Genomic DNA, 136,624 nt, shown 5'->3' on the forward strand with positions numbered 1-136,624 from the left:
AGTTCAGTGGTGTACTGTACACATCAGCTGCTGCTCAGGGAAACAGAATTGGGTGTACTTTAAATGCAGAGATTGTATCAGGACTATAAGCAGACACACTTCACTGATTTCTCACCCATCCTGGCACCGGGCTGGGAAGTGTTCATGAAAGTACAAAGGCAGATGGTTGCCTTGAAAGTTTATTTTAAATGTAGTTCCTTTGTAGTTAGAGTCAATGGTTTGTACTTTCATAGGAACTTTTGTCAATGTTCTTAACATTTTCTTAAGAAATGCTACCTGCTCAGTTTCTATTCTGAATTAATATGAAAAATAAAATCAACAGAAATTTTTGAATTTAACACGAGTTTTGTTTCCAAATGTAATGGTTTTCAAGCAAGGAAAAAACAAAAATCTATTTGGACTGGTTTTGGTAGCTGTCTTCTGAAATAGCCTGAAACTATTGACGATAAATGTAATCAACAAAAAACGATTAGTGTGTGCTGTGCCAGATTGCATAAAATACCAATTAAGAGTTGGATTCTGCAGAGCTCAGTTACTCGGAGATAATTGGTTTAGGCTTTCTCTGTGTCAGTGAGAGGCTAGAGGTTCTCAGCAGTCTCTAGACTAGATCAAGTAATTGCACCCTAATGTATCCATTTCTCCATGCTGACCAGAGTGAGGACCTTGGGTGAGTAGTTTAGCTAGATATGTTTACATTTTAGATATCTACATTATGTGAGATGAATTCCATCCCCTTCAGGTGTCTTAGATAGCTGAGCCTATGTATGAAAGAAATTATGTTGTCATTGCAAATGATTGTGATGAAAAATAAGGAAAATATTATGTCAAAATGCATCAGGAAACTAGCCTGAAACCATTTCCACAAAACTTGTTTGTCTTCTTCTTAAGACACAGTAGGGTTTTTTTGTAGAAATGTGAAGATTACACATTTAATGTAATAAACAATTTAACACCTGGATTCAGTCTTTATAATTTCACAGAATCACAGAATCATCTAGGTTGGAAAAGAGCTTGAAGATCACCTAGTCCAACCATTAACCTCACACTGACAGTTCCCAACTACACCATATCCCTCAGCGCTATGTCAACCCGACTCTTAAACACGTCCAGGGATGGGGACTCCACCACCTCCCTGGGCAGCCCATTCCAACGCCTAACAACCCGTCTGTGAAGAAATGCTTCCTAATATCTAGTCTAAACCTTCCCTGGCGCAACTTGAGGCCATTCCCTCTTGTCCTATCGCTTGTTACTTGGTTAAAGAGACTCATCCCCAGTTCTCTGCAACCTCCTTTCAGGTAGTTGTAGAGGGCGATGAGGTCTCCCCTCAGCCTCCTCTTCTCCAGACTAAACAACCCCAGTTCCCTCAGCCGCTCCTCGTACGACATGTGCTCCAGACCCTTCACCAGCTTCGTTGCCCTTCTCTGGACACGCTCGAGTAATTCAATGTCCTTTTTGTAGTGAGGGGCCCAAAACTGAACACAATAATCGAGGTGTGGCCTCACCAGTGCCGAGTACAGGGGTGAGATCACTTCCCTGTCCCTGAAAGTGTGAAGTGTCCAAATATGAAAATTTAAAATATGTAGGCAATGGAAAAACCCTTAAAGTATAACAGGGTACACTTCTGTTTTCCTGAATATTTAAAGTTCTTCAAATACTCAAAAGGCTGAACATTTTTATAATTGTAATGAATAAATTTGCGTGTTACAAATTTCACATAATTCGTACAGGGAATGTGTAAACTACATGGCCCAGATCTGGTCCAGCCTGTTACATACAGCAGTTTATGACGGTCAGCAAAGAGAAAGTAGGCCCACTGATACCTTCTAAAGGTTATAATAAACAGGTAGCAGAATATAAATGAATTAATCAAAATTAGTGCATACATAATTGATGGACAGTAGCAACAATTTTAGGATCCATTGTTTGACAGATACCAGAAGGGTTGAGAGAGAGGACTAAGTCTTATCATCCTGGGTACTGTATTTACTGTCTTCAAGGGCTTATGATTCACTGCGGTGCTACTTCAGGTCTTTCTCTTGCAATGTAAATGCAGCCAGGGAAGTTTACAGGTAAAACCAACCATGGTCAGCACTGCCAGTCCTGTTGTCTATACTAAAATGTTCCATTCTGTCAACAAGTTTAGTCCATTGTGCAGCAGTAGTATCAGATACAAAGTATTCTAACAGATGCAAAAGCAAACTAGCACAGAAAAGTGAAAAGATTAATTCTTAGAGAGCTGACTTTGTAATTTTGAGGCAACAAATTACTTATAATTTCATACATCCCAGTGTTTTAACTCTGGTATTTCTAACACAGTATCATACCAACTCTTCTGTGGCCCCAGCTGAAAAACAAAACTTATCCCTTAGCCCAAGACTAAGGATTCTATATTTCCATTACTGAATTATGTTGTTCTGTCACAAAATTATCACAGTTTAGTTACAGAGGAGGTGGTGTATCCTTCAGAAGCTGGTGAGGAAAATCAAGCAACATTTATTTATGAAAATGAGAGAAAAAATGCTATGCAAATACACATGCACGCATCAGTATAAACACCTATATTTGACCACAATGCTGGGGTGTCTTCTCTTCTCCACTCTGAAGCTAATTTAAACAGAGGCATTCATAATAAGCAGTGTTTTTGTTATCCCAAGCACTGACCTGCCAGTGCTTGGGATACAGGACTTTTTGAAAAGAGAAACATGCGAACAACTGACTTGTGCAGAAACAATGGGATTTGGGATTAAGCAATGAAAGGGGTAAGGGTCTCCTCTGCCCTGTGCAGTTTAACCCAGCCCTTTTCCATGTCACAGAAATGCATGACGTGTGTGGCCAATGTTTTAGTCGTATCCAATATCAAGTCCAAAAGACAAATACAGAGGAGTCAGGGTGTTCAGACACACTGGTCTCTGCCCCAGTGGCTGTTCAGTTGTTTGAGACTCAGTAGCTTGAATGACCTGTCCTTGCTACGGCAGTGCCGCCCCATGCTGCAGGCGGCGGGTGACGAAGGCAGTGCCTGCCTGACGCGAACAGGTCTGGTCAGGGCTGTGGCCTTTCTCAGGCCTTTCCCTAGGTATGAGCACTGCTGTGCTGGCTCACTCTGCCCTCACCTGTTTTCACTGCTGTTCTCACCACAGTGCTCTTTGTCTTTCCTGTTTCTGTAAGGGGCACTTCGGATCAGCCCTTGCAGTGTCTCAGTATCTTGCAGGAGGATCAGCAGCATACCTTATGTCTAGCCTGTGATCCTGTCCATTTCTTGTTCAGACGTGGCGTTCAGACTAACTACAAAATAGCTGTGCATAAAAATGTATGCGTATTGAAAGATTTTCCGATGATAACACAGATAGCTGGCATGCAGAGCAGCCTGGCTATTGAGATCTCTGTGTTTCCCATATGGTGGTGATACCAGCCAGGCTCCTCTTCTGGAGGTCCTAGGCTGTGCTGAATTTGGTCAGCAGAATACCTCCGTTCTGAGCTCCTACTTTGTACTTACAAATAACTTTAAAAAATTTAGTCTCTTCTATTGTATGTTTCCTTTTTTCTTTTGGGAAAGGTAGCTTTAATTTATCTAAGCTGAGCATATATACAGTAGGATCCAGCAGCCTATACTGTTTGTAAGTATAGAACAGGAAAAGCCCTTTCGCTATTTACTCATCAAAAAGGCAAGCGTAACTATATATTCCCAGATTTCTGTAGCACATACCGGGAAACAATTTTATCTCTAGTAATCTCCATGGGAAGCAGGTGGTGTTTTTCTCATTTGCACAGTTTTCTGTAAAGTTCTCTCAGCTATTTCCTATTTCCTCCTGAAAACAGCAGTAACAGTTTCTTTATTGCAGGAGTTGATATTACAGGACTTATTATAGTAATTTAAGGAATTTCTTTTTATCTAAGGGCTTTTATCTCTGGGCTTTGCAAAGTTTTCAAAGGACATTAATTGTAAAATTTATTTTTGTTTTACTTAATTTTTAACAGTATTTTAAATAACCTGTAGGGGTTTTTTTGTTGGTTTGTTTTTGTTGTTTTTTTAACCAGGTTTCTTGGTTAAGTAATGTCATACAGATATACCAGAAAGGGAAAAGCCATACAATCTTTACACATCTTTCTATATCTGTGATTGGTGAAACTTCTTTACAAACTTAGCCAAAGGTGCAGAATAATGTGTGTTCTCCCAGCATAAGAGTGCAGGGGAAAAAATTGAAAGCTCAGGAGGAAACATGTTAGCAGGGGTGCCCCGTGTTTTAAGATAACCCCTGATAAAACAACTGAAGTATTCCTAAAGGAAGGGAGGACTTCAATTCCAAGTAGCTATCAATATCATTTATTTTGGAGCTGTTATTATTTACTGGATATCTAGAAAAAGGTAAATAGTAGAGGTAATACAAGTATGTTCTCAAGCTGCTTAGGCATAGGCACAGATGTCCTGGTGCAGAAATCTATTCCACTTATTCCAGATATTCTCTTCTCTTTAAAAAGATCTTTAGCATGGCATCATCCTTCTGTCAGTCAGAGACCTTAAGCACAGGAAGAAGGTAAGGAATTCTGACTACAGTTCTTACAGAAGGGCCAAAGAGAGAATCTCTTTCCTGTTACAGGTATTTGGTAGAAGCTCTTCTGTTCTAGCCCTGCTCCTTCATATGCTTCTTCACTGAGGTCTGTTAGTGCCAGGTGCCCTCCCGTGGCTTGGAGAAAGGTGTTTTCATAACTCAGGAGGGATGATGCATGTCTTAAAATATGCAGAATGATAAACTGCATGCTGAGGCAAACACTGCTATTGTGTACAGTTGAAGAAAAGCTGAAAGGGGATCTAGGCAGTACATTATTAAATGAAATTACAACAAAAATCAAATAATTTATTTTCAGAAGGTACATTGGTGATTTTATTTCTCCAGACTGGAGAATTATATAATGCAGTATAGGATAGTCATTTATTATACATGCTTGGATTTAAAAAGGGGCATCTCTGTATACTGAAAGCATCATTACTGAAATAAAACCCTATGGAAGGATCACCTAATTTGAATCTGACCGAAAAATCTTTATATTTACAGAATAGAAAAGTGCAAGGTTGCAGGAAATGGCATAATTATTCCCAAAATCCAGACTAGAACTAGGAATAAGGGAGTCTCTTGGATTTTTTTCCATCTTTCTGTCTATTTTTTGGTAAGGAAGTAATATTTAATTCACAGATGCAGTTATTACAACAGGTTTTGCATGAATGAAAAGATAGTATCATAAACTGTGAAGGTGAAAATCTAAAATGAGCAGTGTTTCCCATCATTGTCTAGATAACACTGAAGTAATACAGCAGGAAAAAAACAATTTAAAGATATGAGTAATGATTTCCCCTGTGTGCAAAAAAGAGAATTTCTACATTGAGTTAAATAAAATAATTTCACATAGTAAATATCTGTCAGAGTTTTCGCATAACACTTCTGGAGCCAGCTTTTCAGCCACGCTCATTTATCTGAAAAATATGTGTGTATTCCCCAAACAAAAGAATGCTTTTGTGTAGCACTTTGTAGGGAACTTTGGAGGGAGTGTATATGTATGTGTATTTATATACATCCATGAACTTTATATTTGTGAAGAGAGGAGACTACTATGTGGATAGGAAAATGCAAAGCTGGAAAAAGATTTCACTGATTCGTAGGCTGTTTTTTGTTAGTTGGAACATACGGGCATTTTGTCAGACTACATGTCAGTATGTGCATCTTTTTCTTGGATATCCACAGTTGCTTCTGGTCCACTCATTCTGGTTGAAATATGTAGCAGGTTTTGTCTTTTCCTCCTCAAGTAGAAATAAATTATACATCCTGCTCCAACTATAGAAAGGGCTAGAAGAATGAACAGCCAAATGATGCCAGCAGAAAGTACTTTCTCCATTTTCTCTTCTGTAAGTGGACGAAATGGAATCAACACCTTTGATTTTAAGAGATTTCAGAATCTAGTAATAAATGGGATTTCTTTAACCAGAAATTAGACAAATGCAATGTGCATGTAGATTTTCAGTTCAACAAGGGGTTTTGTTTTATTTTACTAACAAAACCAAACAAAATATAACTAAATCTGATCAAAACCCAATTTACTTTGGAATAACCTCTATTTTTTATATCTAGATATATCTAGATGAAGTTTATGGACTTTATTTTTAAATGCTGTTAAAATTAATACCTAGAAACTATGTAATTATATTCTTGTTGTATTTGAATATGTCCTTATAATTCTACTTAAAATGAAGTATGCTTACCTGTATTTTTTGTTGACATCTCAGTGTTTTCAGGAGCTTTTGGAAGAAAAAGAAAATGTTTATTCTGAATGCTTTAAAAAAAAAGAGGCATTTTAAACTTCCTAAGTCCAGATGCTTCTGACAGTTCCCCTTAAATCCACTTGCTGGTGACAATTGCTGTCCCAGAGAGATGGAGCTAAGCATGTGTAATCCTCTAGTAGGATGATTGGCTCTTTCATTATGAGAGCATCTGACCTCCTCAGTCGAGATACCCAAGGAGTTAGATTTCTGTTGTTTCTAAAAGTGTTTTCAAATATGTTCATTTTTGAGAAACTGCTCACAGGATCCTTAATCATTTTAAGATCTTTTCTGAAACAGGAAGAATTTCCTGAATGGAGGTCTCAGGATGTATCATGAGCATTTTACTTGAGCTGAAAAGGATCTTCTGTGAGTTTAGCCCCTTCTGTCAGACACAACCATTCCATGTGGATGTTGTTCCTATGGTAATTGAACTTCCTAAACTTAGCAGGTAAGGGAGAGGTGAACAGAAATATGAAGTTTATCCAGACAAAATGTTCATGTTCTGGACCGTTTTCATTTAATCTCAGTTGGTAATCAAACTCATGCATTTTCTTGCAGATGATAATTTTGCTATCAAGATAGTACCAGCATTTTATTAAACACTATTCTATCGTATCGTAGATAAAGAGTGCCACAAGAATGTATGTTATCGTATTTCTCTAATCCATCAGCTCAGAGGACAGTAATGAAAGGAATCACCATTTCCAGCATTTCTACAAGACAGTTTTCCTTGCACTCATCAGAACAAGATTTTTTTTTTTAAGAATATATTCAGCTGAAATTAAATAAAATGTTGCTTTTGAGCTTAGATTGTGTGATATTTGAGGGAAAATTGTACTGAAAACTGCTTTTAAAAATGAGGGGGGTTTGACCATTCTTTTGCCAAAACTTAGGGGTCTGAAGTATTCATGATGGCTGCATGGGGCTGATAGTGATTTTGCAGGACTTATGTGACATGCAGCCTTTTGAGGAGGCAGTCGGAAGCCATGTGGGGCTCCTCCATATTTAGGCAGCCAAATCCTGCTATTGGGGATTATTGGTTTTGCTCACAAACCTATAATGTTTTACATTTTTATGTTATACAATGAAAATACATTATCAGGCATTATTTACATTGATGTATTAGGACTATTACTTACTTTTTGTTTTTTTACAGATATATCCTTTTTTGAAAGAACAGACATTGGTGTTCCAGTAACCAGACAACGCACATACTTCTCCACAGTCTTTATGCCTTTTGTTTGAAGGTTCTCCCATTTGCCAGTTGACAAAATCCATTGCAGATTTGTCTGTCCATACCCACTGTCCTAATATTTAAAATGAGCATATATTTATAAAATACAGGGACTTAGATAGAATAAATTGTGATAGGGAAAACAAAAGTTTATAACATGAATAGCTAGTTAAGTGTTTCAGTTACATTTCTAAACATATGTAAGCATGCTTTGAAATAAACTTTGTATATTTATTATACATACTTTCAGGTATACAAAGCTACTTTCTTTTTAATATATTACCATTTTGTATGATATGATAATGCATGATTAAATATTGAAGATATTACCTCTATCATTTTTTTTTAGCCCTATCCAAAAGTTCGGTGATTTTCCATGGAGTATCTTAATAGTGTCTGACAGAAAGTTTGCTTCAGTATAGTCTTCTACTGATACCAGATTAGCAGCTGAAAAAATATTAATGAACATATAACAATGTCTCATTTTCTTACAACCTAAATCAATAAGCACATAAAAGATTATGCAAAAAGATATAAAAGACAGATTCTTGCATATAATATTCACTAATCTCATTATGGTTGTTTTATCGCTGTATTGTATCGAGCATAACTGTGAGCTGTCTGGATGCAAATCAGCACAAAGACATGGAGTTTTGTTTAGCCTTTGGTATTTTAGAGAAGAAGAATTGCTCTCCTGCAATACTTTTTGGACAGGTCCAATCACATCCCAGAATGTAATGGAAGCAGGCCAAAAGTGGTACACTGATGCACTCGGCACCATGCATGTTGCCACTACAGCTCTGTCACCACCACTGGCTGAGCAGCATTTTTGGCAGTACCTGATGCTATGTTCTGCAAGGGTAGATAGGATGTGTAAGCAGCTAGAAGTTGCGGTCCAGAAGATGTCCAGAAGCTGATTTATAATTGCCATATGCCCTGGCATTACAAATACACAAAGCTGTGTTGGAGTCATCAGGAAATGACCACCTTCCTGGCCTGCCCAGTGGGTAACATGTAGGCAAAAGTGTAGGACTTCAGAACATTGACCAGTGTCCAAATGTGACCTTTCATTCTGGTTATTAGTGTAATTTTTACTTTTTCTTGTAATTATGTGATTTATCTTTTTACAGAACCATTTCAGCAATTCTGTTGTCACACAGCTGTAAAGTAAAATGCCATTGCAAAGCTTCGTTTTCTGTTTACTCAGTCATAAGTCAGTGTTTTCATACATACGAGGAAGTGCTGCTAGAAATCTTTGTATTGTCTCTTATGATTAAATGACTGACTATCACTCAGACATATAGGCTTATGTATAGGATGTTTTCTATTTTTACTCACACTGAAGTGTATGCTGCATCACAGCAATTCTCAGAACAGTCAGTAAAAATCAGAAATGCGGAATAAGTGTTTTTTCCTGTCCCCTGATCCACACACAGCTCTTCTCTCCAGATCATAGAGGGGCCTGTTCCAGAGCAGGAACTGCATGGCTGGGTATGTTCTACTGGTTCATGAAAGCTAAACAACTTCTTCATCTCATTTGTTGTCCAGCCAGTGAGATCCAGTTAATAAACTGTGTCCTGGAACTAGTAAAGACAACTGTCCTATGAGTTTGTGTCTCCTAGTTTACATTGTGTATGGATTCCCTCTTGTTTGGGGAAGGGAAAGCTAACCCTGCAGTCTGTGCCTTAGTGAGACTCTAAAAGTGTTTATCTCCCTACCCAGTTACTGATTTCCATAGAACTAGTAAGAATTTCATATTTTTGAGATGTTTATATTTCACCTGGTATTTGAGATATCAGATGCCTCTGTCTCTGACAAAGTTTAGCTTTATTGTGAAAAAGCATGCTCAGAAAAGCAAGCTAAAAAGCATTAAGTTTGAAGTTTTAAAGTAATTTAAGATTTACTTAGCAATATCATCCATTATTTTGTGTTTAATTACATCTTCAATGTTTCTAAAACAAAACACTCACCTAGTCGGGTACACTCCTGATGAGCTTGAGACCAGCTTCTTTTCCTGGAGGCCTCAAAGTAATAGCAATGACCATGGAAAGGTATCCAAGATTTGTGTCCTCTTGATTCAGGGCATTTTCCAGGAAGTTGCAGGGGCTCAGTAGGGGCCATTACTGATAAAAGAGAAGGTAGTTAGAATCCAGTTATTTTATAACATTTGTTTTTCCCATTATACTAGTAAGACAAAACTAAACAGACTATAATAGCTTTGTCATGATAGAAGAAATGAAGAATGTTCTAAAGAGAGCTTGAATATGGCTTTCATCTTGTGTTTGAGAGCATATTTTGCTTCATATTTACTTACCAAGATGATTAGGAAGATACAGTAGTCTATAAGAAGTATAGATTCTGTCTAATGATGATTTTTGTAATTACTCTAGTCAATAAAATATCCAGCCAGTTTTCTGGCATAAATATCTGCCTAACTAATTAGTTAAAACTTCTATTTTTAAAATGTCTTCTGACACTTCAGTCTCCTTTTTTGACAGAATCAAAACCTTATAGCAGAAACTGTGATTGTGAATGAAAGTGTTGGTATCACTAAACATGGCTTGCAGGAATTTTTATTAGACTGCATCCTGAATAAATTCCATAGTGATTGATATGATAGGAAGATTTTGGATGAGAAGATAAATGCAGATGGAATGAAAATTAAATGTTCTGCCAAATTACATTTTCTTCCTGTGAGTCTTCTACAGTCTATTTCTTTCCCTATTAAGGAACATTCAGCTCTCAAATTAGATTTCCAGAATATTAAAGTGAAAAGAGACATTATATATAAAATCTGAGGGTTTTTGTCAAATTACATCTTAGGATGTAATTTGGCATGCAGTTTATAATTTTCTAATGATTCAAGATCTTCCATAATGTCGATAAGAACAAGAATATAGCTAGATTGTGAAATATTTATACCTATTTCCATAGAAATTATAGAAGTTCGTGCTTGTAAGGCTCCTCAAGGGGTTATTTACTTCATCCTTGTGCTCACAGGTGACATGAAGTTGTTATATAACTATATAATTTCTAACAGATGCTTGTCCTGTCTGTTCTTAGCAGCCTGTAGTGATGGAGATTCCCTGACTTTTCAAACTTTGGTGCCTCAACCGGATACAGAGTTCATCTGATGCCTAATCAAAACATTCTCATAGCAAGTGAATGACTTTTCCTATTAGAATGAATAGTTAAGAATTTAATGAGTATTCAATCCTTTGTTTCTTAGGCTTTTGGTAATTATTATTATGAATTGATTTACTTCTGGGAAGAATTCTTGTCAGTCTTTGGAGCTAGTTAGTTAGCTTCTTATGTCTTTCTATATACCTGTATAAAACAAGTATTTTTCCAGTGGCTCATTAAATTTATCACAGTTGATAAATCTACACACTCTTTAGTTAAAACACATATTCAATTGCTTACCATCCGATTTTTTACAGACAGAAAAGAGTTTGTCTTTGCAAGAAGCTGTCTTCCAGGTGCCATCAGTGTCTAGGTAGACACATGCTAATGTCTGTTTTGGTTCCCCGCTGGACCACTTGCTGTAAACTAATCTCCATCTGTCAATCCATTGATACTTGCCATTGGTCTGGAAGCAAAATCTATACAGTAATTTCAAGGTTGCAGAGAGTGACATAGCTACTACACAGAATCCTCAAGAGGACTTTCATGAAACCCGCATGGAATTATATGCTTACTAATGCCCCCTTTTTGTGCTTGTAAATGCTAACTGCAACAAAACGTACAGTGTCTGTTATTCACAAATGTGAATGCAGAATGATTTTTTTTCTGCCCTCCAAAAAATATCTAACATTAGTTCAGAGCATTATTCAAGCACTGGGAAATGGGAGAAAAGAAGGGGACATGAGAGAAGGCATAAAACTGGGAGTCAGATAAGACATCGTGTTGGTACGACCACCCAAATGTCTACATGGAAAATGGTAGTGTGGGTGGGAGTGTTCTTAATAAGCGGTACTGATCACCATCACTTTTGTTGTAGTTACCGTGGCTGTGATTCATGGGGGAGAGTTTAGCATGTCAAAACACCTACCATCCAAATGTTCACCCTCCCCTGTCATACAACTGATGCAGCCATCTCACAAACAGAAAGGATTTTTTTTCCATAATATTCTAACTTCTTAATGGGAACAATTACACCAACTGCATTTTCAAATGAAAAAATATATCCATTGGTCAATATGTATGATATCATATAGCCTCCAGATTCCTTTAATTAATGTTTGCCCCTGTTGCTGTCCACAGCTGCATTTTGCTACTGCTACCATAAATAAGACTACTCTAGTAGAATGTGTGAGCATAAATACACATGTAAAAAACATTTCTTCACACGTCTCAGATTTGCAACCTGAGATACCGTGTCACTGATAACTGACATACATAAACACATGGCAGGAGGGCAGGTTGCATGTTGTTCCTGGAATATCTTTTAGATTAAAATAAATTCACAATGTGGGAGATTTTGCCATTTATATTTGAGACCCTTTAAATGGCTCCAAACACCACATAGCATTGTTATATGCTGGTTTGCAGGAGCATTTCCTTGTGCTAAAGCATGTAAGAGTATGAGTCTTATTTAAAGAACTCCAGCGTAAATGGGTGCTGTACTGATGTAACATGCTGTTTGCACTACACTGGCAGAAATTCCTATAGGTTACAAGATAAGAGCGTAAAGATCAGGTCCAGTGTCAGCTTGACTACTTGTATGTAATGTATGTGTTCTTACCGCATTGCTGTTAAGACCAATCCACAGAGGTTCTCCATATTCCTGTGCAAGTAAGAACAGCAGTGCCTGGCTATATGGGTCTAAGATGCTGGCAAGTTCTGAGGCATTGTTATTGCAGTTTTTCTGTGCTTCCTCCCAGTTCATTTTGTAATGGGTGACAGAATAGCTAATGCCACCAGAATGGTCAAAGGTGAATTCCAGCGCTGTTGCTGATGGCTTAAAGAGTTCAGGATCTGTAGGAATAATGAAAAAAACCCACCTCAAGAACAGTTAAGTCTGGAGGCCACATATTTGACTTGAGTGACTGAATAACACCTTCATTATTTACAAACCTAGTAGAAAATTGCTGATGAAGTTGAACACCTTCTCATTAGTTGTTTATAAGTACAGATAACTTCAAAACCACAGTGAACTTTGTGGATTAAAGAAATACATTTTCAGCCTCTGAGAATTCAGAGTCAGTAAATTCACAGTATCTTATATTGCGGAGTTAAGTTCACCCCATCAGTCAAACGTAACACACCTACCCAGCATGTTTTCAAAATACTCTTTGCGGTTTAGCAGCTTTGTGACTATCAAGTTTATATAGGTAAATGTAAAACTTAACAGTTACAAAAATTTATAGATCATTATAAATTTATGTAAATAAAATGTTTGTGGGTTTTAGCTATTTAATTACACTTTAAAAAAATAAAATCATTTTGCTTTCCTAAATTCTGATATTTTATTTATCGTTCCCTTCTTCAAAACATTGCTAAGTAATACTTGGATGTAAGATGGACCCTTAAGTTTTACTGACCGTTTACCTAAAAAAAATATGAAAGTTAACTTATCTAAAGCATGTTAAACAAGAAAAGTGATTTGAATCCTTGTGTTATGAATGTCAAGATTAGCGATACAGAACTCACCACTATTCTTCTGGCATATATACCCTGTGGACTTAAAACACTCCTGATTGTTCCATTTTCCTGTGTCATCAGCATGACCTCTCTTCAGAGAAACACAATCAAACTGTTGGAGTAAGGGAAAGAATATGAGTACATTGATATTAGAAGTTATAAAACAAAGTAGTATAAGCCCCTGGGTAGTTTCACTCCTTTTTTCTTCGAATTGTTGTAGGGTTTGTATTACAACTCTAGAATCATCTTCCTTTTATACTTTTCTGTCCTTTCTGGCCTCCTCTGTGGTGGCCAGCTCCACCTTGGTACTGTCTTGTAAATCTTTGTAATCTTCATCTCAGCCTGCTTGTTCATTTGTGTAGTTTTGAGGAGACTGAGATTTTGAAAAGCACTATTATTTTCAAGAACTTTCTGTCACACCTTTTGACTCAACTAACGAGTGACTATCAGTAATTTTTTTGAATAAGAATGAAATAAAAATAAATGGAGGTCATGCTTTGTATCTGGCTTGCAAAGCCAACTTTAAATAGTGGTTATTCTTGACAGAATCATCTAAATGTTGGTCCTTGACAGAGTTATCATCAGCTCTAGTTCTTAGAATTTCTCTTTCAGCTACACCAGATCAGATGCTGAGTGCTTAGGAAGCTGGAACTTCAAGTTTATTACAACCTGCAACAGCCTACTAACCTGCCGTGCAGAAATTTTAGGAGCACCTGTTTTAGTGCCTTTTGACTCTAATTTCTTAAGCTTGAGTAACTTTTTGATGTTATTTCACTCCTTTGAAAAGGATCCTCTGAAGGACATAGCTGTTAGTATCTTGAAGGTGAAGGAGAAAAGTAGAATGTACCTTTGCACATTTTTTTTTCCCCTGCTTGATATTTCCCAGGAGCGTTATTAGAACTGCAGTAAAGTAGAGCTATCTATTGTGCTGTATCCTATATGTCTTCCTTCATGCCTTGGCCAATGGCTAGATGGGTAAGAGCAGAATGAATTGGCTCAGGTGCAGATTAAGGGGGTTATCTAGAGGTATGATTTCTGGGTTCTCTAGAGGTGTTGATACCAAAATGAAGGGAGGATGAACTGAGTGGAATGACAGGGTGTGAAAGGCAAATTCTGAAAGCAAGGTATGGAAATAAATCGAAGAAAGGCAATGTGGATGTGCAAATCAGTCTATATTGGTCTGAATATGTAGGATGCTATTTTATTTACAGCATTCTGAGGTCTAATTTCAGTGCTATCAGTGGAGAGGGTTTGATTTGTTTAGAAAGTAGTTGACATCTATTGGCTCTTAGCTATTCAATTACAATTTTAAATAGGGAAGAAGTGAAAAAACCTAAACTTTTTCGTGCATCCTCTCCTCCTTCCTTTTCAAACATGAATTAACTTGTCAAATATGTGAAAATATTTCCAACGTGTGTTATCTTATGAAATTCTAACGTTGCATTTATATTCTCTGCAAAATGAACAGCAAATTACTATCCAAAAGAAAACTTTATTCAATCTATCCAATCTTTATTCAATCTGTCCATTGCTGAAATTTTGCCAAATTCTTTGGCAAAATTGCAGCAATGCCATTTTGTGCTCTGAGATATCTAGAATACTCAAACATTGAAACTTTTTATCACTAATCCCAGTGCAAAGAATGATGAACAACTTGGGGAGAAGGCTGAGGCAATGTCTGTAGCAAAGTGAGCGGTTCACTCAAAGTGATATTGCTCCTCAGATTTAATTTGTTGATAAACGCTAAGTGGTATTTACCTGTTGCAGATTGTGGCCATCTTCTGGATGTAGACTGGGATACAAAACAGGTTCTACAAGTTTTGGGGAATCTGGAGCCCAGTTAGTATAGGAGACAGCACTTCCATCAGTCCAAACAAAGTTGAGTTCACTGAGTATATCATTCAAGCCAATCCAGGGATCATTTGAAACATCCTTTAAATGGTAAGTGAGGAAGGCTGGGAAAAAAGCCAGTAGAAAAGAAGATGAACATGTCATGTCATCAGTCAAGACATCAGCTCATAACCAAATCCTTCACGATTTTGTTTGTTAAAATCTTGTAAATAAATTTTAATTAACAATTGATCATAAATTTGCCAAAGTTTATTTCAAGCTTAAAGCCAAGACTTGCCTGTGAAGTCTCAAAGAGTGAAAGCATTTGGAGCTATGAAGCAATATCGGAAAGAGGAAAGATACAAAAAAAATGGCCTGACCACCATGTTATCTAATGAATTCACTTATTTCAACACTCAGGATGAGCTGACCAACTGATAGAAATGTGTAGCTGTATACAGCTGCAAATGGAAGCCTGGGAACATGGGCCCGGTGAAAACGTGCCTTCCTCTGACATTCTACTGCTGAATTAAGTTGCAGAATTTAGGCAGTCATTTCAGAGAGGTATAATAATATAACCCTTTCTATTTCTGGTAGAAACAGACCATGGATTCCTTTTCTTTCTCTGTGTCTAAAACTACCAATGCCAGGTCTGGATTTGCTATTTTATGCTAATTCATACCCTATAAATAATGTAAAGCAGTTCACATGGAACAGGAGGAAGCAACCCTTAGCATCACTAGCATGCCCTAGACAGATGGTTCCAATTCTTCCAAAAATGTTTCATGCCACGGTCATATATCCCATGCTGAATATACATATTACAAAATACAGACATTTACATACTGTCTCTTTTTGCCGTGTTCTTCTTTGCAGGAAATGACCACTATATACAGAGTAAATGCTATCTATTACCTGAAGGGCTGTTTCATTATACCTTGTACTTGTTCATTATGTATGCTCGCCAGGTTTCCTCCAAGGCTCATACAATTTCTTCTTGCAGTATGCCAGTATTCATAAGAAGAGCCAAAAAATTTGTAACACTAGGGAAAAATGAGTATAGACTGTTAGTGAGTGACAGCAAAAGGACTTCAGGTTTGAATTACACTAGTTAAGTAGAAATTAGCCTAACTCAGACCCAAAAAATAATTTTCCAGTGAACGGGGACTCAGCTCTGGAACCAAGTCAAAACCATTCAGAAAATTTAAATTTACTCTGTGTCTTTCTGTGAGGGACTGAGAAAGTCACAGCAAAACTCAAAACATTTATAAACCACGGTAGGAGTCTGATGAGACTCTGATGTGTTAACTCACTCAGAGATTTTGAGAACCCATACTCCATCATTAGTAAAAGACAATGAAGTGCTGGCTCTGTAAGAAAAGCCCAGCCCCGGGATTCATGTGGAGTCATCTGAACTTTGCAAAAAATGTTTTTGACCTAGAGCCTATGGTCAGTGTGTGCTCTTATGTGTGCATTCAGCCTTTTTCATTTTACAGCTCTTTTATTAATGTAAATGTTATTAATGTAAAATGTAAATTTTATTAATGTAATGCTATTAATGTAAAATTTTCATTTACAGCTCTATAATTAAAAGTGTGTAATCATCACATTACCAATACACATACATGCTGAAATGGTTTTGGTAATTATGAGTGTGCCTAGTGTGCCCTCTCCATGTTACAGCTCACCCTCTGCTCTGTGGCACGCCAGTAGCACTGTCAGAGAACTATCTTGCATAGTTTGTAAAAAGTAACAGCTCTGATGACTGTAATAAAATGCAAAAAAAGTGTACTGGCATAAACTCCACTGTTGGGAGTATCCATGGGTGCTTTCATAACGATATTGTATATGTCAGAAAAGTAGAATCCTTGCTTAATAAGCACATCAAGTTTGTCCCTTTTGGGAAGAGGCAAGCAATGTGTTGAAGCCTGTTTGGAAAAATTTGGCCTTATTTCTGATTCATTCCAACTCAAATGAGTGATTTTATGCTGTAGTTGGTGCTTTCAGTTGAATTCAGTTCAATTTTTTTGAAATTATATAAAATGTAGCAGTTTTTCCAAAGTATCTCAGATGACCACTCCTCAGGAAAACAATTAAAAATGTGTAAAAACACCATTTTGTAAGAATTAGGCAACTGGTTCAATTTTTAATGCAACCTTGCATAGTCACTGTCAAAAGATATCTGAGAGACAAAAGGCCTCTTGTGTATCTTTAAGTACCTTCCCAAGGACTATCATTGTGCTCAGATGCATGTTATCATACCTGATTTTTAAATAAAAGCCAATCTTCAGGACATCCTCCAGGAGGTAAAGGTACTGCTGAAGGAAGTGTTGCATTTATAAAACTTCTGTGCCTCTCACAGATATAGCCATTTGAAAAACCACAGCTGACATCATTCCACAAACCTGAAATCAATTTAAATATAGATCATAAGACACTGAATAAGATTGAAATTCGTGGGAATGTGAACTGGCTTCTGTGCTTATAGGTTCGAAAGCAATCTGCCTGGGAATGGGAAATAACACACTTCAGCTCAACTCTACCTCCCATCATCACTGCTTATAGGAGGACTTTGGTCCTGCTGTGACTGTGGGAGTAGTGGCCATACGAGATGACTGATATGGCAACTTCATGACCTCTGAGCAGAACACACCCAAACAGTTTTGTTGCCCTGAAACATGCAAATGTAAAGTAATGCTTTATCAGTGAAAGCACTATAAAATGCAAAAGTCCATATGTGTTCTATTCCTTTTCTAACTATTCTCTAATTATTTTTTAAAAGACCCATTTGCTGTTGATTTGAATAGAGCATATTGTTTGTGCAGCTGAAAAGTCAGTGATCAACTTGTCCCTGCATTCCCCATTAAATGGGGAATAATGCATTCCCCGTTAAATGGGAAGTAAATATTTTCCACTTTTATGACTGATACTGCCCCTGAAGAAACCTCAGATGTAATGACTGTACTTTATTATGCATATTTTCCCAAATTGCTGGGAAGGAATGAATTAAAGCTGTCAAGATATTTTTAACAAACAGGGGAAAAGCAGTACCCATAAAAATGCATTTTAAAAAAGCTGTGTAACTCACCATCCTCCTTATTTAAGACCACACAATTTTCTTGAGCATCTGCAAAGTTGGGCTCACCCGGTGCCCAAGCTGCATAGTGCACTGGGCTTCCATCCATCCAACTGAAAAAAAAAAAACCAAAGAACAGTAGCGGTTGCTGAGACAATGTTCATGGGACAGTTCAGAAAAATCTACCTTAACATGCTAAAAATATTTTTTAAAAAAATACAACTGAGTCTGTCCGTAAATTGTGTTTCCATTATGATTAAAAGATCTTAGATAATGAAATTGCTGCATGCCAAGTTAAAAAACAAAAACACCTTTTTTTTCAACAGACATTATCTATGTATTCATAGCATGTATATTCCCTATAAAACTGCCATTTAAAACTTTTTACAATGAAGTTAAACCAAGGGAGAGCACACATTTCAACATGCACTATAACTCTCTGTGTTTAACTCTCTTGCAGTCATCCCTCCAGAAGGAACTCTGGCAGTACAAAACTTCTACAACTGCTTTTTATGAATCTTTATGTAGCTTGTTTACCTACCTAAACTGTTGATCAGCATTCTGAATTAATCCTATGAGATATGACTTCAATTTGCCATTTTTTAAGATCTAAACACAAAAATGTATTTTTAGTTAGTGTTTTCTAATATTTAGTGTTATCTAATATGAAAAAAGTGTAATTTTTGCACTATGGAAGCCAATAGATGAATACACACTATATAAATGATCACATGTAGTCACCAAAGAAGGACCCCTCTTGAAGTAAATACCATGCAACACATAATTTTGCTTTATTATCTTTATTGCTGCTTTCCCAGTTTTGGCTGCATTACTGGAATGATCAAAGCTTTCAAAGTTGTGTTCTCAATTTAAAAAGAAACAAGGAAAACTTGAGAAAAAATTTACTATAAAATTTTTTGGTACTTTCTTGTTCTTAAGCAGCCATGTAATTCCTGTGTCTCAAGCTGTCTGTTCTCTTCTCCCTTTATATCCTTTCCTACATAATAAAAGCAAACATGTAATAGTGTGAAACAGAAAGGAGGTTGTGTGGCTACTTTGGTATTAGTAAACTAAACAGGATTATGGCAGAGGTTTGAGGCAACATCTGTGCTATTAAATTGTTAGCATGCCCCTGCCATGGTTTTGGCTTGTGCCCATCAAAACCATCTCAGGCAGCGTATAGGCAGTGCCCTTGAAATACATAAACATATGTGTTGCAGGAAAACTAGTTCATGAAGGTCCTAGTTCATCAGTCCCTGACCTGGACCAGGCTAAACCTTTCTTTGAAAAGTTGTTTTGTTCAGCAACAGTAGTTTTACATCTACATGTAACACTGTATTCTAGAAAATGATATTCAGATGAGGGGTAACCACCCTGTCAAAAGGACAGTTTTCTCAGTATACACCTAATCTACCTGTTCATTGCTGCTTATATATATTTGATCATGGACAGAACTCTATTTAGATTAGAATATACAAGAATATACCCACCCTAGTAAATGGTAAATTCTTTTGTGTTCATTTTCCTAAAGAGAAGCTCTGTTCTATAGAATTAATATTTTTTTTGTTGAACATTTAAATCCACTGCTAATAAAATGTAGTAGGATTATGCAACAAGCACATTCTCCTCTGCTTCACAAGCATATGCAGCAGGGTAGATAGGCCATATATTGTATAACATAGCCAAATTTCCTCTTACACATTTCCACAAAAATTTTCTTTCATTATTATTTCCAATGGTAGCAAGATCTCCATGACTGTTTTTGCAGAATGTTCTGGCTTTCTCCATAGAGGTCTTTTCTGTGCTGAAAAAATATTGTTTGTCTCCTTTTATAATCCAGCCATCTTCTGTGACTTCATATGCTGCAACACAGAGAGGAATATCTGTATTCTTCACAGTTTTTACACAAAACTGGTGTTGTTACATGATACCACCCATTCAATAAGAGAAAATAAACAGCAGCTTACCAACAGAAGGGCTCAGAGGTTCTGGTTTCAAGGGTGTTCCTGTAATGAAATGGGAAAAAAATGAAGATGTAAAATGTTACCCAAATATTGAGTCAGTGTAAGTGTTCAATTAGTGGAAATTATCTCAATGTCTATCAGTTTTTTATATTTTACATATTCAATGCAGAATATATTTATATAGTATCTTTGGTGCAGAGAAAAAATTGATGTTCAGGGAGTAATAGATGCATTACAGGCCTACATCTCTGTCTTGGTAGATTTTTGGTAAGTGCATCTTTTACATCCTGAATGTTGCCTGATTTAGATGGCTGAAGTTACTATGTATGAGTAACTTGTTTCTGAAAGAAAACTAAAGAGTGAAAATACTTTACTTCAATGTTGGTATACTTTGCACAATAAGAAGAGATTCTTTATGTACCTTGTCTTGTATCTGAACAAGAAATCCAAATACTGAACAAATTGTTGCTTCAAAGTATTTTAAATTTTATTAGTATTCGTTTGTGAAACTTTTTTTTTTTTGTGAAACTACTTTGTGAAGAATTAATTACATTTGACTGAAAATCCACCAGCTTTTGAGTAATAATTTAAATAAAAAATTTCCACATCGCATGGAGTGGGATTCTGGAGCAATGTATCTCTAAACATGCAAGGCCAAGAGCTATAAAAATGTAAAAAAACATCAACTTTAAAGTTTTTTCCCACAGGAATTCATTGTAATGTTTGTGTTACTGTATGTGTAAATGAAGCATGTGACACACATGTTTGGGTAAAAAAAAAGTTATGTCACCTTTTAAACATAATCTCTTGTATGATTGGTTAAAAGATTTAAAAAATTATGTCTGTTCTGGAAGTGCAAAGTATTAAGATTATTTCAGCATCCTTCAGTATGACATTATCACTGCTAACTAATGCTGGTAATTTCTTCAGGCTATAATTTCTGCCATTCATACATCAATAATAATTAACTCTATACAACTATTGAGACTTTTGCTAATGATTTTTAGTTGTGCTGATCATGCAGGTGAGGACTTACAAAGGAAGCAACCAGGAAAGATATATCACAACATCTCTTTGAAATAGATGTCTATGACTATTACTTTTTAAGTATGAGAAGCTGAGACAATGCGCCTTGATTAAAATCAGATTGAGTAATTCACCACCACAGAAATGATCTTATTTACAAAAGTACCACTTTAAACATTAGCCCTTACTGCTTGTGTGAAGAAGCCCAGAGAGTCACTAAAGCAACACTGCCGTTAGTCTTGGAAGTAAAATGTGTAACTCAATACAAAGCTTTAATTGATTTCTCTCTTATTTCACAAAATATCTTTCTCAACAGTAGTTACATTTGGAAAATAAAAAACCAAACAAGTGTAAACATAGAAGATTTTGCTACTAGTATGAGGGGAAGATGTGAGCCTGCCTAGTGTCTTAAAGTATATAAATTTTGAAGCTTGGATTACCGTCTTTTCATTACAGCAAGCCTGTTGTTAGAGGAGTTTTTTTACATGTTATCTTGGAAAGAGGATGATTCTAGTATGCTGGTAGTCTTGTTTAAATTAGAATAGGTGACCAATGTGTCCTTGTGTAGCATTCTAGCTACACCTGAACAGAGGAGTGAAGTTTCACTTCACAAAGGAAACAGAAATTTAAAGTAATTTTTTTTATATATTTTCAGTAAAGCTTATCATATATTTTTTTTAAATTTAAAAAAAAATAAGTTTACAAGTAATAGTTGAAACATATTCTGAAAGTATTTATATGTCTTGACCTATTTTTCCTTATGTAAAATTCTGGTGAAATCAATCAGATTTTCTACCAGCATGCAACTTGCAGAACTTCCCGTTTTGATAGAATGGGATTCAGCTTAAATTTCTTCCTAATGTGAGTTTAGAGTAAAAAGTAACCTACCTTTCTTTATTTCACAAATCCAGTTATGACTGTATTCACAGTGCACCTTAATCCATGACGTGGAAGTCTCTTCACCGATTGCTCCACAATATTCAAATGCAGTATTGTAAAAATAATTATTTTTCTTATAATTCACCTACAGAAGAAACACAGCTTTGGTTTTTATTCTTATCATACAGGGAAGAAAGTTGTACTCTGGAAGGAAAGAGAAGCAGCACCAAAGTTTCAAACCACTCCTTACTGTCTTTCCATTGCTGTGATGCCTATGTTGGCCATTAAAGCAATAGTGACTCTGCAAGAAAAAAGAAAGGCTCTGGATTTACGCAGCATTTAACAGACTCTATCAGTCCCATGAAAACTGGAATAAAATGACGTTATAAATCAATTGCAGGTGAAAGGAATGTGGCAATATATCACCAGAGACTAATAAAAATCAAGAGAGACCTTCCTCATATATTTGCCACTTAGATAATCATCTCTATAGCTGTAGCTATTACTCCGTGTTACCACTGTTGTGATGGTACAACCTCAGGGTTTATTGGCCTTTTTCTTTTACAAACCTGTATGAAGAATAATGATTTAGAGTTACCCAATGGCAAGGTAGACGTTTTTGGGAATTCTTATACAGCTTTCATCCACACCAGTCATGGTACAACTTCAACAGTGAAAAAGACAGAACAGAAAGAAACTGGCAAGGTCAAACACTCACCGGCGATCCATCACTCCAGGAAAGCCCACCATCAGGATCCAAACACTGCAACCCTATCCAGAAAGGCTGAGATGATGGGTATTTCTTTCTAGAGTGTGAAAAAATGTATCATGGAAGAAGAGGATGTATATGGTTAGCTATTTTGCAAGTTAGGTGGGGCAGTAACTCTCACACTTATTGAAGGCTTCAAATAGAGTAGAAATTTTAAACATAACAAAATGCTGTTGGTCAGCAAACTTCCATTAGCAAGTAAATGAAGTTCACGCCTTAAAATTTTCTACTTTACAAATGATTGTGTTGAAACCACAGCACATTGTTTTTCTTCATTGATGTGATCGTAGAGTTCTTTCAGAAATAAAATGTTCAGGTTTGCTGGAAGTCACAATTAAGTTTCAAAATGGTTCAGTGAAAAAACTTAGAAATGGGTCTGAAGGAGAGGCATTCAACCAATTTGGTTGTTGGGTTGTTTTTTTTAATTTAAAAGATTTGCAGATGATGACAAATTTTAGGAACTCCAAAAATGTCTTTGAAAATGGTACCCATATGAAACTTTTTCTCAGTTCTTTTTCTTATGACTATGATGATAAACAGATGTAGATTTTCAACTAATTATATCAGGAGCAACTCAAGAATATTATCATTTATTCCTATATAATGAATTGTTACACCATAATATCCATTATTAGATATTTTGTTTACTTACATTATTAAGTTTTCTATCACTGTTTGCTCTTCTTCACTTCTAATGGCAGCCAGGTCTCCTCCTATTTCTCTGCAGAAATCTCGCGCTTCAAACCATGTTTTCCTTTGGTTTTCTTCTCTCACAAAAACCTATGGATACAGGTAGAACACTATGTCTGCAACATGTTAAAAATAAATCTGCTGACTGCCTTGTATAAACAAAATAGGAAAACATTCCATTACAATTATCATATATAATAGGGATTAAAGACTATGCTAATTGGATAACTTTATGTATCACTGATAGAGTGATAACTGTAGTGATTTCCATGAATAGTTGTATAAAAGCTTACTACATTTGTGCAATAATGTGCCATTCTCTGAAGTTTAGACACCCTATTTCGTGCTCTTCTGTCTCATGAGTAAGATTATTTGAAAAAATAATACTTACTCTAAAGCATGAATTAGTGCTATTGTTTGTATCCCAACCCAAGGGACATTTGGAATCAGAAATGGTTCCAGGAGCAAGAGGAAGAGTGATTTTTTCAGCTAGTTTTTTGCAGAGAAATTTTGCCTTTACTTCACAGTTCTGAACATCCCATAATCCAGCTGCATTTCCAGTCCTTAGGGCAACACAACCGGCTTCATTCCCTTTGTGAGATATAAAATAAAATTGAAATGTGTTTTAAAGTGGTTCCCTTGACATTTTTACAGCTCATGTGATTCATTTACAAAAGACTGTTTGAAATATTAACTGTGGTGTCCGCTCAAAGGAGAAGCTTTGTAAAAAGAGGAAACCAGCAAGCAGAGTCCTTCATCATCTTCCCTCCCCTTTGAAAAGCTTTGTAAGTGTATGAACAACCCCTTGCCTGACTCTTTCCTCTGCCACTCACTGCAAGAATGTGGCAGCCTGTTGCCCAGGCTGGAACGGATTTCACCCTTTCCGCTCAGTTTGATTTTTGTCATGTAAGCAATGAGAAGCCAGAAAAGAAATGTTTTCATGTCATCATAGAAAATCATAGAATTAGTTAGGTTGGAAAAGACCTTTAAGATCATTGAGTCCAACCATAAAACTAACACTGCCAAATCCACCACTAAACCATGTCCCTAAGTGCCACATCTACACGTCTTTTAAATACCTCCAGGGATGGTGACTCAGCCACTTCCCCGGGCAGCCTGTTCCAATGCTTGATAACCCTTTCAGTGAAGAAATTTTTCTTAATATCCAATCTAAACCTTTCTGACACAACTTGAGGCTGTTCCCCCTTGTCCTATCACTTGTTACTTGGAGAAGAGACTGATACCCACCTCACTACAACCTGTTTTCAGGTAGTTGTAGAGAGTGATAAAATCTCTTCTGAGCCTCCTTTTCTCCAGGCTAAACAACCCCAGTTCCCTCAGCCACTCCTCACAGGACTTGTGCTCACGCTCCAGCACCTCAGTGTCTTGCAGTGAGGGGCCCAAAACTGAACACAGGATTCGAGGTGCAGCCTCACCAGTGCTGAGTGCATGTATCAAAGATACTAGTATTTGAAAGGCAGAATGTTTGTATGTGTCATCATGGATGTGTTTTAGCATAGTTGGGAAACAGTTTAGAATTAGTTCCTTAATAGCATAAATTTACTCCAATAGCAGTGTACCAGGCATTGCTGCATTCCAGTTTGTGTACAGAACACCTTCACCAGTCACCCACTTGAACATCCCTTGCTCTTCTGTGTCTGTGAGACCAATCCAAAAATACTTCTCGGAGCTCAGACCAATGAGGCTGATCAGGTAAGCTTGCTCATATCTGAAATGACAGGAGTCAGATGGGGTTTAAGCCTAGCTTTCCGTTAGCCTGCCATTTCTCAGCATCCTAAATTACACAAGACTGGAATGAATGGAGTCCTCACTAAGTTTCCTTTTACATGGAAATATGTTGCTTAGCTGGGTACCAGGTGGCTTTAATAGCAGGTGAAGCTGTGCTATACTGAAAAACTGCTCCTTACAGAACAGAAACAGCTGTGGTCTGTTCTTTCAGAGTAAAGTACTGGACAACACGAATGTGTAAAATATATTTAGTTAGAAAAGACATACTGTATTGATTATTTTTTTCTCAAGAAAAGGGATATTCTGTTTTTCTGGTTTCACATTTTTTTCCAAAAAGTTCTCAACAATTTTATAAAATACCAATATTACTGCATCAGATATACAGTTTTTAGACTCTTTTCATACCTGTCTCCTATACTTGCTAAATAAGCACTGCTCCTTTCACAGGTTTTCTTTGCTTCTGAAAATGTTACAGAGGTATGTCCAACCAGGTAGCAGTAAAAACCATGTCTTTCCCAGCCCTGTGATGAACACGTGAAATATACTTACAGTAAAAAAAGCATATGTTATAGAGCTTGAACTTTAGTGCATACTCTTAAATTAACATATTTTTAATATATCCTAATGAGATAATGAATTCCGTTTGAATTCCAGTGGACTAATGGAAATGAAGCTTAGTAAACATCCAGAGAGAAGAGATTTCGTGCTTATGAGTCCACCTTTTTTGACAATTTTTAACTCATAAAGAAGTCAGAGGTGCACAGAATGAAGAGTGCATTCAGAAGTGGGTGAATAAAATACTTCCTTGCTCAGAACTGAAGAGAGTAGTCTGTATTACAGTGAGATGCTGACTCAAGTTTCCTGGTGTTTCTAGGCTAAAAGAACAGTAACTAGTTAATTGATTTAACTCATCAGTTTACCTAAAAAATCTGACTGAAAAGGTAGCATAAAAACTATTGAAAAGCAAAATCCTCAAAATTACAGCTGAATTCCAAGTCACTTTTCCCTTCTATACCAGCTCAAGATTTGCTTCCTGCACCCAAGAAAGGTAAATAAAACCTGTGTTCAGTATTTAGCTTCTGCCTAGTTCTATCTAGCACAGTATCAGCTCTGTTCCCCATATGGGGTTGTGGGAAATGTTACTAAATATAGAACAGTGGTAAATAGGGAAGTAAAAAGAGGGGAAAAGAGAAGAAAAAAAAGCAGTAGGACACAATAACTTGTTCAAAACAAATTCACTCGTAAAAGCAATTTGATTGTGTCGATTTGGCTTCAGTAATGATATTTGTCATCATCTTGCATTATGTCACATAGTCCAGAAACGGTACCCAGTCTCTACTACATTTTAGATAACCACAGATGGTTGTAGAAAAATAAAACAAATACGCAGAAAACTGCAGTAGTGGCTTTAGCCTCCTTCACAGACAGTTCTGAGAGATAATGGGCCTGACTCATATTGAGTAAAAAATTTCAAAATAACTTTATTTTAAATAAGAGAATGTAGTGGAAATTATCACCCTGAATTTGATGTAAAATCACACTTCTTAGAGGAAAAAAAAAAAAAGATAATTTCAAGAACAAGTGGAGTTTGTGAAAACAATGGATTTTTGCTAACCAGATTCTTGGTTATGCTTTCTTCTTACCTTCCGGCAGGCAGGATCAGCCTTAGCTGTCCCAGAAACTCCTTGTAGTGGGTCTCTTCTGCAGATGTAACCTAATTTTCTATCACAGGCACTGTCTGCCCAGTATCCATCCTAGATGCAGGTTGGGAAGAGGTGAAAAATAGTGAGGAAGAACCTGTTTCCTTTAGAAACGTTACTGATTTTTTTTTAAAAAAATATTGTTTCAATGGGAGAATAAAGTTCTATACTTTTTAATTAATTTCTGGTATTTGTGCTTAATTGTGAGGTTATGTTAAGGTAACTGGGTGTCACGGGCAGACTGGTAAGGTTTGCTTGGCGTATAATGTACACTCACAGTCAGATGGGAACATGTATCTAGTTATCTCTAATGTTGAATTTAATTTAGAACAACCATCCTTCTGGGTGAATAAAGATATCATTCCCTGATTTGTTACAAAGTTGCATTAAAAAAAAAACAACCTAGGAATAGAAACAAAAATTAAATAGTATAATGCTACACAAATTTGGAATGATTCTACCTCTCCTGCCATAATGACACAATCTTCTTGTCCACTGATTGCATGGGTTGGTTCTCCAGGCAACCATTTGGTATATGTCACAGGAGTCCCATCACTCCACTCAAAGTACATTTGAGTGTTGAGATCATTCAGACCAATCCACAGCTCATCCACAGCTTCTAAGAACAGAAATTCACCTCCATTAGTACCCAAGTCCATAGGAGCAAGAATTTATGGAGATCAGCTGAAATTGCCATGTTATAATACAAATTCATCTAGATTAAATGACAGTGGAGTTTATTTTAAGATCTAATTCACATTCTTCTTTCAAGAAGTTAGAAAATTAGATACCAGCAGGAAATGAGATTCCTCAGCTTTATCAGTGGAAGTCCATTAATGTATCTACAGCTACAAGGCGTCTGAGTCAGATAATCAGCCCAAATACTGCAGTAACTAGAGCTGTTATTTCCTTCAAGTGATTTCATGCAGTGAAAAACAAATGAAAATCAAAATAAAAAGAAAATGAAGAGAGCACTAATTATTCCTCTTGTGGTTTTTTGGTGTTTCTTTTTAACCTATATATCTGTGGGCTTCCCTATGAATATTCATATCAAATATGTAAGGTGGTTTTTTTTAAATCCTGTAAGATTTCTAATAATATAATTCTCCATTTGTACCAAACACTGCCCTGTAGAATTACTCACTGTAGCCAAGTTGAGACAGTATGAAGCCATGCTCCTCGGGGTTGTGGATACTGGCCAGATTGCCATTGCTCTCATTGCAAGAAATTAGGGCTTCTCTCCATACTCTGGGGTCTCTATGAACCATGAAACAGTGATTTCCATAGGGCAACCATCCTTCGGGGCATTTAACAGGCTCTGCATCCCCTCGAAATTAATAGATATTTCAAGTTTTTAAACCGTGAAAACTGAAGTCTACAATAACTGCAGTTACGTTTGAAATCAGTTAATTAACTAATTAGAATGAAAATGGAGTGATTATAAATAAGCACTACTTCTATTAATTCCTCATACACATAAAATATTTTAGTCTGTTTGCTGTTGTACACTACTTCTACAGAAAAAATATTGCATTTAAACAAAAAATAATGGAGCCATGGTTACTGGGCTTCACTAGTGTGAAATATTCACTTTTGGTCAGTGGAATATTTTGGAATTCCATGTATAGTGTTTTCACACAATATAGCCCAAGCAGTTATGTTTTTCATATTTCATAAAGGCATTATTACTGCAGCACAAGTAATTCTCTGCACATATAGCTTTCTGTACTAAGTCTCATTAAATAAATCAGAGAAAAGCCTAGTAGAAAAGTGGTCTGAAGGAACATGAGTTTTTTGGCCATATTTCTAGGTTACAGGCAGACCCACTGAGAAGGTGGTTTGAGCCTGTTGGTGCCATGTTTCCAAGCCTCCAGTGATAAGCCTAGGTGTTTTCATTCAAATGCCTTCATGAAGGGTGAGGCATCTCTAACTTTATTTTCACATCCATGCAGTCCATGATACTTCTGTGATAGTGTATGGCATAGACCAGCATTTCTGGAATTGTGAATAATAATATGAAATAAAAATTGCTTGTGTAGTTACTGGGTTCCAGGTACATTTCCAGTATTTAGTTATATTTGGTTAAAGAAATAGCAGTATGCTTTGATCTGTGCCACTCATCAAAGAAGGAGAACAAAGGACAATGCTTTTTTTTAATTTTATTTTAAATACCCATGAAATTTTATTTTAGGAACACAAATTCTGTCTTTATCAAAGGGTTTTTATTTGCTTGACATACCTGATGGAAGAATGAAAGGATCCAGTGTGGAGTTTTCCTTTTTACAGATATAGCCAACTTTCAGCTCACATGGCTGGTTTTCCCATTTAGCATCTCTTCTGGGATTTATTACTGCACAGAGTTTCCCAGGCTCAGGCTCAGGGCTTCCTTCATAGAATAAAAAACCAAATTATTTTTCTGTAGCACAGGTTTTATGTCAGCAGCTAAAAGAACAATTTTCTACCAGCCTTTTAATGTGTCAATTATGGACACATGACTTCATCGCTACAGTTATTTTTCTACCGGAGATAAGGAAATGTAATTTAAAAGTACCCATCAAAACATTTCTTTAGATGCTTGTTGTATAATTCACACTCTCTGCCATATCTGATTGAAGAACAGCAGTCTCAAAAATAAGACATTTCTATACGTTTTGTGCAAATTGGTGGCTTGCACGGAAGAGAGACTAAATCTCAAGACTGAACTGATAGAAAGGTTGCAGCAAGTCCTTTCCTTGCCCCCCCCCCCCCCCCCCCCCCCATTTTATCACCCTGTGCATAGGATTCAGCTATACATTGATTAAGGAATATGTAGCTCACAACCAGTTATCTTGTTGCCCAGTCAGTAGATGCTACACTGAAGAGTCCAGGCATTGAAGGGGTACCTGGTGCTGCTACACAGACTGTAGGAAGACAGAGCTCATAGTTGCACAGTTCATGAAACTTCTAGTTTTATACCAAATTTGTTGTCAGGACACTGTTACCCTAATAGGACTAAGTAATGCGCTTAAAACACTAAGTTACATTCATGGAATCAGAGGACACATTTCAAGCTAATATTTTGGGACAGGAATACAGTAAGGTAGCATCTTAACATCATCTTCAGGCAAGGAATTTTACAGATGTGAAGAGGGGAGTGTTCTTCAGAGTAAGAACTATCAGCTCCTAACAATAAAAAGAAATTTCAAAACCTGAAAATTAGAGTTCTAGCTCGGAAGATAAACCAAGCTCAGTGAATGAATATTATTTGTTAAAAATATGAGACAAAAGCAAAATGCCACCAATCTGTGGGATATGTTGTCTGGCAGTTGAGTAGGGAGTGGTGGGAACCCAGACTGGACAAAGTCAGACAGGGTTGGCTTTCTCTTTATTGGAGCATGTTAAATGGCTTCTAGTTTTTAGAGCTGTGTTTGACAGAACAGAAAAATTATAATATGGACTTCGTAAAATAAAATACAAGGCACATCTTTTGGATGAGGCATACCAAGTCACATGTGAAAATAAATTTCCTCATTTCCGCAATGCCCTTGCAGAGGAGTCTTTCCTTTCTATGTCAGGGTCTGTTCCAGCATCTTTCAGTGATATGCTGGAAGAAAAAACTTCCACTCATGCCCTTTGAAGAGGTCCTTTCTGAATGTCCCTTTGGCAACTTGGCTGCAGATCTGCTCCTTGCTTCAAGCAGAGCCTCCTCACATGCCTTCACACTTGCTGTGTGTCTCTCCTCTGCCTGCCTCTGCAACCAGCCCTCCAGGAGGTTGTCCAGGACCACTGTCCTTGGGAAATGCGCAGTGTTTTCCTCTTCTCATGTCCACAGTGTGATGACTTATGTTTTTTTTCCCCTCCCCGCAAAAGATAAAACTTCTAATAATTTTGCAGTAAACTGGAAATGTGTACGTTAACTCATGATAATAGCCATCACATGGAGATACAGGAACTCCAAGGGTGTGGGCTGCTTGACCTGAGACCCAACTGCTCCTCTTCTCTGCAACGCTTAAGGAATTTGATGAGCTCAGCTGAAGGTAGAAAACCCTCTATCAGACTCAGCAACTCTGGGCTTTCCCTTCATCCTCTGTGCCAGATAAAAATGGGTGGCACCTTTGAGACTTGGGGAACGCCAAAAGATGGAATATGCATGCATTTATTCAGCAAGCAAACATTCAGCATTTTCTGCAAACAGCTGTTGCCATGACAATCATTAAGCAGTTTTCAAAGATAAACTGCCAGTGCTGTGAACTCTGTTTACAGTGTCTCTTGAATGTTAAAGAGGAGAGAATAAAAGAAAAGCATAAAAAGTGAAGGGGAAAGCTTTGCAAGACTGACAGCTGAGTCCTTGCAGGATGTGAGGTCTGATAACCCTTGTGAAAGTTGAAGAGACAGAGGTTTTAACTGACTTGAAGGTATTCCTAGTATGCTACAGCTCAACTAGTGCTTTTCACCTTACCTACTTCTGATAGGAGATGAGTTTATTTAGCTCTTCTGCTTGAAACTCATTGTGGTATATCCCGTGAAGAAAAGCATCTTTCTCAGATTTTTTAATATCACGTCTCATAAGCCTTTCAACTCTATTTTCTCGTGTTCATGGGGAATAATACAGGACTGTAATTAATATGAATTCATCATACTGCTGGGAAATATTAATTCCAGAAACTGTTAAAAAAAAGGATTGCTACCTGGTGCCCAGTTAAAGTATCTGAAGGGAATGCCACCACTCCACTGCCAGCCACTGTTGAGATTCAGACTGTTAAGCCCAATCCAGAGAGAGGATCTCTTGCTGTCAATCAAATCTAGGCAACCAAAGAGTTGAAGTCTAATGAGATTTGTTAGGAAATGCTCTGCATTTGCAAAGTTTGGAGGAAGATAATAAATGCATACTTTGTGATTTCTAAGTTCAGCACAGAATCCATGTTTACTGGTAAATAAACTCAGAGAGTTTATTCTGTAGATAAAAGGTAGAGAATTGCAAAAGACTATTTTGAATATTAGTTAATCTGAATTTGATGCTATTCTACAGTTATATGTAAGCAATAAGCTTTGAAAACTGAAATACTGAATTGCTGTTGTTAATATTTATGTTAACAACGTATGTAATCAAGTTTGCTTGATTGCGATGCAATTGATACAGAGCCTTCGTTCTACAGAGTCTATGCATACATCCAGAAAGTCTTTAGATTTTTAATAGTGTTTTTTATAAAATTTGTATGGTATTTCCAGAAATCTGTTTCATTAAATATATGTGAGGAATACTGATTTCTTAACACAGAAGTCATATAATGACTGCCTCCTATAACGACGTTCCTTCTTGTAAGGTCCCTTTCTGGGACCTTTCTGGTGTTTTCTGAGCTTGAGCCAACTTTTGCTTAATTAGCTGGAAATTCTTAACTTTCTTTGAAAAAATGATAATAATAGAAATAGTTTCAAATGGCAATTCCACAACTTAATTCCACCTATAAAAAGCTTAATTTACAGTAATTGTGCTGTTTCTCTAGCAGTACATATACCATTTTTACATCATCTATTCATTGTAATGTGATTAAAGCACTGAAACATGTAATCAGTCAAAAAACCTCTTTGACACTCTTTTTACTGAGTCTTGCTTATTAGTTCACCTCTTAGATAGATTTGTTCATGTATCTCTGTGACACTTAATAATTCTGCGTTCTGCTGCTGGCAGCTCTTCCTTGCTTGGTGCCACGTGAGAGCTGACTGGTAGTTTATCTGGTAGTAGGTGCCCGTCAAAGGATCCATACTCCAAAATCTGTCATTGTCTGTGTGAGAGAAAGGAGATTTAGTATTACAGTTTGTTCTAAACAACTTACACAAAATGTTATGAGAAAATTTACCTGCAAGCTTACTTATGACGTGAGATTCTGAAGCAAATAATGCTCAGACCCCTGAAACCCATACTCTTCCATCGGCTTGCTCTTTGTTAAGTAAAAGGGAGTTTGCCATTGACATTAGCAGAGATGGGCCTTTCATCCTTTATTTTCAGTTTCCCTTGTCAAATCTGATAATCTCCAGGTGAAAAAAAAAGTAGTGTAAGAGATCAATAAAGCAAAACTGCACCTTGGTCACTACTCTGAAAACCTGTTGAGCAGCTCATAGGTTACGCCTAAATTAACTCTTGGCTGAAATACAACTGAAATGCAAACATTTCCAATGATGCGAAGTTTGCTTTTCAAACTCTGCCATCATTAATTACATTTGCAATGCTACAGGCCTGGGGAGGAGTGGCTGGAAAGCTGCCCAGCAGAAAAGGACCTGGGAGTGTTGGTCAACAGCTGGCTGACTATGAGCCAGCAGTGTGCCCAGGTGGCCAGGAAGGCCAATGGCATCCTGGCTTGTATCAGAGATAGCATGGCCAGCAGGACTAGGGAAGTGATCATCCCACTGTACTCAGCCCTGGTGAGGCTGCACCTCAAATACTGTGTTGAGTTTTGGGCACCTCACTACAAGAAGGACATTGAGGTGCTGGAGCATGTCCAGAGAAGAGCAACGAGGCTGGTGAAGGGTCTGGAGCACAAGTCTTATGAGGTGAGGCTGAGGGAACTGGGGTTGTTTAACCTGGAGAAAAGGAGGCTCAGAAGAGATTTTATCACTCTACAACTACCTGAAAAGAGGTCATAGTGAGGTGGGTGTCAGTCTCTTTTCCCAAGTAACAAGTGATAGTACAAGGAGGAAGAGCCTCAAGTTGTGTCAGGAAGGTTTAGATTGGATATTATTTTTAGTTGTAGACTCAGGTGTTAGTGTCCCAACAATTTTATAATGCCAGAAACTTCATGTTTGCCAGTTTATACAGTGAGGATATTCTGGCATTTTTCAAGCTAGTGCATGCAATATTGCACCAGGAAATAATTTTCAGTAATATCAATGAAAATGGTTGTGGTAGTTAGTGTTTGCTAATGAGTTGAACCTGGTTTCCCAGTGCAATACTCTGCTCAAAATGACAAATAGTGAGTCTGTGGTGTAGCACTGAAAAATTAGGTCTGAAGCAGCGTTTTTAATATCTTCATTAACACCGTATTTTGGTGTCCTTCATCCTGCACTCAGATTCACATACATTTATCTGTTCAGATAACATTATCGTGTAATGTAATCTGAAATATTACAAGGGAAAGGTTGACGATGCTGCTATTTCAGTAAGACCTTTGAGGCAATCTTCTTATTTTATGTCTTTCAGAAAAGAAACTACATCCTCCCGTAGACTGTAAACCAATCTTGTTATACAGAACAGGGATTTCCATGCATAGAAAAGGTTATACTACTGTTACCCCAAATAGCAATGAGCAAGGAGAATTAGGCTGTGAGTAGCATCTCAATTTTCAGATGATTTTATGCTGAATGCAGTCATATTTAAAGCATACTGGTCTTTTCCTGGGTGTTAGCTACTGATGGACACACCCAGACAACTTTCAGTCTGACTGTAGACTCATAGGAAACATTATTGTTTCTTCTGTAAGGAATGTTATGGCATGACAGAGACATTTTTGAGTAAAATGAAGTCATTACAAGGTTTTTCCCTTCCATATTATTAACAGTGTCTCAGGTAAATTGGTATATTTACCTAACAGTGTTGTGTTATAGCATCTATGTCAGCATATGGGACTTACCACCAGTTGGACAGAACCCGTACAAATGGTCCTCATCAAAGTCAGGGGTTGTTGCACACCAGAGCAAGCCATCTGACCTGCCAGCAGCTGTGCACCCAGCGTACCATTTACCACTCAGCTGGAAGGGGAAAGCACATGGAGCTCCATTGGCATTTCCTAACACTGTGAACAGATCTGAGGGGGCAAAAAATAATTATATAGGTATGGGAATCTGGGGAACCCAGTTCTCTACGTATCTATACTCTACATAAGGCTATGTGGTGAAAGTGTTACAAGTGTTACACCAGTGTCACTGGGGACCTACTGTCACCAGCAGTGCCTTCCAAGGAAGTTCTGGGTAAGGCTTGCAATTTACCGTTTGCTTATGATATCACCAGCTGTAACAGCTGGAAATAGAGGATTTTCATTCTGTAGCCAACTATGAAAGAACTGTAGTGATTTTTGTCTCATATGTTTAAATATTTTTCTAAAAATAGCATTATTTATCATGTAGCTTAGCTTCCCATCATTCATTAAAAATAAATATTTGATTTAATTGTTAAATGTTGTGGGATTTTTGGCATCAGAAATCTCACAGAACAACTGAAGGGTAGCATGCATGGAGTTATTTCCTTACACTTAATATTGGTGTACTAAACATAAAGATTTTTGGCTTTCATCTAACAATACTAATACAATTTCACTAGTACTAGTATACAGTTAAATAAAGCGCTTTGATTAAAGCTAACAACTGAAAATAGCCAAGATTCACCTTTGCTTTAAAAGCAAAGAAAAAATATACACATTTTTTGCACATTGAACCTAATCAGCTGTGCATCTCCTGGATCGAGGAATACAGGCCTGAATATGTGAACTAATCATCCTCCAGTCCACCATTGCCTCAGGGGGAACAGCTGATGTTAGACTAAGGGGAGCAGAAATCAAAGGATCCTATCTGTGATGCCAAACAAGTGAGTTCAATACACCATCAAGATTAACCTTTAAACTTTACCTTCATGGCCTTCAGAACACAAATCATTCATGGTTCCATAGATCTTCCATTTATCTATCATTGCTGATCCTGTCTTCAGCATGATACTGTCTTCTTTTCTTTTGCCAGCACTGAGAAATAAATCTTCCCCTTGGATTGCCAAGGTCGCGTTTCTGCACTCCCATTTCTGGAATTCACTTTTCTTGTTGCATGGGTACAAAGAAATCTTAGCTTGGTTTTGCTTGTAGGGCACTCCCAAACATTGTGCAAATGCCACGCTCATCACCTGGTGATCAGACACCCATCTGAATTTTTGTAACTCAGTGTTTTTCTTGCAAGCAGCTGTTGTAACTGCATGAGAACTCTGTGCAATTAAGCAGAGCTTAGTATCCTCATTGTATATTAAAAATATTTCATTGTCTGTAAAATAAAATAATCAAAATTAATGTACTTATGGTGAGCACATGGTGAGGGGAGCTTGTGAGGGAAGATGTGCTGTTGATTCTATGCTGATCTGACTCATGTCAGGAGACTGTAAATCTGAGTCACTTTTGCAAAGATCAAACAGCATTTTCAAGACTTTTATTTCCTTCTGTGAAGGAAAAATAAGTGCAGCTCATAAATACAATACAGAGGAATAAGAGCACATAAAATACATTATGACAGCTTCAAGAATGTCATCACTATAATGGAATTTTCATGAGTACAGTGGATTTTATTTTTCTAAATCCCTCCTGAAATATACATTTCTTTCAAGATTTCCAAAAGAGACCTTACTGAAGATTTGGAAGTTTGCCATCACTGCATGCACTGTAGATTTAACTCATGTTACATACATCTCCGCGTGGTTGCATTTGTGCTTAACACAGTTAGTGAGTGAGCCTTCTGTGACTCTTGCTCCTTCCGTAATTGGCATGTTCTGTTATGGTTTGGGGTTATTTTTAGAATGAAAAACCGTGGAACAGTGGCTTGTTATCTTGCCTTGCTCCAGTATCCTCTCATTAGTACATCTATAATAAAAATTCAACATAATTTACACAATCAAATCACAAACATTCTCAGAAGAACAAACACCAGGCAGTATATAGACATAGAGATATATATATATATAAAAAGATACTATAGGTCTGTGCCTGTGTGCTTGTGCATTGTTATGGAAAGACATTATGTGAATGCTGAACAAACTAGCTAACACTCCCGAAGGATTATAGGCAGCCTAATTTAGTAATCCATCAAGACAAGTAGGCCCTGCTGGGAAGAGCTGCCTAGTACTGCAGTTGTATTGCCCACAGGTAAAGCAGGTTGTTCAGTGCTGGACATCGGCCTGACATCAAGTAGCATACAACTCCCACTGGCTTTGGGTCATGAGGGAGTGAAATTTGGACTACAGGGAATAATCTAGGACCTATGGGATAGGAGGGCAAGGCTTTGCCCTTCAGTTCTCTGTGCCTCAAATCGCCACCTGCAAACAGAGATGTAGCATCATGCCTGTATCCATCTGAGAAAATAACTACAAAAGGGACCCTTCCAAACACTAAAGTAAATTTGCAGGACAAGGGTAGGATGTTAGGGAACAGCCAATGTTGAATAGTGAACAGAGCAGAAAGTGTCTGGGAAATTCAGGGAAACTATGACAGGAAGAATAGTTCTTGTTACGACATCTGTATTTAATGTTTGAGCTCTCCCAAGAAGGCCCTGTCACTTTGACCAGTTTAGTAATCTATGGAAGTTTCACTTCTTCAAATCTAAATTTGGAGCTAAGACCTAGTTTCTTCTTTCCTTGTCCATTTAGAGAGAAAGTATTAAATCTTAGGAAATCTTTTATTTCTTACTGCTAACTAAATAAGTGGTTAGCATAGTGCCCAAAGTTTCAGCTATTGTCCCTTGTAGTATTTTTGAGTCTAACAATAGGAGTTCTCACTGGAAATTCTGAGGTTCATGCTTGGGCATGTGGGTTTGGGTCCCAGCTTGCAGAGCGGAGGAGAGACCCCAATTTTCCACAGGCTAGTGCTGGCATAGCTCACATGGCACAGTGTCTGCTTTCAGAAGCTGTGATTTGTATCCTACTCCTCCACAAATCTAATAAATTGAAGGATAAAGGAAAAATGTCCTTGAACCTTATCACCATCCTTATATAAAAAGTGAACTGTGACCTGTCCTTGGTCAATTTCAGAGGCTTAACACATCCTTACTCTGAAAGCCATAGTGGTTAAGAGCTACACATACCGTACCCTATGTAATTCCTTTCTCTATTTCATTTTTTGTAACTCAGTCACATATACAGACAGGGACTATGGAGCACACTAAGAAGTCCGTCTGCTTCACAGAGTAGACATAAGCAATAATTAAACTGTATCCAAAAGGAAATCTTTATCTGCATATATGAATCTGTCCTGACCTCTGATTCCCAACTTTACCCCATCTTGACTCTTCACTTCTTTTTGAAAGTGAACCAACATCTCTGTATCTGCATCTTTTTTAAACTTCTGTGGACCATTCCAGTTAAGATGAATATGAAATGCAGGGTAGTCAAGCTGCATGAAAATCTTAAAGAGCCTACAAAACAAGCAAGACAACAAAAATGCCCACTTTCACATCCACTTTTGCAGGGGATAAAAAACAAAGACTCACCGAGTGTCTGAAAAGCAGTATGAATGAAAGAGAGGAAAACTAAGACTGTAGAAAAATTCAAGTGTTTCATTTCTTTCTTCATTTTCACAAAGAGATGAGCTGAAATTAATTGCTGCAGTAGAAGTCCTTAAGGAACCAGTTGGCACTGGCTCCTCAGTTTTTGAGAGTTTTAGTTGAAAGAGAAAACTCTGGGCTCTAAATAAGGAAATATCCTGTCACATGTGCTATTTTGAAATCTATAAATAATTACAAAATTCAAACTTTGCATCTTAAAGTGAAGTTTCCATCCATGTGCATACAAGTGGCAAAGTTTGAACAGTTCAGCATCATTCCACTGAATTATTTTTAATTTTCTTGAGTCTGCTCTGGGATTGTAAAGCCCTGACCATCAAAGACAAAGAAGCAGGGAGTGTACTTTAAATGAATGTACTTTAAATCTCATACATACATACCTGGAAACTCACAAAAAAAATATGGAAATTTCTTGGCCAGATAGGTCTTCACTGATACAAAAAAATATATTCACTTAATTTGATGAACTGAGCAATGTCGACTATTTCAGTGTGAAAAATTAAGCCAGACAGGATAATTTCATTTCACTCAGTAACTTGACAGACTGGTCACTATGTATACACCTGGCTTCTATCTTCTCTGATTTATCAACTGATAAAACTACTGTGCTGTTACTTCATGTGAGAAGTCTCATCTCTCTCAGGAGAACCAATACAAATTAGACAAATCTTTACAAATTTTTCTGTTAAGCAGTGATTTTGACAAGAAAACTGCCTTTCAAAACTATTTAATCCATAAAGTGCAAATGAATTTTAATATTTAATAATTCTTTCTTCGTACCAAGTGTAAATTAGACAAAGAGGAATATTCTCAAACATTACAAACGAGCTGCAGCCCTTTATTAAGTGGAAATCAACTTCAGCTATGATGCAAAATCCCTTATTTGTTTTGAAGGTAAAGGAAGAAAGATATTGAGCAGAAATTTCCCTTAGAATTTTCTGTCATTTTTCATAGCTTTATTATGAAGACAAATCTCATAATATATTCTGCAAGGGCAAAACATCACTTAATGTGAGAGAAGAAACCCATTTACAGAGTATAGGATCTTCAGAGCTCTGTTACCAATATCAACTATCAAAATATCAAAATTATAGACAGTTACATTATTTCAGGTTTGGGGTTTTTTTCATGTTTACTCTTTTCATTTGCCGCCTTTTCATAGCCATCAAACATCACTGAATCCAATTCAGTGTCACTATTTCCAAAAAATATAAATATGGGTATGTGTTGTAACTTACAGGAAGGAAAAAAAAAAAAAAGGTATAAGATCAAGGGGACTGTCAGTAAAAGCAGTTTGAGTACAGAATGCACTTCATTCTACCCTCTGCACTATGTTTTGTTTGACTGCAACATCTACAAACCAGCAATCCAATGTCATGTGAATCTCTCCTTCCAAATGATCTCTTCTGTACAGTTCTTATGCACTTTATAAGGGTCTGTTTTTCCCAGAGATCCTTGAGATCTTTTTTTTCTTCAGTCTGTCACAGACAACATAGAATTCATAGAAAACTTAAACAGCGGAGTAAACCTCTAAAGCATTTCGCTACCAAGACACTGCAGTGCGCCCCACTGCCTTACTGGCCCCTAGCATGGATACAATGCCCAGTCATCAGTCCATTTATCAGAGAGTTGGAGGATAGTAAGAAAAGACATCCTAAAATGAACAATCAAGTGAAATAAAAACAGGAATGAATTCTTCCAGTTTTATTTGACATCCACTTTATTTTATAGTTTATTTATGTTTCTTTTTAGTTGTATGCCTTGTTCATGTTTCTGTGTTTCCTCCTGTTAGCCTCTCTCTTAAGGTCATGAGATTAAGGACTCATGGGAGCACCAAACCGTATAACATCTCGCATACTAATTAAACAACACTGAATTATTATTATGAAATATATATAGATCATTTATTGATATAATCTCATATTCATAATTGATACAAAACATTCAAAATCATAGAATAAGATTGAGTGTTTGCAAAGATTTACTTGTTTTGCAAAATCCAAGTTGAAGCCATGAATGAAGGACATGTACTTGCATTTTACTTATTATGGCAAGGAAGTTACTTGTGTAAAGAGTGTAAGACAGAGGCAATAATGGGGGAAAAGAATTCGTGTAAATCTCTGTTTATTCCAAACACCATTTTATTTGAGCAACAGTATGCTTGCTTCAGTACGTTATGGTGAGATATATTCTCAAAGTGCGGGCTTTGGGGCCAAGTTCTCTGCAAAGACAGTGATCACTGTAAGTCTGCACTTGACTCTGTATGTGATGCTGCCACAACTCTAAAAAGAGAACACTAGAGTATTAATCCATAACTTTTAAGTCTAAATTCCCACTAGTTCTATTATTTTTTATGCTTGTTTAATTACCCATTGTATACAGTATGGAGTCTTAGTCCTGAGAGTATTTCCTGAAGAGCACAGAGCAAGAGCTCTTCACCCTTACCAAAGGAATAATTCTTAATTTTAGTTCATAGTGTCTATTAGGTGCAGGTAGCTTTTACTAAGATTTCCTTTGTTCCAGCTAGAATTTTTTTTAAGCTTAACCATATAGTTTGGCTGTGTTATCCCATTAGACGGCACTGTATTCATTTTTTTCTTTGTCGTTGGTAGAATCATTTTCATTGCCCCTTCCAGTTAGGACATGGCTGTACTCTAGCAGTGTGCTGCACTGCCTCGCCTCTCTTTCAGTCTCACTTTGAGTTTTGATCTTGAATAAGAAATAAATCATGAAGCCCATCCCTAATAAAATTATGAGGACGAGAGTAAGTAGTATCCACATATTCACGTGACCATGTGCTTTGTCCTTTTTGGCATCTGTAAATAAATACAAAGCAAATAGAAGTGGGTGTACTGTAGCCATAAATAAATATGAAGAATACTGAAAACTATTGGTCTAATTTCCCCCTTAATTACCAGGGGGAATATCTATCATAATGACTCTGTGTCAGTCCCTGTCATAGATCTTAACATGCAAAAGAAGGAGCAAAGATGGGGCAATCAGTTTACCAAAGCATTTAGTTATCCTGGGCTGCCCTAAGTGTCTCTTAGGTGTTGCTAAATCATGCTGGAAATGAATTCAATGGCAACTAAATAAATTAAGCTCATATAAATAAATATATAAAAGATGAATAAATAATAAGTACCAATTCATAAAAATACCCGAGTATTTCTTTTCATGTGTCTTTGAAACTATTGGGAAGGAAAAATAAATCCTACCTTCCACATTTGCAGCTGCTTTAAGAATAGCTGTCAAAAATAAAGACAAATGTTTAGTCAAAATCTAAAAAGGTCACATTTTCATCCTGACAGTTTCACGTTAGTAAAAAGGTCTGGTAACCTGCACATCAAGGTTACCTCATCACTTCTGGAAACGCATTTGCTGAATTAACAGAGATGAAAAGGTGTGATTGATTTTTAACATGATATTCACTGTAATAAAACTGCAGTGCTTTTGCATATTAAAGGCCCCTTCTTGCTTATTTTTTAATAACCAAAGGATCTCCAAGTACAGGTAGTTTCTGACTGTTTTAGATGGACTCTCTACTGTTTAATAAATCTTGCCCTCTTCACTGGGTCTGCATGCCTGCAGAGACTGGGAACAACTTGATCAAATGCTGAGGATATTTGAATTTTCCTGTACTGCACACAATTCCTTTGAGACCCAAGAGATTTTCATTTACCGTAATTCATTTGCATCTATAATTACATTTATAAAGTCAAGCTTTCTTATGCAGTTTTTCCTGGCTGTGCAAAGAGGGCGCCATCTGCAAGATTATTTTCAGCACGCTGGGTGCGAGCTGGGTGCTGGCCAGGGCCAAAGCAGATCTTCCCTTCCCCGTGGGCCCCGGGAGGCGCGGGCACAGTCGGGTGCGTGTTCCAGCGTGGGAAGCACCGGGAGCAGGGCTGCTGCAGCAGCAGCACAGCAGCACATTAAGCTTCGGCGTGTCTGTGAGCACGAAGGATATGCAGCTGTTAAATTGTCCCTTGGAAAGATGCTAGCTCACTGTAATGGAGTATTTGCTTGTGCTGAAACCCCATCCTGCTGGAGAACCTGGTGCCAGGGAATATTCTCTGTACTTTGGCATTGCATGTAGGGGCCACTCACAGTCAAACCCAACAAATAAAGCATGTGTTGGCACTGAGTTTCTACTTTCCGAGACATCTGGTAACAAAGAATTAACCTTTTGTAGTGTCTATTGCTCTGACTACGCAAAGAAAGTTAGGAGTTGCCCTAAAAGGAGAATTTTTCTTTTCAGAAGATGCTTTGACGCCACTACAAATGTGTACAGCTGCTTCCCCTACCAGCTGCAGCTTTGTTGTTCTGGGAGGGGAAAGGACAGAACCCCAGAAACATCCCAAACCTCAGGGTTGCGAAACAGGGCAGGAAATCATACTTTTTTGCAGAATTAACAGTTAAACTCCAAAATACCACATGGCTGCTTGGCTCACAATATTCTGATATTTCTACTTCCTGACCAAAGCAGATGGTGCTCAGTTACACAGAAACATAATATTAAAAAAAAAAAAAAAAATTGCTAACCAAAACACTTCTACTATTTTCAAGGTTACTATACGTGCTCTGAATCATGCTTCCGTTCTGTTATTATTTAAATGGAATTGCTTCATCCATTTCTTACTGGAACAGAGTGTATCATAGTACAGCAAGAGGAAGAAAAGCAAATTATTGATGCAACCCTTGTTCCATAGAAAGGGAATATGAATGTTAGCAGGAAAACGTGTATATGTTGGAGGGAGAAAAACATAGAGTAGTTTAGAAATTTTCCAGAAAATACTGACTGTCTTTAGCTATTAACTGAATATTCATCACAGAATGCAAGAAAATCTGAAGTTACGAAGCAGCAAAATATAAAGAGGGCAGACAAAAAAAGGGGATATCTATATATTCATATTATTTTTGTCTGAATGCTGAAACAGATGATAACGAAAAGTCTGTAAATACAGCGTTTTATGTTGGTCTTTTGTAATGACTATATTGTGTTATTACTACTGAAATAAAACTGTAAACATCAAGAGCAAATATTAAAGAACTGACTTACTTTTTGGTTTCTTACAAATAAAACCCTTTTGGGAAGAGCAAGGAAGGATACTCCAGTAGCCAGAGAATGCAGACAACTCCACACAGTGATCAAGCTGCTCCTCCGAGGGCTGACCTTCTGCCCAGTTGACAAAGTCTAAGGTGCTGTTGTCTTGCCAAAGCAGCTGCCCTAATATTGCAAATGTTAGTAGCAAAATTAATAGTTCCACATCAAAGATTTTCACTAATATTAGCTTTTCTCTTATTTTATTACTTTAGCCTAGTAAAGCAATACTAGCTTCTTCAAAAATTCCCTCTGTGGTTATTTTCTAATGCATTTTATTTCTTTTGAGTCTCTTCTTAAAAACAATATAATTGCTTTTCAAAATTATGATTTGCAGATTTGCTAATCATAGCTTAGTTTTAATTGGCATATCTCCATATTTTTATCTAGGGGACTAAAGTTTCAAATAGAAAAATAAATAAAACTAAGCTTTTATTTAAAAATCTCAAAGTTATTAGTTCTCATTGAAATTTCACTCACTGAAAATCAAGCAACTTTTACTGTAAAGCTTAAACATACACTTAGTTAAAACATTTCTTTTTTGCATAACCTCTGAAATAAAAATTTTGAAGTATCAATGAGTTAATCTAAAAAAAAATCTTTTCTGATTGATTGTGGATTGACACTAGTGTTGTTTTCTTCGAGATGCATGTTTTCCACTGGAGTCTTTTTCTAGCAACCAGCAGCCTGTTTTTCCCCATACAGAGATAGAGGAGCTCAATGCTGTGAACTCTGGCTGGACAACCACAACTCCCAGGCGGTGCTCCTCAGCCATGAGAAGATGTGAGCCAGCTGGGACATGTTCCCTATTGGGACACAGAGCAAACAGGGTGGGAAATGCTTTCTCACAGACCAGGAATAGGAGATGTCCTTAGAGAGGGCTGAGGTCAGAGGGACAGATACATGTCATTGGCTGTGGTCCTCTGTGAAGTCTTGGTTATGCTGCCACTGTAACCATCTGTGCAAAATTATTGGTTATGCTACCACTGTAACCAGCTGGGCAAAATTATCAATTATAGCAACTCCTGGATCATTTTAATTTAGAAAAAGGGCCCATGATTGCCCCAGGTATGGATAGCTGAAATTACACATTGCATCCTGCTTTCTTAAAGAACAGTATCTTCCATGTTGTGCCTCTCAAGAGATATTCCTGTCACCTCTCTGCATTTTTGCTACTGAATCATATATAAACTACAAGATATTTGAAGAAGCCAAGCAAATTTCTTTTCTATGGCCTTTCACACCTATTGGATAAAACCATCAATTTCCAAGAATTTTTATATAAATCTATCTTTTTGTTTTTAACTAGCTTCTACTGTAATTCAATTAGTTCCTTAAAAACAATGTATCTTAATCATATTTCTGTCCATTTAATGAAGTCTATTTATGATTCTATATAGAAATTAAAACAGTTACCATTTACATTTCTGTATATTCCTATCCAAAAGCCACTTGTCTTGCTTGTGTGTAAGTATGCATGCTCTACTAAAAAGTGTGATTCAGCCAGATCTTCTACAGAAGCCAATGTACCACCTATAAGAAAACCAACAGAAAATGTTGGAGGTATCCCCTGCCTTAGAAGTCAGAGGTAGTTAGAGCCTTTGATATAGGATAAGGTTAATAATAAAACCTCTCCTGCTGGTAGGGAGTAAGCAAGGATATAAATGGAGGCTAGAAAGTAGTGTTTAGCTGTAGGGGAACAGCACAGACTGCGAGTGATACTGTCTGAAATGAAAGACAGGAAAGCACAGTGAGGATGATGATTTTGAAACAGTGGGCAAAGAGCACATTATTTTCAAGTGATTGGATAATATTTTTTATAGGTATTACAGATGACTATTTGTTGTTCATGGATTTGATAGGATATTATGTAGCATGTAATATTGCACAGCAAACAAATTTGCAGTTCAAAAAGTATTGATTTTTCTGTCAACAGTCATGAAGCAAAAGGGCTAAATGAATCTAAAAAAATATGAAAGAAAAGGACCCATTTCTTTTGGGCAGTATAGTGCTTCCCTTTCACAGCCTACTGAAGCATGGATGAGGTAGCTGATGATTCAGCAGCATAGGTGGAAGAGGGCCAAGGAGCAGCTCATAGTCTTGGCCAGGACCATCTGCCTCCAAGATGAGGGAGGGAAGTATAAACCCTCCCCTGGCTCTGCAGGCTGCCAGGGAGCCTGGCTGGTAGATTGAGGATTTGCAGGCAGAACACGCAGCCCCTTTGGATCACACACCCCATGTTAGGGACATATATGGAAAAGAAGAGGTAAGGCCAGAAAGAAGTTAACCCATTTTAAAATCTTACTAAAAAGATAAATTTTGTGAATGAAGAAATATAACAAGAAAAAAGCACAGCTGGAAAAAAAACAGGGAAAATTGATCACCCTAATTTCAACATAACTGAAAAGCAAACAGCATCAACAGTGAAAAATAAATGACACATTGATTTTCTAATATGTGTAGATTTTGCAGCATTAGTGTTCAAGATTTTTTTAAAGATTTTTTAATGTCAAGATTGAAATCCTATCTTTGAGTAAAAATAAAAATTACCTGATTGAACGCACTGAGTCACAGACTGAACCCAGCTCATTTCATTGGCATTGAAGTTATAGCAGTGGCTTTGGAAAGGAATCCAAGATATGTGATCAGATTCAGGACATTTTCCAATATCCTGTGGGGGATCAGAAGGAAGTACATCTAAAAGAAATGAGATATTATGAATGCTTTCATTCAGCAGGGATTGCAGTTCTTCAGATACGAAATCAAGTTTAAAAAAAAACCTTCCTTAAAAGTGCTTAAAATATTCTTCAGCACGCAGTGCCAGAATTATCAGTGACTATGTAAAGAGTGACAATGAGGAGCAGAACTGCTCAGTCACAGATGAATGATTCAATGTGAGCTCATGCTCTTCTGTGTTACCAACTAAATCAAACTTGGACTGTCTCAAGGATATCTGAGTGTTCAGGGATTTTTAGTTCTAGTTTATTTTGTTACAACCAACAAATTTGTATAAAGAAAAGGTACAGTAAAAAGCAGAAAAAGAAAAGCCAGAAAACTCCCAAACCCTCAAAAGGTTCAAATAACAGTTTGATTTTAAAGGAAATATCATCTAAATCATAGTTTACTGTGGAAATTTTCCTTTCGATATTTTCCCCAAGATAATAATCCTTGCAAAGAATTTCTGAACATCTTGAACTCTGGCAATGCATGGAATAATCTGAAGCTCATTGAATATTTGTGTAGTAGTCTCTTGTTTTCCTGCAATTACATTATTGAAAGAAACAGTAGCATTGTCAGTCAGTACATGGGTTTTTAAAACAAAAGTTGTAAATGAACAGAGTTGAAGTTCAGAGCATGGCCTGGAAGAGAAATTAAAGAAAAACTATACAAAAACAGATCAAAAGAAATTCAGAATTTCCATTAACTCAGTGTCACTAGAGCTAACAGCAACTGCTCTAATACAAGTGAGAAAGCAAAAAATTCAGTCCCATCCTAAGGTTTGCCTGTAGCTTTTAATTTGTAGTATTCTTCAGTGACACCTATAGAATCAGTGTGAAGTATGAACTTTTGTTTGGGCCAATAATGGACTTTTCTTCCCAATGCCATAATACATTAGCAGCAGCCACCAGACTGCTGCATGAATAACCAGATACAACCCTTCCTCCTTTCCCCAGTTTTTAGAATCTACTAACAGTGAAGCTGTAACCACTGTATGATCACTGTATGATGTTGAAAGAACAAAATTTTATACTCAGTGGACTTCGTTGATTACAGTCCTTCCCATAAAATCCCTGTCAGCAAAAACATTCACATTCCAGACTCGAAGTGAAATGTTTAGTACTCCCACAATGTCTACGTTCTGTCTGCCTGTGATGTAGGATAACTGCTGTGGCAGTTATCACCCCAGTCCAGTGAAACGGCAGTATCCTGGCTGGTGAATGACAAGTCCATCAAAATAAAACCATTGTTCATACAAAATAAAGGTATTGACATTATATACTCATGCTTATTATTCCTTAATATGTACTTAGAAATTTGTATTTCAGTCAAAGCAGATCGAGCAAGGCTTCTTCCATAAAACCAAAAGTTATCATCATAGCTTACCCTCAGATTTTTTGCAGACAGGAAAATGTTTTTCATTACAAGGTGCTGTTTTCCAGGTCCCATGGAGCTCTAGATACACACAGGCTATTTTCTGTTTTGGTTCTCCATAGTACCACTTAGTAAAACTTATTTTCCTTTTATCGGTCCATCTGTAATAGCCATAAGTCTAAAATTGAAACAGACATTTTAACATATTTTTTCTACATTCTCATCTGCTGTTTCAGGTAAGTGGATTTATACAAATTCACATTTTCACAGTGATATATAGACCTCAGTTTGTATATCTGTGCTAGTTCTGTTGAAATATTAATTGAATCAGGATTCAGCAATGTAAAAGACACAGCAGTATGCCTCCTATGCTGTAACAGCCCATGAAAGTGTTTTGAAGGGTAACTGGTGCTTCCTGGGTACTGCTGGTGCTCAATCCCTTGTTGGGCAACACTGTGGGGTAGAATCACTCTCCCAGAGCCAGGTCATCATGAAGAGGAACATGAAACCTGTGGAAAGCTCAGGTGGAAGTGGGTCTCAGACCGGTGGTGGTCAAACAAGGACCATAAGCTCAAGGACAGTTTTGAGGAGAAACATTCAGGAGTAAACTGCAGCTATCACTATGAAAAATCTGAGAAAATTACTAGTTTGTTAGGGGCAAAAGAGAAATATGCAAGAGCAGGAAGTCTTGAGTCTTTGTTTAGTCTGTAGTCTGCCCTCCTCCCACTCTTTTTTTTTTTTTTTTTTCCCTAGGAAAAATTGGAAGAATTACAAGGAAAAGGGAACAGACCCAGTTCTGTGTCTAGATGTGTCAAGAGGCCAGGTACACAAGCCCTCCTGAGCTCGGCACCATCAGGGCAAGATTGCTGCCAGGGGAGCAGGAAGAACCACAAAGCTTCACTCTGCAACAGCAGGACCAGAAGAACATGTCTGGTGATCCAAACTTGATCATAATGGACTTTTAACTGCTTTCTAAACCATGTCCCTATGACTATAAAAGCAACCAACTTTGATATCAAGTGGACTTAAACAATACTGCTTTGTTTTGGATAGAGACGTCCTGTGGGCTTGTGCAAGTGGAAAGATTTGTGTCAAGGTTGGTGACTATCAATCACTTACATATTATAAGACCAAGCATTTTGTCTGGTAGGGAGAGACACTGTTAGAACCATGGAAATATGTATTGTTCAGCAACAAGTTCACTGTCTCAGAAAATGTAGTCTTCTAAGAGGCTTTATCAGAGTGCTTCTGTATCATACAATGAGAAATGCTATTTTTACACAGAATTTATTGTAAGTTCTCCATAGGGATACTGAATTTCAGACATGTTATGCTGTGTTACATATCAGTGCGGAATCACAATTAGTAAAAACAATCACTAGTTAACAAGATTATTACTGATGAAAGAGCTCTTTTTTATTCTCAAGGTAGTTTAATCAGCTCAAAGAACAATGCAATAGAAACATGATAGTTAAGTTCATTGAGCAACTGCATATTCACTAGAAAAGCCGAAGATCATTTTGACAGTCACAGAACTAATAAAACTGATGCTCACTTGAGTGTTCCCTTACACAGTGGTGGACCTGGATCTCCGTATTCACTTCTGGTACAGTATAGCTTTTACTGCTTTTAATCTTTTGGACTTAGCAGGCGTAACAAGGAGGGTGTTCAGAGGCACATGTTATGTCCTGTGAACGTTTCTGAACTAAAAAGTAATGAAAAAGCTACAGCTGCCAATGATCACAAGGCACTAGCCTTAATGACCCTGTTGGTCCCTTTGAGTAGAATTCACCTCTCCTAAAAAGGGCCATCTAAAATTTAACCAAGTACCTTGACCTAAGTGTCTAAGATTCCCATGGAGTTGGTAAAGAGAGGCCAGCACTGTCAGAGGTTCCCATCCTTCTCCATCGCCTATGGGCAATTTAAGAGGGATAAAGTTAAATGAAGTGAGTGCTATCCACCAGTCCTAGGTTCCTAAATCTGCTCATGCTACAATTCTCCCTGCTGATAGTAATCCAGTCATAACATTTAACTGCACCACCTATCAATTTATTAATCTTACCACATTGCTGTTGAGCCCAATCCATAAGGGCTCTCCATATTGTGCTGCCTGCAGCAGCAGGAATATATTACTGTAATAATCAAAAATGCTGGCAAGCTCTGAAGATTTATCCTTGCAGGCTTTTCTTGCTTCTTCCCAATTCATTTTAGAAGGAATGATTAAATAGCTGCTGTTACCATAATTGATGAAATCAGAATCTGGAGCAGTTGTGGAATGAAACAGTTCAGGCTCTGTAGGAAAGAAGTACAAATTTGAGAAGAAGGGGAAAAAACAATGAAAAATTACCAGCTGCCTAGTACTAGCAGTATTACTTTTGAGTAACAGATTAATATAGTGTGGCAACACAAGCATCAAGTAAAAGCATTTCTTATTTAAAACACAGGAGACATTTTAATGGTAACTTGGAATTATTTTTAACTATAGTGTAAATAGTGTATTCAGGGGTTAAGGAGAATGAGCTCTGTGAACCTATAGACATACACTGCACCAGATGAAATTATGTGAATACTGGCCACACAGTGATCCTTCCCCAGAGCTCTCTAGGTCTCCCTCCCACGGTGCAGATGAAATTCACCCCAAGCACAAGCATGGTGCAGGATCTCCACACCTCTTCAGTCTCAAAATAGAGGTGAATTTCATTCTAAACAAAGTTTGTGACTCTGCTGCTACTTCTTCCCCATGTAGATTGAAATGAAAAAGGAAACTGTAGTTGTACTTTAAACGATATATGCACAAGTAGAAAACAAAGACCTAGAGCTAGTGATGGGGACAGAAAAAAGGACAAAAACTGCCTTTGTGTTCAGTCAGTGTCGAGAATACCCTGGCAATTGTTTTTGTTAGTGACAAGCTGCACTCATGCAGCTTTCTGCAATTGCACAGGATGGAGCCCTGAAACATCTGGCCCAGCTGTGGCTTCTTCCTGTATTTTTACTTGCTGCTCAGCAGTTCCCTTTTTCTCTTCCTGTGTACTCTGCAGTGTATCTGTGCTCCGGACGTGTCTCCTACCCTGAGGACACATGAAGAAAACTAGAACTTTTGCCCTTGTTATTACTGCTGGTCTTGTGATATAAAATCATTGCTGGAGACTGATGAGCAAAATAACCAGTTTAACTGACCTTAGTTAATGCCCAGTGGAGCCTGTGTGAGGGGGGGTTAGATCTGGGGGTGAGGGTGGGGAATCAGCTTTCAGTGTATTGTCTAGCTAGCTAAGATACCTATGGTGGAGATCACTGATGGATTTGTTTTTATGCTTTGTATTTGCATTTGCAAAATAACGTGATTCAGATACCTATATCTGTGCTAGTTGTGTAAAGTACAGATGGCTAAACTTTTATGTCAGTAAAGAAAAAAATGATTTTGAAGGCACAGCTCTTCTAACCCGTTTTGGGCATTTGCCTCAGGATGAGGCAGGTGAATCCTACTTTCAAAGTGTCTGCTCACCACTTCAGACAACTGATGTAAGTGTATATGTCTGCAGGGTAGGTGAAGTCAGCCTCTGTGAGTGTTGGTGGGTATGCTGGTAGGGGAGAGGCTGTAAAGCCAAAACTTTTTTATAATCCTTATCCCAGAGTGGGTTTTGTGTCTGGAATTCCTCAGCTGGGAAAGTAACCCTGCTTCCCTCACCCTGGCTGCTACAGGCAGCCAGGCTGTTACAACTGAGGACTCGTACTGTCGGATCACTCAGTAAATGTCTTCCAATGAAAAAGGTGAAAAGTAAAACTTACTGCTGTCCATCTGGCAAATGTAGCTTTTGTTATGCTGGCAGTCAGTGTTTTCCCAGCACCCTGCTTCATCTACAGATCTTTTTGTCATTGCAACACAGTCAGTCTGGGGAAAAAATGAGAAAGTTATAGCTGATGAAGTGCAAAATGTCTGGCAAAATAATAGATTTGAGGAGACAAAGTTAATCGCTTTCTTTTCTAATTTTCTGGCTCTTATTTTAATTCTTGCTTCTTGGAAAATAAACTTCTTGTATTATATATCTTAAGCAAATGTACTTTCCTTGGCAGATAACTGTAAGAACTTTTATCAGTTTATTAAAATTTCTTGGAGTGCACCAAAAGTATTTTTACTATGTAGTTTATGGTAGCCTGTACTGAATTTGTTGAACTTTCATTTGGATTGATGCTGTACAAGAAGAAATAATAAACCAAAGTAAAAATCCCAGTTAGTAATACTGAATATTTTCAGTGAAGTCTAATAATTCTAATAATTCTAATTAATTCTAGTGGTAATTAGAATACAGCACTCCCTTTCTGCAGTTTTAGACTCCTGCAAAGGAATGACAATAAGTATAGACTCTAAACAGGCCTATTAATCTCTAGGTACAGCTTTAAAAACTTGATCTCTGAAATATTATTCAGTTGCCTTCTCCTTTAAGCCATTGAATTATAGGATCCTAGCTGGAAGAGGAATCAGTCTGGTTATGCTAACCTTGAGGATGTTATCTAAGTTATGCATTTTCTGATTTTTTTTTTTTGTTTACCTGTATTGTAATGTAGTTCCAGTTAACTTGAATATATTTATCTCTAAATGGGAATTGTCTTGCCCACTTTGAATAGTCAAAAAAGCTTCCATCTGTCCAAAGATATGTATCCTCACTGTTAATATCATTCAATCCAATCCATGTTTCATTGGCAATATCTTTCAGGTGGAAGGTGAAGAAGGCTATTAAAAAAAAAAAAAAATCAGAGAAAGACAGTAGCTGAGGAGTTGTCTTTTCAAATTCAGTGTAAACCAAATTCCAAATAAAACAACCAATCAACTTTTAAAAATATTGCAAATATCAAGTTCAGTATTATTAGAATACGAGTTAATCGTAAAAGAGAAAAATTACAATGAGTAATTTAACTGAAGCAGTTTGATTTCATTTAAAAATCAAAAGGAAATGTTTTTTGGATAAAAAATGATAAATACTTCTTGGAAATAGTAGAATAGTAGAATAGAAATTAGGGCTAGAAGGGACTTCAAAAGGACTAATCAGTCTTCCCCAAGGTAGTATTAACTGCACATATGTCATTTCTGATGGATGTTTGTTTACTTTCTGACTTGAATATCTGTGGGCATTTCATTACTATGAACTATTACTATTTATCCCATCTTCCAAGGCCATGGGGAACAGATTAATCTGTTCCCTCTACATGATGCTTTCGCCAAGAGATGGAAAGTGTCTTATCTCACTCCAGTCTTCTCTCAGGATCAAGCAGCTCCAGGTCTTCCTTCATAGGTTATGCTGTTTGAATCTGGAGGCTAGTTCAGCCTTGTCATTAGATGGTGAAATGTGCTGGCTTCATACCTAGTGCCAAAAGGTTCTGATGTCATACCTTGCACTTGCTCATTGTGTATAGAGGCCAAATTCCCCCCTAATCCTATACAAGCACTTCTTGCAGAGTGCCAAGTCAGTCTCTCTTCTTCTCTGGATCCAAATATTTTATAACACTGAAGGAAGAGTAAAGGATTAGACAAAATTTCAGGTGTCAAAGAGTATTAAAACCATTGGTTTTGATTAATTAATTTCTAATCCATGCATGTACAGAGCAGCAGATGGGGAGTCTACTGAAATGTGAATACTTTCAGCGAGCAAGAAGGAAACCCAGCTAATCATAGCAAAGTGTGTGCAGCACTTACTTACAAATCTATGGGCTGTCCAAGGTTAGTTCTGGGCAAAAGGGGGCAACCTCCAAAAGCTTTTGAAGAATTAAGTAGATATCCAATGTGCATGGGTGAATATTTCAGATCACATTACTGAAAAGTAGAATTTTTGAGGGACTGAAACTATTTCCTGACTGGGAACATAATTTGGGGCAGGAATCTCTCAGGTCAAGTTCTTTCAATTTTATACCACAGACTTAGTGCTAAAGCCTGAGGTTGTGTGAACATTCAGCATGGGTGGAACAGCATCAGGAAGAAGTGCTCTTCTGTACGATGTATTAGTATCCCATGGGGATTTTTCCTGAATACCAGTATTAAAAATTGGGTTTTGGTTCTGTATGTTCTGAGGGACAGCAGACATGATTTTTAATTGGCATATGCTGTTTCTCCCTTTTTATGCCCTTTGAATGCATAAAAACTTTTCCTATTGATTGCACTGTGGGATTGATTTGCGGTTTTCATTTGTTGTTTTTTTGTTGGGTTTTTTTTGTTTTTTTTTTTTAAATTCGTATGGCCAGATGTACTTTTGCTTAACTTAGCAAAAAGCAATGCTTGTTTTCTGTATTTGATTTGACATTTTTTGCTGCTTGTGTTACTCAATCTAAGATAAGTTGTGATAGCTGATTATATATGAAAAGTTTGACCTTTTAATTTTTCATCTCAGTGTTACTCAGAAAAAGGGGTTTACACTTACAGATAAGGATAATGAAACAGGATTTCCATGCAGTAAGTATATCTAAAATAAACAGAAAATTCTAGAAACTGAAAAATTAACTATGACTAAAGGCACATGGACATTTACAAAAGTTATAACTTAAAACATTCTAATTTTGAGATTTAGATATGGACTTGCCAACATGAAAATTGACTACACTGCTAATTAGAATACCACTTAATAAAGTGGTGTATAAGGTGAGAGAATTTATATAGTGAGGTAAAAGAGAGAGTTGTTTTCTCTACCTGTAGCAAATCTGCTTAGTATGGCTGAGAATTGTTACTGCACCTTATTGTTAAATAAAAGCCAAGTTTCAGGACATCCTCCCAGAGGTGGAAGTACAATAGAAGCAAATCCTGAATAAGTTGAATTGTGCCTTTCACAGATGAAGGCATTTTTCACAGCACAGCTTATATCTTTCCAAAAGCCTGTAAATAAATGGAATACAGAGAATCACTGTCTGAAACTATCGTACCACCATTACAGCAGTCAAGCCCCAGGTGGTATGTATAAAGCACAAATGAAACCTTCTGGAAACAGTTGCCATGTACACATTTACCCAAATACACTCCTCCTTCCTCTGTGGTAGTCTCCTAATAGTGATGGTGTGGTTTTAAAACTCAGCATACTTGTTATGAAAAACTACCAGTATTGTTCAACTACTTATTTGTGGGGTAGCCTCAAATTTAAATATGTAGCAAACACTTTGGATTTTGATGCTAAATTTTCAACCAAATATCTGTTGTTATTCTACTCACCAAAATCTTTTGACATTATCACACAGTTTTCATCGTTATTTGCAAAATTGGGTTCATTTGGAGCCCAGGCAACATAGTTCACTGGGGTCTGATCCAGCCAGCTGAAAGAAACAAGGGGACAATGGCTGCCGGACTGACATCTCCAGCAGTCATTTAGTTACAAGGTCTGTTTAGGTAAAGAGCAAAGCAAGGTATTAACAGTGACCAGAAGGCAAAGGCTCTACATTTACTGGAGAGGACATATCCTCAGCCTTACTGCTGCTTCTCATCTGTTTAGTACTATCACATTCAAGTCCCATCAGTATCCCATTTTGCCAGAAGTTGGATAAACAGTCTCACACTCAAAGGGAAGGCTTCTTATGGTCTGGACAGACTGAAACCCCAAGATCTCATCAGTGCATGGACTTCACTTTCATCCCAGAAAAGCGTCCTCCTGGAAGGCTTCTACAAACAGATTTGTAAAACAGGTTCCCTACCAGCAATTTCAGAAAGCTGTTAGGTGAGATGTTGCTTACACTTCTTGCTTCCAGCTCACATAAATTAAACCACTGGAATTAGTCTAAGTAAACCTTTATATCCACATTTTATCAAAACCTCTTGGGCTTTCCCTGTAGCTGTTGGAGACCTAATCAGAGTTAATTTCATCCTAAGGTTGATGTCTAAAATGGATCAGGTGAATAACATCCTAAAATTAGCTGCTTCTCCTTGCTACCTATGAAGGGTTGCTTGGGTGTTTAACTCAGTTCTCTCAGTGTAAGACATTAAGTGAAATGAATCTTAGCCATGAACTTCTATTGGTTTTGCTCTCTCAGATTTGGAAGGAAAACACATTGCTGTATTTAAATATAGAAGAACTTAACAATTCTGATCTGAGACTTCTCATGAAAACTATCCAGAGCTCAGTTGTACAACAGTTATTAACTTGTAAAATGAAAGCACAAACAAATGCTTATATAGAGTGAGATGAAATTACCATCATTTGTTTTCTATTACCAGTTTTCCTTTACTCACCTGAATTTCTGATCAAAGCTGACAACTAAGCCAATGAAATATGATTCCGCTCTGAGTTTTGTGTAAATCTAAAAGAAAAATTAACAGTTAAGCACTAAACAGTTCCTCAACATCAAGCAAAAATCTGGAAGCCCGTTAACCATGACTGTGATTTTTTTCAGGATATGAGCTTCAGGCAAGAAAACTGTATGTTCAGACCCAGGTTTCAAGCAGACAACAGGGATATGGGGAACATCCTGGAGTGAGGAACCCACCAGACAGGAAAGCAATAATCACTGTGCTGAATACTACATATCTTAGAAGAGAGAAGCAACCTAGGCCTAAACTATCCTTTGCTGCACCTTTAGCATTTGCATGCCTTTTTCCTCTACCTACTAAACGCAATAGTATTTTCTTTACAGGTCCTGAACAAATATATTGTTATATAAATAAGTAATGTAGAGCAATAGCTCAGGACTCTAGCCTAGCTAAAGAGATAGGCTTTTCCTTTTATTTTATCAGCTGCTGTGCTTCAGAATTCAATTATAATTAATAGGCTCAGTGCTTACATATTTCCATAGAAATTGTCTTTTGCTTTCATTCTCAATGACAACCAGATCTGCAAAGTTCTTCTGACAAATTCTCTGTGCTTCTTCCATATGGACACGTTCTTTGCTGAAATAGTACTGCTTATCTTCATATATAATCCATCCATCATTGGTGGCTTGATATTCTGAAAGATAAACAATCATATGTATTACATTCACATCTAGTCTGTACAAAGTCTGAATACTATACAATAACCTTCTCTTTAAAAGAGAAAAAAATCTTACCGAATTTGTAGTTTGGTTCAGGCTTCAGTAGTGTACCTGTAAAATAGAAGATTGTCATGAGTGACATTTCAAATACAAAAAAATCCAGAGATTTGGTTTATGTAGTTGTAAATGCTTGTATACTAGAGAAAAAAACCTGAACTATGAATTATCTAATGCATTTTCAAAATTTTAGAGAACATACCACTGAATTAAATTTAAAAATGTGTAATTTAGAAACATTTATCTAGTGAAAAATATGTATCTTTAAAGCATATATATGTATCTCCAACAGCACAGTATTAAACAATCCAGGATGTGCAGTAAACACTTTGTAGATGAAACTCACATAAGTTGAAAATTTATTTAGTATTTTTACTTGGCATGCTATTATTAATTTTTTTTTATATTCATGTGACTAGAGCCAAACAACATAATCCAGCCAATACACTAAGTTCTCAAGCTTACCTACCTAGCAGTAAACTATTTACAACTACTGGAAGCTTAATGCTAGTTTTTTGTTAATACCACACATCATTTCCAGTGTCTCAATGCACTCCTCCTAGCCTGATGGCTTGACTTTTACTAAGAAAGTCTGTTTTTAAAAGCCTTGGAGAGCCAGTAGATACCAAACCCAAGTTTCTGTTTACAGTATGGACCGGGAAGGAGCAGTTAACCTGTTGCTATTCCCAGAGCCAGCTGTAGCCCCTCAAAGGTAGCTCTGCTTTCCTTTGGATGTCTTTTACTTTGCTCTTCACAAGGACTACTAAATATGTTCTTAGCTTTCTCCGTGGTTTGATGGAGAGGAACACATAATTAAAGAAATGACAGGAACAGTTTAGATGAGAAAGAAGCAAACAAATGAAAAAGAAATTAAAATTCTTCTGTTTGGGAGCTTTTAAACATTTTCTTCTTAAGTATTTAGTGAAGAATAGAACTAAAATTATCCAAATATCTTCATGATGAATTTACATACTTCACCTCATTTTGAATTTATTTTTTAATCCTAACATAACTATAACATTCCTTGCTTTTCAAAAAAATGGAGTATCTTAAGTAAATATGAATCTTAAGTGAATGAGGGAATTAACAGCTGAGAATCTCTCCTCTTACATTGATCATCATATAACCTAGATTCACAATAACAAGATCTAATTCTTTGGGGTTTTTTTTACTTTTGAAAGGTAATCTAGGATCAAGATAAACTGATCAGAGTCTTTACATCATGGTTTCTGAACTCCTCCTGAGTAATCTCGTCAAGAGCAGAGAGCCACATCTGTACAAAGCAGTGTGCTCAGCACACCGGAAAGGGCTGCACAGGATGTACTACTTCAAGCTGGTATACAGAAGTCGATGTTTTGATGGCACATTTGCATGACTAATCTACCCACAAGGGAACAGTGATTCCTCCTTTTTGGTTGAGCAATTCTTCAATGTTAGCATAGTGCCTTATTTTCTGTTCAAGGGTAACAGTTTGTTGGCAGAGTCATCAAATATTAGATATACTCGGTGCTTTTTATATAACTGCTTCTCCCTTCCCCTCTTTATTGTGCCTCTTACTATTGCCCTGTGTGCATCAAAATTTCATTTCAAGAAACTTTTAAGAAACTCCTGCTCCATGGAGATGCGTATAAGTACTCAATTTAAAACCAGGAAGCAGGGATGTAAAAGTAGGACCAAGTAAGCAAAACAAGTTCTTTCATTATTGGTTGTGGCTTAGGATGCTCAGCCCATGAAGATCCCATTTCCCACAATGCACACCAATGTACATCCATCAGGTTGTGTGTGGGAGGCCTGGCATTAGGGTCCTGCATCTCAGGCAAAGCTGGTAGATACAGGAGTCTTTCAAGGCTACACCAGCCTCTGCTTTTGATCTGTTTTTCAGAGTTCCTGATTCCTATAGCAACTGATGTTCCTCTTTGGTTCCCATTATTCATTTCACAGGGGGAAGCAAAGCTTTTTTCTCTTTTGTACAGAGAACTCTATTGTCTTGCACCTATGGCTCTCCTGGGTGAGCCTGAACCAGATGATAGAAATACAGGTAGGAGATAAAAGGAGAGGGGTTAAGTACCTTTGTCTTGCAAACTTATTCAACCCATGGCAGAAAGATATAAAACCAGAGATAAAGTAATAGGGACATCTTTAACTTCCTGCATCTGAGTACAGTTGAAATACCTTGATTCATTCCTCTTCCTTTATGTGTTGCCTTCACTGCAACTGGTTTTAAAATGAACAATTCTCAGTATCTTTCTTCTTTTCAATTTGTTTAAATCCATACAATTTGGTTTTGAACTTGGGTTTATGGCTCCAATTAAATAGGGAAGTAATCATACCTTTTTTTGTTTCACAAATCCAATTAAGTAAATGTTCACAGCGCAAGTCGTTCCAGCGCATTTGGGGTGATCTATTAAACATAACACAATGTTCAAGTTCTTCATGATTGTTGGGTTCATCTTCATCCCAGTTCTCATAAATTACCTGTGTTGGAAATACCTCTCAATTACAATGTGATTTGAACTGAGTGGAAGTAATTGAGATTGCCATCTTAACACAATTTCAGGAGCTCATCATCTCAAGTACCTTGTTTATGGGAACAGTAGGAGTTCGGATAGGTCTGAGAGGGCTGTGAAAGTCATGCTGATTGTCTCACTTTCCCCATTGCTCCCTGGAGAAGGTGTAAAGATTACATGGTATAGAAAACTATGTGTCTGATGGTCTGATGGGCAGGAGTTGTCTTTGTCTTGCTTTGTGAAAGATGGCAACCTGACTTCTCTGTGCTGATGTACAGCAGTGCCCAATCTGGAATGGTGTGAAGATCTAAGAACACGGACTGTGAAAGGTGGGATATGACATGGCACCAGGGATGAAACAGGCAATTTTGTACTTCTATCAGTGTGTTAAGATAGTGCCATCACTGAGCACTGCAACTGTTCAGCTGATGGATAAAGGGCTGTCATGCACCTACCAAAGGTTTAAAGAGATTGGAAAAAAGGCATAAAAAGATGAAAACCTATATATTCTAAAGGACAGAAAGTCAGTTAATATCCAGCAAATAAGTACTCACAGGGGAACCATCAATCCAGGCAAATCCTTCATCAGGATTTAAGAGAAACAAACCAATCCAGAAAGCCTGAGTGTGCAGTCCTTTATCCCTAAAATAAATCATACAATATAGATACATGAGTGTGTAAAGATGGGCCATGATATAAATGCTAGAAAGCATAGAAATATGCTGCTTTCTGTCACATCTGAATTGGGAGCTACTCCTTCACTGTTGGCCCATAGCCAGGCTCACCGTCTGCACTCTGTCAAGGGGTTTGATAGGGCTCTGCGATAAAAAAAATATCTGCAATATTTGAATGTAAGTAAAAAGACAAGTGATGTGGCACAGAGTTAGCTCAGCCTCCCATCCTTGGGACTGCAACACAGCTCTTGGCTGTAGCAGGAGATCACAGACAGAGGCTTTAGCAAAAGTAAAACATCAATAGAGAGATATAATGCAAGTTAACTAATGAAAAACAGTGAAAATTGTTTTTCAGCTGCTTTGATTTGCTTCTTGGTACTTCCTATGTAGTTTATTTAGTAGTTCATGCTATTTATCTTGTACCTATGGACTATATAAAATAGAGTCCTATTTCATTCAGTACATAATGGAAAGATTTGCCTCTGCAAAGATTTCATAGTCTAAAGCAAAGAGACTTATCAGACAAGTAAAAACATGTTCAGCTTCTCACAATACCGAAAAATAATAAAGTGAAGAAGGGTGAGATCACAGACACTTTCCTATATGACAGTTTTAAATGTATTTGAGAAATTAAACCTAGATTCACCACTATGTGAAACAGTTTTGGTTAAATAGCTATATATTATGCGCCATTGAGATGTCTTGACATCACAGAATTCAATTAGATTTTTTTTTTTTTTTTAAATCAATGTTCAGGATTATATTTCTAGATGAAAAATTTCTATTTTATTTTAAAATTTGATTATGTTTATTCATCCACTTGCCCAGCTCCAGATATATTTTGAAGGAATTCTTATGTAATAGCATGAACATGAAAAAGAGTCGTTGTGCAAGTACTCACGATGCTAATTGCCATAATAAAATTTGATCTTCTCTTCTATTGATTGTGACCAGATATCCTCCTATGTCTCTACAGAATTCTTCAGCCTCAAACCATGACTTCTTTTGGTTTCCCTCTCTCACAAAAAACTATTGAGAACAAAAAGTAGAAATAAATTACTAAATATGCAAAGTTTGGCATATAAAAATATATAATTGCCTCTGTAATTAAATCAGTATCACTTTAGCACCTCTTTATTCTTGAGGCAACATAACATCTCTCAAGACCTATAATTGTAAACATTGATGATGTAAACTATAAGTATTTTTTTCTTAGCATCCTCTATTTTAAAATTAGGCAAGAGTAGCATAGGAATCTCAGCAGAACAAAAGGTATCACAATGTACAGAGAAGAAAGAATAATTTATAACTTAATTAGAACTTTCACCACTGAAAGTCTCAAAGAAATATAGAATAGCTCAGTTGTGGTGTTTCACAACAGAAAGCAGGAGATTTTTGAGAAATGGAAGATGGAGGGAAAATCAATACGTTGGAATAGAAAAGAATATGGGCGGAGAAAACCATTTGGCAAAGTGCTGACCAAGGAAGAGATTTTTGTATGGCGGTGCAAGCATACAAATAGCTCCACTTTCTACTATGAAGTACGTACATTCTTGAAGTAAGATACTGGATGCTTGACATTTTGGGGAAAGGATAATTAGTGATTTGGTAATTGGCAGAACCAATATTGTTAGTAACCATAGCTAAGTGTGACATAGAAGTGTAGACCCCTATAAATACAGGGCTAAAATAATCTCTGGCCTCCCAACAGGCAGAGTGTCAAGAAAGAAAGTGAGAGGATACCTATGTAAAGACCTGGAAGAGCAATGTTGCATATATACTTTTACTTGATCTATTTTGCCTTTTCTTTACTTTTTTTTCTTTTCAAAAAAGAGACTTTTTAATGCAGTTTTAGCTAAATCAAGAGAATGCCCAAAATCTTTACTTGCTAAAGAGTCACCAATGTCAAACTAAACCTGGATCTAAAAGATTCACTGAAAGTATCTCATGCTGTGTGAGAAAATGTTGGCAGAGGGCCAGGTTTCCATAAGTTTTCTTTTAGAAGCATTGTCTTATACAAGTGACACTGCAAGCTCTTGAGATACAATATTATATTTTTCTGAAGTACCAAAGTCCTGGAAGCAAATAAATTAGGTGAGGTTCTCACCTGGCATTTAAATAAAAGAAAACAAATTTCTAGCACTCCATTTTCATTGTTTCAGGTTTTCCATTGTTGACTTAAATTATATTTGATGGATTTTCTCATGTTTTTTGCCCTTGAATACCATGGAGAAGATCATTCCTCAAAAATGACCCAGCACCTAGGTCCCTGAGTACAACGGTGACCAGGGCACTGACCCCTGGGCTGCCCCGTGCTCAGGCTCACAGAGAAGGTAGACACACACTTACTTTGAAGCACGAGTCTCCCCAGGAGGCTCCGTCCCAGCCTTCAGCACAGGCAGCTGCAGGGACTCGTACTGGAGGAGCAGGAGATGGCACTCCTGCTGCCTGCTGTTTGCAAAGATAATTTGCTGTCTTCTCACAGCTGACGACATCCCATAATCCCGCTGCAATTCCAGTTCCTATGGCAACACAGCCTTGCTCTTTTCCTTAGTGGTATGGAAAAAAATTAGTAAAACCAAAGTCTTAATTGCTCTCTAAGAAATGAGACCTCTGCTTTTATTCATAGAAAATTATGAAAATGGAAATGCAGATTATGCCGATCAAAAACCATCATGGATATAAAATTATTTTTAATACCTCCTGCCAGAACCTGGATATGGGCCAATGAGTCTCACAGACACACCTTTGCTAAAAACGGAGATTTGCAATTTTGGAATACAAATCTTTCTTATCTTGCCACCCCAGGGAAATCACAGGGCAAATGGCACTTGATTTTATTTACATATGTAGCAGATGGCCTGCGAACTACTTTGGTGTTCCTGATATCCAAGTAATTCAATTTCAAGAAGGCTGATATCAAGTATAACTAGTTTTGTTTAAGGTATAGCTAGCTAATCTGGAAGGGAAGAGTTCCCACATAGATGCTAATCTGTCTTGCTGAAATGCAAAACAGATGGATGTTTGCTGCTCATTTCTCACATATGCACCTTGTGGGTCAAAAAACTGTCCATAATAATTTTTCTCAATGTGATGAGTTGTTGTTAACAGGTGTTCAAAAGTTGAAAAAAATGAGACCGTGAACCTTGTTAACTCCTGCACAGTATTGCATTCAGTCTAACCCATTAAAAATCTGTTTCTGTACAACTTTGCAGGAGATGATTGACTTACACAACACCTGACACTCAGCTGTGATAGTGCTTGTTGCACTAGTATCAAACACAAGGTCTGATGATGTTGGCTGCCTACAGCTACAACCACAAAAGAAAGTGCCTACTCTAATTTCTAAATCCAGGGGATAGAAGCAGAAACCCGCACAAACTGCAGTTGCATTCCTATCACAAGGGTTGAGCCCATGCAGATCTTACCTGGCATTGCTGCGTTCCAGTATGTGAAGAGAAGAGGTTCATCACTGGTCCACCTGAAACTCCCTCGTTCTTCTGTGTCAGAGAGACCGATCCAGAAATATTTTTCAGACCGCAGCCCAGTTAGACTAATCAGAAAGGCTTGCTCATTTCTGAAGTGGAAAATGGTGTTCAGTCACAACCTATTACCTAGCAATATTAATCTAAGTGGTACAAATAAAGGTATCACTATCATTCTAGCATGACTCCAAGGCAACAGCTCTTCAGTGAAGTTCAGGCAAAACCTCAGCAGTCTTTTAAGTGTGGTCAAAAGAATTTGATGAGGGACTTTATCCTTTCAGCTGAAGGCATCTTCTTTGCTTTCACCCAGTTCTGTGAAATGTCACAAATCACAGCTTACATGGGCTTCTAGTTGTATTCTATTATTTTTCTTGTCTTTCCAAATATTTGAGGTGCCTCAAACAGACCACAATCAGGGCCAGACCTTCAGCTTTGCTAGTCATTATGTCTGAAGGTAGTCATGTTCCTCAGAGGCCATGAAGCCTGCAAAGCCTGACTGAGATATGGGTAGGTTGGAGATGATACATTCTATCTGTGGTGGGGCAGGTCCTGGGCAAGATTTCCCACATTTGTTCGGAATTTGGCTTAGAAGATAGTTTAGGAAAATGTTTTTGTTGAATCTTTCCTATCATAATGAGATAACACCCATTGGTAAATAGATTAAAATTGTACTAACTACTTTCCAACAGAAAAACAAAACAAAACAAAATAAAAGTAACATAGAAGTTGCTTTAATTAGGAATTGAAAGATAAAACTGTTTAACTCAAGAATCCCCAAAATTTGAAAATTGTTTAATAGCTTAAGTAGAAATCCCTAAAACATTGAGTCTTTTTTTTCCCTGCATGGATAGTTTTATTTGGCTTACTACTACAAAATTTTTGAAAAGCGCTGATAAAACACTTTGAAAAGTTAAAAAAATGGACAAGTTTCTCCATCAGAAGCAATGATTTTGAAGTATAAAAAAAAAAAAATTTCCTACCTGCTTTCCACTGTAGCTAGATAAGCTTTGCTCTGTTCGCATGTCTTTTTTGCTTCTGAGAACGTCAGAAGTGCAGAGCCCACTAAGTAACAGTGAAAACCATATCTTTTCCAACCCTGTGACAAACATAAGTTTCTTACTGTGAAATTGAAAGAGACTTCAAAATAGAAATTAGCTCTGCTCTTTTGTGTATAAATATTCCATGTTAAATTTGTTGCAGCTAAAGTTAAAAACAAGATGAGACTGGGCTGATTTGTTAATAAACAAAAGCTGGTTTTATGTTACTGTTTGCTCCCACAGAAGGCCTTTTTGTTTTCATCTTTTACATGTACATGACTTTACAGGGAAAATTGTGCTATTTGCTATTGCTTTCCAGTGCTCTGTTAGGCTGGGATTATGCAAACTGCACCATAACGAACAAGTGATTCATTTGGAGGGAGCTGCAGCTCCAGCCTTCCAGAGCTGTGGGATCTGACATAATGAAACACAAAAATATTGCAATATGGAAATGAATTCACATACAAGCACAGCTGCCCAAAGCTGCCCCTGCCACCCCTAAGTGCAATAGGTGAGACTTTCTGAGCCAAGAGGAATCCAGTTAGTGCTTGTTCATGGGGAGGGTAGAAAGGAGGAATATCAGTAAAACAATGCTGCTTCTTCCTGCTCTTAGAGAGATCTATGCTGATCAATCTAGACATAATGATTTTCTGAAATTCTGGAAAAATTACTTGTTTGGAAAAAAATAACCTGCTGATATCACTTAAAGTCCAACTAAGTAGTCCATCAGTAGGAACATGGTACAGAAAGCTGATCCTTTTCTGTTTTGAAATTATTTTCTTTCTTTTATTGTTCTTATATAGTAAGGACTTTATAAAGACTTTAAATAGACAGCAGATCTGAGAGAAGAGAAAAAGTGGCTTTTGGTAATTTCACATGTATTGTTAGGCTAAGAGCATAAACAGAGAGAATAGTGGTGAAATTACGATTTAAAAGATACATGTAATTTTGTCACAGGGTGGCTCATCTGAGAATAGAGGGAAAGGCAGTATTCATGTACATGCAAATGAATCTTGACTTTCTTGAGTATTAATAGAGCAAAAATGAAAAATGCACATATATTAGTAAACTGCTAGTAGGAAAAGACTAGGCTTCCTCAGGAGTAGATTTGCTAGAAGATACAAACACAAAGACTCTAAAAGAAGCAAGAACCCATAAATTAATTCCTGTTCATTTTTCCCAACATAATTAATTTATGAGAGAGTATTTACTTTCTGGCAACCTGGGTCCTCGATTGTCTCTTTTTCAGAGGATTGTGATAAAGGCTTCTTTTTACAGATGTAGCCAAGTTGCTTATCACAAACATCAGTTGCCCAGTATCCATCCTAGAATATCAGGGAGAAGAAATGAATGTAAAAAAAGGGGCACTCATAAACATAAGAAAACGAGTGTTTTCCTCTTTCTTCACTACAAGGCCCACTGAAATTTGTTACCTAGGAAGGCTATTGGATCATGGCTGGAGGTTTATTTTTTAAAAAAATATAGACACATCTGTCAGGATTGGTTTAAGATCCATTTGATGCTGTTTTGAGATGATAGAAGGAAATAACATCTTGACGTCTCAGCATTACTTGCTATCATAACTATCTATTTAATGAGGGGGTTTGTAAATAGACATCTCATCTGGGGCTAATGGATCTGCATTTAGAGCAGGATTATTTAACAACACTTCTGGAAAAAAGATCAATGAAACTGAAATAATGCACATCTGAGTGTGTTGCAGTAAATCTATTTTATCCATCAAGGAGAAGACTCTGAAAATTACTAATTTCTTTTAAAAAAGGAATTATGTAAAAAATAAAATTTAAATAGGAGCTTTTTTCCCCATAAATTCTGATTTAGGATCAATTTATGCCTAATACTGGCAAACATCAATATTATTCTACAATACAACAGTTCTTTCAATAACTACATTACTTTCATAACAACATTTTCAATGTTTCTCTTAAAATTCATGACACTTTTTGTGTGTGTATATGTATACATGTACATGTATGTAAATGTGTCAAACAACCATGTGTTGCAAGAAAATAAAGTTTGTGAGTGAAGTGGTCAGAAATACTATAGGATTTTAGAATAGGTATTTGGCAGGTAGTGTGAGTGCTCTCTTTGTCACAGCTGAAGAATCATGCCCTAGTACCAGGTCTCCATTCCTCAATGACATGTCTCAGTGAAGTGACATTGAGGGACATAATGGTCTATCGGATTGGAAAATGAGGTATGCAAATAGCGTCTATGATAACCACACAATGTATTAACTAGTTCATTCCTTTTCCTCTCCCAGAACTATAACTTTTTTCATTGCTGCAGCATTAGAATGAATCTAATATAAAATTTCTGGATCAGACTTTTCACCAGATAAGACATTTCAAAAGGTAGCACTAGGAAAATGCTATGTCTCTATTTCTGATCTCTTCTGTCCTCTGAACATCTCATCTGGTTGATGCCAAATTTATGGGGAAAACTATTTTAAATTAATACAAAAAATGACTCCTGAATAAGTGTGTAATGACAAGTGATTTCAGACTGATGTAGTTACTAGTTTGCATTACTATAAAATGATTACATGGTTATACCTGTCCCTTCATAACAATGCAGTCCTCCAGACCGTTTATGTAGGTGGGATGCCTGTGCTGCCATTTTGTGAATGTCACAGGAGTCCCATCACTCCACTCAAAATAGAAGTGAGCCTTGAGGTCGTTCAGACCCAGCCATAGTTCTTCTGTTGGCTCTGAAGCATGGAAAGAAATAAGTTTGCTTACAGTCCGCTACATAATACAGTGAACATTTTCACATCTGGAACAGGGACTGATAAATTTTGGATGTGGTACATGAGAGGTGGTCTTTGTGCTTTAACAAAAATGCTGGTTTCCTCTCAGATCTGCAGTAAGAGATGTCTTGGTCTGTACTGAAAAGGCCTCAAATTCCATCTGAAATACTGAGTTTAATAAACATAAAGCTCTTTATGGATGGCAGAAGATTTTTACAAACTTTCCGAGTATCTGTGATTCAGAACAACAAAATGGCCCTTAGCATGGAGGGTAAAACAATGAGTGTCCCACCTGTCATAGAATCCAAGAATCATAGAATGATTTGGGTTGGAAAGGACCTTGAAGACCATCTCGTCCCAGCCCCCCTGCCATGGGCAGGGACACCTTCCACTAGACCAGGTTGCTCAAAGCCCCGTCCAACCTGGCCTTGAACACTGCCAGGGAGGGAGCAGCCATAGCTGCTCTGGGCAACTTGTTCCAGTGTGTCACCACCCTCACAGGAAAGAATTTCTTCCTTCTATGTAATCTAAATCTACCCTCTTTCAGTTTAAAACCATTACCCCTTGTCCTATCATTACACTCCCTGATAAGGAGTCCCTCCCCATCTTTCTTGTAGGCCCCTTTTAAGTACTGGAAGGCTGCTATAAGGTCTCCCTGGAGCCTTTTCTTCTCCAGGCTGAACAACCCCAACTGCTCAGCCTGTCCTCACAGGGGAGGTGCTCCAGCCCCCTGATCATCTTCATGACCTTCCTCTGGACCCGCTCAAGCAAGTCCATGTCTTTCTTATGTTGGGGGTCCCAGAGCTGTCAGGAGATCATACTGAGCCCAAGCCATGAGGACATCTGCCAATACATCCCCTTCATGGAGAAGCATTAGAGTGCTTGTAATGGCCCATCAGGTGGGTTCACCAAGTCCAGCAAGTGTCGCGACTGGTTACTACAGATCCAAGGAAAAGCAGAAGTCAGAAAGATACTATTTTCTTAGAAGGATATACAGCAAGAGGTTAACCTCAGCAAGAGGTTTTAATTTTAGGAAGCTAAATTTCCTATATGTTTAGAGATCAGATTTAAAGATTTTGAACATACAATAAAGGTGGCAAAAGTGCAATTTTTAGACATCTTCATGCGTCTCTATTTTTTTCTTTTAATTTATAGTGTTTTATAATGTAGATTATTTCTTGATAAATATAAATATACTTCTATATTTATGCAACAGCAACAACAAAAAAGAATACCATAAGTTATATTTAGTCTTCCACTTGTAACATTTCAGAAAAAAAGCATTACTATTTAATACGAAGCCCAGCTTTTATGTTACAGATGGGGCAAACAAAATACAGGCCTACATATATACTCACTGTAACCAAGCTGTGACACTAGAAAGCTGTATTCAGCAATGTTGTGGACACTTGCCAAATCTCCATTTTGCCTCTTACATGAAGTCAGAGCATCTTTCCATATTTTGAGTTCCCGTTGAATGCTGTAGCAGTGGCCTGCATATGGCCACCAGCCATCTGGGCATTTAATACATCTCAATTCCTCTAAAATCAAAGCACAATTTTTCAGAGCAATTTTGTACGAGGAAAATAGAGAACACCAGAATGAGGTCTCTCGAGCACTCTTTACAGAAGTGGGACTAGATGAATAAACATAAAGCTGTAGTTAGAAATGCAAATACATTCAAATGAAAAACAGATATTAAGCCACAGTATGTTAAATATGCAAATAGAATGATGTCTCCAGAGAATCATTGAAAAATGCCCATATTGTGTCAGAAATGCAATTTGAAATAATGCTCTGGGAGGAAAGAGAGACTAAAGCAGACATCAGCCTCTCCTCTCTTTGCCCTCAGAACAGTTCGGTCAGCGTACCCTGGTCTCCCATGCTTCATGCAATGGCTGACATTAGGCTCTGCCTCCTGTTCAATGTCTTCTTGCAAACACATAATTTTCAGATATGGAAAAGTGTGAAGTAATTCTTTGGCAACTGCAGGTCAGTAAACAGTGCAAATTAATGCAGAGTTGGTAGTTTTCATATTAACTCAGTGTCTTTTTTATTACTTAGATTCCTAAATATCTTTAAAAGCTAACCTTAAGCTTACTTTAAAAACAGAGTCCTGCATTTCTTTTTAAGGTTAATAGGGGAATAAAGATTATCTGAAATTATTTCTCTATTTTCTTTACTATAACTACTTCTTTAAACGTAGTTTTTATTACATTCCCAGATGACAGCCTCCAGCAGATTCCCTCCTGCATGTGGCATGTTCATAGCCACATTGTGTCATTGAAGCCTCAGGTCGGGTGAAATGTAGCCTGTGGGAATACTGCTGCTCCTCCTGCTCTACTCCTATGAACCCAATACATTGCAAACTGTTGTCATCAGAGGAGGATTTTTTGCATTACTATTAGAGTAACTGTAATTGATCATTTGGAACAAATTAGTAGAAAATGAGAGGCATAAAATTTCTACTGTATTTATGCAAATTTGATTGCTGGCACTGGTTACCATGACAGAGAAGCTTTTATCTGTCTTGCAAGAATGAATGACAGAGTGATGGAACAAAATAATAATATTCTCCTATGAATGGTTAATACACAATGGGAAGACAAAAGCAATATCTAAAAGTCTGTGTGTGCATGTATAGCAGTGTTTTTCAAAGGTTTCTAACATCTTGGTTGGAAAAGAATGTTGCATACCTTTTATTTACATATCTTTCTAGATTGCTCTTTCTAGAAGTCAAAGAAAAATCTTTCTTTTTATTTGGCTAGCCTACCTTTGGGTATAATGTCAGACACTAAACTGAAGTTTCTCTTTTTACAAATGTAGCCGAGCCTCTGGTTACATGCTTGGTTTTCCCATGTAGCATTCTTTCTAGGATTCATCACTCCACAGATTCTCCCAGGGAGCAGGAAAGGACTTCCTTTGAGTCAGAGAGAAAATAGAATCTCACAGCAAACATAAATAAAAATATTAACAAAGCCATCATATTATCAGTAGAAACTGGTGTTGTGGTTTATAGGATGATGCTTTTAGCCCATGCTTTGAGAGTTAAGTATGACCCTCCACTGACTTTGTGTCAGGATAGTATGGGGAAATTTCTGGTTCTTTTCCTGATATCCTGGTGCTTACAGATGGAGCAGCTGAAGGTAGACCATTATGCTGTATCAAAAACTTACAAACTTCAAAAATGCTCATTTTTAAATTATACCATCCCTCCAGTATATCTCAAGAATGTCACAATTCTACTTTCCTATAAAATAGCTTTTCTCTTTTCTGTTGCAGTGTGCAAAAACCTCTGTAAGTAGCTGTGTTGGGTTTGTGTGTGTGGTGTGGTTTTGGTAGTGGGGGAGGGGGTTACAGTGGTGCCCCCTGTGAGAAACTTCTCAAAGTTCCCTCTTCGATAACATATTTAAGACGGGGAAACTCAGAGGAGGAGTGGGAGTTGTGAGAAGGAGTTGCAAGAAGGACACCTATGCGAACACTGAGGTCAGGAGGAAGCGGCAGTAGGTGCGCTGGAGCAGAGACCCCCTGCAGCCTGTGGTGAGAGAGCAGGCTGCTGCCCTGAAGCCTGTGGAGGTCCACAGTGGAGCAGATGCCCACCTGCAGCCCACGGAGGACCCCACACCGGAGCAGGCGGCTGCACCTGAAGAAGACCAGGGATGTGTGGGAAGACCCTGCTGTTGTAGTCAGGCACTAGGAGGACTGCAATGTGCAGGAGGGATCCACGCTGGAGCAGCTCAGGAAGAGTTGCAGCCCATGAGAGGGACCCCAAGCTGGAGCAGGGGAAGAGTGTGAGGAGTCCTCCCCCGAGGAGGAAGGAGCAGTACCAACAACATGTGAGGGACTGACCACAACCACATCTCCTGCCCCCACCCTGCACAGCTGGGGAGGGAGGAGGTAGAGAAATTGGGAGCAAAGCTGAGCCTGGGAAGAAGGGAGGGGTGGGGAGAAGGTGTTTTTAAGATATGATTATACTTCTCACTGTCCTACTCTGTTTGTTAAGTGGTGATGGTGTTCAAATTAAATTTATGTTCTTTTTCTTCCCCAGTTGAATCTGTCTTTTAGTCATGACCATAATGGTGAATCCCTTCCTATCCTTACCTCGATTCCCAAACTTTTTACTTTATTTTTTCCTTCCCATTCCTGAGGGGGAAGGGGTGAGTAAGCAGCTGCATGGTGCTCAGTTGCCCTCTACGCTCAAACCATGACAGCAGCAAAAGAAATAGCCTGATACAAATTTTTGAAAACTTAAAGGAAAGTTTAATTATTCCTTTACCACCTTGTAACATTTCCAAAACAGGAGATGGCTTGAAATACTCGTGGTACAAAGGAAACATGGGACCAAAAAACCAACAAGCAAACAGAAGAACTCCCCATTTGTGAGGAGCATCACAAACCCACTCCTGTCTCCCTTCCTTGAGGTGGCCCAGTGCAATTTTGCATAAACGGCTGAGGAATTATGAGCTGGCTCTATAAGCCTCTCAATAATATTTAGAATTTCTCCAGACAACATAGTGTCATTATTTTCTAAATATTTTTCTGCTTTTGGAAGGTATGATTTATATTTATACTCTTGGGCAACATGTTATGGAAAAATTCTGATCTTTGGTCTGTAGCATTATTTATCACTCCAAATGATACTCAGCTTTCATAAAAAAGATCTTCGCTTATATAAGAAAACAAAAGAACTTGCTATAGCTGATATCCACAGTGAACTTTGTAATTTGGAAGTGTACTTCTTAAAATAAAGATCTAGATCTTCAGCTATTGTAAACCAGAATGGGTTTTCCTGAAATAAAAGTAGCTAGGGTAGTTTTATTAGTTGGTGTCTGATAGAATTCCTTCAAAGATTACAAAATAGATACAGTTCTTACCTGGAGCCCAGTTTAAATATCTGAAAGGGCTGCCCCCAGCCCATTGCCATCCACTGTTGAAATCCAAAGTATTCAATCCAATCCAGAATGAAAAACTGAATTTTTTAGTTAGCTCTAAATTAGAAAAAAAAGTCAGTTGTATCTCCCTATTCTCATTCTTAGCAAGTTCATCTAAAAGAAATATAGTCAAAAGTAAGAAATTTCTGTTTCTTAGTTTAAACCAGCCCCATTCCAATATTTTCCACATTACTGAGGTGCACAGATTAAAAAAGTAAAATAGGTAAATGAATAAATATTGATTTAGCAGAGATCTCAGTAGTTAAAAGGGAAAACGAACATCTCATTTCACTACTTAAATAAGAGTTTACTTCTCTCACTTTTTTTCATTACAACATAACGTCAATGACCAGCTGGAGTGCATGGAGCTCTGCCTGGGGATGGATGAGGAGCAGACCATGAGCTTATGGGTCAGGATTAAAGGGAAGGCAGGGACAGGAGACGTTATAGTGGGGGTCTGCCACAGGTCACCTGACAAGGAAGACCGAGCGGATGAGGCCCTCTATAGACAGATAGGAGCAGCCTCACATTCACACGCCCTGGTCCTCATGGGGCACTTCAGCCACCCCAGTATCTGTTGGAGGAACAACTCAGCAGGGCACAAGCAATCCAGGAGGTTCCTTCTCCAAGTTATAGAGGAGCCAGTGAGGAGAGGGGCTATGCTGGACCTTGTTCTCACAACAAGAAGGGGCTGGTGGGGAATGTGAAGCTCAAGGGCAGCCTTGGCTGTAGTGACCATGGAATGGTGGAGTTCAAGATCTTTAGGGCAGTGAGGAGTGTGCACAGCAAGATCGCTACCCTGGACTTCAGGAGAGCAGACCTTGGCCTCTTCAGGGATCTGCTTGGCAGAGTAGCATGCGTAAAGCCCTGGAGGGAAAAGGGGCCCAAGAAAGCTGGTTAATATTCAAGGATGACCTCCTTAAGTCTCAGGAGCGATGCATCCTGACAAAGAAGAAGTCAGGTAAAAACACCAGGAAGCATGCATAGATGAACAAGGAGCTTCTGGACAAGTTCAAACACAAAAAGGAAACCTACAGAGGGTGGAAGCAAGGACAGGTAGACTGGGAGGAATACAGAGAAATTGTCTGAGCAGTCAGGGATCAGGTGAGGAAGGCCAAAGCCCTGATAGAATTAAATCTGGCCAGGGACATCAAAGGCAACAGGAAAAGCTTCTGTAGGTACATTGATGATAAAAGGAAGACTAAAGAAAATGTGTGCCCTCTCCAGAATGAAACAGGAGACCTGGTTACCTGAGATATGGAGAAGGCCAAGGTACTCAATAACTTTTTTGCCTCAGTCTTCACTGACAAATGCTCCAGCCACACTGCCCAACACATAAGGTAAAGGCAGGAACTGGGAGAAGGAAGAACCACCCACTGTAGGAGAAGATCACAAGTGCACAAGTCCATGGGACCTGATGAGATGCATCCATAGGTCCTGAAGAAACTGGCAGATAGAGTGGCTAAGCCACTGCCATCTTATTTGAGAAATCATGGCAATCTGGTGAAGTTCCCACTGACTGGCAAAGGGGAAGCATTACCTCCATTTTTAAAAAGGGAAAAAAGGAAGACCCAGGGAACTACAGGCCAGACAGTCTCACGCCTGTGCCTGACAAGATCATGGAGTGGATCCTCCTGGAACCTATACTAGGACTCATGGAAAATAAAGAGGTGATTGGTGACAGCCAATGTGGCTTCACTAAGGGCAAATCGTGCCTGACAAATTTGGTGGCCTTCTATGATGGGGTTACAGCACTGATGGATAAGGGAAGATCAACTGACGTCATCTGCCTGGATTCATGAATGACATTTGTGTCTCTAAATTGAAGACATATGGATTTTATGGATGGACCACTCAGTGGATAAGGAATTGGCTGGATGGTTGCACTTGAATAGTTATGGTCAACGGTACGATGTCCAAGTGGAGAGCAGTGACGAGTGACATTCCTCAGGTGTTGGTATTGGAAGCAGTGTTGTTTAACATCTTTGTTGGTGATGTGGACAGTGGAATTAAGTGCACCCACAGCAAGTTTGGTGATGACACCAAGCTGTGTGGTGCGGTTGACACACTGGAGGGAAGGGATGCCATCCAGAGGGACCTGGACAGGCTGAAGAGGTGGGCCTGTGAGAACCTCATGAAGTTCAACACAGCCAAGGGCAAGGTCCTGCACCCTGGTCAGGGCAACCCAGTGGGTAGGCTGGGGGATGAAGAGATTGAGAGCAGCCCCGTGGAGAAGGACTTGAGTGTATTGGTGGATGGAAAACTGACTATGAGCCAGCAATGTGCACTCAGAGCCCAGAAAGCCAACTGCATCCTGGGCTGCATCAAGAGAAGTGTGGGCAGCAGGTTGAGGGAGGGAATTCTCCCCCTCTACTCGTCTCTCATGAGACCCCACCTGCAGTGCTGTGTCCAGCTCTGGGGCCCCCAGTAGAGACAGGAGGCCCCAGAGACATGGGTCAAGAAAGACATGGACCAGCTCAAGTGGGTCCAAAGGAAGGCAACAAAGATGATCAGGGGCTGGAGCACCTCCCCTGTGAGGACAGGCTGAGAGAGCTGGTGTTGTGCAGCCTGGAGAAGAAAAGGCTCCGGGGAGACCTTATTGTGGCCTTCCAGTACTTAAAAGGGGCCTACAAGAAAGACAGGGAGGGACTCCTTATCAGGGAGTGTAGTGATAGGACAAGGGGTAATGGTTTTAAACTGAAAGAGGGTAGATTTAGATTAGATAGAAGGAAGAAATTCTTTCCTATGAGGGTGGTGAGACCCTGGAACAAGTTGCCCAGAGAAGTTGTGAATGCCCCCTCCCTGGAAGTGTTCAAGGCCAGGTTGGACAGGGCTCTGAGCAACCTGGTCTAGTGGAAGGTGACCCTGCCTGTGGGGTTGGAACGAGATGATCTTTAAGGTCCCTTCCAACCCAAACCATGCTATGGGTCTATAAGAGATCATTATCATATGTTCTCCTAGAAGATTAATAATCCTTGAAACACAGAGGAAAAAGATAAATTTGAGGACCAGACCATAGCCCTGCTCAGGAATAAGTGCACCATCGTGAAGGCAAGCAGAGAAAACCCTCCCCTTCAGACAGGCTCTAGAAGATGCAGTAGCTCCCACCTGGAGCCCAACGGTGGGATGGGGTCATTTTCCCCCCTATAGAGGTTTGGGACCAACCCTTCATAAAAAAACACCGGCTAGTAGAAGGGCCGTTCAGACAATCTCCCTTTTGGCAGCTGCTGAACCACCCCTGACATTCTGCCTTCTTTGCTGAGACAGAAGACAAGGTAGCCAACTTCATCATCTAAACGTCTGGGGCAGCATATTTTAAGGTCTTGTTCTCTATCATTTTACCTCCTATATATGCTTGCTCATGAATCTCTGTGATGCTTAAGAGTTCTGCGTCTTGCTGCTGACAGCTTTTCCTTGCTTGGTGCCATGTTAGAGCTGATTCTGAGTTTATCTGATAGTGAATGCCAGTTGAGACATCTTCCATCCAAAATCTTTCTGTGTCATCTGGAAGAAGAAGTGACATAGAGCACGGCTGTTAGAGGATTGACATTGCACCAACTAAAAGCCAGTGAAGTATGTAATGATGCGAAATCTCTAAAAATGCACAGTATTAAATGTATGCTATCATCAACTTTAAAGTACCAGAAAAATTGAAATCAGATTAGGCATCAATTTTTTAAAAAGTGTAATTTTTTTAAATTAAAAATATTATTTTAAATTTATAAGTTTTTAGAAGGGAGTGAATGGGTTTCCAATATTTGCTTTTAGATTTTCTTTTACACAAAATGTAAATCATACCTATATAAACCAGACATATTTGTTGATTGAAAAAAGAGACTGCAGGGTGATGTCAGAGGAGGAAAGTAAGCGTGTAGGTGAACTATGACCCTGGAGGATCTTCATCCCTGTGGGGCAGGAACTGCCTCTTAGTTCATCATCAAGAGAAGCAGTTTTTCAAAAATGGCAGAACCTGGCCCTTGACAGCTTGAGGAGCTATAAAAACAGTCTATGTTTCATGACAATTAAATAAATAAAATGCAGGACTCACTTATTAGTGGGCAAAATCCATACCGTTTATCAGCATCAAAGTCTGCAGTTGTCGCACACCAGAGCCAGCCATCTGACCTACCAGCATCTGTGCACTCATTGTACTGTTTGCCTTCGTATTTGAAAGGGAAAACACATGGCTGTCCATTGGCATTTCCTTGTAATGTAAAGGTATCTAGGGGGAAGAAAGGGTTAAGAGAACAAATGAAAATAAAGAAAGGGTTAAGAGAACAAATGAAAATAATCATAAAATCATAAATATGACTTTCTGATAATGGATCTAACTATCTATCAGTATATCTGTCTATCTAAATTGAGAGATTGCATCATCTTTTTTTAACTAATTTTTATCATTTTTCCCCCTTGTGTAGCTAGAGATTTTAAATAATATGTTTTAATAAATTTTGGGGTTTAAATACTGTGTTTAGAGTTTGATATATAGGTCTTGTAGGAAAGTCAAATTCTGTGATGATAAGTTGCTAAGTTGTGGTTTCTGACAACAGAAAAACCACAAGAAGATCACAGACTAGTTCACTGCATTGTTGTGTTCTGTACGCCTCAATAGGTTTGCTTTATCACTCCATCTTTTCATTAATTGTTTAAAGTAAAAGGATAGCTGAGCAGAGAGAATACAGATCATGATCAAGTTGTCATGAGCATATTTACACAGTAAAAATTTTAGGTTTCAATTGCACATTTCTGCACTTGGAGAGGTCATGCAGATTTACCCTCAACTGATGAATAAGATAGGCAGTGCTTCATCTTTTTAAGCTATCACAGTATTATGGGAGCATTCTTTTATCCTGAAATTTCTGTTATACACTCTCAATCTCACATTCATGCAAAAACATTCTTCTGCCCAGTTCTACATACATTACTGCTTTACCGTTTCTCTCTATAGCTATACCAAATGAGTGATTTACGTCTTCAGACTACAACTGTTCTTCTAATTTGGTCAGACTGAAGGGGAGGAGCCAGTTCTTCTTTCTCATACCTCATGTCTTGGAGCAAAAAGAGAAACTTGCACAGCTATCATGAAAACATGACTCTAAAACCTTTTGACTGATCACTGCACAATGGATGTGACGGGGAAGGTAAATGCTCCATGCTTCCTCATCTCTCATCGCCCTCCCATACAGTGCCACCTGATTTAATATTCCCACAGAAAGAAATTCCGGTTTAAAGACTCTGCTCTTATTACCTCCATTTCTCCCAACATCCCTACATCTCCCCTCTTTTATTCTGTGAATCAAGAACTGCCAGGATAATACCAAATATACCCTTTAGATCGTGTATGGAATCTGTTAACAAATACAAAATAATCAGTCTATGCATTAAAACTGTAAAGCTGCCCAAGGAAAAGCATTTTCATATCTAGTTTAACACAAAACCAACAGAAAACTTACCCAGTGACTGTAATGAACCATGCACGAGGGAAAGAACAACTAGGAACCTGAAGAAACTCATTGCAAATGTAACTTGCTTTTCATTTCTCTACCAAAAGTTGAACTATAAGTTTGGCAGTATATAAAATCCTTCTGAGTGAGGATAGTAACAGGTCCTCTGTGTCAAAGGCTTGATGGATAAAGCTCTGTACTCTAAATAAGGAAATATCCTGTCACATGATATTTTGAAATAACTAGAGTGCACATTGCAAACACTGCTCTCTGAAGAGCGAGTGACTTCCAAAACTGAAGTCTTCATCCTTGTAACTAGAGGTGGTGACATTTGTCTTTTTCTGGAACTTTGCTAGTATTATATACGGATCAGTTGTTGGGGTGCTGCACAGGACAGATATCTAAAAAAGCAACTTGAGAATTGGTGACAAGAAACCTGCAGTGAAATATCATTGACTTAAAAAAACCTCTGCTTTAACCCTTACATCTCAGGAATAAAGAGAGACAAAACCCCAGTGGTTCAGTACATCTCTATATCTACATATCTAGAGAAAAGAGAACAAATTTTACAGGACCTACAGTATTCACTGCATTGTCAATTACTGCTCACTTTGAGGGCTAATATTGCTTTTTTTCTGCACTGTTACACTGCTTCCTTTGATCACAGTTTGAGTCTGGGCTGTTTATAACTTGTTGAAGATCTGAAAGAAGGGAAAATGTTCAATGCTAGAGGCTAGTGATAAGCTTCCCTGTAGCAGGAGAGAAACTTTTGCCTGGAATACTTTTGTCAAGCAAAAGGATGTTTTCATCTATCTGAGAAATTCCTGATGAAGGTGTTCCAGGACAAAGCCAAACATAAGCTAAATTGGAAAAGCTCCTTTTAATCTGTGAACAAAGTGTTCGTCTGAAGACTTATATTGGCATGGCAATTCTTGTACAACTATGCTGCAAAGCTGTGCTGGCAAATATTCACATGCAGACAAATCCTACTGTTCCTTTTGTTTATTTACATCAGTGAAATTAAAAGAAGTTATGATAATGAAATCGAAAAAAGCAAGAAGTGAAATAGTCAGTGGTGAGAGATATGTATAGAAGCTGAACAGATGATGTCATATGAGGAGCAGCTATCTTTGCTTTTATTTATAAGGTGTTAGGAAAAATTATTGAAAGAACTAGCTAATCTTGCTGACTGTTAAAAAGTATTAAAAGAGAAAAATTTTTCAGAAAATAATGGCTAGATTTCAGTAAAAGTATGAATTGAATAAACTTTAATAATAACTATTCTATTTGCAGGTGACAATCAGGGAGAGCTTAGTGTGAGCAAGTCTTGCAGGAGTAGCCCAAAGTTGTAAAGCTGAGTGGCGCCACAGAAAACAATGGGGTGGGAGAGATATAGAAACTGAATTTACTGAGTGAAACCATATTTTGGATACATCTGAAATCACGAAATGACTCCAACAGAGGGGATCCTAAGGGAAAATACCTGGAGGACACAATTCCTGCTAGTTCCCTCCTCTGCATCACAGAATGCCAGCTGCACGCTGGTTCAAACTGGGCTTTAGTTCCCCTCTTGTGTAAATGGATGCTTCTGAGGATTCAGCTCCCCAGGGCTGCAGAGTGATCAGGGGAGTTTAGTGCAGACACTGGGGTAGTCTAAAAGAGGAATTGAGCACTTCAGAGCCGCCCCTTTTACATGACCAACCGGCTTGATGCTGGTTACAAACCTTTTTGTGTCAGTGTCCTGCATGTTGAATTTCACTTGTGAAATAACCTGTTCTCACCAGGGTGCTAAATTCTTGATTGTATTTACACCAAAAAAAAACCAGGAGTCCAGTGCCTAGAAAAGAAACTTAATTACTTTTTATTATTATTTCTTTTAACCTTCCAACTTGCTCAGTAGACCCTGTGCAGCCTGGGGAAGGCAGGTTGTTTGCTGAGGCTATCTGCTAAGCACTCTTCCCCATAAAGTGTTTGGTGTCTAAGTTATATTTGCTGCTCACTTAAATGCTATTTTGTACTGCTTTCTACTGTTTTTCCAGCATCTTAAACTTAGTCTTCTTGCAGATTCCTACTACAGTATCATCTGCGGCATTCCTTAGTTTTGAGTTCTTTTTTCTTACATTTAAAAATGTCAAGTTGGTGTTTTTCAAGCTGAATTCAAAGTGACAATAAGAAAAACCCTCCCTGTTATTGGCAAAAGGGTTACTGTGCAGACAGAAGGACCTCCCTTCCCCTTTCCTCTCATTTGATTCACAGGGAAGGTTGAAGCTGAAAATTACACTATTAAAAACTTTATTTATTTCCAAGCATTAACAAAAAGAAGGAAGAATGCAGCGTGAGAATATTTTAACTCACATTGGTGAACATACTACAGCTAACAATCATATTGTTAGAAAGAAAAGACAGAAAAAAGACCAAAACCTACACCTAAGCTTAATATCCTTTGCTGGTATGAACTGTATTTTCCATAGCAGAAGATGAAAATGACAGCGTTTTCTATCCCAAAGTTATCTGAGATAAGTATATGAAGCACTATTTTATAAGTGTAATAGGATACAACTATAAGGAACAATAAAAGTGCTGGTCTGATGGAGTAAAGTTTGTGGGGCAAAATGAGTTCAAGATTGCAACAGAGTTGGGCAGATTTTATTTTTATTTCTTTGCAGCATCCAGAAAATCATCAGAATACAGTTCTAAGCAGTAATCACACCTTATTGAATATTCATTCTCACTAGTCAACTTTTATAGTACTTTTTCAGTATGTTTATTTGTTCTTGACAAGTTATTTACACTAGTGTTTTTGCTAATACACTTGAGAACATCTTGACTGTTACAAAACTATAACATCCATAATATACTGATTTTGTAAAATATACCTGATACAAAAGAGTCTGCCAGTGCAAAAAGGGAAAAGGGATCTAATTTAAGATTAGAAATATCCTCACTAGAGACTTTTAACAGATACATCCTTTAATTTCAGCAAGTAACTTGCTCCTCTGAATTGGTACATGCCACAGGACCCATTCTCACCAATTCTTCAGTCACTGAAACATTATTTTAGAAGTGTGTCATTGCCAGAATCTGTTGATAGTTGGTTTTGTCTTTTTCTCTTGTAGAAATAGACTGACATGCCAGCTCCAAGAAGAGCGAGAATAGCCAAGAAAATGAGTGGCCAAACAGAGACATGAACAGGTGAGTGAGTCTCTTCGTTCTTTTCCTTGCCTGAAATGAATGCATGTAACTGTGAGAAACCTTAGTAATTTTTTATTCCACATACAACACGAAAAACATGGAGATGTTCTCTCCTGCCTGAACTTGGAGTTTGTTCACTGTAAATCTGAGCCCTGAATTGTTGCTGATCAGTAGCCAGGCCTCTGTTGCTAATGCTAACATGTTTTTAGTGGATCTAGATTAAGTGATATACAATGCATGCAGTGGATGCTTGTAAGAATTTAATGGAAATGGATGCTTTTGATATGATATGGGATACTAATTATTTGGAAATTAGTTTTACAATATTGTTATGTTACATTATTTACAATAAAGCCTGTGGAAGAAATGTGCATATACATCTACTCTCTGTACCTGTTCTCAGTAAGTCACAAGTCAGGTCACTGCTGAGCTTGTCAACTCAGGGTTAGCCCTGCAGCAGTCCAGTCAACCAAGTGCATGTGAGTGCTTGTGTACATGTAAAAGGCACCATGGGATTACCCTGAGTGATTTATAACCACGCATCCCAGTAACTGTCAGCAGGACTTGATCTTTAAAAGGGGGTGATTTGGGAAAACTCATTTTAAGTTCATCTTGTATTTTGATTTTTGTTAATTTTCTCATGAAAGCTCTTACCTTTTTGCTGTAGAGGACTCCCACTTGGCTCAACTTCAATGAATAGCAAAGAAATAATATGACACTTCATTAGAATTCATAAGTTTGACAGTTTTGCTAAAATTATACAGGAACAAAACCCCCTGAAGTATTACCATTGCATTAATAACATATATGTCTATTATAAAAGGCTACATCAGTGAGACAAAAAATACGTTACTAAGTTTTTACCTTGCCATTTACCATTACCAAACTGTAATAAAACGTTATATTGGTTTTATATCTACCAACATTCAAATACTGACTGTTTTGTATATTCACTCAAAAATACCTTTTCATGTTTTTCCTGAAAGATTAATTTAATTTAATAAGAATATGATGTATATATCTTTGGAGATTAATTTAATGTAGCACATTTTAGGAAGCTCTGCGTGTCCAGAAGGATTCTGCTGTTACAATTAATTTTAAGATTCTTAAATGCCTTCCCTAGAAAATGCCCTCTGAATCAAAGCTGTATTCTTTCCATTTGCCTATGCATAAGAAAGAGACAAAAAAATACCTTTATAAAATCTTTTTTTGTTGAAGGGGTGTAAAAACTCTTTGACACTCAGAAAAGAAGAATTAAACATATTGGATATTCTTATAAAATAAGAAAAAATATTCTGAATCAAGACTCCCTTAATTATCAAGAAAATATTTCTCCTCTTGGATCCTTTACATCACAGTTTGAAAACACACTTGCTACCCAGAGAAGCTATAAAGGCAACATGTAAAGTGGAAGCAGAGCAAAATGTGAAATGAGTAGGTACAAAGCAACAGTATCTCCTACTAAGGCAGGAAACAGTTACATATGAGAGCATCTTTTGATTCAATGGATGGATTTTAGTGCTTCCTTATTATTTTAGTACAATATGGGATGGAATATAATTTGGATGTTCTCAGTAAATCTTTAATGGGGATTAACTGATTTACTGCCATGGGCATGTGTTGTTTTAAGCATGGAAATTAGACGTACATGGGAGATAACTGTTTCTTTGTTACATTTCAGTTTGGTTTTTTTTAATTAAAGACTACACTTGGAAAACGATTAAAAGCTAACCCCAAATTTTCAATTATTTTTCTGAGAACTGCTGTGTCTTGCAATGGCTCTAGTATTGAAGTAACACCCTTTCAACTTCTCATCCAAACAAAGGAATCTTAAATTTTTTTTTACATAGGAAATTAGGTTTTCAACATAGGACAGAGATGTTCCCCACGATTTAATGGGGACAATGCACAATACAAAATTAAACCTGATCTCACAGCTACTACAAAAGAAAGTACAAAGGTTTAAAGATGACAACCTACCATTTTTTAGGTAAGACTGATTTTAACACCTAACTTAAGAGAATGAAATGATAGTGTTTTCTTTCAGACAATTATAACTTTTGCATCTCCACTTGGGAATACTACATGTGGTTTTTTACCTCTGAAACATTAGTCTGGTATATACAATATTGCATGCAATTTTCCAGAAATGCTGGTAAGACAGTTTGTGTAATGACTTGAAGTTCTCATTTAATGTTAATTTTTATTTAATATATTATATTATTATTGTAACACAAACAGCTGACCTTTTAGTATCCCTGCGATATTACTGCCTTAAAGGTTGTTGAATCAGGGCCAATATGAGGCCACTTTTTGATGCTGAGTAGTAATATAGTTTTTGAGTATAACAAGCTTGGAGAGGAAGTTCAATTATTCAAATTAATTCCTCCTTGCAAAGGTATAGCAACTGTTACAATACTTAGTTTCAGGAAAAGTTGTAAGTTTGCACAAGTGTTTAACAGATGCTGTACCAATGCCTGTGTTCAGTATTCAAAAGTTTTCTGAAAGTGTTTTTCTCAACTTAGGCTGCATACAGCACATTACCATATTCCCACGCGAGTGCAGACAGTGATGCGAAGAGCTCACAGTCTGCAAAAACAGGCAACTACAAATGTTTAGAGAAATGAGATATGCCAAATAAAACTGTCTGAAATTACTTCCAGACATGTGGTGGACGGCTGTAACAGTTACTAGTAAACAGATCTGCTCTGTCACCAAGGCCTGAGTCACTAAGGACTTACCTTTGGGTTTTTTGCAGATAAATCCTTTTTCAGAAGAGCAATCAGTGTTGTCCCAATAACCGGATGGTGCAGTCATTTCAACACAGTGATGCTCTGCACTGGACTCTTTCTCCTCCCAATTGACAAAGTCCAGTGCAGCATTATCTAGCCACAACCACTGGCCTAAAGAACAACATACAGAGTAAAAAAAATTTAAAATGTTTCTCATGGATATTTTAACTCCTTAGCTCAGCACATGACTTGAAAAACTGGTTGCTACTACATTTTTGAACAATAGACCATGTCATTTTTTTGTAAAAATTACAGTTATTCTCAATTTTCTCATATTAGCAAAGCATTTTTCAATTAAATATTGAAAGTAAGACATTACCATCCACATTTCGGTAAAGTCCTATCCAGAAACCTCCTACTTTATTTCCAAGTGGTTGTATCGTATGGATCAGAAAGTCAGATTCATCTGTGTTTTCTACCGAAACCAAGGTAGCACCTGAAAGGCATTGCCAAGAAAATAACTGTAACCTACATGAGCAATTACTGGAATGACTTCCTCTTTCAAGTCTGTACAAACAATAACTTTTGAAAGTGTTATGCACGCTACTCTGTTGGCTTCCCCATTGCTTCTTACAGAGGACAGAGACCTGGACGTGCTTAGTGGCCGTGGCACCCCACCACTTCCCCCAGGATGGTGCCCCAGAAGCCAGGGGCTGCAGCCCCTGGGAGGGCAGAAGTCTGCACAAAGTCACTTGTGTCAGTTTATTTTCATTGTGCCAGATTTAGAATAGCTTGGTAGGTAAATAAAGTATATCTAACAATTTAAAAAATATATAGAACAATGTTTTTACATTTTTATGTGAGTTTTGTATTAACTTTATTACAGATCTGATCAGTTGATAATGAAGGCTCTCACCTAACCGAGCACACTCGAGGGAGGCCAGCGCCCAGCTTGTCCCAGCTGATGCTTCGATGTAGTAGCAGTGGCCGCGGTAAGGGATCCAAGCTCGGAGTTCAGGTGCTTCAGGGCAGTCTCCGGGCAGCTGAGCAGGGTCGGTAGGAGCTATAGCTAAAGAAGCCATATGGTATGAAACTGGTATTGCATTATGAGTAACCTATGAAGTAGGATATGTGTGTAAATAGTGTGGGATTTCTCCCACCCAGCTTTAACTATCTGGACCTCTATTTCCTGACTATTCCTATAGGCCCCCAGCTCAGACAACAGGGAGAGCCAAGCAGTCAAGAGTGTAAAACATCTTATTTCTCCGGTCACATTTCTTAGGACAAGGAAATAAATCACATCCTGCAGCATCTACCACTGCCTTGGCAGTACTGTGAGGAAAGCAAACCCTGAGGGATGATATAGATTTTGAATCTGCATTCTCACAATGCTGAAAGCTGTTGTAGGCTAATTAATCATTGATATCACAGTCCCATATTGTATGGCTGCTTGGTGTCTTTATGTTGAAACGTTATACAAAGGAGCCATCAGTGTAGCATGCCTCTGCCAAATTAGTCTGTTTCTAATCATGTGAACAACTCCAATTTACTTCTATTGGTCTGTGGTTCTTGCAGTGCATATGCAGACCAAATGTACAGTTGGGAAGTTTAACTTGGAAGCCACCTTCAAGTGGCAACATCTATCTTGAATCTCACATCAGGAACAGAATGTATTATGTAGCCTTAAAACCTCAAGGAGGGAAAACAACACGATTCTACAAAAATCTACAAACAAACATGCCTCTGCATACCTCTACAAAGAGTTAAAGTTTCATTCACATTCCCAAGGCTCTTACACCTACATCAGAATTGCTTTAGTTCTAGCAATAGTGAACAGGAGTGAAACTCTTGCCTGTATTTTGGCTCAGTGACACCTGTGTGTGAACTTATCCAGTTGCTGCAGTCCACAGAGTCAGAGCACGTTCCCAGCACTTACTTATATTACACACAAACTCAAGTGTGCTCATGTGTCAGAAAGAACAAGGTAAAGATAGAGCTTCATCTTATGCAAAGTTATGACTACCGTGAAAGCAATGCAGTCATATCAATTTCACAAGAGACTTTCATATGCCTGAATTCGTATATCATCCAATAGCAAACCTCCAAACTCTGTAGGGAGGTTGACAGTATCCTGAAGCATACTGCTCTGAGGGTTTTAGCCCAAGCCAGAGCAGTCTCTGGGATTAGACAGACCAATGGAGTTAGGAATGTGTCTTTATTACATTCATTTGCTTACCATCTGATATCTTACAAACTGAACAGTAGCTTTCATTGCAGGGTGCTGTTTTCCAAGTACCATCAAGATCTAGGTAGACACAAGCATTTTTCTCTTTTGGTTCTCCTGCTGCCCATTTTGTGTACCTGGTTTTCCAGTTATCGGTCCATTTGTAATAGCTGCCAGTCTGAAAACAAAGAAGTTCAGGTAACTGTTTTTTTACATAAAAAGCTCTGACATATAAATATAGTGTCCTATGTCTATTTGAGTTTTTTAACAACAAAAAAAAAAAGCCCTGTGCTGCTCTGATATTTTAAACACCATTCACTGGTCTAGGGAATGTCACCAGGTGCTCTGAGTTACACAAGAACTACATATGAACAGTATTCAACAGTGCATTGCTTTCAGGACGGTTTTTCTGTAACACAGACTTCTACAACATGGTAAGAAACTCAGATGAGTCCATCTTAGGTCGTTTAGTAAATCCCATATCAAGAGAAGGAATTACAGAGCATTCATCCCCTCTGCTCTGCTTTATTTAAATTAAAGCTGGGAGCTTTTTGGTAAGTAAAGATTACTTGACATTAAACAGTCAAAATAATCTTATCTCTCTAATGCTCATAATAACTTTTATTAATATAATAATAAGTAGCTCTCTATATAGCAGAGAGTTAGACTTTCAGAATGGCTAACAGTTGCTTCACGACAGCTGCATATCCTGGTTTGAGATTCTCAGCCTGCACCTTTATTTCTGTTACAGTTTCTAGAGCCTTCTACTTTCATCTATTGCTTCCCGCCTAACCTTTTCTGTGACTCTTCACTCCATTTAGTGCATGAAAGTCTTTGGGTAACTCTAACAGGACCGCTAGAAATCTATGTGTATACACAATAAAGCCATTCAGAGTAGAGTTGTTTCAGCACTGTTATAAATTGAGCATCCAGCAGGTCTATAAAGAGGAGGAGAGCTCACCAAGAACCTGCACCTCCCATCTGTCCAGCACTTACCATATTGCTGTTAAGACCTATCCATACAGGTTTTCCATATTTCAACATTTGGATCCACAGGAATGAATGGATGTAGGCATCTGAAATGCTGGCAAGTTCTGCAGATTTGTCCTGACAATTTTTTCTGGCCTCTTCCCATTGCATTTCAGATAAGACGATTGAGTAGCTACTGTCACCATAACGGGCAAAACCAGAGGATGGATTTGTTGTTGGTACTTCAGACTGTGTGGTAACTATGGAGGAAAAACTGAATGCATGAATTTACAGCATACCACTCATCTCTAGCATGGAAGCTATAAAAAAATAGGTCAAAAAGTCCAGTATCAACAATAAGTCAAAGCCTTTATTTAAGCTCATGAACGATTTGTTAATAAAAACAAACAAACAAACAAAACAAAAAATCAAACAAAAATAAAAACAAAAACAAACCAAAAACCCCAAAAGGGTCCAAACCAAACTTGTTGTAAAACATGAGCAAAATTATTATGTAAAAAGCAGACTGAAATCCTATATGACCTGAAGTAGAGAGTATACTTGCTAGAGGTCTGACTAGTGCAGACTAAGACTCATAAATTGGATATTTGAGTTCCCATGGTTTAAGATATTTTGACTAAATATGGATATCTGAGTATACACATATTTCAGATCTCTGAAATGGTGGAGATCTCTCTCTCTGGTGGAGAGGACTTAGGGCTAGATGTTTAAAGCATTTACTGCTGTACCCTGTTGTCACAACCTGAGACTTTGATACTTGATGTTAATTGATCACCACTTGCTGTTGACTCAAAGTCGTTAGTTTATCTGTAAGGGCTGCCTGCACATTTGAGTCAGGCGGTGTATATTTCCACCCTTGAGGTTGTAAATGTATTCAGAAGAGCTGTAACTGGGATTAAGCAAACTAAAAATGCCTCCCTAAAACTATATGCTTGCTGTGCAGGGAGGGGGGTTCTTACAAGCAAGTTAGCTATGCTGAGAGTGAACAGACTTCAGGAGCTGATTGAAGTGGCCAGGAATAGTTTTTACTAATGGTGTAATAAAGGTGAGGCAAAACTGGTTTGTTATCTATGCTTTGCCTCTTCTACTCCCATTATATGGCTGGGCAGCAGGGAAGTGCATAATGGCAATTCTACAGCAGGACAGTCAAAATTTATTACTCATTTTGGTGTGGAAAAAAAAAAAACAATATTCTTCTACAATAAAGACACAGCCAAGAGACTGTACATTTTAGTAGACATCATATGACATTCAGTAGAAATGTTAAGAGAGAATTAAAATCCCTGCTCAGAGACAGCCAGGAGTATGGGAGGATCACTGCAAGAGCATAGTTTTACACTGCACTTAAAGAGGGTGACTAAAAGCCTCATATTTAACTGAGAAGAAGGCCATTTCCACTTATTATTCTCTAGTATTATTCACGATTTAGGTACAAAACCCCAACTGAGATAGTGGTTCCTCTCCAGCAATTTCTGTGGAACAAATTGTACATTAAAAATAGTACTGCCTTAAGAGTGGTGGAGCTCTGAAAGCCTGAGAGACTTAGAACGAGACTCAAAGTTGAAAGAAATCACATCAGTTTAGATATTCAGCTTATCTAACTGAGATATTTTTTCTGTTTAGGAGACTGGGTTGAAAAGAACTCACGTGAATTCATTTGGCAAATATAGCCTCTCTCGTTGTCACAGCTATCATCTCTCCATTTCCCATCTGACTTCATGATGAAGACACAATCTGTCTGAAGGAGAGGGGAAGATACACAGCCATTACAAAAGGCAATCAGTTGCTGGTGAGCTGAAGCTCCTATGCTCCTAGTGCAAGTCTGATGGCAGATAAGAGGAGAAAGGAGAAGTGCTCTTTGAGCACCTATGTAATTAGTTCTAATTTCCTAGATTTCTGCCAAACAGCTTGACCTGGTATTTATTAGTGACCTCTTAAATTTGAACAAGGCTTCCACTGGTGCCGGTCAAGGTCTGAAAGAAAGGCCTCTAAAAATAATCTTCCCATGTTTATTAAGGATCCTTTAATGACTACAGAAATGACTAGGGTACCTATAATATATCAATATAATTGTAAATCAGTTCTGATTTACAATTATTTAGAACTGCTTCAAAACATTTCCGTCAATGAGAAATACAATATAAGAACTATTATTAAAAACATTAGTCTGGATTTATCTTGCAGAAAACAAGTACTCTTTACCAGTTGTTTGTAGTCATTATGAAGTTATTACTATCAGATGTCTTTAGCAACAATCAAATTTTCCCTTTACTTCCTTATGTTTAATTGCTTCAAGATTTCCTTCATAGATTTCAAGACTGGTTGCAACTGTCTTCCAGCATTTCATCCAAGTTTCTTATGTTGATTTAAACAAGTTTTAGTCATAAGCAAGTTGACTGGTGGTAGATGTTAAAAATCTCTGGTGACTAGCTGCCTATCATTTCCTCAGAAACAACATGTTTACCTCCTTTGGAAAAGAGATTGAATTTCAGCTGAGAAATAGCCCTTTTATTGAAGATATCCTTTTGTACAGTCAGAAACTAATAAAGCTGTGTGGGAGTACATTAGCCAGGAATGAAACATATACATAGACAAATTAATGTTGCACCAACAACCTTAATTTTGGTTTATCATAACTTTTCTATGTTTGGTGTTGCAACTTTAATATGTTTATTGTAATGCAGTTTGTGGGGGGATTGATGTAATATATGACTTTCTGGGCTTGTTTTACAGAACTGGTATTTTGCAATAGGTCAGATGGAAAGCACAAGGTCCCTCTTTTACAGAACCTCTGCCAAACATTTTTGGTATATATGGAACTGTTATCAGGTGACTTGCTAAGCCCCATTCTGCTTACAAATGGACTTGTTTCAGCATCTTGTTATTGCTCCTGTAACTTCCCTTTTAGGAAAACCATTTAGCTGCCTAAAATATACAGGTTACTTAAATTTCTTGTACCTCCACAGTGACGTCCATCAACGTTTCATAGTCATAATAGTCAAAGAAGCTTTGTTTCTGCTCTGGTGCACCATTAACCCAGTTGGTGTAGGAAACGGTGCTTCCATCTGTCCAAAGAAATGTGGACTCTTTGTTGATATCATTCATCCCAACCCAAACATTAGTGGTGGCATCCTTTAAATGATAGAAGAGGAAAGCTGGAGGGAAGCAAAGATTTCTCATTAAGGAAGCTCATCATGACTTACACAAAACAGGAAAAATGTGCAAAAGCCCAGAACTGGGGCCATATTGAAAGGATAACATTTCCCACTACAGAGCCCATCTGCTTTTAACTAAATGTTTAAATAAACATCTGTAGGATCATATGTTACACAAGCATTAAGGCTGAAAAAATAGTGTAAAAGAAAGCTCTGGAGCAAATTAGAAAGTGTCCCCTTCCCCACTATGTCTGCACATACAGTGCTCCAGCAAATCGTTACTGCCACTGAGAGAGACAGAAAATATAAATGTCTGTCAATTTGAGGGATTTGTCCAACCACACTCAAAACAGACTGGAAGTTTCATGAAAACAGAGCAATTGAAAGAACTAAAAATGCACACTTATTTCTTATATGCAATAATTTAGCTGTTGTTTCACACTTAGGAGTTAAAGTATAAACTGACCTGGCTAACAAGTAATTTTCAACAGATAATCCCATAATCTATTTCTGAGAGTATAGCAGTTTCTTTAGTGACAGATTAATAATTTTTTCTATCAGTAGAGCCCATATATGTACCTTGCACTTGTTCATTTGATATGGTAGCCAAGTTTCCTCCCAAATTGATACAAGCATCTCGTGCAGCATGCCACATGAGCTTTACTGTTATATTGGAAGCAAATATTTTGAAACACTGGAAAAAAAGCAAGAACTTCATTCAAACTAGCAAAGATGAGAACTGTTGAATATGACTAATATCAATTAGCTATCGGATGTAAATTTCTCCAGAAAAAGAAAACAGAGCTAGAATAAGTGACAGAACTCAAGAGTAGAAAGTATATGTGTCTACACAGGTAGATACTTCGCCCTTCTCATTGCACAATGTGTAATCCAGAAGCCTAGTATCATCTGAACTGATTGTAATGATGTCAAGTACATAATCCCTTTTCACATTTTCACATGCCTGCTTCCTGCAGTAACAGAGGGATCATTTAAAACCAAGAAAATGTGGCTTTGGGTGACACAGCTGTAGGGAATGATCTCTACTCCGCCTTGTCCTGCTTCCAGTGACTGTGGTTATGACTGTTCATCATGCCAAACTGTATGAAATATCCTTTGACACATTGACCTAACATTCTGAGGATGCAATAGTAAGCAGTGTCTACAAAGTAGACTAAAGAACCTTTGGCAAATGGAGCTTCAACTCAAATTGGTACAAATTCTTCTGTTACAGCAATGAGGACTTCCAGACCACGTCTGAATCTAAAACTATACTCAAAACAATTGTAGTTTGGCATCATCTTTCTGAACTCAAAGCTTTGGGAACCCTGTACAAGCCAAAGGGATCGCTCAAATACTTCCTCTCTAAGTCATTCCACCTGAAGGGCTTTTTTTCCCAAGATCAACCGGTAAAATTTCAGTTTCTAGCATAAAAATGTAAAACAGGAGAGGAGGAGGAGAATGGGTTTTCTTCAACAGTAACAGTGTATTTTAAGCTTGCGCAAACTATGTTCTCTGAAATTTATTCAACATATATCTACTTTTATTGCATTTCTCTGCAAAGTTGAATGTCTATCATCACCTCCAAAAAAGCCCAGCCATCTAGCCAGCATGTTCTCACTGGATAATTACTCTCCAAATTTATTTTATAATCATAAAAATGTTTGTGCAGGTTTTTTTCTTCAGTTCCACTGCTTTACACAATTTACTGAAGGTAGTTGTTGACATACCTTGTTGTTAAAGAAAAGCCAACTTTCTGGACATCCTCCAGGAAGCAATGGAGAAGCAAATGTTGAATTAACAGAACTGTTATGTTTTTCACATACAAATTTATTGGAGGAACCGCAGTTTACATCATTCCACAAGCCTAAAAATAATTAGATTGAATAAGCAAGTCAAGATATAGTAGTATTTGTAACAATAATTCTTATTTTGAGTTAGAAAGAGGCTAATCTCTACTGTTCAGACCATAAAAGTGGGTAAGAGCCACACACTACATTTATGCACTGAACTATTTTTTACGAAAAGAAGATGTTTATGGACTTTTAACTGCTCAGCACTGTTAGTTACTGGGCTACCCTCTAGCAATTGAAAAAGAATAAAGGACTGGGAAGAAAGGGCCAGTGACTTAGAAGAAATGTTCTGGTCATTAGTTAACTTCATTCTACTTTCTCCACCCTCCCCCACTCCTATCCATCAAAGAGTCTGAGTAGGATAATTACAGGAGAAACAGGATGAGAAAACAATTACTTTTTTTTTTTTTTTTTTTTTTTAAGCAGAACAGAATAGTCTCTATTTTATATTTCAGGCTGCAGCTTGATCTGAAGGCAAAGTAACCATGGCAACTTTGAATGGGCCAGTTGGAGCTCTAATAGCAGCACAGCTGTAGCCCCTTTTGCTTAATTTGGACTGCCTGACCCTTCTGCTTCTCATCCAGGGCTCTCCACAGCATGCATACCTGTTTATGATTTGTTCAAGCTATGGCATCATCACATTGCAGGCAGCAGGGGAAATACACCAGCAAGCAAATTTGAAAAGAAAATGGATCAGAAGTGGATGAGAGAGAAAATACTGGATCTATCTAAGGGCACAATATACTGTTCAAATATACATTGTGAAATATGTGCTGTCTCCCGGGGGCCAACATCTCAAGTTAATATAATGTTATTTAGGGATTCATTTTGTGGATTAAAATACCTCATTTCAGTTGTCAAGACATACACTAGGTTTATAGTCAATAGAGAGCTAGGGCTGGATTCATTTGCCTAAACAGAACTGCTTGAGAGGCTATGCAGGGTATCTGCAGAGAGCTGACAGATATGGCACTGTTTCTGTGGGAAACTTACAGTCAGGTGGGCTAAACTCTAGGACTTTTCAGGTGGCTACATGTAGTCAGCTGAATTCTGTGCTAAACTGAATTACTCTTCAGGCAGCTCTGGCTGTGCAGTTGAGATCTCCATTTGACTATAATGAGACTTCAGTGGTCTAGCTCACATTAGCTACATTTTATTGTCAACTCAAGCTTAATGCTTCCCTTATGGTTCAATTCAGCTGCCTGCATATAAACTTCTAGCACCATCTGGGGCAAGCTCAGGAATGCTGAGCCATTTATGCAGAGCCAGTAGATATGGCAGGGTCTGGTGGGATAGCTGCCCCTTTCTGGATCAACAACTAAAGGAGGAGGGATGCATCTCAATGAGACCAGATGCCTATGTTTGAAAAAAAATGAATCTTGTTCTTGGTGTCTTCAAAAAGGCAGAATTTCAGGTGGGATTACTGAGTAAGTTCTTCATAAAACACAAATTGAGAGATTTATTTCCTTAAACTTATATTACTGAATTCCCATTAGCCTCAGCTTAGTTACAGAAATACAACCAAGAGGAAAAATTAGCTCTACAGAGTTTGCAAGATATTTTCATTTAAGAGTACTTATAAGCATGTAAGACAGTGTTAGGTCATTAAATGTATTTGTCTTGTCTCTGTCCTCTCCTCATTGGTTTGTACCTCCAACACCCTATTTCCTGTAGCTGTCATAAATCTTTTCTTAAGTTCACAGGAATAAAGTCAGACTCCACTCAACTTTTTACTTAGAGAAGTGGTGAAAAGCCCTGTAAAAAAGTGCAATATTAATCTTATAAATCCAGACAGAGACATCTGCATTAAATTACACATGGTACTGAAATCTCCCCATTCTAAGACATAGACTCTTCCATAACTGGTGGTCACACCAGTTACTGCATCTTGTTGAATTGTCACTGGAAAGGAATTTCAGAAAACAGCCTTAAAAATTGCGCAACGGCTGACAGCAGAAGTTTGACAGCATCATTTATAATCCAGGCAGAGATAAGTAAACTCTAATAGTTTAGGCTTGCTACTTACCTTGCTCTGACAACATTACCACACAATTTTCCTCATTATTTGCAAAGTTAGGTTCATTAGGAGCCCAGGCCACATAGGTTACTGGAGTCCCATCTATCCAACTTAAAGAAAAGATATGCAAATAGTTATGAATTAATACACTTGAATTGTGAGATGAGAATCCTAATTAATATCTCACAATTAGGAAGGTCTATGAGCATTTATGGGAACTGGAAGGACTGTTTCTTCTCCTTACCTGATGATTCTAATTTGAAGAAATTTAAGTAAAATATAAGAATATAAGAATAAGTAAAATATAAGAAAATATATAGAACAAAACACCAGGCATATTTTCTGTTGATGGGCAGGAGTTATCAGACATCATTTAATAATAGAAACTATTTTTACTTAGCCATAACATGTAATACAGAGAAGAATATTAAATTTTATTCATCTTAACTGATTTCATTGTATCACCTAGTTAATATTATGCTTCTCTGTCTAAGCATTCCTGATGTTTCTATAGATGCAAACAAGGAAAAAATACTTTTCTGTGGATTTTACTCTGAAGATAAGTATCTTCACTGGCTATTTCTATTAAGTCTTGTATCTGGAAAATAATGGACATTCCATCAGCTTTAAAAACGCCCTTCTGAAGTATCAGAAATGACATTTTTTTCTTTATGCTTAAATGCTTTTTACTTTAATACACTGCTATTGAAGGAAGAAGAGATTGGCACTGCATTTTAATCAATATCTCAGAATTTAGGTCACACAGCCTGAAGTGGAAGCAAGTTCAGCTCCCTCATCTCTCTGTTGCTGATAACGATACACTTGATCTAAATAAAGAAAATGCTCACTGGACCCTATCTCCCTAATTTGTGTCCTAAATCAGGAGGTTAGATTCATGCACTCAGTCACTACCAGCTTGTCTCTCCCCGCTCCTTTTCTGCCCTTTCCAAGGTTAGTTATTTACAGACACTCAACAGTGACATTAAAATAGAAAGGTTAAATTCAGATCTCCTCTAAATTTGTTTCAGGTCAAGATTTCACCTCCCTGATGTGTCCTAACTAGCAGATGGGAAGGTAGGCAGTGTCAGTGTCTTGCTCTTCAGTAGCTTTTACTTTAGTTTTGGTTTTATTTGTGTGTTGGTCTTTTCACAATACTTTATAATTTTACTGTACTGTTAAGTTTCTGCTGACCTTTCTCCTGGAACAGAAGATTGCAGAGGCTACCTTAAAAATCTCTGTCAGAAGCAGCTTTTGTACTCATTGTCCACATTTTCCTAATTCTGGAGGACCTCTCTGAAGCTGTGATATATAGATAAAAAGCATAAGAAAACTAGACGCTATGTATGAAGCAGATTTTAAGTGTGTGTGTTTATAGGTATAAAATCCAGCATAGTAAAGTATCACTCCAATTAGGGGGCAAATCTTTGAAAGAAACTTGAGAAAGTGTGTACAGAGAGTACAGCTGCCAAGCCTTTCTTTGGTAAGTGTTTACTCAAGAAAAAAATATTCTTTTCCTATTTCTTTTCTGGGAAAACCATTGGACTTTAGAATATTCTAGGACTATTCCATTCTGCTTTGTATTCATTATGTGGAACTGCCTTCAGTCCTTGAAAACAACACATTTAGTACCTCCAGCTACATAAAATAGTGTATTTGTTTCTATATGTTAAGAGCTGCAGTGATCATCTTAACTTACCTAAACTTCTTATCAAGACTCACTTTTAGACCAATGAAGTATCCTCTTGACTGACTCCAGGATTCCTCCTAAAACAGAAAGATACTATTTTAATTTTTAAAAAAATAATAATATTTAAAGTAAAACAAGCAGAAATGGATGTGCCATTGATAAGGTTCAGAGAGCAGTCACTGAAATTGATGCGGTGAAGCATGTGCTTAGTTAGGCACAGCGATGTGTTCACACACTCAGATGCAGAAGCATCAGAGCTGAGTCCTGCAGCACCCTTAGGGTGGGTAGGAGAGAAGCAGATCTTGAGTCAGAAACTGGTACACATCTTTCATTCTCCCTCCAGGACTGCAGCATGGCCTAATGCCGACCTCAAGTCTCCCTCTCACACCAGCCGCTTTCCAAGCTGCACAGCTGGCACCTTCCCACATGGCTGTCACCACCAGCCTGCCTCACCACCTCAGCGCAGCTGGGGCAGAGCAGGAGAGACCAAATCCCATGGGACCAAAGGGTACGTTTTGGGGAAATTTCATAGATCTCATCTCAGGCAGATTTTGTTAGTGAAAATGCTGATGTGTCTACTTTCAAGACAACTCAGGTTTTGCAAGCAGATTGTCAAAAGCATTTCTAGTTTAGGCTGACTGTTTACAATGATTCTTACATTTTCTTTTAGTGCTCTCTGTAGGAACCTTCTCTCACTATTACTATTAACAACAGCCAGGTCTGCAGAATTCATCCTGCAAAACTCTTGGGCTTTTTCCATGGAGACATATTCTTTGCTCGTGTAGTATAGCTTATCTTCATATATGACCCATCCATCTGCAGTGGTTTTATATGCTGGAAGATAAATAAGGTAGCCTTAAACTCTGTATCTGTAGAACACAAAAGCTCATTTTACAATAACAATTTTGATAAAAAATAATGAGCAAGAAGAATAAATATACACAAAAACCTACCATAGGTGTCAGTTGGTTCAGATTTTAATGACACTCCTGCAAAACAAGAGAATAGAAGGTGTGATACCTCTCCGTAGCGTGTTTTGTGATGTAGCTTGTGACTGACTGCAAGGAGCAGAGTGAGGAGCAGAGAAAGATTCTGCACTCCTTTGCCATTGGCTAGAAAGCAGTCTTAAGCACACATTTCAGCTACATATTATGCAATATGCATGGTCATCTACTTGTAATTTTGTGTCATAAGCTGGGCTTCACATCCTCAAAGTCACAGCTTTGGCTGGATCATATTCCTGTGCAGAGCAATGTAAGGGAAAATTGCTCTTCCAGTCTGTAAGTCACAGTAGATTTCTCTCAAACACTTTAAACTTTGGTTTTACAGCCCCTATACTGAGCCATCAGTAGACATTCCATAATCCTCCAGAGGGGTCTCCTGGTCAAGAGGGAGAAAATTTTCACTAGATTTACTTTAGCTCTGTCAAAAAATCCTCTCAGTCCCAAATATTTGTAAGCAAAATGATATATGACTACATATACTGACTGTGAATTATTTCTGGTTCTGATAAAGAAAGAAATACCACTGCTTTGAACCATTGCTTTTCCAAAAGTGGTTCAATCCTAAATAATGTTAAAAGAGAACTTGGAGCACCACTAAATATTTGGTGTACAAACATATTGTATTTGGTTTTTAGCTTTACCTGTGTCAATGTAAAGAGCAGTATTGTAAGGAATTCACAGTTCCTTACTTTCTACATTACAAAAATACAAGCAAAAACTTCTTAATATTAAAAAATTTTGCAATCTATGAAACTCTCACAAACACATGGATTATTTATACATCTTAATTTACATAAATACATTTATTTATTTATTCTTATCATCTATCATTGAAAAATCCTGGCCTATATTATGCTACCCAATGTTCTTGACCTCCATTTGGAAAAAGTTCTTCTAAATTTTTTGTCTTTTTCTCTCTTATATTAGGAGAGCAACTACTTATAAATTATGTAAGCTTTTTGCTTAAAGAGAAGAATAAATCTACCTTTTTTTATCTGACAAACCCAGTCAAGCTGTACTTCACAGACCGAAAGAAACCATCGTTTAGAAAAAGTCACACCGTTGAGTACACCACAGAATTTGCGTCCTCCTGAATTTCTTGGACTATCATCCCAGTTTGTGTACCTAACCTACAGAAGAAATCATCTTTATTATTCTTTTTGTCTGTTTCAGTAGTTGTACTCTCCATTGGCAAACAGAAACAACCTGGTTTTGTCTGAAGGATTCTGCCTCCCACTAAAGAGGTGCAAATATAGGGAAAGCTGTAAGAATTTTACAGTAAGACAATGATGTCAGGAGATCAGACTGTCTTGCCATGAAGGGTTTTTGTTCTTGTTTGCACCTCAAGCCCTAGACACAGCCAGAGTAGAAACAGGCAAATGGACTGTTTCCAATTAAATCCACCTAGCTATGAACTTCACCCCCATTCCACTCATGCTAACCATGTGCAGTCAAGGTAGTTTTCACTTCATCACTTCATCAACTGTGACCTGGTTCAAAATTACATTGTCCAACAGCCGTCTGGTAGCAGTGATCCTACGGTGCATCAATTCAACATTCACATCTTCCCTTCCCTGTGGTTAATGAGGATGGGAGTGTGCCTTTTGGGAGGGAAGTCATGTCCTACAAACCTAGTGGAGTTACCTCTGAAGAAACTAACATCCAAATGGGAAGGGAGAACCATTTGATATAACCTACTTGGGATTTTCAAAAAGTTCACGATAAACCACTTCCCAAAACTTTCATGGAAACTAACATGTTGCAGTATAAGAAGAAAGGTCATTGCTTGGATTAAAAATTAGGGAATAGAGAATAGGAGTAAAGGGAGAGTAATAAACAGTGGAATCCTGCAGGAACATTTTGCACATCTGTGGATATTTGCATGGGCTTGAGAGATGACTGGATAAATTCATGGAAATAAATTAAGATTACAGGTCTGAGCTCTGGTTCTGAAAGACTCTGAGCCATCACTTACTGAGGGAGGCAGGAGTATACTGGGAAATATGCTTGCTGTTTGATTAACTCTTAAGATGCTTCTGGCCACTGCCAGAGACAGGATACAAGATCCAGTATGATGAATTTTTATGTTCTGATGTCATGTATTCACTTTATATTATTGGAAAAGAAAATATGCTGGAGTGCTGTGCAGAAAGCTACAGACCCTGATGAGATATAGATTATTTCCATGCATTCAAATGTATTGCTGTGATTTTAGTCATGATAATAAAGGTTAACAGCCATGTAAATGTTTGCAGGATTAGTGTTTTCTTTGATGAGGATTACAGAAAAACCCGAAAAATACATGTACAAACCCCAAAACATCTGAAGCAAACAAATTTGACGAAAACTTAAAATACTTACTGGAGAGCCATCACTCCAGGCAAATCCTTCATCTGGATTCAAGGAAAATATACCAAGCCAAACTTTTTGAAAGCTACAGCGAGTGGCACTAACAGAAATGACAAGGCAGAGCAGTGTGTAAACATCAACAAAAAAACCTCAAGAAATATGTCATTAAACTTTCTAGAACACATTGTAAAGTGCAGTGAAATTGTAATAATTACCCTATTACCTTTGGTGAAGGGCATACAGATGCATATGTTCTTCATAGAAATATCTAATATTTCTATGGCTTCATGGCAACAGCTTATTCATCAGACTTGATCCTATATTTCCTCTATGTTCTGTTTTCTTAGGAAAGGCCTTCACAGATTCAGAAAATTATCTCAGCATTGACTACTTCAAGGTGAGTCAAAAGTAAGTATATTGGTCATGTTTTCTACCCAACTAAAAATACCACCCCTACAATTTCATGTATTTCTAAATTATATCTAGTAATCATGATACTATTTTATTTTAATTTCCTAGATTAAAGAACTCTTTTTTTTCATGAAACAGTTAAAAACATTCATGAGTGGATAAAATTTCAAAGTATCACAGGTTTTTTGGCTTGTGAGGAATCTGTATATTTCAGAAATCCTCTAAGAGCATTCAAATAGTTCATATGAAACATCTCTTAAATCTGATAAGATAAATATACAGTAGATACTCACTATGTTGCTCTTACTAGTAATGGTATCTCCTCTTTACTGTTAATGGTGACCAGATCCCCTCCTATTTGTCTACAAAATTCTCGAGCTTCAAGCCATGATTTCTTTTTGGTATTTGATCTGTAAAAACACTATGGAGAAATTACTTTAAAACATATTATCTATGTTATAATAAAACAAAGACTCATAGTCTCACTCACCCATAAATGAGGTTTCATACAAGCCAAGTCCGTAAGAGAAATAGAATTAATTACTCTGTTCATAAATTTTTTGCACTAGAGTTGTCTAGCAAGTTAGCATAGTGGTAACAAACAAAGGAAAGGAAAGGAATTGCTAGAAGGGAATACAATTTCCTTTAACTTGTTTTACTTGGAGGAGGGCCCAGGCCACCTTCAAGGTGAAGGGAAAGGAGAGTGTTTGTGGTGGAGAGATAGGGTGGCCTGGGAAGAATCTGAAGATGCAGACAAAAGAATAACCTTATGGTTGTTTACAACTCTCACTTTACATTTGTAATATGATGTCTAACATTTTGGTAGTTTAACAGAATATACACAAGTTTGACAAAATCTAAAAATGGTGATATGGGAATAAAGCAACCCAAGTAAATAGCATTCCAACTGAGTTTGAAAGAAATGAAAAAAATAACATAATAAAAAGAGAACTCATTAATTCAATAAAGTGTTAACAAATATTAACATCTTACACTTACTTAGCACATGTCTATTCTGCATGATACTAAATCAATATTTGCACATTACCCTCATTTCTTGTTCAAAATCCTTTTGTATGCATGCTCAGACATAACTGAGTGTACTTCAGATAGGAGTTATCTGTAACTTTGCATCAGAAACTCTCCAATAAATATCCTTCATAAACACTTATTTAATTAAGGTTTTATGTGACTTTTTATGCTTTATTTGGGGTGATAGTGTGCTTATCTTAACAAGGTCCAGCCTTAGGCATTGTGCTACTTGTTGGATACACTTCACTGTTTCTCTGCTTTGTTCCCTGAACTCTCACACACCTCAGATAAATCTTTGCACAACCTAGTGACCACAACGGATATAGAGCCATGTAGCAGCCAAGCTTTGCTGCTTCTGCTTTTTAATATGGCCTTTTGACATTGTTCTCTCAACAATTTTGCAAATATTGTCTCTTGTTTCTTCTTTTTTCTCTTTTCTTTGTCTTTCTAAGGACTTGATATTTACGTTCCTCTTCTTGCCTTTTCTGCTCCAATTCATTCAACCCCTAGGACACAAACTTCCTCATTTTCTTTCCTGTGTCATTCTCTGTCCCCCTGTGACCAGTCCATTCAACCTTATCTTTCTTCCTTAGTTTCTCTTCTCTTATTGATAATTCCCTGAGATGTTTGGGGGTTTTCTGGGGTTTTTTGTGTGTTGTTTTTGTGTTTGTTTTTTTTTTTTTTCTATATTCCAATCTCAGATACTGCAAAATAAAGGTGTCACTTCTTTTTCTGTCTTCTCCCCTACGCCCCCCTCCCTGAGAAATTAAAAGCCTTTCTTCTTCATTTAACTATTTGGGCACTTACTTTAAAACAGGAATTACTATGGTTGTTTTCTACCCAACCTTCAGGGCATGTGGGGACTGGAGCAGTAGTTGGAAGAGGTGGAGCTGTTGCACTCTTCGCCCACTGCTTACAGATATATTTTTGTTTTGTCTCACAGTCGAGAACATCCCATAATCCAGCTGCAGTCCCAGTTCTCATGGCTACACATCCTGGATTACTTCCTTTATGAGAAACAAAAAACAAGTTGGATATTTTACATAGTCTAAATTCTTTAATTCTTACTTAAAATCTTTGAGCAGCAGCTATACAAAATAACACTTGAATAACAGAGTTATAATTTAAGTGATTTTCACACAGGCAAAGAGTAGTATTTTCTGTCTGAGGAGGTCATAATTAGTTTGGGATCCTGCTTTTTCTTTTTTTTTTTTTTAATGTCCTGCATAATTACTTCTATGGGTAGAAACTAAGTTGGTGTTTAGTTTTTTTACTGTGAAGTCAAGGGAGGACCTACCGTTTCATATCAGGTAGCATAACCTCGGTCACTAGTGATTTTGATATAGATGGAAACAAATCCCTTGGTACATACATAGGGCAGGTATGCAAACCTCAACAGAGACTTGTGACATTTGCTGTAATTTTAGTATATTCTCTCAGAGGGAACCAGAGGTGCATACATCATAGCAGATGCAGTCAGATGCACACAATGGACTTATACAATGGCTTATTCATGTTCTTTCTTTATTTCCTAAGTATTCTTAACATTTTATTTGCTTTCTGATTCCTGTTAAGCACAGACCTGATGTTTTAATGTCTACCATGGTGCCAAGAACTGACTCAACATTAAATGGTCAGCTCTAAGTCCATCATTTTATGTCAATTCAAGACACATATTTGTTCCTATCAGCATCACTTTACATGCATCAAAGTTCACCTGACATTTTACTGATCATGTTCAGTCACTATTCTCCTGAGATTGTCCTGCATTTTCTCACAGGCACATCTTCACCGTCTTCAGAAATAATTTAGTATCATCAGCAAATCTTGTCACCTCACTATTTCACTTTTTCCAGATTGTGTGTAAATATGTTGAACAGTGTGGGATTTGGCACAGATCATTATGGGACTCTGTTGGTGAACACTCTTCCCCAGTGAAAAATAGCCCACATAAAAACCCCCACCTTCCATTCCCTGCTTTTTGATCAAAATTTTTATTCATGTAAGAGTTTTCTTGTGTCAGGTCAGATTAGGTGAAAAGCTTTTGGTAATTGAGATAGACCACACTAACTGCATTTCCCTTATTTGTATGCTTTTGGCTCCTGTGGGGAGGTCTAGGAGATCTGTGAGCATGACCTCCCTTTACACAAGTAATTTTATATATCTTTCCCACTATATCTTCTTTATTCTATTCTTTATTACAAATTCAGCTAATTTACCAATGACTTATTGGTCTGTATTTCCCCACATCTCTCTGGAACCATTTTATATATTGGCACCAACTTTGCCTTTTTTCACCCCTTAGCCGTCAAGGCGTTTTAACAGGTAGTTACACGTTAAAGCGAACAGTTCACTTAGTGTAACCTTCACAGCACTTGGATGCTTTTGCAGCTGTGGTTAGTCCTGACTTGCTATTCTTCAGGTAATTTATTTGTTCTATAATATATTCTCCTGGTATTTCAGTTTGAAATAGACTCTCCAATCATACCCTCACAAAGAAACTTTCAGCAAAGAAAGCCCGTTTTCTTCCTCAGTGAACACAGATGCAAGGAAACTAATTTTTCTTCACTGTTCCAGACTGATCTCCAAGTGCTCCCTTTATACTCTGATCACCTGCTGGCACCACAGACTCCCTGTCAAGATTTTTTCTCATGGCATTTACAGAAGTTTTATTACTCGCAGTCTTTTGCAATTTTTTATTATTTTTATTTTATTTTACAATTTATAGCTTCACTGAATATTTTTGAGAAAGTTTTCAGACAAGTGATCACTAGGAAGGATGTAGTGTATCTTGGGGAGAACAGATTTCCTCATGACACGTCAAAATCTTGTTTTCTGTGCTTCTGCAGAGTATGATCCCGTGAATGCAGTTTTCTTAGTAACACAAGTAAAAAAAGTAATTGTATGATCATATTTTGATACTGTGATTTTCTAATTCTAACTTAAAATCCTTATTACAGTTGGTCTGTTTCAAACTCTCCTCTCAGGCTAACTTTTCCACTAGAGGGATGAGTGTGGAATAGTCTCAGGAGCTGTCTGTAACTGCTGTTTATCTCTTTGTGAGGATGAGCCAAAAAGGTTAATCTTATTGGTAAATATATCAGATGTCCCAATATAAAACTGCAGTTCAAATTGTTCCTTTTGAAATTAAAAGATGTGGTTTGAGAACTGCCAGTTCTTGTAAAATATACTGAAAGCTTAAAACATAAAATTCATAGGACATTGCCAATATAAACCCAAATAGGGACCATGACCTCAGAGAGTACCTACCATCAACTGTCACAGCACCTACCAGGCATTGCTGCACCCCAGTGTGTGAAGGAGACGACTTCACCATTGGCCCACCTGAAAGTGCCTTGGTCCTCCACATCAGAGAGACCAAGCCAGAAATATTTCTCAGGCCTCAGCCCAACAAGGCTAATCAGATAGGCTTGTTCATATCTGTAAGAGGGATCATAAAGACGCAAGAGAAAACTAAGTCATTTATCCAAATCCTACTTGTCTAATCTGATGATGAATCCTTTTCTCCTTTTCCTTGCTTCAGATGGGGGGAGAGGACCTTATGATAGGATTCTGACTCTCTATAAATCAACAAACAAAAGTGAGACTTATTTGTTGTTCAACTAGAGATCTCATCTGTAACTTAGATAACTTGTTGTTTGACATTGTGTTACAATTGTAGTTCCAGAAATATTTCAGAACATACTACCATTTCCTATTTAAAAGCCAAGGAAAAGTCATTATCATACCTGTTTTCAACTGTGGCTAAGTAACCTTTTTCTTCTTCACAAGTGGTATTTGCTTCTGAAAATGTTGCTGGAACATGTCCAATAAAATAGCAGTAGGTCCCATATCTTCTCCAGCCCTGTAACATGATTTTAGGATTTCCATATAACTTTTAAATAATCGTGATATCATGTATTAAGTGAGCTATACTGTTTCAAAGTGAATGAAACGCAATTATTATGAATATTATGAATTAGAAACCTTTCTCAGTGAAATTACAAATTCCTTCTAAGCAGTTTCTGTAAATGGCTTTCTAAAGTTTAAAGTAACTGAGAAATGTCATAATAATATAAAAAATATAGATACATAAATAATATAAATAATTCTAGATAATTCTCAGACAAGGTACTTTTTTGATCTGAGAAATTATTTTCCATTCTTATATACTTACTTTTTTGCAGCCTGCATCAGTAATTTCCTTTTCTCCAGCTATTTGTGATATAGGTTTTCTTTTACAAATGTAGCCAGCTTTCTTCTCACAGATATAGTCTGCCCAATCGCCATCCTGTGGCAGGAAAAAAAAAATGAAATAACAATGAAATGAAGATTAATAATCTAAAGAAAATTAATAATTTCTTTCTTTATAATAAAAACTATTCATTTTCTTTCTCCTTTCATTTTGAAACAGAAATTATTTTTTTTTCTTATCCAATTCCCCTAATTGATAATAAAAACAAATCTGTTCACAATTAGTGAAATAGTAGACTGGGCTATGATAGTACATCTATGGCTGCTAGTGATTAAGAGGGGGTGAGGGTGCAGGGAGCTGGTCCCCGACCTGTTCTGCAGGGCCCTGCACAGGCAGTTGTGCCATGCAGGGATGGGCAGATGAGCAGGCACAAAGGAGGCAGCAGGGATCGCCACATCACCTGTACCACCAGAGGAAAAAAAAGCAGGAGAATGTACTTAAACTACATTCAGAGACCTGTTTTATAGCCCTAATAATTTGATCAGTGACTTTCAGATGAACTTACAGAGAAAATTTCATCAATGATGCCGTAACGCAATCATTTTTTTTTTTTTTTTAATGAAAGGTCATATTTAACTTCATCCTTTGTCCCCACATACCCTTTTCTGGCCCTAGCCAGTTGCTGAAATAGCAGGGCACATTATTCTTTTATTAAGAAGTTAGTATCAATATTAAAGTAAAATATGTATTGAGTAATGTTACCTGGCCCTTGATCAGTACACAATCTTCTGGCCTGTTGTTTGTGGTGGATGGCTCTCCCACGTGCCATTTTGTGTATGTCACTGGTGTACCATCACTCCATTCAAAATACATTTGAACCTTATAATCATTCAGCCCAATCCATAGCTTGTCTGTCGGCTCTAAAACATGGAAATACAGAACTAGAAAAGACCTCTTATGCCACTGCATCCTTTTCACAGTACCCTTGAGCTCTAGAACATATAATCCCTTTCATAAATTTATGAAACATAAAATTATTTAGTGTTGCATGATAATTTAAAAATTAATATTTTCACATAGATGTTAGAATAAAGATAGTATGCATTGGAAAATTAGGCTGTAATGAAATCCCTGCACTAGATAAAAAAATTTTGCTTCTTTTCCTCATAGCAGTGGAAGAAGAATAAATTACCAGCCTAATGTTAATACACCATGGTGGTACTATAGAACTGTGTGAATAGTTACTTTTTAGGTTCTGTTGTCTTGGTCAGATTTCAAAATACTGTTTTAATGTAACTTGAAACATGGATGTTTTAAGCTTCTTTCCACAAAATGGAAAAAAACAAAACAAAACAAAACAGAGAAAATCCCTAAGCCCAGCCCCTCAGTTCAGGATCACTTGTTTAGGCAATAATTAAAATCAAAATTTCAACAACATCCAACTCAGCAGGGGAAGGCTGTCAGCAACTGGATCTAACTTTGGGACTGGCCCTGCTCCAAGCCAAGGCTGGATCAAATGACCTCCAGGATTCCTTCTGGCCTAAACTATGGTTTTAGGCATTCTTAATGAAAGGAAAGCAAGGAAAATGAAAGGTAAGTTCAGGCAGCATTCACAAAAATAAGAAAGAAAGAAAGATATGGAAGGATATTCACAATTTCTTTAGTAGTCACTAAACAGGGGTATGATACCAGAATCAAAAAGTATAAGAAACCCAAAATATCTCCTTGTATGGTTGGACACCAAGCAAATTACTTTTTCTTCAGAAAGGATTTTTTTCTCTCTTGAATATCTTTCACTTTTTCAATTGTTAATAAAACCTCTAAGCATGAAAAAAAAAAGAAACAAACCAATAGTTAACAGGGGCAATAAGTAGCAACGTGTCTACAGACTCCTCATGTTTCTGCCAGAGATTTCAAAAAAGCCACAACGAGACCTCTCTGACATGTTAGATCCAGTGACCTGAGTATGGTTCTTTAGGCAGCCCAGGCAATTCCACAGCTTGCTGCCTGGAAACCTCCTTGGCTAGCTTTTCTGATCTTTTCCATCTGGCAGTGTAGAGAGCTAAATTTTTCTTTAGTAGGTTTCCTCCATCACTCTGCAGAGACCTGTGAACTTGTTGATCTGGGTGCTGGTTGACCACAAAACATGGAAAATGACTTAGAGCCACCCTGTAAGTTCCCCAAATGCACAGAAAGCAGTACAAATATGTTATTTTTCCATTAAAAGCACTCTTTGAAAGTGGAAGTTATATTTCATAATCCTTTCACTAAGAAAGCTTGTCACTGGGATGACTGATGTCCTTCTACCCTCATGCAAACCAAAGAACAAGTCAAGATAGTTGGGTAAGTCTGAAAGTTGCAGCACAGAAGGGGGCATCCATTTTGAAGCAGAAAGGAAACTGCGCCAGCCTGATGCCACTGGACCTCTGGCTCCTTGCATGTCTTTGGCTGCAGTGTTTTGTGTTAATACAGCTGCTACATCTCAATTCAGTTGGCTGGTGCTTCTTACATGCAAAGGCAAACACCACCCCGCCCACCCCCTTGAAACACTCACTGTACCCAAGCCGAGACACTATAAAGCTGTGTTCCTCAAGACTTTGGATGCTGGCCAGGTGACTCCCTTCCTTCTGACAAGACATCAAAGCTTCTTCCCATACTTTGGTCTCCCTGAAGATCTTGTAACAGTGATCTACATATGGTTTCCATCCATCTGGGCAAGCAACAGGCCCAATGTCACCTGGGAACAAACATCTCTTTTAGAGGAGTTCAAATGCCATGCAAGGGACATGATACTGAAAATATTTTCACTTATTCTACACAAAAGTTCTAAACTAAACATTTTCTTTGGAAATTCTCATTATAAAGAAATGATGGACATAAAACATAATAAACATAAATATGATTCTAAATCTGGCGATTTTTAGCTTAGAAAAGGAAAGCTTTTTAATACAAGTATTATTTAATAGAAATTGTAGGGTTCTTACATAGTCAAATGTCTGTAACAAATACACTAACGTATTAACAGCTTCCGTATTACTTAGTATTTATTTGTCAGATAAGAAAAATCAGAAGTTATCTGCACCTAACATAGAATGCATATGACTTTTTAAAAGTTTAAGTATATTGACAGAGTAAAAGTCACCTAGACAGATTTACAACTAGACATACACATAGGGGAAACACCAACAGGGAAATTTTTATATACTTATAATATCTTTTATCTTTACAATGTGTTGGTCTTTCTTCCTTTTGCTTATTTTTACTAACATCCCTCTCCTTAAGAATAATTTTTGGTTTGTTCTCCCTTTTTGTGCTCAGTAGGGTGTGTATCCAAAGTGGAGGCCTGACTACCAAACCATGGACAGATAGGATAAGTTGGACATTCTTTGCTTATACCTGTTTCTTTCTGTGTGTTGTGGGACTGGAAATCAGCCTAGAAAGGGTGCAATGGTTGTAAAAAACAAACCAGATAAACAAGGAATAGTTTCTATTTCTAATAAAATTCTCCTACTCATCTTTGTCAATGTGAATGACAAGGAATTCAGATAAGAGCTTTAACTTTTAATTATCAACATATATCAACATACCTGAGGGAACCAGGGTAAAGTTTCTTTTCTTACAAATGTAACCAAGTTTCTGATCACATTCCAAATTTTGCCATTTAGCTTTTGTTTCAGGATTCAAAACTGCACAGAGTTTTCCAGATTCTGGAGAGGGGTTTCCTTTGGGAAAAGTACAGGAAAAGAAAGTAAACTTTTCTGAAAGGCAAATAGAGCTCTAAGCTCTAAAATGCACAGGAGAAATCGCTCCTGGCTGAAGTGAGAGCCCCCTTCCCAGCTTTGGCAAGAACTGAGGTAGATCTCCAGTAGTAGGAATGTCTGTATAAAATGTAGTATCATTTAAGCAGATATGAACATGTAACCCCCTCATAGCTTTGTTGCTACAGACAAGACATGGAAGACTGTATATTTTTGGGAAAGACAGTGTTCAGACCTGAAATATTTTTGCAATACACAGAAGTTTCTGGCATACATTGCCATTAAAAAAAAAAAAAAAAAAAAGTTATTTCTAAAGCTAAAGCAAGAAAAGCTAAATACCTATCTCATGACATATCTATCCAGTAATAGAATTTAAAGCAGTATTTGAGCTATGTATTTTTTTTCTTCAGAAATACAGAATCAAATAAAGTCACAGCTACCTGGAGCCCAGTTTAAGTACTGGAAAGGGCTGCCTCCAATCCACTCCCATCCACTCCTCAAGTCCAGTCTGTTGAGTCCAATCCACAGTGCAGAATCTGTATCTTCTGTTAACTCTAATAACCAAAAGAAGATAACTGATTTTATAAATCATTTTTTTTATTAGCAATAGTCACTAATAATGTCTCTAGGAAGACTTACAGTTCTTAAATATCTAACTACAAATATCTTTAGATGCTGAGATAACTGATAAATTGAAATATGATGAAGCTTTGATTACTGTAAAAAGCAAACAAACAAAAAACCCCCTTATTCTATCACTTAATGCAAAATGAGCACAGATGTGATGTGACAGACAATATCCAAAATGAAAGTGTTTCTGTAGAATATGGTAATTCTGTACAACATTGGATTTAAGTAGAAATATTGGTACAGTGTAAATATAAACAATAATACTAAAGCTCTTAGAAGTTAAATTCATCTTTAAAAATAACGAGATTCTTCCATACCATTCCTCCAGCAATACATGGGTAGGTAGCGTCACGATTTGGTGTGAATAACTGATACTTTTAAGTTTGTCAAATGAAAAAATCAGATGTCAAACTGCATTTGACATAAAACACATCTTTCTTTTGGCACAAAGGTATCAATTTTCTCTTATTTTCAATTTGTTTTAAAGGTTCCTTTTGACCAGAAATGAAACTTTCACTTCTTTCAATTTTCAGAATTTCTTTTCTTCTTAAAAAAAAAAAAAAAAATCAACAAAGTTTCAATATAAGATAACATTTTTAAATAGAAAGCCTAACTGTTACACTTGCAGGATGCTGGAATACTTTGAATCGTAATTAAATTTGGCAGTGATTTTTATATGAACTTGCAAATTCTAAAAGATTTTTTTTTTTTACTTACTCATGCCTATTTAGGACCATAGACATTAGCCAAAACCATTCTAAATATTCCTTAGCTATGATGAAGGACTGAACAGAGCTTGAATGTAAGTCAGGGTTTGCTTTACTTCCTTACCTTTAATGTATGTTTGTTCATGAATGTCTGTGATACTCATTAATTCTGCATTTTGCTGCTGACAGCTCTTCCTGGCTTGGTGCCATGTGAGAGCCGACTCAGAGTTTATTTGGTAGTGTACATTTGTTAACAGATCTGTAGTCCAGGTGGTGTCTTTATCTGTGGAGAAAATAATTAATTTGGGGGTGATAGAAACTCACCCACAGAAAAATGAGTTGCAGGTCCTCATTATGCAAGGCATGCTCATCAAATGTCACCTGTGCTATTCTTTCAAGAGCACTGAAAATGTTACAGGAGGCATGGGGAAGGGCTTCTGGATGAGCCTGTCACACAGCTTCAGAGCCCAGGCACAGCAATGGTGCTGAGCTGCATTGTGCTCTTCTTCTAATTACCTTTGTGTTTTTGGTCTGTTGAAGACCTATATACATGCTCTAATAGAGCACAACACAAAAGTGAATCAGATACTTGATTTTTCCCAAAAGTCATTATGAAGTTGAATTTTAAAAAAGAACCGAGAGCTCAGACTGACATTCAGAAGCTTTGAAAATTATTCACTGACCCTATGTTGCATGCTTTTTGGGCTCAGTGTCCTAGGTATCTTTGTAGGGACCTGGAAAGCATATTTGACTATGGATTTGAACCACACCAAAAGAACATTTTGAATCAACTGGGGTAAAGAAGCATTTTAGTAATAAGAGACATAATGTTGAACAGGAGCAATGAGGAGGAACATAGGGGAAAGATGAGAAGTGTCAGGAGGAGTCTTCAATGCCTTGAATGCAAAGGTCCCCTGTCAAGAACAAGGGGGAAGTGACCACAGAAATGGTAGACAGTTTTCAGAAAGAGATTGAAGTTGTACAGAAATGCCAGGGATGGGAGGCAGTTGCCAGAATGGATGGAAAGACTGTTTCCCAGGCATATATGGATAGGGAATAGCATGGATAAAAGGGCACATTTTCACGAAATATTCACATGAGAATCGTGCAGACTGAAATGTTAACTTCATCATTAATCATCCTACAGCACTCATTTTTGTGCCCACATCATCACAACGGGCTCCTCAGAGAAGGGTTTTACAACAGTGACAGCACACATCCTGACTGGGAAACAGTGAGGAGCTCAAAATTATCATGCTGCTCAGCAACACCCCCACAATTAGTGGGAACTGCATGCTGGTTTACTTTTCAATCACACTTTTCTCCACATCTTTATGCAACATATTATTTCCTTGTGTAGAGATATGCAGGATGTGGCAATACACTATATACTAAAGTACATTCTTGTAAACTATGCATTATTATAAAGATATCCATATACTGTTAGTGCTGGTTTGCCAATACCACAGTGAGGGGAACTGCATGGGAACAGGTAACGTACCTTTTAATGGGCAAAATCCATATCGCTGGTCTGTGTCATAGTCTGCAGTGGTTGCACACCAGAGCCGGCCATCTGACCGGCCAGCGTCTGTGCACCCAGCATACCATTGCTTATTATACATGAAAGGAAATACACAGGGTGCCCCGAAAGCATTTCCTAGAAGTGTAAATGTCTCTGAGAAGACAAAATGACAAAGGTAGTATGGGAAATAATAAATGAATATAAACTGTGAAAAATAGGAAGCATATGCTAATGACTGAATTGAATCTCAAAGTGCTTCCCATGTTACCTTTCCCATAACCATAACAAAATTAATTTCAACACTTTTTCAGACTTAAGCTGCTGACATATGTTTTAGAGAAGTGCTATTGTGATGTAAAGTAATATTTCATAAATGAGATCTACAACTAGATTTTTGTTCAATATGCTTTTACAAACTTACTAAGGCTCCAGACCTCTGCTCTAAGATACTACTATTTTAAACAATGTTAAGATTTATATAAAATGTGCAAGAGGAGGAACTAATATTTAGAAGTCCTACTTCCCGGAAAAATAAACATCAGGTTAGACAATCCATCTCTGTTATTATTCCAGTAACCATTTAAGTATCTCACATACTGTGGAGCAGCTCCCACATGCAAGGCTCAGAGTTTAATACTTCAAACATCCTGTGAGATGATTTTCAGAACGTTCATTCTGAATGTGGGAAAGACATTCAGATCAATCAGACTTCAGTTAATCACAAAGGATAATTGCGCTGGTAATTATAATTATTCCATAAACATCCTCATCTGCTGAGTTACAAAAGCCACATTTCATCTGTCTACACTGGTACTTCCAGCCCTTTCTCAGCTCACCCATATTGTGCTTCTTTCTTGAAGATATAATTACATTTCCATGGTGCTCTATAAGAAGCTTATTAGTGTTTATGCTCTCTATTAACAAAGTAGTGACACACAATGGTGAGCAATAGTGACTTTAGAGAATACTTATATGTAGTATAAGAGTGAGTATGTATATATGTGTATACTAATATATAATATCTATTTAGAGAATATATAAAGAGTATATGTAATACTTATAATACTTGTGATACTAATATAATACTTATACTAAAAATATTGTGTATATAACACATAGTTTGACATAAATATGACATTAAATTTAAGGCTAACTCCCTCAGTACACTGATTTTCTAAAACTCTGATGGTCACTGAAGGAATCAGAGTAGTCAGAGCCAAAGATCCAGAACACTCTAATACTCACAAAGAAATTAGTGCAAAGGACAAAAGAATCAATTTTCTGTACCTTCATAACCCCGGGAACATAAAACATCCATGGCCCCATAGATCTCCCACTTATTCTTTGCATTCAGCTCCTTCTTTAACAAAACATTATCATGTTCTTCATTGCCAGGACAGAAAAACAAATCTTCTCCTTGGATTGCAAGAAGGCTTTCATTTCTGCATTCCCACCACTGGAGCTCACTTGTTTGATTACATGGATACAGAGTGATCACAGCCTGATCCTCCTTCGATGACACCCCCAGGCATAGGTTCAGTCTCACACTCATAAGCTGATGATCAGTGATCCACCTGAATTTTTGTGATTCGTTGTCTTGATGGCAAGTTGCAGTTCTAACTGACTGCGTGATAGATGCCTGAAGACAGAGCTTGTGGTCTTTATTATACAGTAAAAATGTTTCAGTTTCTGTGAAACAAAACAATACATAGTAAATGGTTAATATAGAATATATGTATAGTGGATATGTGACATGATTCTGCTTCCCATTCACATGAACAAGGAGACATTGCATTCGTATTTGATAAAAACATGATGTATTTGAGCAGTCCAGTGCAAGATCAATTTTACTGATTAAAAAGCAATAAGGTAGACAATAAGATATGTATTTCATTGTTATATGTCAACATACTGTAGATTAGTGGCAGTCAGCAGCATCAGCACAGCTGAGTGCAGCTTGTTGGATTGATTTTCATCAGTCACATGAATTCCCTCAACTACACTGCTATTACCATTACCCTATTTCCACCTATCCTCACATGCATGGCCATGTAGACCTCTGACCTCTACAAACTTTCCTCACCCTGGCAGATCTTACAGGTCTCCTAGTGAGGTGACAGCCATCTTTGCTGAGCCATTTGTCTCCCCACTCTCAAATTCACATTTCCTTTCCTTTTCACTGAACACCTCTGGACCTCACAGGGGGTATTCTGGGCTCATTGACCTTGCTGACCCATAGACCTGCGGTATCTGCTATGAGCCATTGGAATGTAAAACTAGGAACAACATAGGGAAACCAATCACAGTCTGAGAAAGTAGCAAGGGCTGGGTAGTAGTAGCATCTGACCACCACTTGGCAATGTGGAAAGGCTGATGGAAGTCAGAAGGTCCATCTGTACCGGAAATTGGGTCCCTAGCTCTCCAAGTAGTTTCTCTGATCATGTCTACAGTGTTGGCTCAAATATAAAGTAGAAGTAGCTGAGTTAATTTCAGTCCCACAGTGAGTTTATCAGTATCAGTAGTGAATCATGCCTATGAATTTGCTCTGCTGCTTTGTGGTGTACTTTGTGAACCACCTAGTTTTATTTCCCTCCAAAGCTTGTGGGATTCATAACCAGTTTTGGTTCCTCATACATCTATCTCTTGATCACTGGGTGTCATATTTAATTAAAATGTATTTAAAACCTGAAGAAATTTAATTTAAAAACCTGCAAAAAGTTGATATCTGTTTAGTTGATAATATACAGTACACTAAAAATAATTATTCTGGTCTGCAGTGATACCATGGGTAATTAAAAAAACACCACGTGTTCCAAGGCAATCCATAACAATTTACAAAGCTAAAAAGATTTAACCTTAAACATTCAGGTTACCAGAAGCCATCTGTTTAACACCTACAATTGAAGCACAGCTAAAGGGATGGCAGTAATATTGTCACTGCAATTCTACAATAACTCTCCTAAATTTTATCCAACTTCATTTCACAAAAATTTTATTTCCTCCACTTTATCAATGCCAGTGAATTCAGTGAGTCTGTTCAAAACAGTGAATGAAAATAATCCTCTTTATAAGCACTAAGTCTCTCTAGAATGCACAGTCATCTGTGACCATCTTAATGTCCTACAAATAATTCCACATTTCACCACTCCTGGAATTTTTCCTGCCTGATTTTACTAACCATTATCTAGACACCAACAGCTCAAAATCAGAACACAGAAGTAAAGAATAAAAAAATAAAATTTGGGGAAAAAAAAAAGACACTTAAACATATCTCATTATTTTCTTAGGTCTGATCTTCTGGGGTTATTGAAATGATAGTGCCACTATCTATGAATGAAGTCATTAAGAATTCAGTTTTTGCTTCCTTCTCTATCCATTTCTTTTTTCTGTTGGATCCTGCCCTTGCCTTTTGCCCGCCATTAAGAGGCTCCCCATCTATATGTTCCAAACTAATAATGTACATATAGGCACAGAACCATGAATCACCCAGAAATGCCAAAGGATATGGAACCTCTTTCACAGACACCTTTACGGGAAGCAAGGGGGAGGCACTTACCCACCAGCTGCAAAGCACTGTGAACAAGAGAAAGAACAAGCAAGCACCCGGAGAGCATAATTGTAGATGCTGTTTTCTTTTCTTCCGTTCACCAAAAGCTGGACGATGAGAGTTACCAGCAATAAAGTCCTGCTGAGGAGAGAACAGTGACCAGTCCTCTGCAGTTTCAAAGGCTGGATGGTTGGATAGAAATCTCAGAGTGATAAATAAGGAAATATTCTGTCACATGTCACATTTCAAAAAAACCAAGGCCACACAGCACAAATTTTGCCTTCGAAAAAGAATGACTTATCACTGAGGGGAAACTGTGTTGCCTTGAGAAAACAGGTGATACACAGATGGTTATATCTCAATACTTTCCTGCTATCTCTCCTGACAAGACATCTGGGGAGCTCACGGGATCAAATCAACAGTGAAATACCAAAGACAGAAATTCAGACTCAGCTTTTAAAACTTACACCTTAATTACACAGTGAAAAAATACCATCAGGAAAACATGTCAGTCTCATATTTTCATGTGTGAGATGAGACAGGATTGAATTTTAGAGGATTTAAGTGAAATTTACTCTGCAGGACATTATAAAAATATCTTCCCTTCTAAATGAGATTGCCATTGTCCTACTGACCTTCATTTCTACATAAATGCAACTAGGAGACTAGCACCCATAGCTACCTGAAAAATAGCTCATTTTAAAAACAATCCATGTTTTTCTTGTGAAGTAGGTCAATCTTGTCAGACAGTCATACCAAGAGCCAGCCACAATTTCAGGACATACGATGTATCTCTTCTTACCCAGATCACAGAGCAAGCACTCAGGAGTTTGGTTTCCAAACATACAGGTGGAAAACTGAAAGAAACAACACTCCTCTCCCAACCGCTATAGATTGTCCATACAGCTACATAAAGGTCTGACTTTACCACAGTAGATTTTTACCATGGAAATATTTTGTTTTGTTTAGAAAAACTGCTAAATAGAAAAAACAATCTGTGGTGTGAAAATATTATTTGAAATGTAGTAACATATTTGTTCGGTACCTGTAGTAAAGATGTGATAGAAGGGAAATTTGGCATCATCTCCTGTTTGTTGCCAAGATGATTACATTTTCTGAGTACAGAATTTGTTCCTACTTGGCTGCTCAGCAGAAAGACAATGCAAGAAAGAGAGATAATTCCCTGAGAAAGTCTACAAGACTAAAATAAAAAGGAGAAATTAAATTGTGAAATAAATTACAAGGAAATGTTAGGTACAGATGTTAGGAAGTTACGGGTGAAGTTAACTGAAATTTCTTTTTCAGATGATGACGAAATATACTAGCAACAATGAGAAAGGCAACAGTTTTTTGTGGAAAAGGTATTTCTAGAACTTTTTTATTTTTTGTTGAAAAAACCCATGTTTTAATTAGCTGCCAAAGATCTTGACTAGAAAGAGCAAAAATTTTATTTGGTCTGAACTGATTTGTCTCTGACAGCATTTCCTTAAAGCATATGGCCTATTTATATAAAAGATACATTGTCATTTATATTGTCAGGAGCTTTAACAACCTTGTTTTATTCTGGACCTTATACTGCATGAGGCCAAGAGGAATTCCACTTTCTTCTCGGTTGGACATTGTGCAACAACAAAGAAATTAAAACAGAATGTGCCTTTTTTGCACTCTCCTCTGTTCCTCAAGCCACACCAGAGCCAACTGCAGCCTGGCACTAAAACAAACATTAGTTTGTTAAGAAAAAACAAGCAAATGATAGGAATCCCTTTAGCCAGGTTGCAGACCAGTTTTAGGGCTAAAAATCTGAAAAATTTGTACTTTGTTCTTGATACTCCAAACACACAATGTATGCTTGCACCTCTCCCCATATGACCAGTGCTGTGAATTACAGGGTGCTGTGCTGGTTCCTGGAAAGGAGTGGCTGCTCAAGGCTGTCAAAATCCCTGAGATCAGCGTCTAAGAAAGAGCAAAGCCAGAAGAGCAAATCTCACTATGTCACCTGCACCTGACACCTCCTGATCACCCTGAGCCACCGGATGCATACCTCAGGGAGTGCTAGACTGAAGGTGACACTGCCTTCTTGTTCCTTTGCACTTCAGAAGCCTGGCAATATCAGGCACCTTCATCTCATCCCTGCTCATGGGCGTAGCACCAGCACAAGCTGCATCCAGCCACGAAGGGCAGGTTGGCCAGTCCTGTTCTGGAAGGTCAGAAGCTGGGCTAAAGGCAAAGTTGTACTCCCTGGCATTAATTTAGTCAATTCTCTGTTACTTCAAATTCAATTACTAGACCTACATCATAGACACTAATCTCCTAAAGAGATTACCGATAATGTAAAAGTTGACTTGCTAAGGATTCCCTAGAAATCCTATTGAATTCATTAAATTTATCACTCAAAGGTTAAAGGAAAAAGAGCAGCACACTATCAACAACACCCTATATACTTCAGCCTATCTCATGAATCTAAATGAATAACAGGTGGGAGGTAACATGCCTTTGTCACTTTGCAGGTGATAATTTGCCAATTACTGATGCCAGCTGTTAACAGACAACTGCAGTGAAATAAAAAGATCCACAAAGTTCTTTAGAATCCTTCAAGAGCAAAGATCCTTTAGGATTTGCTTTGCTGAAAGAGTAATCCCCACCAGAAGAAGTATCCCCATGCATTCAGCCGCAGTGGCTGAGAGTAACTGATGCACTCTTGCACTTACAGACCAGCCCCAGGCATTAGGGTTTGATTACAAGAGGATTGCCCTTGTGGGTTATAACATTAACTGGTCTTGCTATGCCAAATTGAGTTGAATATTTTGATACAGAGTTGAGATGAATCTGCTATTTTTCTGGTCAGATTCTAGCAAAGGGGATAGGTACTCTTTGCAAAGGCTGATGAAGACATCAGTTTAAAGTTGCTCTGTTTATTAAAAGTTCAGATAATAAAATCCCCACAGGTCAAAATAAGAACTTAGGGAAACATACTCTAGAACTGAAAATACCATGGCTATTGCATTAATTTTCTTGACTTTTGTACATACCTAGTGAAAGCAACCACAAAGCATGGAATACTTAAGCAGAAAGGCAAATTCATTATGAAAGGAAGAACAGAAAGATATCCCTGGGGAAAACCAAGTTTAAACATTGTCTGAGGAAGGATATTGTTTCTTTATTAATGTTTTCTAAAGAATGAGGATTTATATGCATTCCTTTTGAATAAATGGTATTACATAAATAAATAGTTACCAAAAAGTCTCAGAAGAGCACAATTAGGATGTCTTCACATCTTAAGTCCATAATGCAGTGCCAAAGACTACTTGTATGAGTACTCCTGTATTGGGCTTGCGTGGCAAGATTTTGGTAGTGGAGGGGCTGCAGGAGCGGCTTCTCTGAGAAGCTGCTAGAAGCTTCCCCTATGTCCAATGGAGCCAATGTCAGCTGGCTCCAAGATGGACCCAGCACTGGTCAAGGTTGAGCCTGTCAGCAAGGGTGGTAATACCTCTGCAATAACATATTTGAAGAGGGGGGAAAAATGCTGTAAAACAACAGCAGTGCAGAGAGGAGTGAGAATATGTGAGAGAAGCAACTCTGCAGACACCAAGGTCAGTGAAGAAGGAGGGGAAGGAGGTGCTGCAGGTGCTGGAGCAGAGATTCCCCTGCAGCCCATGGTGAAGACCATGGTGAGGCAGGCTGTGTCCCGCAGCCCATGGAGATTAATGGTGGAGCAGATCTCCACTTGCAGTCCATGGAGGACCCCACACCAGAGCATGGAGATGCCCAAAGGAGGCCGTGACCCCATGGGAAGCCTGCACTGGAGCAGGCTCTTGACAGGACCTGTGGACCCGTGAAGAGAGGAGCCCACGCTGGAACAAGTTTGCTGGCAGGACTTGTGGCCCTATGGAGGACCCACACTGGAGCAATCTGTTCCTGAAGGAAGCAGTCCCTTCCTCCATGGAAGGGATCCACTCTGGAGCAGTTCATGAAGAACTGCAGCCCATGGTGTTGGAAGTGTGGGAAAAGCAAAACAGCAAAAAATCTGTAAAACACACATTTCCTTGACACATGGTGCCCAGATCAAACACAGGATGGGATGGAGATCCAGTGATTTGTGTTTGCTGTGGCACCAAGGAGGAATGTGAAGCAAGGTGGAGGCTGTTCATTCTTTCACTTATCTCAAGGACAGATTTATCTCCTGCTCTTTCCCTTCTCTCAAGGACTGTTTTGCAGTAGTCTGCTGACCTTGTCTCTCATCCTCCCTCTTTTCCCACAAAAAACAGCACACCCCTCGCACCAAGGAATGTACTGTGTCGTTACTCAAGAGATAATGGCTTGACTACAGTCCCACCCACTCACACATACATACTTAGATAAATACTACCCTGAGTTTGTATCTAACTTGGAGGGACAATAATCCGACACCAAATTGGAGGGACAGATCAACGGTTTTGTGCTTCTCGCCACCCCCACCCCCCCGCCCCCCCCAGAAGGGACCTCTTTTGGTAAGATTTGAGCCCTCGGCTATACTGAATGATTACCCAGGAATTAAGTGTGTGTGATTGCAATCGGGGTTTTTTTGTGTGTAGTGCTATGTAGCCAACCTGCAGTTTGTGCATTTATCATAGGCAATCTTAAAGAATCTGTAAATGTTGCATAAGAATAAACTGTACTATTCGTGAACCTGACTGCTTCTCTTGAATGCAACCGAACCTACAGCATACGGGCTGCTTGTGCATCTGGTGTCAGGCCTATAGTTATGGCCCTAACTGGCATACCTATCAAGAGATAAGTCCAGCCGCCCCTAGTCCCTCTAATCTCCGAGGACCAGCTAGAATGCAAGGGGATTCATCTCTTACCAAATTAATTCATCACCTTAAATGCAACACATGGGAAGGACTCATCTTGGAGAAGTTCATAGAGGATTGTGTCCCATGGGAGGGACCCCACGCTGGAGAAGGGGAAGAGTGTGAAGAGTCCTCCCCTGAGGAGGAAGGAGCAGTAGAGACAATGTGTGACAAACTGACCGCAACTCCCATCACCTGACCCTCTGTGATGTTCGGAGGGAGGAGGTAGAGAAAATTGTGAGCAAAGTTGAGCCCAGAAAGAAGGGAGGGGTTGGGGGAAGGTGTTTTAAGACTTAGGGGTTTTATTTCTCATTAGCCTACTCTGATTTGATTGGTAGTAAATTAAATAAGTTTCCCCAAGTTGAGTCTGTTTTGCCCATGATGGTAACTGCCAAGTGATCTCCCTTTCCTTATCTAGACCCACAAGCTTTTCATTATATTTTCTCTCCCCTGTCCAGCTGAGGAGGAGGAGCAATAGAGCAGCTTTGGTGGGCACCTAGCATCCAGACAGGGTCAACCCTTCACAACTACACAGACAACAGACTTTTTAAAAACACATTTAGTAACAAACACATGTAAAATTAAACTTTAAATGAAAAGACATCTCCCTAATATGGAATTATGAAATTATTTAGCCAGGGAATGCATGAAAAGACTGCACTTTATTTTTATCCAGATTACGAAGCATTAAATTAACTAAACTAAAATATTAAAATGTCAGCAATTTTGGAGAGGTTATGAAAAGCCAATTGTCATATTGTCATAATACTGGCTCGCACTTTCTACAAAAAATATGAATATTTGTGATGGGATGAATAATTTATTAGTCCATATGATCTAGCTTATATCATGCCAGCAGCAATACAATGCAATTAGTAATAAAAAATGGTGATATTGTTTTTACATCCAGAATTTATTATGTTTTAAGAAAAAGTCATGACTATAAAAATACTAGAACAAAAACGGAAAAAAATGCAAAGAAAGTATAGCTCATTGAAGTGCTGGGATAACATAAAGAAGACAGAAATACATCAAGTTTCTGTTATTTTACTCTTCACATAATAACTTTGCGGTAGAATGGTCAGCAGTGTTAACTACATTGAGAAAATACAGAAAATAGAGCAAGGAAGGGATGCATAATGAAATTAAATCAGCTTTGTCTTATGTGCTTATATTCAGACTGAAGGACTGAAAAATTTCATGTAGCAATGTCAAATCCTTAATGGTAATCTCCTAGAAATTATGCAAGGTGCATAATGTCTTAGAATATTGGAGAAGAGAGTTACACAAATTTAAATCAAATTTTAAAATAAATTTAGTTTGGTTTAAGAGGGGAGAACTGTGGATCACATAATTCAATAAAAAGATCACGAGAAATAGCATTGAATTTTGACTGATATGAAGAGAAGTTCCTTTAATACCTACTTTGCTAATGGTCTTATTTTTTAGCAGTTACAAGAATGCTATTATACATTGTATGCTTGCACAGCAAGAACAAGCTGTAAATGTAACACTATTGCTCAGCTCAAGAAAGCATTACACTAAAGCAAGAATCCTGACAATCTGCTTATCTTTCATCTAAATTAGACTTGGCAGGTATAATTAACAAATATCAGTGATCTCATCTTGAGTAGGAGTGGAGAAAATGTTTCAGACCAAAAAATTCTCTTTATCTGATAGGACCATCTAATTTGTATATTCCATTTTGAACTCTGTAAGGTGATATACCCCAAAACATACTTTGAGTAATATATTCTGTTGACTGAGATGTACATTTACACACTTGACACAAGAAGCCACTGGATCATTATCAGACCCCCACTTCTTGAAGAGTTCAGCATCAGGCCAGCCTCATTTCATAAACAATTTGTAGGGACAGATGAGGCTAAAGCATCTTTAAGCCTTGCCTAAACATACTCCAAATTAACACCTCAATTCATTACATTGCCACTTTATTATTCCATCCATAAAATCATATGTGGTCTTCTGGTTCCTCTCTTATTTCTGCTATTCAAACTAAAAAGACTCTTTACTATCTGTGCCTTTTAGGAATTTGTTTTCTTTTTGTAACAAAAAAAACTTTCAGTAGAGGGAGAAGACTTTAGATGAAGAAGAATTCCATGACCTCTGAGAGGATGCTGGAAGAACTTAGTCCACAGGAGGGAAGACTGGAGCAGGACATGATAACAGTCTGCAAAGATGTAAAATGTTGCTGCATGAAGGAAGGTCATAAATTATCCTACATATCTACTCAGCAAAGGACAAGAAATACAGGAAAAGGAACAATGGAATCAGTTTAGCAAGGGAGAATTAAGTACCATGAAAAAAACTTCTTAATAGTATAATTAAGTACTTGGGCAGATTATTTAGTGAGAGACTTTTAAAAAACAAAATAGGATAGTAGTTGTCAGAAATCAACCAGAGCCAATTGTCTGCTTTACCAAGTAGTCTTCAGGGGTGTCCAGTTTACCTTTCCATCTCTAGAAATTAATAAATATCTTCCAGGTTTCTGTTCAATATTCACATATGCTCATAAAAAGAAATATAATTGAGACATCGATTTGCAATCTTAAACTGATGTAACCCTTAACTTCCATGTTAATGAAGTTCAATACAAGCAAGTCTTGGTCAGTTGTGGGACACTGGGGAAGAACATGGCAACGGATGAGTGACTGCCACTAAGAAGTTGTCACAGGAGGCCCATCCACTTCCAGAGCTGCCAATCAGAGAGGGACCTGGGGGTGTTGATTGACAGCCGGCTGAACATGAGCCAGCAGTGTGCCCAGGTGGCCAAGAAGGCCACCAAGAAGGCCAATGGCATCCTGGCCTGTATCAGAAATAGCGTGTCCAGCAGGGACAGGGAAGTGATCTTACCCCTGTACTCGGCACTGGTGAGGCCGCACCTCGATTGCTGTGTTCAGTTTTGGGCCCCTCACTACAAAAAGGACATTGAATTACTCGAGCGTGTCCAGAGAAGGGCAACGAAGCTGGTGAAGGGTCTGGAGCACATGTCGTACGAGGAATGGCTGAGGGAACTGGGGTTGTTTAGTCTGGAGAAGAGAAGGCTGAGGGGAGACCTCATTGCCCTCTACAATTACCTGAAAGGAGGTTGCAGAGAGCTGGGGATGAGTCTCTTTAATCAAGTAATGAGTGATAAGACAAGAGGGAATGGCCTCAAGTTGCATCAGGGAAGGTTTAGACTGGATATGAGGAAGTATTTCTTTACAGAACGGGTTGTTAGGTGTTGGAATGGGCTGCCCAGGGAGGTGGTGGATTCCCCATCCCTGGAGGTGTTTAAGAGTAGGGTCGACATGCCGCTGAGGGATATGGTGTAGTTGGAAACTGCCAATGCTAGGTTAAAGGTTGGACTAGATGATCCTCAAGGTCCTTTCCAGCCTAGATGATTCTGTGATTCTGTGATGGCCTCTAAGCTGTTTTACCAGCTCCCCATGAGACACTAAGGCTGCTCTAGTTTAGGTGGGGGAAAAAGGGGTCTGTAGTTCCTCAGCCAATCATGTAACCAAAAGAACACAGGCTCAATGTAAAATGCAAGCAAATTTGGTGAAAAATAAAACTCAATCACCCTTTGCGATATGAGCAAGACAAAAGTGAAGGGTGAAGGAGATGAGATTTCAAGCTGAGCTTCACCAACAGCCTGAGTCAGTTCCCCCAGGGTCTGCAATGGCCTCTCTGTCCTTTGCCCAGCTGGGCAGGGCCACCCTTGCCCTGGAGCTGGTGCTGCATCTGCCTGCTTCTATACAGAGCTGTTTCAGCACACTAAGACAGCAGAGATGTAGTCCTTTTTTCCTTAATGTGTTGAAGCAGCTCATAACAAGGCCAAACTAGACCCAGAGTGGGTGGGAGGTGGGGGGAGGGCTGAAAAGCTCTGGTGTGAAAAGCAAATCTCTAGGTCCATCATGCAACATCAGCCTTGAACTCTTAAGGCATGGTAAGACCTAACCAAGCTTCCCTTGGAGAGAAGCAGTAGCTGACTGCTTGAAAATTTATCTTATTTTCCACAATAAGAGAATGGGGTGTTAAAATGGGAATAGCATGCTAAAATGAGAGAGTAAACTGCAGAGCCAAAGTCATTGCCATCCTGATAGACATATGAGTGTGCAGCAGGAGTTCAGGAGGCCTCAGTCCTTGTGTTCAGTGACAGGGCCACAGGTGCCACATTCAAGGGAAGGAAGGCCCCCATATGGAGACTGCACCCAAGGGTACATGTCACAGCTGCAGATGGTGCCTAGCCCTGCCTGATGACCCAAGAACATTTGAACTTCAATATTTTGGGCTGAGGTACAGCAGACCAATGTATGTTCCATCACTGCTGATTTAAAGATACACTCATCAACCTTTTGTACTACCCTTTAACTGCTTCTCATTAACTGAGCCTCAGTAAACATTGGAAATAATCAACATACATCTTTGGACTATTGTTTAAATAATGGATTGTGTAAGAAAAAAATAACTAGTCCAGCCGTACTTCCTGGATAACAGTATATAGTTATAAAAATAACTGAAAAAATGTCTGTTCTTTGTATTATCTCTATGATAGTCATTGTTTTCTTCCTTTGCTTTATTACTGTTTCCTTCCTTATAAAACAAACATATACCACTTTCCAGAAAGAAACACTTCAAAATATTTTCAATGAGCTAAGACTTCAAGGAGAATGTGGACAATGCCCTTAGTCATATGGTTTAGTGTTAAGCAGTCCTGGGAGGAGCAGGGAGTTGGATTTAATGATCCTTATAGGTCCATTCCAACTCGAATTTCCATGATTCTATGATATTTTTTGATTCTATGATAATTTTCTACACCTTTTTAATTCCTTTGTTTATGTTAATTCCCTACCATATCTAAATGCATCATTTGACTTGAATATTTAAGAGAAGCATATTGAAGCAGAAAGTTTGGCAGAAAAGGTATTTAAGACTGTTTTCTTCCCCCACTACCTGTGGATTGGTGAGGTCCAGACATCATTTTAAATATGGGTAACAAGGGTGTGTGAAAAATATTACCTCTGAAAAATGTCCTAATGCCAGCTCCCCAACACTGATTCGTGGCCTGACCTACCCGTAAGTCTCTGTGGGGGTTGGAGGTATGTAGTAACTAAAGCTTCTTTACATAAACTGGCAAGGAACACACTGTAATTCTTCCCCTCCTCACACACCTTCCAACTAGAATTGTATCAAACCTATTTTCTGAAAGAGAAAGGAAATTTCTTTATTAACAGCGCAGAAGGAGATAGAGGGAGCAGACATTCACGTGGACTGTTACCAAAGGAATCTCTTAACTACAAAACTATGAAAAGATCTGTAGAGCTCGGTTTCTTTTTTTCTGTGAAGTTACACACAGTAGTTCAAATAAGGAGTGAAAGGAGCTCTGTGAACAGCTCTAAGGGCTAGCTTTAATCTGAAATAGTTTCCAGATTTCTTTGTTATGAAGGGCATCTAAATTTACCACAGCTCTTCCAGGCATAGTCTGAGCATCGTAATATCACTGTAATTCAATTTGTTCTTCTTTTCTTTCATTTTGGGGTTTGAATTTATAACTCTATGGGAACAGAAAGTGGTTTGCCTAAGGCTCAGTCATCAGTTCAGTTTACCTGCTTCTCAGGACTCCCTAATCCTGAAGCTATCACTTACTTAGCCTGAACATGCCCTGGGCACACTACTCTGGTCACACCATTTGTGCAGAATTGCCAGTTTTGGAAAGAAAGGCACCTATCCTTTTCCTAAAGTAATCCATATTTAGGCAGTCATCTGAGCTCCACTAATGAGCTCGAAAAGAGCTACAAGGGTGATGATCATGGTTGGCATTTATAGTTCAGATCCACTTTGCAGGACAAGGTTTTTTTGTCTATTTTGTGCTGACAATGCAAACCACACATGCCGCAGGGAGTTGAGGCCAGGGCTCCAGGACTGCTTCAGCCCAGCCACCAGCCGTGGGCATGCAGTTAGACTGGTCTCCCTCTTGCTTCTTCTCTCTCTGACTCACCATAGACACAAAAAGAGGGTTGGAGAGTGTCCTCACCTAAGGTAAGCCGGGCCCCACATTTAGGGAACTTTGAAGGGTTTAGATTCAACCCCTTTTACCCACTGCTGGTATTCCACAAACACCTTGACTATTACAAGCAAGACAGTCAATAATCTGCAGACACTGTTAGCACCATGTAACCATCTTTAAAAAGACTTCAGGAGACCAGAGCACAAAGTCCTGAAGGCATCTAGTGCTTCTTGTTGAGTCCTGCCTTCTCAGGGAAGAGGTAAACACTCAGCATAAATGTACCAAGCTGTTTTCTGGGGATATATATCCCAAACAAAATGTAGAGAGAGGGAGAAGCATCCAATACACTAATTAGCTCTCTGCTAAAAAGAAATCTGAGAAAAAGTGAGAAAATTGAGAAAAAAGTGTTCAACCTGGGTGTTTCAGACAGGAAGAGTGTGTCATTAGCCTGGGGAAATATCTAATGCAGAAAAAAATTACCAGATGCTCCTTTGCATTATTAACCAAAACCTAACAATTTCTTCACTAAAGCATAGACAAAGAAAGAGGAAACTTAGGAACTTGCAAAGCCAGTTCTTGCCATTCTTATCTCTGCAACTAATGAATGTTAAGAGGATGGAAGAGGAAGTGAAAAATAATTAAGAATGTATCAACAAGCTATATATAGAAACATCCATTTGACAGACAACTGTAAAATGAGCTGGTCATCTCCAGTCAGATTTCCATAGACAAAACCAGAATCTCTATAGTGAGCAAGAAAATCTTTCACTGCCCAAACCTGCCCTGATTTTCAACATACCCAGACACAGAAAAAGTTAAAGGTTAGTGTTACTGTTTCTAGCTCTGCCCTTGTGCAACCTATCAGGCCCTCCTCCTCTCCAGTCGAACCATACATCCACTAATTTTCACATCTGCACAAAACGATGGTGAAGTCTAACTGACATCTAGAAAAATGTTTTCAGCTCCTCAGATACAAGACCTTGTGTCGTGATACGCAGCATTAAAAACCGCTAGGATTATCTGAACTACCTCTAGAAAGCTGGTAAACGTTGGTCAAAACAGCCAGTTCCCAACTAAAGGACTATCCAAGGCCACATTCTCTGCACCCAAGGTCACGCTTTTTTCAGGTAACACTTATCTCTAAACATTCATCCAAGTAGGCACATCATCCATCAAAGTACACTTTTGTGGATGCTGTTCGTATCTGTGCATGTACAGAGTGCTCTTAACTTTGCTGAATTTCCATATTTATGAAGCCAATGTGAATTTAAAATGAGTTCGGGCTTCTGCCCACATTTATAGTAATGTCGCTCTTTTTCTTGGTAGCATCACAGCCTATCAAACTTAAGTCTGTTCTGCAAAGCTTCAGTGCAGAATACATTTTCCTTGTTACTTCACGTGAGGCACTGTCACTGCATTCATGAGCTTAATTCTTCATACCAAAACATACGCGTGCACTGTTTAAAGTACGCTCTTCATTTCAGTAACATTTTGTCAGATGCTTCATTAGGAGGCAGGTAAACAATGGAAGAAGAGCAAATATTTGCAAGGTTATTTCCTATACCATGAACATCGATTAGTTCTGCACAAGTTCTGCCCAACTTTGCATAAAACAACAGTATGGATTAAAGATCAAAACCAAATGTGATCTTTGGGCTGCAGGACAACCCCGTACATTATTTTAATCTATTTTAATCTATTTTATATATAGGTTTTTATAAAAGAAGATCACTTTTGTTAGATCACTTAGAGGGTGGCTGGAGTACTGAGAGAGAGTTAAAATTCTCGGTAAACACTGATCAAAGCCAGACAGGGTTTGAGCATATCAGAAAACAACAAACAGTATGAGAAAAAAGCAGAACCAAGGCATTATAAGCCAGGCAGATTACCTTGAATTCCTGGAAACATAGTAGATAAAATGGTACTATTTGTTAATCACGAGAGGATAACTAGATAGTCAATCCCTAAGGAAAGAGCAGTAATTAACGGTTTATGTTGAACTGGAAGGTGTACTGACAAGGGTTTTATGGAAAGATTTGTGCTATACTCTATGTTAACAGTTCAGATAATGGCAAAAGGTGTACTTAATAAATTATTAAAACTTGGCAAATGAACTTAAATTAAACAGTGCTCAGGAAGAGGCATTATTGCAATGTTGTCTATTCTGTAAATGGATGTAGGTATGTGTCCTTCACCCATGCCAGTGAGCACTCCCCCAAAGGTATTTCTAGGTCCAGTTTGACACATCCAATGTTCGAGGGACCATGCCCATGAAGCAGCTCAAACACAGCCACCAACAACCTGTTCTGGAACAACAAAGAGCTTATCACTAGCATAGACATGGACTGCTCTAGCCCAGCTGTCCTGAGGATCTGGAGACATTGCAAAGCACACCAATGTTATTAATATAGAAGCTTCGAGCACATTGCCCAGGAAAAGACTGAGATTATCATCACTGTTGGAAACTTTCTAAGAGGTTGTATCTGTCAGCAGCTGCTTAGTTTTAGCTGACACTGCCATTGGGCAGGACCTTTTCAGTTCCCTGTTTCTATTATGCATATGACAAAAGGTTCCTATGCACCGGGTATATAAAATTCTAAGATCTTTAACCTTTAAATTGTCATGCCTTCTCTGGTTTACTTTGGCATTAGAAGAAACTCACTCCATTCACACTTTTCTTTAAGTGGCATCCAGAACAAAAGAGTATATGTTTATTCAAGCGTGATTGAAATCCCTCCTAAATTCAAAATTAGATATTCTTGAAGCTAAAAATCTGAAGCGACACATTGTTTCACAATACAGTTAGCGTGATATGGAAGTGAAACATCCCAGTATGAGAACACAATGTGTCTGTGTACTGAAGCTTTATATACTGATTGTTTTTATAACACTGAAATAAAATGCAATTCTATCAGCTAAGAACTTGACATTTCCAGCATCACAGCAGATTTGAAGAGATTTTATATGTTAGGAATTATAATTGTTATTTTTACAATTACCTTGCTGAACTTCACATTTTGAGTATCTCTTAGTGATACTGCTCCTCTGTGAGGACTAGAATGGCTGGATAACTGCTTCACCTCATGTACAGCAACACCACCTAATTTTCCTCACATACCAGGTGAAGCATCTCTGTGCTTTTCTCTCCTCTGTTGCCTCTGTCTCTTCACACAGACAGGAATGATGTGAAGGAAGAGACTGGATCCACATGTGCTCCTCCATGGCAATTTGCTTTTGCAGAGACCAGCAACTAATGGGCACTCACTGAGGATCACTGTGCACCAGTCTCATCATTAGGAGATTGAGGAAAATGGAATTGACAAGAAATGTGCAGGGGTTAAGATACTAACAAATAACGGAGAGCTGAGAGATAGATAACAGTCTTGGGTAGGAATGTGATACTGGGAGACAGAAGGTAAGTGACCACAGGATGACAAACAACATGTACCCACAGTCACCCAGAAATATGAAGAGGAGGAAAACATTTCTTTCAACTCCTGCCTCCTTACTTTCTTTTCTCAATTGATTTGATTTCTCAAGTTGATTCTTTGGTTTGTTTGGTTTTGAGGGTTTTTTTCATGCTGACAGTATAATTAATTTCCTGAGGACGTGGGAGCCCATTTGCTTGGAGTCTCAAGTCTGGTTTGGACCCTGATTTAGAATACCAGCTGCAACTTTTACAACCTACTGGAAAAACTCATCTGATTGACCGTAGGAATTGAGTATATGGGAGCATTAACCCAGCTTTCCAAGTGGGTTAATGTAGTAATCATGGCCACAGAAAGAGATCCAAGGTGAGTATCTGATACAGTACATTGTCCAAAGAAAGTGCTGGTGAACTATAATGAGTAAAGATACATGTATTTTGAAATGTATATTATTTTATAAGCAGGCCTCTCAGTTGCTAAATAAAAAATGCTTGTATTAAACCATTGGTATAAACTACAGACTTGACTACAGTGACCAAAAAGGTAACCCTGTATTTGCGGTACCCTGTTGATGAACCCTGCACTCACCCATGCCCTGGACTGTTTGGCTGCAGTGCCTGGCACAGCTTCACTGCCAAGCTGCTCTGAGCAAAATGTCACGCAGCAGATTGGGGAATCAAGGCTTGCACATCTGCAGTCTTGAGAAGGACTCCACTCAGTGGTAAATAAAAGATGCTGCAGCTCTTAAGGGTGGTAGCACATCAGGAAAGCCGCTTGTCATCCACATGCCAGAGTTAGTGATCGGAGCTGGTCTGGCCATCACCTTACTCCCCTCTGTAAACCAAAGGCTCGTGCCCAGGCTGATCTGCTTTAAACAGTCAGAAAGGTGCCAGAGAGCCATGCGAGCCATGTCTCACACCTGCTCTGTGTCTGAAGGGGCTGTGAATGTCTGTGCCTGTTCTCTTCGTCTGACTCAGAGATACAGAAAAGTCACTCACTCGTTAATCAAGAGCAGACCATGACTTAAATGGGCAGACAGCTTGCTTTCCCTGAAACAGTAAAAATCATAAGAATATTTTAAAGCATGGGGTTAAGGAATTACTTTCTTTCACTACTATGTCTGGCTCTTTTTCAACAATCACAAGACTTTTCCTAAAGCATTACCAGTGGTACAAGATCTTTAGCTCCTGTTATCTACAGGCAAATTCACAAAATAGGCTGGCTCTCCTAGATATGATTCCAGATTTCTGTCAGTCTTCATCAATAACTGTATTTATTACTCACACTGGCATGATTGTGGCTGTTACATTTCAGGTATTTTTACATATAAAAATGTATGAGGACTATTTTCATCAATACTTAGAAGAGGTCCAGTCCTGTACTTTTTGGACATGTATATGATGAAGCTCAAACACTGGGGCACAGAGGGACAGCAGGAAACATCCATAAACAGAAATGCAGAATGAACATCATAAAGAATATACAGTAACTAACCGGCTTGAGACGTGAAATGCAAAATCGAAGATTCTTATGCAAGGAAAGCCTGACCAGAGAAAGTTTCCTTTAATGAAAGCAGTAGTAAAGGATAATACACACACAGAGCTACCACTGTACCTCATGGAAAGGTGTGAATCAACATTTTTGTTCTCTGAACTAAACCAGAGTAGTCTACCATTGGGCTACTTAGAAAAAGGGTAAGTACATTTTTCTTCAAAGATGCTTTCTTTTAGAAGTCATCAGTTGAAAAACCATGAGTCAAGCTCTGTTGACATGAGAACAGGAATGAAGCAGCATTATAGAATGTCTTTAACTTTGAGGAAAAAAAAATATGTCTCTTCAAGGACACCAGATCTCTGCCCTCTGATGTACAGTACCCTAGAAATTTTGACACTCTTTAAGTTATGCTACACTGCCATAAACTGTTCACTCTGTGGGGCATTTAATAGGATTAATTTGTCAGAAAAGAATTTAAAGTTTTCAAATGGTAAGAAAAACCCAATGAAGAGGACTGCTGTCAGAAACTGTCTTGATACATGTGAAGTATCAGAACATCCAAAGGAATTCAACAGGAAGAAAAAATAAGTACGCATGCTGAAGAAATACTAAATACTCTTTCCAAGAAGCATTGCAATACTCTATTTTTTCTCTTCTGGTTTTCTGGGGCTTATTTATATAAGAAAAATTTTTAACAGTATACACTGAGTGTATTAGCTAGTCTATTGATAAGTCTCCATGTGGATTTTTTTTCTTATTCTATGCAAATCAGAGTAAATCACCCCACATTTATTGCACATTAAAATTTGTCTATATTTGAGGACTTACTGTGGAGTTGCTAGAGTACTGTAAAATTCAAACCCAAGGTTAATTGCATGTTAATTTCTATATAAAGATGAATGCAAAACCACTTCTGGCTCAGGAAATCCCTGAGATGCAAATGTTGAGGGCAAGAGAGGCAAATAAGGAGCTACAACTTGATGTTTGCCAACTGTTGTGCTCTTCATTAAACACCTGCTTTTGGACACCAACAGGGACAGGATGCTAGGCTAAACAAACCTTTGATATGACCCAGTAGAGCTGTTCTTAAATTGTGATAAAAGCCAGATTTACTGGCTTAATTCATGCAGACAACCCTGTCAATTCTGTTGTGTAGGCCTGATAGGGTTCTACAGAGATCCATGTTGCCACAGCTGAAGAAAACATCTCACAGAAGATGGGTCATATACACACTTTCAATCAGACCTTTCTGCTGTTCTTTGTCACTTCAGGACACTCTACAGATGCCAGTCTATAGATCATTTCAAGCAGACTTGGATAAAGTCTAGAAATCTTTGCAGAATAATGGAATTTTTCCGAGTGTGCTTATAAAAATAATGGGTAGAACCGCTGCGTTTTGATAATAAATAGGACTCTATACCTGAGTTTCAACTGTATAAAAATACACTGCATTAAAACTAATTTCAGTATATATTGTTTTCTAAACAACAGTTATCCCCCAACTTCTCCAGTTACTGACTTAATATGGGCTTTAGAGGATATTGGCAGGTACCAAGAAATACTTAGAAACAGTATTCGGGAAGGACTTAGAAATATGAAATTTCTGGTCAAAACTGACCACTTCCCTTTGCTTTGGGCATTGTAATTAGCCCCTAAGGTAAACTTTAAGGATTTTGATTAGCCAAAACCTCCTCATCAGCCAAGCTAAGCTCACAAACCCAAGGCAGAAGCCATCATCCTCAAAGGGCAGAGCACAAGACAACTTGTTTCTGGGACCTGCCATTCCCAACAATGTCTTGAACAGCCAGGAATACATTATCATCCCTTCTCTAACATTATTTGCGGTAGGCTATTGACCTCTCTCCCAGGCAGCTGCTTTGCTGTCCTCTCTACCCCAGTAGGAGCTCCTCTGGCCCAGGTCTTGTGCTACCTATCAAATGCCTACTGAGAAAGAGGACCAAAGAGCCTCCGTGGTTTTCTTGGATCCAAGAGCCTATTTTTGTGGTCATCTACAGCTAGGAGGGGGAGTCTATCCCTTTGTCTTTTCTAATTTAGCATGGCACAGGGGGTTACTACAAAGGCATGATGGCTGCGACTAAGTAGTCCTGGAACATGTCTCCTTGCTTGCTTTGTTACAGTCTCTGCCACGGCTCTATGCAAGGTTGTCATGAGTGACATCGGTCCACTTCTGGACAAGGATGAGGACAGCAGAGAAGATAAACCACAGTTCTTGAACTGATAGGACCTGATTAGACACCGCAAAAATGTCATTGATGGAGGGTTCTTGTGACATGTCTGCTTTGATCTCATTTTAGTGGAAAGCTTAAGCCTGATGTGAGTGCTAGCACTGCCCATACGGCCACTAGTCATGCAGCAGGAGAGTGGAGGTGCTTCCTACAATGTTGGCCATGCCTCTTCCCTGCCTCTGCTACATTTTCTGCATTCTTTACCTTTTTCCAATAACCCAGGCTCATCAAAAGTGCATAATCCTGTATACCATCCTAAATGCATAATCCTGCATGCCACTACTGACACAGAATTATAGAATAGTTTACACTGAAAGAGAACTCTGGATGTCATTTGGTGGAACCCCTTGCTTAAAGAAGGGCCTCAGAGCTATATACTGTTTCAAAAGTTGCTCAGGACCTTTTCCAGCCGAGTTTTGAGTATTTCCACAACCAAGAATGACATTTCTATAGAAAAATTTATCTATGTTGACACTCTAAGTATGAGAACAGACAGAAACTGTTTACAAAATTCATTCTGAATGACATTTTAATTGTTTGAGCTATCAAACACCATATGAATAATTGAGCAAAAAAACACCTTATGAATATTTGGAGTGAGTTATGATAAAATATTAAGCTTCTGGAACTGAAATGATTCTAGTATTCAGTGCAATTTCAGTCAAACTATGGAACTGCACAAGAAGCAATGGAAAACATTAAAGGAAGGCAGTTCATAGAATGTGCTTGTCTCTTGTGATTCTGTTACTGAATGCAAATAGCTTTCATGTAAAATTTAAGTATTTCCTTCCTTTTTATCTTATTTCTAGCTTCCTCATTTATTTAAAAATCCCTTCCCTATTTTATGTCACTATGCTAAGTTTTTATATCATTAAATTTCACATCTTCAGTAAAGTAATTATATTGTAGCCAGTTTTTAGTGGCATAATCAATTCCCTTTCATTTTTAATCCAACTAAGAATGAACAGTTTCACTGTTATGTGCACTAAATGTAGCTGTTTTGAGAAATAATCAGTTAAGAACTGAAATGGTCTCTTCTTTCCCTGACATTTTTTATCTTTGTAATGCGTGGAGATTGCACATGTCTACTTTTCCATTTCCTGTTAAAAATTTGTTGTAAACAGATTTAACTCTGAATGTATCTTAAATGTTGTTTGTTTTTAAATGCATTATTAAGTCAGAATACACAACAAACTGTGCCTTTAACAGAAGCTTGCTTTCAGATAGCAGCTTAACAACCATCACCATCCTGTGTGGCAGCTCTGAAATTAGAATTACTATCACCAGGAGAAAAGGCTTCTCTTACCACTGCCCAGTAATAAAAACCAATTTTCTTGCAACTTGGGGTTCAGGAGAAATCTTTGGGTGGATGGGAGATGTGTAATCAAGCCTCATTACTATTCCACCTGCCCCTTGACAGCTGATTCATCCCCCTCACTCCCACCACTGATCACAAGCTTCATACACCCAATATACCTTTTCTTCTCTCTGTTTTTCTTCCTTCCCACCACCCCCACACCCTCCCTGAGAGTAGACCCCAAGCTGGCCAGACCCAGCAGGTGAAATTATTGGCACCTTTTCTTCAAACTGAACATGTCCCAGGACACCAGAGGGGGTTTTGTTCTCCAACAGATTGTTTAAAAACAAATGTCTCCATTTCCCACAGTATCTTACCAGAGAAAGTTGTTGCCTGTAAGCTTTCTCTCAGTGGCTTCTTGGGTTGCAAAACAGCCCATACAGTTCCTCTGTAGCTCTCTAGGAGAAACTTCTTCCTCTCCATCATCCCAGAAGCTTCCCCACAAGTCCACTTTCTGTTCCTCTTAGGAAAACCTTGGTTTCCTTCCTGTCTTCTGCACTCCAGCACGATGCTCCAAAGCATTCCTCCCCACCCCCCCACCCCCCCAACCCGCCCCACCATGCAAACTCACCAATCTCAAAGAAGAAACCATCTTCTTGTCTTTCTAGATGGCTCCGTCCTGTGGAAGACATGAGGGCAAGGTGGAGAGGCAGCCTGCCTTCTTCCCTCATCCCCAGCTGCGGCCTTTCCAAAGAGCACAGAGTACCCAGGCAAATAAGAACAAACATACAAATATCTTACACCCTTCACCGCCTCACTGTGCATGCATGTGCCCTCTTCCCTGTCTGAATGGTGCAGCTGGGCTCCTGGGCAACAGTTCACATCAGCTGTCTTTTTCTCTTGGCTCTCTCCTATGCAAAGCACACTCACCCCCCATTGCTTCCTCATAACCAGGAGTCCTATCTTCCTGAAGGAATCAACCTTCCCTTGAAACCTCTGCACTTCTCCTAGCAGTATCTGCATTTCTGAGACTTCTGCTTTTCAGAGCCACTGCTGACCAGCCCAGACTTGCCTGGCTCTCCCAGGAATGGTCAGCACTTCTGGCCTAATTCAAACTCCTTCATTTCTACTTTGGCCTTTCCCTTCAATCTCCTTTTGTTTGGACACCTCACACTGTAAATTTGTACCATCCTCTTACCAGCCTCAGTCTATGTTTCTCACTGCACAAGCCCCTGTTACTCCCATTACTGAATATTATTTCCTCTAATATTCAGAACCTCTGTCCCATCATTAGCCTCTTCTGGTGGACCACAGAAAAACTGCAACTCCTACATGTATATTCCTAACTATTGACTGTAAAGGAGAATTATGTCAACTAGTTCTAAATGTAGGTGAGATGAATTTCATCTAGCTGTCTAGATCAAGAGTCTGGAAAAAAGGCAGTATAATGATTGTACTGTGTGCATCCTCCTGAAATGAGACCAAATATTTCCTCAGAGGAACCAGAACCACTAACCAGATCCTTAAAAAACTTTAGATATCATTGTTTAATAGATAGTGAATTAAAAGGTGTGCCCTCCAGAATGTAATAGAAGGGAGAAAGCTGGATATGTCAGCTAAGGACACAGCTGAGAAGAGACAAAATGAACACTAACTGTTCCTGTGTCCGGATATGGTGACATCAGGACAACTTTTTGCTTATGGAGCAGTTCAAACCTTTCCTATTGACCCCGGAAAATCTGACTCTTGCCCACTGGAATCTGGCCTGAATGCACTAGTTCATTTCACAACTATCTACCTATTCTGTTTGCATTTATAGAACTTTCTAATATTTTGTTCCAAATTACTTTTCACTTTCTTTTTCAGTCTCCAAATTTCAGAAGTGTAAATGACAAAATTAAACACTTCCAGCTCATAAACTTCTTTCTACATTCCTACTTTAGCCAAGGAACTACAGCTAATATTTTCTTTTTTGTTCCAAGTTACTGGTACTGATATTAGCAAATAGTTTCTCTGTAAATTGGTATTCTTTTGGAGGCGGAGGATGTTTGATTCTTCTTTGTACATCTGTCTGCCAATGGCTGTGTCACTGTCTGACATTACAGAAAGTTATAATGGTGAATTCTTCCACAGCTTTTCTTTCCCTAAAGGCAGTTACTACTTCTTACATTATAAGTTCAAGCTGACAATCAATTACTTTTTCAGCCATGTTATAGTTTAGGGTTATAATGAAATTTGTGAGAAAAACCAGGACATTCTCTCTAAAATACCGCCTTAATGTAGAGAAAGAAAGGGCAAGCAATTGAGAAAGTAGGTGTACACATCTTGTCTATGTTGAGATGCATTTTATAAATGCTATTATGTTGCATGTAAGCCCAAATGCAGAATCTATGTAGGAGTTGGACAAATTGACAAATTGTGGTCTCCCTGTTTACAGCAGCTTAACCTTGAAGGTTTCTAAACCCAGTAAAAATCTTGCTTTTGGCACATTCATGCCCCCATATCTGTTTCTAGGTACATTTCCAAGCACCTTGATGAGCACCTATTTCATACCTCCATATAAGTAGTGTCTTTAAACTAGGTAATAGATGTGTCTCATCTGAGGAGCTTTCTTGGAGCAGGCCTATCAGCTAGGATTTGGTATGAAATACAGTGGCAGCGACACCTTTCTGTCAGAAGTCTAGCTGCAGGAGAGGAGTTTGGAGTCAAAATCCTGAGAGGAAACATAAACTTTGAGAAGAAAAAGCATCATACCTGGATGTACAGACCAAAGTTTCTTGTAAATTCCCTTTTCACTGATAGGGGATCAAGATGGAGGGAAATGCAGAACATAACCAATATTTCTTAGAAGTTTGGGGTTTTTTTTTCACTAAGCTGTTATTACTAATATAATCAAGCTATTATAATAAATAGCAAATAACTATTCACATAACACATTCACATCTTCACTCGCAGAGTTCACTCACAGACAGTCACTCACAGACTGCTACCTGGTTGGAGCAATATTTGGAAGCCAATCCCAGCTGTATACTCACTTGCAGAGAGCCATACTGGCACTCCAGGGGATTCTCAGATGTCTGGCAAGTCCCTCAGATGGTCGTACTCTTCATTATCAGATAGCAGCCACTGCTGTCTT

The 136,624-nt window shown here is 38.1% G+C and overlaps 3 protein-coding genes across 4 annotated transcripts; all 3 read right to left on the bottom strand.

The window, feature by feature from the left end:
* Nucleotides 1–4,313: 4,313 nt before the first annotated feature.
* On the bottom strand, nt 4,314–38,196 carry LOC141927324 (macrophage mannose receptor 1-like). Of its 2 annotated transcripts, XM_074834502.1 has the most exons (31): nt 38,076–38,196; nt 36,222–36,454; nt 35,466–35,864; nt 34,475–34,648; nt 32,474–32,632; nt 31,538–31,651; nt 29,110–29,256; nt 28,015–28,197; nt 27,332–27,489; nt 26,814–26,924; nt 25,576–25,691; nt 25,002–25,150; nt 23,813–24,012; nt 23,384–23,511; nt 22,681–22,768; nt 21,972–22,107; nt 20,061–20,099; nt 19,792–19,955; nt 18,635–18,702; nt 18,106–18,206; nt 17,280–17,422; nt 15,955–16,060; nt 14,946–15,142; nt 13,197–13,299; nt 12,289–12,521; nt 10,968–11,133; nt 9,515–9,667; nt 7,875–7,991; nt 7,450–7,617; nt 6,251–6,286; nt 4,314–5,894 (listed from the first exon to the last, which is right to left on the bottom strand). In XM_074834502.1, the coding sequence occupies exons 2-31, from the start codon at nt 36,241–36,243 to the stop codon at nt 5,695–5,697; spliced, it is 4,278 nt and encodes a 1,425-aa protein (XP_074690603.1). In that variant the 5' UTR covers nt 36,244–36,454; nt 38,076–38,196; the 3' UTR covers nt 4,314–5,694. The 2 variants fall into 2 exon arrangements, with proteins under 2 accessions (XP_074690603.1, XP_074690594.1); XM_074834493.1 differs by lacking the exon at nt 36,222–36,454 and having other exon boundaries at nt 38,076–38,149.
* A 1,701-nt stretch (nt 38,197–39,897) lies between these two features.
* On the bottom strand, nt 39,898–77,316 carry LOC141927337 (macrophage mannose receptor 1-like). The gene is made up of 29 exons (XM_074834515.1): nt 77,189–77,316; nt 75,784–75,957; nt 75,078–75,239; nt 71,679–71,792; nt 69,578–69,724; nt 68,163–68,345; nt 66,611–66,765; nt 65,246–65,359; nt 63,978–64,093; nt 62,941–63,089; nt 61,862–62,061; nt 60,414–60,541; nt 59,393–59,480; nt 58,662–58,806; nt 56,350–56,385; nt 56,086–56,249; nt 55,538–55,605; nt 54,527–54,627; nt 54,057–54,196; nt 52,726–52,840; nt 51,888–52,069; nt 51,127–51,229; nt 49,403–49,632; nt 47,353–47,518; nt 45,799–45,945; nt 44,665–44,781; nt 43,207–43,374; nt 41,366–41,395; nt 39,898–40,963 (listed from the first exon to the last, which is right to left on the bottom strand). Exons 1-29 carry the CDS (start codon nt 77,247–77,249, stop codon nt 40,719–40,721), a joined length of 3,948 nt encoding a protein of 1,315 aa, XP_074690616.1. The 5' UTR covers nt 77,250–77,316; the 3' UTR covers nt 39,898–40,718.
* A 2,498-nt stretch (nt 77,317–79,814) lies between these two features.
* LOC141927378 (macrophage mannose receptor 1-like) lies at nt 79,815–114,267 on the bottom strand. The gene is made up of 30 exons (XM_074834559.1): nt 114,194–114,267; nt 111,925–112,326; nt 110,617–110,790; nt 109,240–109,398; nt 108,219–108,332; nt 107,608–107,742; nt 106,575–106,757; nt 104,783–104,940; nt 104,003–104,116; nt 103,575–103,690; nt 103,118–103,266; nt 100,633–100,832; nt 99,087–99,214; nt 98,395–98,482; nt 97,019–97,163; nt 95,983–96,018; nt 95,688–95,863; nt 95,039–95,106; nt 93,352–93,452; nt 91,203–91,339; nt 90,052–90,166; nt 89,276–89,472; nt 87,965–88,055; nt 86,324–86,556; nt 85,340–85,505; nt 84,020–84,172; nt 83,483–83,599; nt 83,113–83,274; nt 81,026–81,058; nt 79,815–80,401 (listed from the first exon to the last, which is right to left on the bottom strand). The coding sequence occupies exons 1-30, from the start codon at nt 114,249–114,251 to the stop codon at nt 80,232–80,234; spliced, it is 4,278 nt and encodes a 1,425-aa protein (XP_074690660.1). The 5' UTR covers nt 114,252–114,267; the 3' UTR covers nt 79,815–80,231.
* Between the last annotated feature and the right edge of the window lie 22,357 nt (nt 114,268–136,624).

This window comes from Strix aluco, chromosome 1 (genome assembly GCF_031877795.1).
Source record: "Strix aluco isolate bStrAlu1 chromosome 1, bStrAlu1.hap1, whole genome shotgun sequence".
NCBI lineage: Eukaryota > Metazoa > Chordata > Aves > Strigiformes > Strigidae > Strix > Strix aluco.

What these genes read in the sequence shown, in the direction of transcription:
- LOC141927337 (XM_074834515.1), bottom strand. Translation starts at nt 77,249, where the DNA reads ATGAGTTTCTTCAGGTTCCTAGTTGTTCTTTCCCTCGTGCATGGTTCA. An exon ending in AGGACCCAGGTTGCCAGAAA is followed by an intron (nt 64,094 to 65,245) that starts GTAAATACTCTC and finishes TGTTTGTCACAG; the next exon opens with GGTTGGAAAAGATATGGTTT. An exon ending in ACACAATGAGCAAGTGCAAG is followed by an intron (nt 52,070 to 52,725) that starts GTATGACATCAG and finishes TTTTTTTAATAG; the next exon opens with CCTTCTTCACCTTCCACCTG.
- LOC141927324 (XM_074834493.1), bottom strand. Translation starts at nt 38,145, where the DNA reads ATGAAACACTTGAATTTTTCTACAGTCTTAGTTTTCCTCTCTTTCATT. An exon ending in ACATAATGAACAAGTACAAG is followed by an intron (nt 15,143 to 15,954) that starts GTATAATGAAAC and finishes CTTTTTTCCCAG; the next exon opens with CCTTCCTCACTTACCATTTA. An exon ending in ATGGCCACAATCTGCAACAG is followed by an intron (nt 13,300 to 14,945) that starts GTAAATACCACT and finishes TTACTCCAACAG; the next exon opens with TTTGATTGTGTTTCTCTGAA.
- LOC141927378 (XM_074834559.1), bottom strand. Translation starts at nt 114,251, where the DNA reads ATGCTCTCCGGGTGCTTGCTTGTTCTTTCTCTTGTTCACAGTGCTTTG. An exon ending in GTGTACTGATCAAGGGCCAG is followed by an intron (nt 104,117 to 104,782) that starts GTAACATTACTC and finishes TTCCTGCCACAG; the next exon opens with GATGGCGATTGGGCAGACTA. An exon ending in AGAGAGCACTAAAAGAAAAT is followed by an intron (nt 95,107 to 95,687) that starts GTAAGAATCATT and finishes TTTCTGTTTTAG; the next exon opens with GAGGAATCCTGGAGTCAGTC.